This window comes from Nycticebus coucang, chromosome 10 (assembly GCF_027406575.1).
Source record: "Nycticebus coucang isolate mNycCou1 chromosome 10, mNycCou1.pri, whole genome shotgun sequence".
Classification (NCBI taxonomy): domain Eukaryota; kingdom Metazoa; phylum Chordata; class Mammalia; order Primates; family Lorisidae; genus Nycticebus; species Nycticebus coucang.
The window spans coordinates 91,356,664-91,478,559 of record NC_069789.1 but is presented as its reverse complement, the minus strand read 5'-3'; the positions used below and the strand labels follow the sequence as shown (position 1 = coordinate 91,478,559).

The 121,896-nt window shown below is 38.7% G+C and overlaps 1 protein-coding gene across 1 annotated transcript; it reads left to right on the top strand.

The window, feature by feature from the left end:
• The first annotated feature begins 7,584 nt into the window (after positions 1-7,584).
• NTMT2 (N-terminal Xaa-Pro-Lys N-methyltransferase 2) lies at positions 7,585-91,604 on the top strand. Its single transcript, XM_053606085.1, is given in 8 exon segments — positions 7,585-7,705; positions 29,568-29,715; positions 34,044-34,084; positions 34,087-34,194; positions 60,024-60,199; positions 66,842-67,091; positions 68,116-68,475; positions 91,496-91,604. Coding segments are annotated over 7 exon segments (1,116 nt in total). The 3' UTR covers positions 68,388-68,475; positions 91,496-91,604.
• The last annotated feature ends 30,292 nt before the right edge of the window (positions 91,605-121,896 follow it).

Here is a 121,896-nt window from a genome sequence, read left to right as displayed (position 1 = left end):
ATTTATTTGCAAGTAAAATTTCTAATTCTTTACTTCCAACAAAATTGAGGGTAGACATAATCAAATTTTTAGCTAATGTATCAATTGAAATAATCTTTGATGATTGATCATATAGATTTTTGGCATATACTTTAGCAAATATAAATAAATATACAGGCATACTGTCATCCTCCCATACACTGAGAACTGATTATCATGCCTATATCTATCAAAACAAATTATAATAGAATTTGTGATGATCTCTGTAGTAAGTTATTTATTTATAAATATATTGGTAATTGAAAATATAAATTATTACTCAAATCTGAAAACTATTGGTGTTTTGACTTAATTTTGGAGTGCCCAGGGTCCTTGGGTATTTTTCTCTATCTAAAATCAGTTACTTTGTTTTTATTTATTTATTTACTTTTGAGACAAGGTCTTGCTCTGTTGAATGGGCTAGAGTGCAAGTGGCATCATCACAGCTCATGGTAACCTCAAACTCCTGGGCTCAAGTGAACTCTTGCCTCAGCCTCCCAAGTAGCTGGAACTATAGAAACATGGCACCAAGCCCAACTAATTAAAAAATTGCTCTTTTTTAGAGACAGAGTCTTACTATGTTGCCCAAGCTGGTCTTGAACTCCTGGGCTAATTGGATCCTTCTGCCTCAGCCTCCCAAAGTGCTAGGATTACAAGTGTGAGCACCACAGCCAACCAAAATCAGTTCTTTTAAAATTTTTTCTAATCTTGGGGATTTAAATTTCATTAGTATGCTGAAAACTGCCAAATTTATTTCTCTAAGTTTCCTCTAAACTCCAAGAATATGAAACCAATAACTTTCTCAACATCTACACTTGTATACCTGACATCCTAAACTCCTGAGGGATTTTTATTATTATTATTATTTTTTTAATTTCAAATTAATATGAGGTTACAGATTTTTAGCTTTCATTGTTTTCAATTCTAAGATAAAGCTCAGGTTGTAGTTGAGTCCTTCGCCCAGGGGGCATGTGAACACCCTCACACTGTGCACATCAGGTGAGATCCCACCAGTTGCCCTATCTGCTCTCTCCCTCACCTTTCCCCTCCCTCTTGCTAGACTACATTTGTGTTTCATCATTTGTGTGGGTTTGGAGTTGTCTATATATTAGTTTCATATTACCAATGAATACCTTGGATATTTTTTTTCCATTCTTGAGATACTTCACTAAGAAGATTGTGTTTCAACTCCATCCAGGTAAATATAAACATATATCAAGTCTCCATCTTTTCTTATGGCTGTTCAATAGTACTCCCTGGTATGTGTATGCCACAGTTAATCTATTCCTGTGTTTATGGACATTTGGGTTGTTTCTACGACTTGGTAATTGTGAATTGAGCTACTATAAACATGCTGGTGCAAATGTCTTTGTGCTAGAATTATTTTTGTTCTTCTGGGTGGATACCTAGTGATGGAATTGTGGGATCAAATGGAAGGCTGACTTAATAGTTATTTAAGAATTTTCCATACTTCTTTCCATAAAGGTTGTGTTAGTTTGCAATTCCACTAACAGTGTAGAAGTGTTCCCTTCTCTCCACATCCATGCCATTATCTGCAGCTTTGGGACTTCGTGATGCTGACTAATTTTACTGGAGTTAGGTGATATCTCAGAGTGGTTTTGATTTACATTTCTCTAGTAAATAGAGATGATGAGCATGTTTTCATGTGTCTGTTGGCCATTCTGTCTTCTTCAGAGAACTTTCTGTTCAAGTTGCTTGCCCAACCTATAAATGGGGGTGTTTGCTCTTTTCTTATTGATTAATTTGCGTTTGCTGTAGATTCTAGTTATTAGCCCTTTGTCAAATTCATAGCATGCAAAAATATCCCATTCTGAAGGCTGTCTGTTTGCTTGAGTTTTGGTACGCTTAGCTGTGCAGAAGCTTTTTAGCTTGATCATGTCCCATTTATTTATTGCTCCAATTGCCAGGGGAGTCCTCTTCATAAAGTCTTTTCCCAGGCCAATAGTGTCAAAGGTTTTCCCCACACTCTCTTCTAGAATTTTTATTGTTTCATGTCTTAAATTTAAATCCTTTATCCAGTGAGAGTCAGTTTTTGTCAACAGTGAGAGGTCTAGTTTCAGTCTTCTACATGTGGTTAGCACATTTTCCCAGCACCATCAATTAAATAGGGATTCTTTTCCCCAGTGCATGGTTTTATTTGGTTTATGAAAGATCAAATGGCAATATGAGGTTTTTTTAAAAACCTGCTCTACCAATACACTTTTTGTGTTAGTTGAGGGAAACTCCATCCTCCCAGTAGTTTGTCCCCCAGACCTTGACATTATCCTTGATTTTTTTCTTTCTTTTATATCTCGCAGCCACTCTGTCAAGAAATCCTATGAACTTTACTTTCAAAATATATCTGGAATCTAAGACTTCTCACTACCGCGCTACTAACAACTTGGCTCCAGCTTCCATTGTATCTTATCTGAATTAATGCTGTAGTTTTTTCACTGGCGACCCCGGGTCTTCAATTGTCACCTAATAGTCTGTTTTCAATCAGCAGCCAGAATCACCTTGATGTTACTCCTTTCATAATCCTATAAAGGTAACTGTGATCTTTAATTCTCTGTGTCAAGGTGGCTGGGCCATGGTGCCAAGTTTGTCAAACATTATTCTGGAAGTTTCTGTCATGGTGTTTTTGGATGAGATTAACATTTAAAACAGTGGATTTGGGGTAAAGCATATTACCCTTCATAATGTGAGTGGGCCTTGTTCAATCAGTAGAAGACCTGAATAGAACAAATGACTGATCTCCCCTGAGCAAGAGAGAATTCTGCCAACTAACAGCTTTCAGAATTGAACTGTAGCATGGGCTCTTCCCTGGGTCTCCAGCCTGCTGGCCTACTCTCCACAAACTTAACAGTTTGGACTTGCTAGCCTTTATAATCACGTGGGCAAATTTATTAAAATCTCTCTCTTCCTTATATATACATACACACACAAATATTTATATTTACACATGTATATGTATGCGTGTGTATACAGAGGATGGCAAAAAACGTATACACATTTTAAGAAAGGAAAAAATTATATTAAAATTGTAATATTCAAGTCATTTTGACTTCTGCAATTATAAAAGTTGTTTGACATGACTTGTATTCATCTTTTGTTATCAATATATATTAAGTATTACAATTTTAAATTTTTTTTTTTTTTTTTGTAGAGACAGAGTCTCACTTTACTGCCCTCGGTAGAGTGCCGTGGCATCACACGGCTCACAGCAACCTCCAGCTCTTGGGCTTATGTGATTCTCTTGCCTCAGCCTCCCGAGCAGCTGAGACTACAGGCGCCTGCCACAACGCCCGGCTATTTTTTTGTTGTTGCAGTTTGGCAGGGGCTGGGTTTGAACCCACCACCCTCGGCATATGGGGCCGGCGCCCTACTCACTGAGCCACAGGTGCTGCCCTACAATTTTAAATTTTAACACAGATTTTTCTCTTCTTAAAATGTATATGCATTTTTTGGACACCACTGTATATATATGTACACACACACACACACACACATCCTATTGGTTCTCTTTTTCTGGAGAATCCTGACTAGCACTATCATTTAAGAAGGTTTCCCCCTTTAAAGAGCAGGGTACCTATTATCAAAACATCTATTCATTGATGCAGTACAATAAGAAATCAGTTAAAATTAATTTTTATGTTTTCTTTTATTATTTTATAAAATTTTACTTCATATATTGAAGTATGGGGTACAAGCGGTCTTTTGTTACATGGACAAATTGTATAGTGTTGAAATCTGGGCGTTTATTGTACCCATCACCTGCACAGTGTACTTTATATCCAATAGGCAACTTTTCATCCCTCACTGCCCTTATTTTTGTTGTTTTTTTTCAATTATGTCCATTTCTCTGAATTTTCAGAATTATCGACATAAAATGTTATTTTTAGATTCTCTATGGCCTCTGTAGTTTTGCCCTGCATTTTCCTGATATGCTATTTATGATTTCTCTGTTTTTCCCTTTATCAGTGTTCCCAGAAATTTGACTATTTTATTTATATTTTAAAAGTATCCTGTTTGTAAGTTCTTTCTATTGTTTATTTGTTTTGATGATTTAATTTCTGTTTTCATCTTTGTATTTTCCTATATTATATGTTTATTTTTACATGTTTATTTTCCTATATTACTGTTATTTTTCTATCTTTTTTTTTTTTTTACTAGTACATGTATACATTTAAGGTTATTCATTACATTGCCCACAATTCATCATGCAAAACTTTCCTGTCAAATGTGTTTTGGAATTAAGTGTTTTCAGTTTTTAGAATGTGGTGTATAAGCTGTATATTATAAACATCTCCAGTGAGATCTATGTCGACACTCTGCTCATGCTACACATTAAAATAATAAAGGTGTTAGTCTCATATCAGGAAAGAGTTTGGTGTCAACATTTTTAAAAATTGGTTTCAGGGCTTTTAATAATTCAGAATTACAAGTGAGCAATTGTGGGTCACATTATTTTAGCTTTCTCTCCAGTGAATTTGTTGTTACTTCATCCTAAAAATGCCCTAATTTTCCAAATGTCTTTTGGATGGGTTAACCCATAATGTAGCTGGAAAAGTTATTTAGTTTCCAAATATATGGACATTTGAGATGATATTTTTTTTGAGATATAATACAGAGAATTGCTCCAATCTTAACTGTACCAATCAATTTTCACAGATGCTCACAGTTGTATTCACACCTGCATCAAGATAGAACATTTTCATCACCTCAGAAAGTTCTTTTGTATTCCTCCCCAATTTATTTCCTCTATCCTAGAATTTCTCCTAAGTAGAATCGGAGTATGCACATTTTGTGTCTGGATTCTCTTACATAGAAAACAAAAGTTATCTATGTTGTTGCATGTATCATTACTTTGTCTCTTTTTTATTGCTGAATAGTAATCCTTCAACTAAATAGTATACATCCATTTTTTGGCTATGAGGAATAGGACTGCTATAAACAAGGACTTTGGTGGTCACATGCTTTTATTTTTCTTTGTTGTGTATACAGGCATAGACTTGATGTGTTACCTGGTTGATGCATATTCAACCTTAGAAACTGCTGATTTTCTGAAGAGATGACAATTGTTTTTATTTTAGCTATTCTTATATAAAATCTCAGATTAATATGAGGGTACCGTTAGGTTACATTGTTTACATTTGTCAGGCAAAGTCCAAGTTGTAGTTGAGCCCTTCACTCAGGGGGTGTGCTGTGTACGCTTACATTGTGCCCATTAAACAAGAGCTTACTCATCCCCCTCCCTCTCCCTCCTCCCCTCCTCCCCTTGAATTTAATTGTGTTTTTCTTTCATTTGGGCACATGGTTGTTTTTCTGCTGGTTTCGTATTCGTATTAGTACATTAGATACTTGCTTCTCCATTCTGTGATACATTACTAAGGAGAATGTTTTTCAACTCCAGGTTAATACAAAAGATGTAAAGTCTCCATCTTTTTATGGATGAATAGTATTCCATGGTATGCATATACCACAATTTATTAATCCATTTATAGGCTGATGGGCACTTAGGTTGATTCCGCATCTTGGTGATTGTAAATTGAGATGTGATAAACATTCTAGTGCAAATGTTCTTATGGTAAAATGATTTTTTTTTTCTTCTGGGTAGATACATAGTAATGAGATTGTACCCAGTAATGAGATTGTGGGATCAAGTGGAAGGTCTAATTTGAGTTCTTTGAGGATTCTCCATACTTCTTTCCAAAAAGGCTGTATTCATTTGCAATCAATGGCTTTAGCTTTTACATCTAGCTTTTACACCAACAGTGTAAAAGTGTTCCCTGCTCTCCACATTCATGTAAGTATCTGCATCTTTGGAACTTTGTGATATAGGCTATTCTCATTGGGGCTAAGTGATATCTCATTTGATTTGCATTTCTCTGATGATGAGGAACAATGAGCATTTTTTCATGGGTTTGTTGGCCGTTCATCTGCCTTCTTCAGAGAAGTTTCTGTTCATGTCTCCTGCCCATTTATAAATGGGATTGTTTGCTCTTTTCTTGTTGATTAGTTTGAATTCTTTGTAGATGCTAGTTATCAGCCCTTTCTCCCAGCCCTCCCTGGGCTGTGGAGAAACTTTTTTGCTTGATCATGTTCCATTTATTTGTTTTTGGTGTTGCTGCAATTGGCAATGGGGTCTTCATAAAATCTTTTCCCAGGCCAATATCATCAAGAGTTTTTCCCACATTTTCTTCTAGAGTTTTTATCATTTCATGTCTTAAATTTACATTTTTTATCCAGTGAGAGTAAATTTTTATAAGCAATGAGAATTGCAGGTCCAGTTTCAGTCTTCTACGTGTGACTAACCAGTTTCCCCAGCACCATTTATTAAATAGGGATTCTTTTCCCAGTGCATGCTTTTGTTTGTTTTTTCAAAGATCAGGTGGCAATATGCATCTAGTTTCATCTTTAGGTTTTCTATTCTATTCCATACATCTACATCTTTATTTTTGGACCAATACCTTGCTGTTTTGGTCACTTTAGACTTGTAGTATAACCTGAAGTCTGGTAATGCCATGCTTCCAGATTTATTTTTATTTTTTAGAATTGCATTGACTACTTGAGTATTTTCAGAGAAGAACCAATGCTGTTAAAATGTCCATACTACTGAAACCTATCTACTGTTTTAATTCAATCCCCATCAAAGCACCAGTGTCATACTTTGAAGAGCTTGACAAAATAATATTTCATATGGAATCACTGTGATTTTAATTTGCATTTCCCTTCTAACTAATTATCTTGAGGACTTTTCCATGTGCTTATACACCACTTGTATCTTCCTCTGTTCAGTGTTCGTTCAAGTCTTTTGACTATTTTTTGTTGGGTTGTTTTCATTTTATCATTGAGTTGTGTTTTTCATATACTCTGGATGCAACTGCTTTGCAAATACATGTGAATAATCCTCTCCTGCTGTATGGCTTGCCTTTTCATTTCCCTGCTGGAATCTTTTAATGAGGAGAAGGTTTTTAAAATTTGATAAAGCTCAATTTATTAATTTTTCTCTTTGTAATTCACGCTTTCTTTGTCCACTCTGAACGCTTTTTGCCTGCAAAGGTCATACAGATACTTTCATATGGGTTGTTTTCTGAAACCTTTATGGTTTTAGCTTTTACATCTAGTTCTATAATGTATCTCATTTTTTGTGCATGGTATGAGATGAGAGCAAGGTTCATTTTATTTATTTATTTATTTTGAGACAGAGTCTCACTATGTTGCCCTCGGTAGAGTGATATGGTATCATAGCTCACAACAACCTCAAACTCTTGGGATTAAGCAATTCTCTTGCGTCAGCCTCTGAAGTAGCTGGGACTACAGGCACCTGCTACAATGCCCAGCTATTTTTTTTTTTTTTTTTTTTTTTTTGCAGTTGTTTAGCTGGCCTGGCCCGAGTTTGAACCTGCCACCCTTGGTGTATGTGGCTGGCGCCAAGGCAAGGTTCATTTTTTTCATATGGATATTTGTTATTCTAGTTCCATTTGTTGAAGAGATTTTTCCATTCCCAACTGAATTATTTTGGTGCACTGTCTTGACCCCTATGGCCTTGGTCGCGGTGGCAGCATGAAGAAAACAGGCCTGACACGGATTGAAGTACAAGCTTGCAAGAGGCGGGCTAACCTTAAGCGCAGAGTAGCCTGGAGCAACCTTCGCAGTAGCTATTTATTGAGACGTTACATGACAGGTGAGGGGAGTATTAGACAATGACTGCAGTGCTTAAGGTTTGCCACAGCTCGGGCTCTCTCTCCTGGCTCTAGAGGATGAGTAACCTTTAACACCTGCGGATGAGCTGCCCGAGGGTCCGCCCCCAAACTGCAAATCTTCCGGCTCAGAGGCCATCCGGCTCTGGACGTCCTCTACAGTGCACTTTCAAAAATCATTTGATTTTATATGTGTGGGTGGATTTCATGAATCTCCATTCTGTTCCATTTCTATCCTTTCACCAATAGCACACTGTCTTGATTACTGTAGCTTAAAAAAAAGTTTCTAAATCAGGTAATATGAGTTCTCCAATATTATTCTTTGTTTTCAAGATTGTTTTGGCTATTTTAGGTCCTTTAATTTTCATGTATATGTTATAATCCCCTTACTAATAGACATAAAAAGCTGCTGGGATTTTGATTAAGATTGTATTGAACCTAGATCAATATGATGGGGGTAGAGGCAATGGGTTTGCAGTTTTAATGTATTTACTATTACTTTATTTAGGTATATTTTACTTTCTTTCAGCAATATTTTATAGTGAAGAGGTGTTGTGAATTGTTTGTTTAATTTATCCCTAAGGATTTTGTGTTCCTTGATGCTATTATAAGGGGTAGTGTTTAACTTTTTTTAAAATAATTGCTACTATATAGAAATGTAACTGAGTTTTGTATAGTGACTTGGTATCATACATTGTTAATATTACTTATTCATTTAAGTAGTTTTATTACAGATACCTTGGGAGTTTTATGTACATGATTATATCATCTACAAATAACGATTGCTTTTTCCAATTTCTATGATTATTTTGTTTTGTTTTATTGTACAAGGTAAGAGTTCCAGTTTAAATTTCAATAGAAGGGATTACCATGGACATCTTTATTTTGTTTCCAATCCTAGGGAGAAAGCATTCATTATTAAATATGATATTAACTGCAAATATTTTCGAGATGCTTTTTATATAAGGTTGCAGAAGTTTCCCTCCAGTATTTCCTTGGTGAAATTTTCTGTCATAATATATGAAATAAGTTTCTTTGTTTTCATTGAAATGATCTCAAGACTTTTCTTCTTTAATTAGATAATGTGGTTAATTTGAATAATTTTCAAGTGTTAAATAAATTTTGTATTCTGATGCCACATCCAATTAGTTATGGTGTATTATGCTTTTTATATATTGCTGGATTCAATTTACTAACATTTCATTAAAGATTTTTGCATCTATTTCATAAAGCATTTTAATCTGCAATCTTCTTTGTCTGGTTTTATTATCAGGATAATACTGGCCTCATAAAATTAGTTATTAAGTCTATGCTCTTCCTCTATTTTTGAAGCATTTGTATAATATTTTATATTATTTATTCTTCAAATTTTTGCTAAAATTCATTAGTACATCTCTCTGGATTTGTTCAGCGTTTCTTTTCTCAGCTGGGTCCAATTTGCTGATACAGTTGAAAATATTCTCTATCTCCAATATCATGGGTTTTTATTTCATTTTCTATTAGATTTTGAATTTGGCTATTTGATATAATATTCATTCTTGTTCAAATCCCCCACTTGTCCATTCTTCACTAGCTTTTTAAGACACTTTTAAAATAATTATTTTTAAAGTCTCTGATAATTCTAACATTAAGGGTAAATTTGAATTTACCCTTCATCTCATCATTCTTTAATGGGTCATATTTTCTTAATTTTTGAACAAATCTCATAATTTCTGATTGAATTCAGGATACTCTAAAGTATATTTAATAAAGAGGTAAATATTATTTATTTCTCTCTGAAAAGGACATTTCTTTTCTGTGAAGTCATTAGTTATAGGGTTGAATTAAACTAGTTTGTAATTGAGCTGGCTCTGGGTTTTGTAACAGGTTAGCTTTACATTTTTCTAGTAGTGGACTGTTGCTGTATTGCATTTCTGGTAAAGCTTGGAGTTCCAGATCTATCTGTCATTTCTCTGGCCTTAGAATTTAATACAATTGTCCTCTTTCAGGGCTCCTCCACTTCCTTCAGTAGCAAACTGTTGTTACCTGGTATTGGGTGTGAGGCTTGGAATGTAGAGGGGGTGGGAGAGAGGGAGATCCCACTCGGTTTTTTATTTCTATCCTTGGACTTAAGCCACCACTGTTAGCAAATGCCTCAGAAGGAATCATTCTTAGCTCTCGTCTTTCTCCCCCAGTGGCAGCAATGGCGCTCTTACCCTCCGCAGGGTCTAGAGCACAGAGGTGTTCTCTCCATTCTCCTGTTCTGTCCTCAGGCTCAGGCATGCCCCCACATACCTGGGATCTAGCAGGTGTGTAGCTCAGTTTTCTTGCCCTGCTCTCAATCTTTATCATGAGCTCTCAGTTAAGGACCATGAAAGAGTTGATGGATGCTGCAGACTCTCTTTGTGTCTAAGGCTTTCAGGATTCGACACCGTCATGACATTCCACCGGGGACCTTTCAACATTCATTAAAATTTCAGCTGTTTTCTTCGTACCTATGGCTATCTTCCCCTCTGGCTGCTTTGTCAAAGGTAAAACAGTCGTGTCTGCTGTCTCTTGAGAGAAGTTTGTCACTCCTCTATTTTAGTTCATTAAGTTACTTTATGACATCAGAAGAAAGCCTTTACTTAGCAAATTCATAATTATCATTTAAATTTTGGCTCAGTCTTTATTTTCTAAATGAGGGTCTTTCCTGAAATCTACATCATATCATGTCCTTGCTTTTTCCTTCCACAGCTTTTTGCTCCCTTCCTTTGTTTATAAGTTATATTAATACTTTTATTTTTAAAATGTATGTAGCTTTCTTGAAGGCAGATGTTATGCCTAACTCACTGTTACATGTTCCATACTAGTGGTGAGCCTAGTATAAGTAGGCACTCAAGAAAATATTTGTTGAATTGAATTAAAAATTCTCACGTTATTTCCTAGACGATGTTTTGGGCTCCTGCCAGAATGATAAAGGGAAAGAAATAATTTCCTTTTGGATTTGAACAGTGTAACCTAAATCCCAGTAGTTCCACCAACAATTTGTAAGAATTATCATCTCCTTCCATTCCCACTGTTTCTGGGGAGTGCATACATCTTTGAAGTTAGGATAGTGGGCTCTACCATCAGACAGTCTTTGCTTTGTGTCCCAGCTTCTCAATAAGCAGCTGAATGACTTTGAACAAATTACTTAATGCTCAGAATCACACTTGTCCCACTCATTAAATGGAGATAATATTCCATAATTCATTCCATTGGGTTGGTATAAGAATTAATTGAATTAATGTGTGCAAAGACTTGGCACCTAGTGGATATTCCATAAATAGTAACTCCAGTGTTCACTCCTTTTTGGTCCCTTTCCTGTTGTTTGTTTTCCCAAGAAGGAACAGGAAAGGGAGAAGGGCTCTCTAGGAGGGAATAGGAACCTTATGCAAGTCTCCTCCTGCATCTAGTGTATTGTGAAATTACTTCCTTTCTTTGTTTTTTAATTTTTTCTTCCTTTTTTTTCTCGGTCTTAATTTGCTTAGAAGTTATTGGACAAAATGGAACAAAAGCAAACTAAGGATCCCTACAATCAAATATGAGTGTGTCAGTATTAATCTACTGAAATTTAATCAGGCAAGAACTACTTAATCCTTTTTGTGGTAGTGGTGATATGTAAAGAAGGTAAGAACTATCAGAGGCCTAAATATTATTTGCTTTTAAAATTCCAATGTATAGTTAGGTTTATAGCCGTTGTTGGAATCTTGGGAGTTGTGTTTTCTGATCCTCAGGTAAGCTCAGGAAGTCCTTTGACAGATGAAGTCTCTATATGACCTTTCTAACCCTTTCTCTGGACTCCTTTCCTTCTCTGAAAATCTTTCCACTAGTGGTGGAGTAGAGGAGCAAGGAACCAAAACGGAGCTCTGTTTGGGTCTGAGGGTTGCCAACTATGATTTTCTTACTGGGAGCACATGTTAATTTCTTTAACATTGGCACTTGGTCTAACCTGTCTAGCCCCATACTTTAACTACATAAACTTGGTTTGGCTCTTACCACTTTTAAGCAGTAGCTGACCAATACTGGCACAATAACACCACTGTCAGGAGAAAAGATGGACCATATGGCAGCATTAATCAGAAATAGTGTCATGAAGGCAGCGCCTGTGGCTCAGTCGGTAAGGCGCCGGCCCCATATGCCGAGGGTGGTGGGTTCAAACCCGGCCCCAGCCAAACTGCAACCAAAAAATAGCCAGGCGTTGTGGCGGGCGCCTGTAGTCCCAGCTACTTGGGAGGCTGAGGCAAGAGAATCGCTTAAGCCCAGGAGTTGGAGGTTGCTGTGAGCTGTGTGAGGCCACGGCACTCTACTGAGGGCCATAAAGTGAGACTCTGTCTCTCCAAAAAAAAAAAAAGAAAGAAAGAAATAGTGTCATGAGTACTAAACCAACTCCTTCATCAAATGGGACAACCAAAGATGAAGGTTAGGTTACCAGGCTGGCCTGAGAAACAGGTAACAGATGCAATAATCTGTAAGAAATCAAGAATGCCAAGAATCAAATCAGGTTTCTGGGCCAAAGTTAGAGACATTAAAGATAAGACACAAGTTGTTAAGGCAAAGACAGAACCAAAGAAAATCAGAACACAGGACAACTGAGGTAAATTGTGCAGCTGAGATCAGTAACTCCACAGGTCAACCCCAGGGAGGATGAAAAGGTCTATTGATTTAGGTTTCTAGCCACCGACTGTATAGAGTCAAAGTAAGGCAGGTCGGCAGTAAGAGGAAGAATGCCTTAGAGCTTAAAATACTTGCTTTCGTGGGAAGTAGGGATGCCTGGCCCTAATCCTGCCTCATTTGCAATCTGAGTGTTTCCCGGAAGCATCATGGAAAAGGAACGGGAGGCCATCCAGTTTCTGCCCAACTCACTCTACTAATTTCCTCTTTGACACTAAGTATCTTTGTCACATTGGTGAATTGTACAGCCGCCTCCATACAGCCCTTATGTTGCCTCTGCTGTCTTAGATCCAGAGCTCAGACAGCTTCCAATGGTAGAGAAAATGGTGATCAAAAGTTCAATGGTCCCCTGCCCCATCCCACCCACCACATTTCTAAGAGATACTTTCTGCAGGCAACTTGTTTAGCTGTTTTATTTTCCTGCATTTACCAGCTTACTTCTAAATAACAGGTTTCTATTGCTATTGATGAGTGTTTTTCAGTTTTAGATTCCGCATATATTAACATCTTTGTCAATAGATGTTGACCAGATGTAGTTAGCTGTAGGTTCCATTGACGTCCTTGTGATGGCAAATGAAGATTTAGTTTTTCTTAAACCCCTGCCTCTTATCCTCATTTCACTTCTGCCATTTTTTCAATATGTTCTACACGTTTTTAAAAATTCATGTTCAATATTTGTAGTATTATAATTACAGATAATTATAATAAAAATATAAAGATTATAAAAACATAAAGGTTATATTTTTATTCATATATAACTTTTGGTTTTCTCTGGAATCAATAAGTATATCCTTTCAGTTTCTTAATTTTCTGTGCACCTATCACAAGAAATCTACATTTTAATCTCCTTCCACTATATTCGACATACCAAGTAATCTAAGTGTTCATCATGGAGACTTCCATCCTTTTGCTCCAAACTAGGCTGGTGATTTTCTAGAAATGCTATATGTTGCCATTATGGAAGTTACTTTTCACTAACATCTTGGGGATTTTTTTTTTCTTCTTTTAAGATGGATTTTCTATTTTCCTGGATCCTATAGATAATACTACATGCCCCATAGTTCATTTTTTAAATAATCACTTTCCACCCTTTAATTTCATAGCATAAGCCTTGGGCTAATTTTTTTCTTAGTGCTGACTAATGGAATTCCGATTTTTACCCATAAACATTCCAAGCCTTCCTAACAGCTGGTGAGAGAAATCTGAGAAAAATCAAGGGGAGAAATGTTACTTCATTTCTTACAGTTGCATAAAGCAGATACTTTCTTTTGGATCATAAAACATCCTGATAAAGTGCTAACTTGAAAAGTTTAGAAAAGCATCAGTTTTTCTCTCTTGTCCAGGCTTAAGATTTGTGTAAAAATAAATTTTCCTAATATGTTATTTGTTTAAAACTGTTCTTGGAAGTATTATGTGTACCATGGGATCTTTTGGACATTTAGACATTAGAGTTTGTTGCTGTGTCCTATAAAATATAATAGATGACTTCTAAAATCTACAAATCCAATAGTTTGTCTCACTTAATAATTTTTTGTCCTGGCAATAATATTCAAATGGACATTTACGTTTTGGGGGAAAAATTATAAATACTTCTGAGGCTTGTTTATTGAGTTAGAAAGGATTAAGAATGGAAAAAAGCCATGATTCTGTTGTATTCTTTATTCAAACTAGATTGCAAGGATTTGTATCTCATTTAGGATTTATATTCTCATTTCATTTTGATGTGACACATTCTTCAGTATCTCCGTCTGAAATGGTGCACAGGAGGTAATTTTGGTGACTTTTTTAATATCGAAAACGCCCATTATACCTCCTACACTCCACAATGGATTGTGTGGCTGAGTATTAGCATTTTACCATTGAAAGAATTATTTTTCAGAATTTTGGCCTCTTCCTCTATTGTCTTCTGGCCGCTACTGCTGTCTTTTGGAAGTCCAGAGATGATGCTCTAAATCTAAACCATTACCATTTCTCACATGCATTACTGCAGAAACCTCCCAACTGATCTTGTGTCCACTCCTGCCTTGCTAGAGCCCATTTTTGACACAGTAGCAGGGTAATCATTTTAAAAAAGAAATGAGGAAAAAAACTCAGATCGTGTCATTGCTCCACTTGGAACCTTCCAATAACTCCCCAACGCACTTACCACTCGTGTCCTTAGAATGACCTGCAAGGCCCTTGGTGGTGTGGGTACTTCTCTGGTCTTGTGTTGACTCCCCTCCCCTGTGCTGACTCTGCTCCAGGCATGCTGGCCTCCCAGCTGTCCCGTGAGCATGCCCAATATGCTACCACCTTAGAGGCTTTGTACTGGCTGCTACTGGACCAAAAGTCTCTTCTTAAAACAATACATAGAGCATAATAAATGTTTCGATGAGTAAACTGAAAAGTAATGATTGTATCCTTTGATATGATGTGACAGAAACAATTCATTTTACTAATATTTCTGATGCAAAGGTTACTTGTACAATCAAACTTTTCACCATTTTACTGCCTCCATCTCTTTTCCACATTGTAGCTAGAATGCTCTTTCCAAAACATAAACGTGGTGATGTCAGTTCCATCTCTGCCTCTTTTCTTCTTTGCTTGAGATACCCCAAATGACTTTCTATGTTTTTAGAATTAAGGTGGAATTCTTTGATGTGGTCTACAAAGCTCTGGATGGATTGCTTCTTGCCTCTGCCATAGGGTCTTTACATAAATTATTCTCTCTTCTTAGAACACTTCTCTCTCTCTCTCTCTCTCTCTCTCTCTCTTCCCCACCTCCTTGAATAACTTTAGGAGCAAAGCCATATTCTTACAGAGTGCCAGGGTTGGGGTGAGGGTGGGGAATCTGGAAATTGATCCAAGCAAGAAGTTCCAGCTAGGTTCTCTGATTTGGGGAGGGGGGTGAAAACATGTTTTTAAAAAGTGCTGCCTGCCCATCAATACTGCTTATTCTAATATTTTTTCATTCTAGTCAATGAATTACCTTTTAAAAAATAGCAACATTGTGACTCGGTGCCTGTAGCTCAAGCGGCTAAGGCACCAGCCACATACACCAGAGCTGGAGGGTTCAAATCCAGCCCAGGCCTGCCAAACAACAATGACAACTACAACCAAAAAATAGCCGGGCATTGTGGCGGGCACCTGTAGTCCCAGCTACTTAGGAGGCCGAGGCAAGAGAATCGCTTAAGCCCAGGAGCCGGAGGTTGCTATGAGTTGTGATGCCACAGTACTCTACCCAGGGTGACAGCTTGAGGCTCTGTCTCAAAAAAAAAAAAAAAAAAAGCAACATTGTGAAATTTACTTTAATGAAAAGTAGCGTTCTTTCACTCCAATTGTGCTTTGAGTTAATTCCTGCAGATTTCTCAGATCTCTGTCCAAGGGTCAATTTCTCAGGGCAGTTTTCTCTAACTAAATCCCAGCCACCTTTGATAGGCTCTCCTAGCATTGTGTGCCTCTCCTTCTCATCCCTCCCTGTAGACACACACACCTATACACCTGTATGATTATGTGTAGGACTAAATCCCAGCCACCTTTGATAGGGTCTCCTACCATTGTGTGCCTCTCCTTCTCAGCCTTCACTGCAGAGACACGTACTTACACACCTGTATGTGTCATCTGGCTAATTCCTTTTGCTCCCTGTAGACTGTAAGCCAGGCATCCTCAAACTTTTTAAACACGGGGCCAATTCACTGTCCCGCAGACCGTTGGAGGGCCGGACTATAGTTTAAAACAAAAAACTATGAACAAATTCCTATGCACACTGCACATATCTTATTTTGAAGTAAAAAACAAAATGGGAACAATTACAGTTTACACCTCTTCATGTGGCCCGCGGGCCCCAGTTTGAGGACGCCTGCTGTAAGCTTCCTGAGGGTGAAGCATCAAGGCTACTTTTGTTCTCGATTTTACTCCTGCTGCTTAATACAGTATATAGGTCATGAAAAGTAATAAAAATACACACATATGTATATTGTGTCTGTGTGTGTGTGTATGTGTATACACATACATACATGTATATGTTTAGAGACAGAGTCTTGCTTTCTCGCCCAGGCTGGAGTGTAGTAGAATGATCATAGTTCATGTGGCCTTCAACCCCTGGGCTAAAGAACTATGTTTTAATGTCTGTTTAGGCATCAACTTTCATTATACATTAGATCTAATCCAAGCACGGACGTTGCATAATTCCCCCGTTAGTGTTCTAAGCTGTAAGGTTTGATCCCCCTCCCTCAGATACTATGCACTAAATCCTATAAATCCTAGCTGACCTGCATATCTACTCTTCTATTGATCTTGTTTTTAATAAGTGCCACACATGGTTCTTCAAATCTGGGTTTTTTATTTCAGTCACAGAATTAGAATACAAATTTCCTATTATTCTTGGGTAATGATGATTGATGCTGATTTTAAATGTGGTTTCAGAGTCGCCTAACTCTAGAACCACTGATTTTTACTGTTTCCTAAAAACATGTATATCCTAAACTTAGTGAAACTTACTGAAACTCTGCTCTGAGTGTGTGCAGAACTTTCACACAACTCAAGCAGTGACTCCAACTTTTAGTCTCAATAATAAAAACTTTGGGGGTCCAAGTAAAAGTAGTGTAGAAGCTGAAGATGGGGATAAGAAGTAAGTGATGGCAAAAAGAAACAGCCAGGCAAGGACTGAGTGGATCAGAAAAATGAAGCCAGAGATTCTTTATACCAGGGTGGCACCTGTGGCTCAAAGGAGTAGGGCGCTGGCCCCATATGCCAGAGGTGGTGGGTTCAAACTCAGCCCTGGCCAAAAACTGCAAAAAAAAAAAAAAAAATTCTTTATACCAAGTTTCTGATCTTTATCTTATAAAATTTGTGGAAGTATAAAAAAGTATTGTCTGTTGATACTTGGCTTCTGTGTCAAGGTTCATTTTACTTTTGAGAAGGAAGAACTCTGTATAATGATCATTCTACTTATCTAGTCAGTAAAATCTAGGAGTTGTTTTCCTGCTGGAGGTGATGGATTAGCTCTGATCCAACCACAATCTGTTCCCCAGTTCTGCTCCTGGGCAGGTTTCACAGATTTGTAAAGGAGATGAATTTATTAGGAATCCCAGCCTGCAGTTATAAAGTGGAACAAAAGTTAGGAGGCTTCCTTTGGCTTCAATTGCCATTCTTCACATATACCCTGATGGGTGTATACGAATGCAAATATTGAATTGCACTATTTTAAATTATGCCCCCAAACCAGCCAATGTTCATGATTGCACAAAACGCACATGCCTGCCAAAGTACTATTAAAATTAGCCTGAAGAAAATGACCCAAGGGAGTCAAGTAGTTTATGACTTTGGCTGTCACTAGATATTTAATTCATCTGAAGTAACCTTCATAACTGCAATGATAGGAGATTTCGCAGTGAGCCAGAGATCTTGATAGATGCCCCAAGAGGAAACGAGGGACAGCTTTTCAGCCTCACTTCATTACTGTCTGGCTTTCATCAGAGATCCAGAGCCTGAGAGTCAGAGCTCCATGGCCCATGGAGTCTGTGCACATGAGTCAGTAAAGCTTCAGAGGTTACCCTGGCCTAAGGTCGGAGTTTTCTAATCATGTTTTTGTGCTGTGTGTGCCATTTAAATTGTTGGTGTCATCAGAATTTACATCATTGTTCGTTTGGACATGGCGGAACAGGAAAATAAAAACACACTAAAAGAAATTTGCCCAAACCTTAGTATCAGTTCAAAGACCATTATAGTTAAAACAAGAGAAAACACAAAACATACTTGGTCTGATAAGTTATTCTGTGTGAAAAAGAAAGATTGTCTAAGACACATAAATCATGGCAACTTCCCTCTGCAGTAAGCACTTCTTTTCCCCTTCAGAGTTATCATTTTATAATAGGAAAAGCCCTAGAGTTTAAAGTATGCCTCGTACAAATGTCACTTCCAAGCCTTAGTGCTAATCCAGAGGAAATATTATCCTAGTGGTCTCCAAGGCCCAATGTCTAGGTGTTGGACATATGATAAACTTACATGGAGCTTTCTTAGTGAGATATAGTTCTCCAGAGAATTGAATTTTTCAAGGCTTAATACAACCCACCCTTTAAAATAAGATTTAAGCTTCCCTTGTCAGGTTCTTTTAAGAGCTTTTTAAATTTTTTTTATTTGCTGCCTTGACCAGGTTCTAATCCCTAGTCCCCAGTGACAGCCTTTGGCCATCTCAACTACTTCATGTCTGTTTTCCCAGAGCCTGGGGGAGCTTGCACGATGGAAAAGTATTTCTTTTTTCCCCCTGCAGAAGAGCTTCATGGAAATAATTTGAGATAAAAAAGAAATGACTTTTTTTATTAGCTGAAATAAGACTTTTTTGTTACTTTACTGATAATATTAAAGATCCCCTTCCCCATTTTACAGGCAACGCTCTTGAAAAGAATAAGGACAGAATACCAAACAATGGAAATAAAGAGTGAGTCTACCAATTGGAACTTTCCAAAGCACAGCCAAAATACAATTTTACTGAGCATAGAGAAATGGCTTTGTGAGGTTTCTAAGAGGTCCAGCAAGGAGTTGAAGTACAGTGCTGCTTGGAGGCCCGCTTCTCAAACAAAATGGGATAAAGACACCTGCAAATTCTGCATGTGTGGTTGGACCAGTGTGGGGTGAAGTGAAACCTGGTGGTCTGCATGAGTCTCTCAGTGAAGCCTGTGTGCACTACTTAACACAGTCTTCTTTCATTCTGAGTTTAAAGTCTGCTTAAATGCCCATTTTGGCACAAATACTCAGTAATTTTATTAAGTAAGAACTACCCATTTGTTGTCGGGCACAGTGGCTTACATGTGTAATCCCAGTACTCTGGGAGGCTGAGACAGGTGAATTACTTGAACTCAGGAGTTCAAGATCAACCTGAGCAAGAGAGAGAACAAGACCCCGTCTCTACTAGAAACAGAAAAGCTAGCTGGGTGTTGTGGCAGGCTCAGCTACAGGGGACACTGAGGCAGGAGGATTGCTCGAGCCCAGGAGTTTGGTATAACACTTCAAGAGCATGACACTGTCCTTTTGCAAAATCAAGGAAAAAGGCAAGGCATAATTGGGAAATAAATATGTGAGTGGGATGTGAAAGTAGAGCTCCCTTCAGGTTCTTGAAAGCATCTTTGGATAGCAGGTCCCAGACTACTGGGTCTGGGGATGGTCATTCCGAAGAGGGGTGAGGCAATCATAGAGAAAATAGTTATCCATATTCCATAATATCCCCCAAATCTCTCAATTGTGATTTTGTTTTGGGGAGAGGAAATATTGAATAGTCAAGCCTCCATCTGTGGAGATAGTTTTACTTGTGATTAAATAGCATGACCCAGATATCAGACAGAGTAAGCATATTTGAATTTTGTTTCTAGCCACCTTGTAGCCCTTTCTTACTAAAGTCTTAAGAAGGTGTTCAGTGTCCCTAAGAGAGTTGTCATAAATGTCAGAACATAGAAGGATATCGTCTACATCTTAGACTAAAGTGGAGTCTCTTGGGAATTTTAAGTCCCTCAAATTGGTACTTAGGGCCTCAATATCCTTGGGGAAAAACGGTCCAGGTATATTGTTGGTTTTCTCCGTTGAGGATAAATGAGTATTGAGACTCTTTATGAAGGGGAAATACTAAAAAATGTGGAACAGAAATGGATGACTGTGAAGTAGTGAGCATTGGAAAGGTAGAAGACAGGACAGTGTTAGAATTAGGCACCATGGGAAATTTAGGTTTGACAATTTTATTGATAGAGCTCGTATCTTGGACTGATATTTTTTTCCTTACTGGACTTTTTAGTGATAAAATGAGAGTATTGCATGGATTAAAAGTGGGGACTAGAAAATTGTTATTAATAAATCTTGAGTTATAAGGCAGATTCTTTTGAGTCTTTTCTGGTTTTAAGTATATTGGAGAATCTTGTTGGCACACTTTTGTCAAAATGCTGACATCAACACATACAAGCCAGTCCTCTCAATCTCCTCTTCCTTTCTGTAAGTAACTGAATGGGTATTTATATCTGATTCTTTCTGGATCCAGCATTTATATTTCTCCCACTGTAGCTTAGGAATAATTCAGGAGAATGGGCTGTGGATTCAAATAGGACTAAGTTAAGATTCTGACTTTGCAATCTGTTTGCTGTGTGATGGTGAGCTCACTACTTAATCTTTCTGAATTTCATTTTCTGAATCTGTGAAATGGGAATATCACTGACCTTCTAGAGTGGTTATAGAGAGTAAGTAGGTATTATCATTTAAACCATACCCCTGATACCATAATACCAGTATCAGCACATTGATATCATTGTCTCAGCAAGAAAATAACATTTTATTTTTCATGAAGAGTCTGTCACAGTACTGTATATAGGAGATAGTGGCTCAATTGCTCACCAAGTTGAAACTCATGACTACCACAATTCCTTAAAAGTGTTCTTACAGCTCAAACTCCTGGGCTCTGAGCGTAATCTTTAATAAGTGAGTTAGAGAAATGAAAGCCCCCAACCTTCCTAAATGTCTACACTGGGTTAATGATTATTACTGGTGAGAGAGCAGCAGCAGAACAGAAAACTGTCATGTCATGTATTTGTTATACAATGTTAAGCCACTGATGGATTTTACACAGGAGAATGAAAAATTCTGATTTATATGTACGATAACACGACAGTACTTTTCATCTTATCTAACATTAATTCTTATCTTATTGTGAATTATTTCTAGCCATAAAGTTTAGCTTTCTCAAGACATCTGCCAAAGGCTGGCTTCCCAGAAAAGGAACTGACCTCTTTTAAAGTTCTATATATATGACGGTGGTCCAGTATTGGAGGCCCTCAATTCTAGTCAATCACAGGCTTGGACTCTAAGCTTCACGCATGCCAGGGCTAGAGCTTTGGCCTCCCTAGCTGTGAGCACTTTCCAGGCAAATCATGTAGGGTAGCTTCCCATGTCATACAGGTGCAACTACTTGACTAGGGTCACAGCTCTCTGATTATGGCGAGGGAAGGGCTATTGTTATCCCCAAATTGAAAAAATGAAGCTAAAGTCGTGTTCTGGTTTCTGATCAAGGCAGAACGTGAGCGGCCGTTTGCCTAATCATGCAGCTTAAAATCTCCCCAACTCAAGGGTAAGAGGGCTCCCCCAGAATATAATACCCAGCCCTGACAGGTGGCTATGCTCTGTTCTAGAGTGAACAGGTGATAGGAAACTATAGCTGCTACTGACCCTGTTTCTGTGCATTTTACTCAATAAGCCCTGTTCTGGGAGGCATGGTGTGCACGATGTTTGCGTGACTATTTCTTACAAACAATTATATTTAGGTACAGAGACCTTATAATGAATTTATTTGCACCTATAGTGTGGCTGAAGATTCAAACATTGCCTGTACTATCAAAGACCCCAGCATTGCATTTCAGAAGTATCTTCTCTCTATCTCTCAAGGTTGACCAGTATTCTGACCATTATGTCTACTCTTCCCATTAAAATCATACTTATTAACTCTATGTGTGTTTGAACTTTACATGCCTAGTGACATACAGTAAATACACTTTTGCAATTTGCTTTCCACACAGCATTGTGTTTCTGAGATTCTTCTGTGTTTGCGGGGATTGCAGTAGTTGTCAAGCACACAAGACAAGATCCAGGCGAAGCTTGGTTAAAATACGATGAGCTATTTTGCATCCATAAAGCATGAAATAAGGAGTAGCTGGAGATGCCAGGGAAGATGGTTCCTGCCCCACACACCCCAAATTTTGATACTACGACAAAAGGGAATGAATGACTACAATGCCAGTTGTGGGATGCTCTCTTCCTAAGAAACAGTTCTAGAGTAGAGCTAAGTGGTTTCCCAGTCTGCAGCTAGACCTCACAGAAAGCCTCATATCTCTTCAGTTCCTGGGAAGTGATCAGAAATCTAAGGGAGAGAGTGAGGTGAGTGGGAGATGGCCTCACAAGCCATCATCCTCTTGTGTTCTAGGAGGAACACCAGTCTTTGCATTCTGCGAACACTCAGATGAACTGTGATTCAATCCTGTGTGGCCTATCAGGATACCTGCAAGGGCACCAGTTCCTAACAGCAGAGCATTCTCCAATAGAAGTTTATCGATTTTCATTGCTGTGTTTTGCGTTTTTTTTATCCTATAAATAGCTATTATTTGTCAATTTTAATGTTGTTGGATATCTGGGTTGCCATAGTGTTTTTGTTTGTTTATGTCGCATTGTCAACAAAAGTATTTTTAAAATTCTTACACATATTTCCTTGTGCAGATGTTTGAGAGTTATTTTAGGGTCTAAGCATATGGCTAGGAATGAAATTGTTTGACCTAGGATACAGACATAATTAACTCTATGCGATATTGTGAAATTGTTTTGCAAAGTTTGCATCAACTTTCACTAAGACACACAGTTTTTTGTGTTTTTTTTTTTTTTTTTTTTTTGTAGAGACAGAGTCTCACTTTATGGCCCTCGGTAGAGTGCCATGGCATCACACAGCTCACAGCAACCTCCAACTCCTGGGCTTAAGCGATTCTCTTGCCTCAGCCTCCCGAGTAGCTGGGACTACAGGCGCCTGCCACAATGCCTGGCTATTTTTTGATTGCAGTTCAGCCAGGGCCGGATTTGAACCCACCACCCTCAGTATATGGGGCCAGCGCCTTACCGACTGAGCCACAGGCACCGCCCCAAGACACACAGTTTTAATGATTTCTTCTGTTCCCTATCCTTACAAACACTTGTTATTTTGGGCTTTGATTTTTTTTTCCCAATCTTGTGGTACACCTTGTTTTGATTAAGATTTGTATATCCCAGAGGATTTAGGAGTTAAGCACTATTCATGTGTTTAATTTTCATTTGTATTTACTTTTCTGCATCGGTGCCTTTTCTATTTCATTGAGAGTGTTCCTTTTCTCCATTTTCCTATTGGGTTGTTTGTAATATTTTTATTCATTTGTAGGAACGATTCATATATTTTGTATACTAATTTCTGATTCATTATTTATGCTACATTGTTTTGGAGAGAGACAGGGTCTCACTCTATTGCCCTGGGTAGAGTGCCCAGATGGTTCCTGCCCCACAGACCCCAAATTGTGATCCTAGGTGTCATCGTAGTTTACAGCAACCTCACTAGGTTTAAGCAATCCTCCTGCTTCAGCCTCCCAAGTAGTTGGGACTACAGGTGCCTGCCACAATGCTCAGTTATTTTTTCTATTTTTTTTTTTTTTTAGTAGAAACAGGGTCTTGCTCTTGCTCAGGCTGGTGTCAAACTCCTAAATTCTGGCAATCCATCTGCCTTGGCCTCCCAGAGTGCTAGGATTACAGGTGTGAACCACCACATCCAGCTACAAATATTTCTTATCCATTTGTTGGTTGGCTTTTCACTGCATGTTTTCTTTAGATGAACATTAAAATGAACATAGTTCATTATTCTAGTTTTAATTTAGTAAAATGTATTACACTTTTTCTTATAGTTTTTGTTTGTTCACATCTTAAATACTCTTTTTTACCTTGCTATCATAAAGATATTTTCCCATAACATGTTCTAAGAAGTTTAGAATTTTGATTTTCACATTTAAGTCATTAGTCTGCCTGACTAGGTTTGTGTATGATGTAGTGAGCTAGGGATCCAATTATGCCAAAAGATATTACTGAAAATATCTTTTATCAAGTGCAATACTATATCTGTCTTATGTCTACTTACACATAAGAATGGATTTGTTTGGGGGGGGCTCTGCTTGTATTTTGTTTTATTAATCTTCTTTCCTATCCCTGTGCTATATAACACACTATATTAATATATAATATAACACACTATATTAATAATATAACACACTATATTAATTTCCTTCTTCCTAAAAGTAGATTTTTTGTCATGCTTCCAAGGACCATTGATGGGTGGTAAATTCTCTCTCTTTGAAAAATATTTTTATTTCATCCTCTCTGTTTAATTTCAGTTAAAAGTTATTATGAGATTTTAACTGGATAAATATTTTATTTTGAGTGGATTTTCACAACTATTTAACTTTTCATACTTTTGAATGGGAATGCTTTTTTCTTTTTTTTATTGTTGGAGATTCATTGAGGGTACAATAAGCCAGGTTACACTGATTGCAATTGTTAGGTAAAGTCCCTCTTGCAATCATGTCTTGCTCCCATAAAGTGTGACACACACCAAGGCCCCACCCCCTCCCTCCGTCCCTCTTTCTGTTCCCCCCCATAACCATAATTGTCATTAATTGTCCTCATATCAAAATTGAGTACATAGGATTCATGCTTCTCCATTCTTGTGATGCTTTACTAAGAATAATGTCTTCCACTTCCATCCAGGTTAATACGAAGGATGTAAAGTCTCCATTTTTTTTAATGGCTGAATAGTATTCCATGGTATACATATACCACAGCTTGTTAATCCATTCCTGGGTTGGTGGGCATTTAGGCTGTTTCCACATTTTGGCGATTGTAAATTGAGCTGCAATAAACAGTCTAGTACAAGTGTCCTTCTGATAAAAGGATTTCTTTCCTTCTGGGTAGATGCCCAGTAATGGGATTGCAGGATCAAATGGGAGGTCTAGCTTGAGTGCTTTGAGGTTTCTCCATACTTCCTTCCAGAAAGGTTGTACTAGTTTGCAGTCCCACCAGCAGTGTAAAAGCGTTCCCTTCTCTCCACATCCACGCCAGCATCTGCAGTTTTGAGATTTTGTGATGTGGGCCATTCTCACTGGGGTTAGATGATATCTCAGGGATGTTTTGATTTGCATTTCTCTAATATATAGAGATGATGAACATTTTTTCATGTGTTTGTTAGCCATTCGTCTGTCGTCTTTAGAGAAAGTTCTATTCATGTCTCTTGCCCATTGATATAAGGGATTGTTACCTTTTTTCATGTGGATTAATTTGAGTTCTCTAGAGATCCTAGTTATCAAGCTTTTTTCTGATTGAAAATATGCAAATATCCTTTCCCATTGTGTAGGTTGTCTCTTTGCTTTGGTTATTGTCTCCTTAGCTGTACAGAAGCTTTTCAGTTTAATGAAGTCCCATTTGTTGATTTTTGTTGTTGTTGCAATTGCCATGGCAGTCTTCGTCATGAAGTCTTTCCCCAGGCCAATATCTTCCAGTGTTTTTCCTATGCTTTCTTGGAGGATTTTTATTGTTTCATGCCTTAAATTTAAGTCCTTTATCCATCTTGAATCAATTTTTGTGAGTGGGGAAAGGTGTGGGTCCAGTTTCAGTCTTTTACATGTAGACATCCAGTTCTCCCAACACCATTTATTGAATAGGGAGTGTTTCCCCAAAGGTATGTTCTTGTTTGGTTTATCGAAGATTAGGTGGTTGTTAGATGTTAGTTTCATTTCTTGGTTTTCAATTAGATTCCCAGTGTCTATGTCTCTGTTTTTGTGCCAGTACCATGCTGTCTTGAGCACTATGGCTTTGTAGTACAGACTAAAATCTGGTATGCTGATGCCCCCAGCTTTATTTTTGTTACAGAGAACTGCCTTAGCTATACGGGGTTTTTTCCGGTTCCATACAAAATGCAGAATCATTTTTTCCAAATCTTGAAAGTACGATGTTGGTATTTTGATAGGAATGGCATTGAATAGGTAGATTGCTTTGGGAAGTATAAACATTTTAACAATGTTGATTCTTCCCATCCATGAGCATGGTATATTCTTCCATTTGTTAATATCCTCTGCTGTTTCCTTTCTGAGGATTTCATAGTTTTCTTTATAGAGGTCCTTCACCTCCTTCGTTAGGTATATTCCTAGGTATTTCATTTTCTTTGAGACTATGGTGAAGGGAGTTGTGTCCTTAATTAGCTTCTCATCTTGACTGTTATTGGTGTATACAAAGGCTACTGACTTGTGAACATTGATTTTATATCCTGAAACATTACTGTATTTTTTGATGACTTCTAGGAGTCTTGTGGTTGAGTCTTTGGGGTTCTCTAAGTATAAGATCATGTCATCAGCAAAGAGGGAGAGTTTGACCTCCTCTGCTCCCATTTGGATTCCCTTTATTTCCTTGTCTTGCCTAATTGTATTGGCTAGAACTTCCAGCACTACGTTGAATAGTAAAGGTGACAGAGGACAACCTTGTCTGGTTCCAGTTCTAAGAGGAAAAGCTTTCAGTTTTACTCCATTCAGTAAAATATTGGCTGTGGGTTTGTCATAGATAGCTTCAATCAGTTTTAGAAATGTGCCACCTATGCCTATACTCTTCAGTGTTCTAATTAGAAAAGGATGCTGGATTTTATCAAATGCTTTTTCTGCATCTATTGAGAGGATCATGTGATCTTTATTTTTGCCTCTGTTAATATGGTGGATAACGTTTATAGACTTGCGTATGTTAAACCAACCTTGCATCCCTGGGATGAAGCCTACTTGATCATGATGAATGACTTTTTTGATGATAAGCTGTAATCTATTGGCTAGGATTTTGTTGAGAATTTTTGCATCTATGTTCATGAGTGAGATTGGTCTGAAATTCTCCTTTTTGTTTGGGTCTTTTCCTGGTTTTGGTATCAGGGTGATGTTTGCTTCATAGAATGTGTTGGGGAAGATTGCTTCTTCCTCAGTTTTTTGGAATAATTTCTGCAGTACAGGAATAAGCTCTTCCTTGAAGGTTTGATAGAATTCTGGAGTGAAGCCATCTGGACCAGGGCATTTTTTGGTTGGAAGATTTTTTATTGTTTCTTTGATCTCAGTGCTTGAAATTGGTCTGTTCAGGAGCTCTATTTCTTCCTGGCTGAGTCTGGGGAGAGGGTGTGATTCCAAATATTGATCCATTTCTTTCACATTGTCAAATTTCTGGGCATAGAGTTTCTGGTAGTATTCAGAGATGATCTCTTGTATCTCTGTGGGATCAGTTGCTATTTCCCCTTTATCATTTCTGATTGAGGTTACTAGAGATTTTACTTTTCTATTCCTCATTAGTCTGGCCAATGGTTTATCTATTTTATTTATTTTTTCAAAAAACCAACTCCTTGTTTCATTAATTTTCTGAATGATTCTTTTGTTTTCAATTTCATTGATCTCTGATTTGATTTTGGATATTTCTTTTCTTCTACTGAGTTTAGGCTTAGATTGTTCTTCTTTTTCCAATGTCATAAGATCTCTTGTGAGATTGTTGATGTGCTCTCTTTCTGTTTTTCGAATGTAGGCATCTAAAGCAATGAATTTTCCTCTCAAAACTGCTTTTGCAGTATCCCAGAGGTTTTGGTAGCTTGTGTCTTCATTGTTGTTATGCTCAAGGAAGTTAATGATTTCCTGTTTTATTTCTTCCTGCACCCATCTGTTATTCAACAGAAGATTGTTTAATTTCCATGCCTTTGGGTGGGGTCGAGCATTTTTGTTAGAGTTGAGTTCCACCTTTAGTGCCTTATGGTCTGAGAAGATACATAAAATTTCAATTCTTTTGATTCTGTTGATATTTGTTTTGTGTCCCAGGATATGATCAATTTTGGAGAATGTTCCATGGGGTGATGAGAAGAATGTATATTCTTTATCTTTGGGATGGAGTGTTCTATATGCCTCTATCAAGCTGAGTTGTTCTAGGGTCTCATTTAAATCTCTTATATCCTTCTTTAATTTCTGTTTAGAGGATCTGTCCAGCTCTGTAAGAGGAGTGTGAAGGTCCCCTGTTATTATGGTATTATCAGATATGATATTGCTCAGACTGAGTAAGGTGTGTTTCAAGAATCTGGGAGCATTTAAATTGGGTGCATAGATATTTAGAATTGAAATGTCTTCTTGTTGTATTTTTCCCTTGACCAATATAAAGTGACCATCTTTGTCTTTTTTGACTTTAGTTGCTTTACATCCACATGTATCTGAAAATAAGATTGCAACTCCTCTTTTCTTCTGAATTCCATTTGCCTGAAAAATTGTCTTCCAACCCTTGACTTGGAGCTTGAATTTGTCTTTTGAAGCCAGATGTGTTTCTTGCAGACAGCAAATGGATGGCTTGTGTTTTTTAATCCAGTCAGCCAATCTATGTCTCTTCAGTGGGGAATTCAAGCCATTAACATTTATTGAGATAATTGATAAGTGTGGTAGTATTCCATTCATCTTATTTTGTGAGAGTCCATTGCTTAGTTTTATCTTTTGCATCAGTGTGGAGGTTAGGTTCTGTCCTTTAATTTCTGAGTTCTTACTTTGCTGCTGATCCATTGTGGTGGTCAGTATGCAGAACAGGTTGAAGTATTTCCTGTAGAGCTGGTCTTGTTGTGGCGAATTTCCTCAATGTTTGTATATCCGTAAATGATTTGATTTCTCCGTCAATTTTTAAGCTTGGCTTAGCAGGGAACAGAATTCTGGGCTGGAAATTGTTCTGTTTAAGTAGATTAAAGGTAGATGACCATTGTCTTCTTGCTTGGAAAGTGTCATTAGAGAAGTCTGCGGTCACTCTGATGGATTTGCCCCTGTAGGTCAACTGGCGCTTACTCCTGGCAGCTTGCAGAATCTTTTCTTTTGTCTTGACTTTGGACAGGTTCATCACAATGTGTCTTGGAGAAGCTCGGTTAGAGTTGAGGCGACCTGGGGTCCGATAGCCCTCTGAAAGCAGTGTGTCAGAATCTTTGGTGATATTTGGGAAATTTTCTTTTATAATATTCTCTAGTATGGCTTCCATTCCTCTGGGGCATTCTTCTTCCCCTTCTGGAATTCCTATAACTCGTATGTTGGAACGCTTCCTAAAGTCCCATAATTCTGACAGTGAACGTTCTGCTTTGTCTCTCTTCTTTTCTGCCTCTTTTACTATCTGAGTTATCTCAAAAACTTTGTCTTCTACCTCTGAAATTCTTTCTTCTGTATGGTCTAACCTGTTGCTGATACTTTCCATTGCATCTTTAAGTTCCCTAATTGACTGTTTCAGTTCCTTCAGCTCTGCTATATCCTTTCTATATTCTTCATATTGTTCATCTCTTATTTGATTCTGTTTTTGAATTTCCTTTTTGTTATTTTCCACTTTATTAGCAGTTTCCTTCATTGTTTCCATCATTTCTTTCATTGTTTTCAACATGTGTATTCTACATTCCCTTTCTGTCATTCCTAACATTTCTTTATAGGTGGAATCCTCTGCAGTAGCTACTTCATGGTCCCTTGGCGGGGTTGTTCTGGACTGGTTCTTCATGTTGCCTGGAGTTTTCTGCTGATTCTTCCTCATGAGTGATTTCTTTTATCTGTTTCCTTGCCCTAATTTTCCTTTCACTTCCTCTTGCTCTTTAAGTTCTCGTGCCTGTGGACGTGCCGGGCGGACGGCGGCCCGTGCGCAGCGGTGTCAGGCTGGTACCACGGGCAAGGCGGCGGCCACTGCGGCTGAGGCTGCTGAGGGGGCAGTTGCGGCTCTTGGTGCCGCAGCCCGAGCGCTGCGCGGGGCTCTATATAACTTTTCTTTCTTTCTATTCCTTACTTCTGAGTCTCTCTTCATGATTTTTTTTTTTTTGTAATAAAATACATCTTGCAAAGGCAAATCAAGATGGATAAATTCAGAGTTTCTCCCTTCTTTGCTGAAGTCATATTTCTTTCTTCTACATTCATTGTTTTCGTTTCCTCCTTGGAAAATGGGTGCCTGTGGTAGACTTGAGATCTCTGTGTTGTAACCTCAGTCACTCAGTATGAACACGAGCAAAAATGGTGTGAGGTGGTAGCAAATAGAGCATTTCAGCTGTAAGAGAAAAATTATTGGCATAAGGAAACAAAGGTAATGAGCCAGAAACTGGTTCAAGCTCTACCAATATAAGAAATAGTCACAGAATCTAAGGCGACCCACGGAGATAAACAAAATTTGACAAAGACGTTTTGTATAAGCCAATCAGTCTTTCCCCCCTCTCAGGTATTAGGGGTCTGAAATATAGAGATCTTAGAATGCTTAATAATCCTTCCCAAACATAAATAATTAATGTTCATTTTACAGCAGAAGAAAATTATTGCTAGTTCTGTTAAAACTGAGACATTTGCCAGTATCAATTGCCATATAAGCAATGTGAGAAGCTGGAGTCAGTGGTTGTGAGTTTTTCTCCCAGAACCAAGCATCCTGAGCTGTTTTAGGGTAGAAGGAGTTACAAAAACATTACCCAGATGTTTTAAGAACAACCCTGTTAGATGTATTGACTATTACAAGTGAAAAAGGAGGGCCCCTTAGTCATCATCTTATTTTGCTTAGTTTTCCCTACAACAACAGAAAATTCTGAAGGACAAATGAATGGGCTCTAATAGCATATGTCATTTGAATTTCTTTTCTTTTTCAATTTTTAAATGCAACAAGTAAAAATAATCTCCTGAATATGTGGTAAAATTGCTTGACTATAATCCAAGAAGAACAAGATAGACATAAAGTTATTTTGAAGAAGTATAACTTATCATCAGCTTTCTTACAAGGATTGAAAAGATAATAGCAGTTACTGGACATGTCCTCTGTGCCAGGTACTGTGGGGCTTTACCTGCAGTGTTTCATTTAGTCCTCACAACAGTCAGATGAGGTATATAACTACTGTCATCATCTTCCTATTACAGAACAGCAAAGTGAGGCTCGGAGAGACTAAAACATTAGTTTGTTTGGATTACTCCTTATATAAAATTTCTTATTTATATTGTTTAATTCCAGTTAAGACCCTTCCCTCTTAACACCATGAAATGATCTCACTAAAGTTTCTCTGTTCCGTTTGATACCGTCTACTCTGTCTTTATCCTCACGAGAATCTATTAAGTAAAAATGATACAGACGATATTTGTGTCACATAAAACTCCATGTTTCTAGTACAGAAAACCCAACTCAAGCTGGCGTTAATAGTAACAGACTTAGAAAACATGCCCACTTCCAAATGAAAACTTCCAATGAACCAGGGAAACACTATGTATTGATTTTCTCCGGCCTAGATGATGTATCCATCCATGAACCACAAACTGTGGTGGTGGTGGGGAAATGGATGACTTGGATTGCAATCTGGCAAATTCCTAAAGTCAGGGATGAGGACTATCTCACCACCCTTGAACAGCTGTTCCTTCAGCTGGGGAGAGGGAAAATGGTAAAATAGAAGTGTTAGAAAATGAAGGAAAATAAATCACAGTCAAAGAGATGGAACCTTTGCTTCCTTTCCCAGTAAAAGATTGACACACAAATGAAACTTAAAGATCATGGTTAGATCCTACATCTTACAGAAATCCCATGGTTGATGTGTGAATTAGTTATCCACTGCTGCATTGTAGCAGGTTATTCCAAATGTAGCTGCTTTAAATAACTAAACACATTTCTGTGAGTTAGTAACCTGGTGACTTTGCTGACTCATGGTCTCTCATCAGGTGTAGCCAAACTGTTGACTGGGGAAGGATTTGCTTTCAGGCTTACTCGCATGGATCTTAGGAGAATTCTGTTCCCACTGAACTATTCCTGTTCAATTGAGGACTTTGGTCTCTTAACACCTGAGCCTTTCCATATGGCAGCTCAGAATAGACAGCTGAGTGGAAGCAAGAGAGAGGAAGAAGATGGGCAAGACAGTTTTGTTATAACCTCATCTTGGTTTTTTTTTTTGGCCGGGGCTGGGTTTGAACCCACCACCTCCGGCATATGGGACTGGCGCCCTACTCCTTGAGCCACAGGTGCCGCCCGGTTTTTTTTTTTTTTTAAAGAGACAGAGTCTCACTTTATTGCCCTTCATAGAGTGCTGTGCTGTCACAGCTCACAGCAACCTCCAACTCCTGGGCTTAAGTGATTCTCTTGCCTCAGCCTCCTGAGCAGCTGGGACTACAGGCAACCACCACTATGCCTTTGCAGTTTGGCCCGGGCCAGGTTTGAACCTGCCAGCCTCGTTATATGGGGCCGCTGCCTTTACCCACTGAGCCACAGGCACCGCCCTATAACCTTATCTTGGAAGTGAAGTTCTATCACTTCCACCTATTTCGTTCTCTAGAGGTGAGTCCATTAAGGTCAGCCCACACTCAAGGAAAAAGATTTACAGGAAGATATGAATATCAGGCAGAAAGGAGGTGAGGATTCTTAGGGACTGCTATGGAATGAATGTTTATATTTACTCAAAATTTATATGTTGAAATCCTATAAATGATGAGATGGAGGTGGCTCCTTTCATGGAGGGGTGGTTAGGTCCTGAGGGTGGAGCCCTTAAGAATGGGATTAATGCTTTTGCAAAGAAAGACTTGATCATGAGCTCTGCTCTTGGCCATGTGAGCACACAATGAGAAGAGGACAATCTACAAACCAGAAGGAGGACCCTCACTAGACACAGAACCTGGCAGCACCCTGATCTGGAACTTCCCAGCCCCCAGAACAGGGATAAATAAGTGTTTGTTGTTTAAGCAACCCAGTCCATGGTTGATATGTTGTAACAGCTCAGATAGACAAAGTCAGGGGTCATCTTAGAAGCTGCCAACTAATGTGTACATTTGTGTACACGTGCATGTATATCTACATGTTCAGGAGTCAGTGGGGAGAACATGGCACAGGGCTGACAGTGTATTACGTTCTTATGCATTTTTCTGTTAGGAATATTGGAGGAGCAACATAGCAGTTATGGTCCTCATAGGGAACAGATGACATTCACAAATTGGGAATTTGGGGTGGTTTAATAAGAGGACTATTTACAAAGACGTGGGCAAGTATAGGAAAATCACCAGGAATAGGGCTCATAACAGCCCAGCACATCACTACCCCTAGGCCTCAAGTGGGAAGATGAAGGGGAATGATCAGAACCAGGAGAGGATATTCATAGGAGAAGACCCTTGACAGGAGTCTCTGTTAAAGGATGCTGTCAGCCTATGGCATCTCCACAGGGAGGGTGCCAGGATAATACATACCTCGACCTCATTTTCCTCCAGTCTCTTTTTGGTACTACCTGTTGGCTGAACCCAGGCCAGAGGGCAACAGACAGAACCCACTGACATAGTCAATATAGGTCAGCCTCCTGAGGCACATAGTTATGTGGAAAGAGGGGAGAGGAGACATTTGGGGACCATCAGAAGATACCTGGTACAGAAAGTAAACAGACTTCTGAGGATAATCACAGCCACAAAAGGCAGAGAGGAAGGAACAGGCTTACATGAGGAGATGTTGTTTATAGCAAGCTACATGGTGGAGTTTGCTGACTGAGAAGGGTATTTAACATCAAAACAGGCTTTCAAATAATTGCATCTCTTGAAAATCCTTAAAAATAGGAAACACATATCTATCTTTATGAAATGATTTGGGAGAAATTGTACTGATGAAAGGAATGTGGGTGACTAACTTGAGGATTCAGTGTTCCAGGAGGAGTGATGGAAATCAGGGAACAGGATCGCCTGCAAAATATTCACAAGTCTTTGAAATGGAAATTAGACTATTCCAATTTAGGAATCAAATTAAAGCAAATATGCAGGGTGTTAACAGGCTGTGCTCTGTGCTTGTTTGAAGTGGTGGCTAAAGGAGGCAGGCGTGCTTTTTCCTGGATGATGCAGGATCTCACTCAGCCTGTTTTCATCTTTACTTAGCACCTGCTTGCTTGGAGTGGTGTTTCCCAAGCAATCAGACATGGGGATATGCCAAGAGCCTGATCTCTCCATCCCACACCCCATGACGGCCTGTCCTGATATAGATGGACAGGGGACTGGTTTAAAATGACAGTCTCAAGTTCATTTAGGAATAGAAGGCTAATTCAAAGAAACAGCAGGGCAAGCTTCCTTTTCTGGAGGCATAATTATTGCCACCCTTCCCCAGGGCCCACCTGGGAGCCCATTTTGCATTTAGGTCTCGCTGGCAGAGACGGATGATGAACTCTGTCGACACAGCATGTCCTTCATTCTTCATAAAGCCATTCGCAATGACTTCTTTCAGAGCTATCTGTACCTGCTGGAAAAAATTCCCCTGGGTAAGTGAGTCAGAGCTACTAGATAAGGGACAAGAAATGACTGAAGGGCTTGTGTGGGGTTGTGAGCCTTCTAGAAGGGAGGTTAGAACAAGGACACTTTTCAGAGAAAAAGAATGCACAACCCATGTCAGTGGGCTGCAAAGTTTCAATGGCATTCTTCTGTAGAGAGTGTGAAGATAAAGTGCTGGCCTGGCCTGGATAGTCAGGACTCTGTTTTGAGATTGCCCTGCAACCTCAGGCTCTATGATTTCCCTCTCTGGATGTTGGTTGCTTGAGTAACAGACTCACAGAAACTCAGAAGCACGCTTTTGATACTTGCAAAAATTGAGAGTTAGGCAAATTAGGTAATTCAAAGACAAGAGCATTACTGAAATAATATATCAAATAAGAGTTAAAAAGAAAGACTAAACACTAATAGATGAAAATATGTGTGTGTACATTTGCGTACACACCACATCGAATCTTCCTGGGCCTTCTTGAATCATGAGACTAATCAGATAGCCTAAAGGGTGTAGATTTTAGTTTGGCCTTTGAACATTAAGAACAAAGGTGAGGCAGGAGACTCTCTCCATTTTTCTTTCCTCCCAGTTACCGGGGAATTGGACAATAGAGCAATAAAAAGCTTATGTAGTTTGTCTGTGCTACTTTTCTCAGCCTCTGTGAAAGTAGTTACTTCAAGGCCCTCTAAATAGCAGGGAGGAGGAAATGACTTACCATTAAAGAGTGGAGTACCCGGCTTTGATTTATATTTCCCCCAGTGAAAGCAGGAAGGCTGTGTATCTGCCGGGTCTGTTTTCTTAAGGCTGTCTGAAAGCCGCCTTGTGCGCTGGATGTGGCCAGGGTTTCCCACTGTGGAAGAAGCTACATCATTCTTTGTAATGCATTCAAGAGACTGTATGTCAGCAGCCTACCAAAATCTCTTTTTATAAATCCATTTCTGAGGGAGCTTTTAATTCTTACAAATACTTTCGCCTTATATTTATACAACTTTCTCCTAAAAATTCTTTGTTTCTCTCTGCCTTTCCTTCTTGCAGCCACACTATGGTATAGGTAGGTGAGTATCATTGCTTTTTACTTCTATCTTCCCACCTTCTCCCTTCCATTTTAATCTTTCAAAGGAAGGAAAGAAAATTCTGGACAAATACCAAAGCAATGACCAAAGTCTGGGGCTCTTTCCGGTAGATGGCACTGTCTGTAAGTGCCATTGTCCTGGGACACAGGGTACGCCTCAGCTGTGAGCAGTTCATTTGGAAGGCGACAATATTCCAGTCGCTTCATACATTGCCACAGGATTGCTCTTTTGAAGACCCTCTTGGGGGCATTCCTCAATAACGGTAGTTTTGTAGCTTTGGTTGCATTAGAATGAAGGATATCAATTGCAATAATTGAGAAAAGACTCCCTAAAGGGCAAATGTCTGTGAGACTTTAAAAATATTTACTTGAGAGAAAGGGAACTCATCTCTGAAAGCAGATGGAGCTGAGTTAAAAAGTTAGATTAAAACAGCATCTACACGGCGGTGCCTGTGGCTCAAGGAGTAGGGTGCCAGTCCCACATACCGGAAATGGCAGGTTCAAACCCCACCCCAGCCAAAAACTGCCAAAAATAAAACAGCATCTTCAGAAAATTAGATGAAAATTCATTTGGGACAAGTAGACTATAATTTATATTTGACCTAAATCCTTTCTTTTTTTAAGCCCAGAAAAATCATTTTAATTTTAACGTTTTTCTCCTTTGTAAATGTGGTTTATCAGTGATTTCCAACCATTTAAAAAACATTATTATTAAAGGGCAAACTTTTGGATATAATGTTCCATGGAAGCCAAATATAAAACACAAGAAAGGTGAAACTTTTCCGTTTAGGACTGAAGACAGAATTTTTTCTTGGTTTAGTCTCTTGCCCTCAGTAGTAGTTCTTGTCTCTACCTATAGGTAGGTATTATATAATATATATGTACCTTTATATAATACCTATAGGGTCCCATGAACAGTTTGAAACCCATTAGTCTATTCCAACTCAAAGTTTGCTTTATTTAGTTGCAGTTTTATTAGTTTCTCCGAAAGTCAAAGCTAGCCTCATCCAATGCCTCTTTGATAATAGAAATTGGGGGCTATATTAGTCAGTATGGACTGGGCCATGGATAATAACAAATTAACCCTGAAATCTTGTAGCTGTACACATAAAAGCTTATTTTTTACTTTTGCTACATTATTTTCAACATGAATTATTAGGGTTAGGATGAAGGCTATATTCCACACAGGTTCCATCAGTGGGAATATCACCAGCCACCAAGGAAGGGTTTGTTTACTATCTCTTGGATATTTTGGCTCCCCCCAAAACATGTATGACTTCTGTTTAGAATCTGTTGCCTCAGATACTCATGTTCTGAGCATACTCAGAACTATGAGTATGCTGGGCAATGTGAAGGGACCATGTGTATATCTGGTCACTAGTAAATATTTCTGTCACAAGGGAAAAATATTGCTTCTTAGAGAAACACCACACATTTCTTATTTCTAATCGGTTCAGTCATATTCAATGCCAAGAGACACTTAAAGAATTCTTATTATTGAACAAATATTGTGCCCTGGAGAAGATTCAAACATTAACAAGACACAGCCCCTGTCCTTTGGGATTTTATAATCTGGTAAATTAGGTAGATCTACAAGTAAATTTGTATTTACCTTTTAAAATTAATGAAGCAGGGAAGCCAGACTAACAGCTTTGTGAATACTTGGATTTTTTTTGCCACTTTTTCTTCTCATGGCAGAAGCTGAATGTTCAGAAATGAATCAGCGTATAACACTCATCTGCCAGTGTGAGTTTTATACAATTAGAAGGCTTCCCGTCACTCTTGATTAACTCACTGAAACCTTGGTTTTTGTTCTAGGAGGTTATAACATATTTATAGGATGCATTTGCATGAATTAGTTCTCCTACTGGACTCTAGTTTCTAGGAGAGTAAAGACTCATCTATTTTTTCCCTCTGCAGGTTTCTAAAGCCTCTGAGTATCATTATCCTCAAAGCTGTACACAGCTGTTTGAAGGATTAAATGCAGATATACATATGTGAAAATAGTCAATCTTCCGTATTAATTTCTTCCTTTCCTTCCTCTGAGCAAGCCCTCTTTAAAAGCCATCATGCAGACTTCTCTAGAACAGACATTACCAAAGGCAATAAAGTGAACTCGATACATGAGAGTTTTCAGACTGTAGTGAGTATTATGCTTTTCAGTCTGGAAACAGAACACAGCCAACAGTGATGCTCCCTCCCCAGCTCCGCTGAGGTGTTGGAGAGTTGGCTTCCCCTACTCTTGATGATTTCAAGACTTCACAGAAATGAAAATAAAGCCATTCTTTAAAAAAGGTTGGGGAATCCCTCCTGTAGGGTCTGCACAGAGAGTTTGTTGTTTGGGTTAATTATGGAAAGAACCGTGGCTAACCAGACTCTTTGATTCCTCCTTTCCTTCCTTCCTCCCTCCAACTGCCTGCGTTAGGCAGCCGGTCTCACTGCAGCACACTATGTGGCAACAGTCAGTCATGGAGAAATTTGATGAAACATCCCTGGCTGGCGTCAGAGATTCATGGAATAGTAAGGACACGCATACTAACTGTCTGTAGTGAAGCTTAGCTCTTCTGGTGAACATAACAGATCTTCAGAAAGGAGTGAGAACAAGGCCCTCACTGTTCTCAAGTGTTCTGCCTATATTATCTTACCTCACCCATCACGTCCCTATTAAGTGTGCTTTTATTTTTCCCATTTTATGTTTGAAGAACTAATGCAAGGAGGAGTTGTATGACTTGCCAAGGATCTTGCGGTGGTGAGTGGTAGAGAGGGATTAGAACCCAGGTGTTCTAACTCGGGGGTCTTTTTCAGCCACTACATCATACTGCCTCCCAGCGTGAATGGAAACCTGAGTAAAGTGGGCAGCAATTTAAGTTTTACCACATATTTTGCTTTCACAGGAATAGAAAATATAATCTATAAAGAGGATTAGCTTTCTATTAAGATCATCAAGATAGGCAAGCCAGTAAGTAGTTCAGTTGGAGTGAAGTGAACACGTTTTCCAAACGCGGCTGTTTGTGAATGAAGGTGCTAAGGAAATTTTACTTAACATAACAAAATATGACTGCTTAACATAAAGAATATTTTGAACTAAAGGCCATTCACAGTCAGAAAGCATTGGGGGCAAATGATTTCCTTTCCTTCCCTGAAAGCTAGCAGAGCTGGCCCAAATCATTTAAAACACAATACCTGTCTCTCAGGTTAATTTACAAGTCAATCTGTTTCCCCAGCTATTCATCCTCCCTAGTGACCACTTCCTGCACCTGTACCCTTACTCCACCTTCTTCTCCTCCCTTCAAAAAGGCATCTATAGAAGCATCTGACCATTATTAAGACATTGGGTAATCATTGTTGTGGTTTCCAGATACCCATTTGCATGGTATTTGTTTTTATTTTTATTTATTTATTTTTTTTGGACACAGAATCTCACTTTGTCACCTTTTGGTAGAGTGCTGTGGCATTATAGCTCACAGCAACCTCAAATTCTTGGGCTCAAGCGATTCTCTTGTCTCTCAGTCTCCCAAGTAGCTGAGACTACAGGTGCCCACCACAATGCCTGGTTATTTTTATAGATGAGGTCTGTCTTTGGCTCAGGCTGGTCTTGAACCTGTGAGCTCAGGCAATCCACTTGCCTGGGCCTCTCAGAGTGCTATGATTACAGGTGTTGAGCCACTGTGTCCGGCCTATGCGCTTGGTATTTGGAAATAAACCTTTCTCTTATTAATGTGCTGTAATTTTAAGTTGATCTTTCAGTGAACTAACCAAGGGGAAAGGGTGAGTTTTGCCACAATCTCTACATGAACAAATAGAAACCAGATTAGGAACACAAGTCAGCTTAAATCTCCATTTTTGTACACCAGTGCTCAACGGGGCCTATATGGCCCAACTGGAGATGTTCATGTAGGTTAACCCTATGAGAATTAAAAGAGATAACATAAAAAGATAATATGAGGATGTCTAGCATGACTCCTGGCACATAGGAAGTACTCATTAAATGTTATTCTCCCCTTTCATTGATCCTCATAGAGAATAATCAGTCTCTGGGGAGGAAATTAAGAGCAATAGCTACCCTTTTGCCATTACAGTTTAAAGCCAGAGTTAATAAAAACATTTCCTATCAAACCCTTGGAACTTTCAGAATGAAACTCACCACGGAACTATTGACATTTTTCAAATTGATTTCATTTCTGTGGCAACCTTTGCTGCATACATCACAAATTATTTTTCAATAATTTGTACAGTGAATTAGTTTTTAAATGTTTGTTGTTATCTCTGAATGCAAATGTCGCAAGATTATTTTTCTGTTTAAAGAAATGAAGAAAAGATAATTTCCCTTGTTATTGAGCAGACATATTTTTAGGTACAGAGAGTGAGATGGATGAGCTATGGACTTTGGATTTAAATAGCCCTTGGTTCAAGTCCCAGTTGTGTCACTCACTAGCTACTTGACCTTGAGCAGTTTAAAGAACCTCTTGATGGTTTGGTTTCTTCTTCTGCAGAATGGCTATATAAGGTTTATCTCCTTTATTTACTTCCACATAAATAATTTGCCTATGTATTACATGTATGCATGTTTGATCAATGATAGTGATCAATGATAGTGTTTTTTTATTTTTAAAAAACAATTATTTGGGGATGCCTAATTAGGAGGACAAATATTTCATAAACTATAGCAAAGACATGACCTGTGTGTGATTGGGAAAGGACAAAAAGCTAGCACTTACTCAATGAAGATTCCAAGAACCCTATTGTGAGTTAAGCATAATGATAAGTGCTGAGGTTACAAAGAAAATGTAATGAAGCCTGAAGACCTACACAGGAAAGTTTTTTAAGGTGGGGATACAATTAGAGAGACCACTGTAGGATTCTGTAGAGGGGCAAAAGGAGGTATAGAACTATAGAAGCAAATCTTGCTATGAAAAATCCATCTCTAGTATCTCTGCCTGACGTTTGGCCTTCTTGAATTTGAAAGTAGTTAGAGTATTCCAGAAGGAATAGAGAGTTAGGAAGATACCTGGCAAGCAGGTACATGTAGAAGATAGGTCCCCTACTAAATTGGGGAAAGTGGATTGTCCCTCCCCACCTTTGGTTACCTTATTTGTGCTGAAGCTGAAAAGAAGTTAGGAAACACTGGACTAGCCCTCAGTTTGGAAAAAAAAAAAAAAAAGCCCTCTAACACTCTCAGAGTGGGCAGTACACTAATTTAGAGATACCTGAAGCTACAGGGAAGAAATAGAAACTTGGAGCAATTTAGAGACTTGGTAATGACATATTTCTAGCATCCTGGCACATTCATGCCATCTCTCCCTCTCCCCCTGTTCATGAAAAAAAGACTAAGAGAGGTGGCATTTATTGAGCTCCTACTCTAAAAACAAGCCCCATTCTGGGTGCTTTCATCTCGTCATCTCATTAAATAATGTCACCAACCTCGTATGACAGGTATCTTCACATCATTTTATAAAGGAAGAAAGTGAGGTTCATGTGAGTTATGTAACCTACTCAAGATCATACAACTAATTAATGTCAAAGCTGGAAGTAAATCCAGGGATGTCTTACTCCAAGATAGTTTTTCCTTCATCTCTTCCCTTTTCTTTCTTGACCTTGTTCCTATCTTTATGGGTAATTTGAGAAGTACCTATCTGTAAATCTCTTTTATGGAAGTTTTTTATCCTTCATAGTATAAAATGAGTTTTATCTCCTAATTAAGTTTTTTCTCTCTCTTAATAAAGAGGCTAAAATACTATATCCATTAAAGAAAAGATGGAAGAAAACAAAGACAAAGATACTTGGCAAAGACAAGCACGCAGCTATTAAAGAAATTTCCTGTTTGTTAGAAAGACTCCGTTTTATTGGCAGCTGAAATAATATTACTTTGACAATTTGGACCTATCTCTGATACTGGATCAGTATATCCTTTCAAGATGGGATTAAGATTTTGAGTTATTAGTCTGTTTTTTTTTTTCAAAATTTTTATATCAGAAGACAGCAAAGTCATCAAGTAGCCATCACTTCAAGGTAAACTCTTTTTTTATTTTGCATCTTAAAGTCAGAGCATGAGAACTTGGGCTATAAAATTCCTTTGTTACCTGAAAAAGACTTTCTCAAAGGAGATATTTGAAAATCCTGAGCGTTAGTCAGATGATCCACCCCATGTGACATTCCTTTTCATTTTTAAAAAAATAATTTTGCTTACAGCCTTTCTTACTGTAATTTCCATTTGTATCCTTTACTTATTTAAAAAATTAAATTGTCTTCAAATTGATTTTAAATCCTTCTCATTTTTTGCTAACCAAAATCAAAAGCATTCTTGATGGCCAGAGTCTTTCTTGACTCTTCTTGCTTTTACTTGAAGGCATTAGTAGAAACATGAGACCATTGTTGTTTGCACCAGTGAGTAGGCATGCAGCCATATATGTCTTAACTCCCTCTTGGGAGGTTGTAATTCCATGAGAGACAGATTGGGTTTTGTTTCTTGTTTATTAGGTGTTGCATTGGTACTCAATATCTGAATCATGGATGAATTTTCTCTTGGTGTTCACTCTCTTGAATATTGACTGTTTCCTAGAAAGTTTATAAGATCTTCATTATCCTGGAGGGTAAATGAACTTGTACTCTATTTCCCTTTTTGTCTCAACTAAACAGGGGAAGGTCCTTGGGAGTTCAGTTTTTAATGTAATTCAAGGAATAAGTACCATACCATATCAGGAACTAATAGAGTGGTGTCTGTCTTTGATTACTCCAGGTTTCAAACAAATACTGTAGTTCTGTAAGAACAAGTCATTGGACATCTATCTATAGTAAAAAGGCACAGGCTGGCAACTAATTGCCTTATCTGAGTCAACATGCACAACAATTGCAGGAGCTATCAGGAGGAGAGAAGCTGGGGCTGGTCATCACAACTCATATATCTTTTTTAAGGAAATGCTATTGTCAGTTAGGTGAAAATGAGAAGTCAAGGCCGTAATCATGAAAGTATTGAGTCTGCTGAGATTGGTCTAAATGTTGCTGGCATAATGGACCATTCCCATTTCTAGATTAAGGGTTTTAATAGACTGCACCAACTAGTTGACTTAAGCAGGTGATGATGAGTGTGGCTGTTTGGTTGGATCAAGAAGAGCCCTGGGCTGAGGCTTGCCAGTGATCCCAGAGCAGCTTTCAAGCTGGGTAGACTCTGTGAGCTGAGATTTCCTACCCTGATTTTCTGAGGCATCCTGAAGAATTTGGAAGAGTCACATTATTCATTATTATTGGCATAGGGATGCCTGATTTTTGTCATCCCTGTTGAATTTATAAGCTTTTAGTGAGCCACCTGCTGTTTACACACCTTACTGTGTTCTAGGGAAGGAAGATTGGTTTAGGTCAGTTGTTCCTATTGTTGAACATGGAGCTATCCTTTTAATGTTGTATTTTCTCAACCTGCAACTAATTTGTGAAAATTATCAAACAAGTTTCTAAGCATTCCAAATTGTATATGAAATCAGCACATTATACCCCATAAATGCATTAAGGTATACATGATCTGCCTCTTTATGATTTAATTAAAAAATGTAGAAAAAGATTTGCATGTTTAAAATAGCAATTTATGTATTGGGGTTAATAAGTATGAAGAATATAGCATAAAATAGTTAATCCCCAGAAAATGATGTACTTTATTGAAACTGATTCTTGTATCTCTTTCAGCAAATTCATGGTCATTCAGGGTCTAAACATTGACATGAGTATCTTCAAGTTGGATAATAACAATGTAACTCCATAGATGGAGTATAGTCATAGTAATATAAATGGTACTTACTGGAATTTGAACTTTTAGAATCAAAATGTGGGACTAATTGGTCTATTCTGAAGGAGGTAATGTCACAATCCTTATGTCACAATCTTGGGGTTACCTGAAGAAAAATGTTTCTAGTTATGGTTAAATCATTTCTTTTTTCTCAGATGCCTTCTCATCGAAATTATGGCATATTTTGATTTTCTCCATGGAACCACTGTATACTTTGCTTTTGACTTTTTAATTATCTTTTATTTTTGGTGGTTGGCATTAAAAATATGTCTTCCTTAGAATATTACTGATGTCTCCTTGCTTCTTGCCTACTCTGGCTGGAGTCCAGATAATTTTACTTCTTAAAGATATTGTTTTTGATGCCTATGTTTTCTCTTATAATATAAGCTGATTTCTTTCCAGATCTGATAAATAGCTGTCATTTTGGGATTTCTTTTCATTAGATTCCTGGGTTAATTGCATCATCTTTCATCATGCATCTTCTCTTGATTTTAATCCTCATTGGGCTGGAATATAGTTTCAAGAAACTTCTGAAGAATGAATCTATAGGAGGTAAATATTCTTTGACAGTTGGACTTGGTATTAAATTTGGCTCCAAAATAATTTTTCCTCCGAGTATAGATGGCACATTGCTGGTCTTTCTGATTAGCTTTGTGATGTAAGCCTAATTCTAGTGCTTTGAACATAGAGTTGCCAAATTAAGCTTAAATTTAACATAACAATTTTTTTAGCACAAGTCTATCCCACGTAATATGCAATATTTTAGGTATGCTTACATTAACACATTTTTCATTGTCTCTCTGAAATGAAATCTGTGAGTCTAGTATTTTCTTTTGTTAAATTTGACAATCCTATTAGAAGGTCAACCATTTTTCTCTTCCTTATTTATTTATTTATTAAATCATAGCTGTGTACGTTAATGCGATCATGGGGCACCATACACTGGTTTTATATACCATTGGACATATTTTCATCACACTGGTTAACATAGCCTTCCTGGCATTTTCTTAGTTATTGTGTTAAGACATTTATATTCTACATCTAGTAAGTTTCACATGTATCCTTGTAAGATGCACCGTACGTGTAATCCCACCAATCACCCTTCCTCCGTCCATCCTCCCCCCTCCCTCCCCTCCTTCTCCCCCTTCCCCATATTCGTAGGCTATAACTGGGTTATAGCCTTCATGTGAAAGCCATAAATTAGTTTCTTAGTAGGGCTGAGTACATTGGATACTTTTTCTTCCATTCTTGAGATACTTTACTAAGAAGAATATGTTCCAGCTCCATCCATGTAAACATGAAAGAGGTAAAGTCTCCATCTTTCTTTAAGGCTGCATAATATTCCATGGTGTACATATACCACAATTTATTAATCCATTCGTGGATCGATGGGCACTTGGGCTTTTTCCATGACTTAGCAATTATGAATTGGGCTAAAATAAACATTCTGGTACAAATATCTTTGTTATGATGTGATTTTTGGTCTTCTGGGTATATACCTAGTAGAGGAATTATAGGATTGAATGGCAGGTCTATTTTTAGATCTCTAAGTGTTGTCCAAACATCTTTCCAAAAGGAATGTATTAATTTGCATTCCCACCAGCAATGTAGAAGTGTTCCCTTTTCTCCACATCCATGCCAACATCTCTGGTCTTGGGATTTTGTGATATGGGCTAATCTTACTGGAGTTAGATGATATGTCAAAGTAGTTTTGATTAGCATTTCTCTGATGATTAAAGATGATGAGCATTTTTTCAATGTCTGTAGTAGGCCGTGCGCCTGTCTTCTTCAGAGAAGTTTCTCTTCAAGCCCCTTGCCCAGCCTGCGATGGGATCCCTTGTTCTTTTCTTGCTTATATATTTCAGTTCTCTGTGGTTCTGGTTATTAAACCTTTGTCGGAGACATAACCTGCAAATATCTTCTCCCATTCTGAGGGCTTGTCTGCTTGCTTTACTTACTGTGTTCTTGGCTGTGTAGAATCTTTTTAGTTTGATCAGGTCCCAGTAGTGTATTTTTGAAGCTGCTTCAATTGCCTGGGGGGTCCTCCTCATAAAATGTTCTCCCAGACTGATTTCTTCAAGAATTTTCCCTGCACTATCTTCTAGTATTTTTATAGTTTCATGTCTTAAGTTTAAATCTTTAATCCAGTGAGAGTCTATCTTAGTTAATGGTGAAAGGTTTCAGTCTTCTCAGGTCGCCAGCCAGTTCACCCAGCACCATTTGTTAAATAGGGTTTTCCCCACTGAATGTTTTTAATTGGCTTGTCAAAGATCAAATAACGGCAAGTAGCTGAGTTTATCTCTTGGTTCTCTATTCTGTTCCATACATCTACCTCTCTGTTTTTGTGCCAGTACTAGGCTATTTTGATCAATAGCGATTTATAGTATAGTCTGAGGGCTGGTGGCATAATTCCTCCTGCTTTGTTTTTATTTCTGAGTAATGTCTTGGCTATTCAAGGTTTTTTCTGATTCCATATAAAACGAAATATTATTTTCTCAAGATTTTTAAAGTATGTCAATGGAGCTTTAATAGGGATTGCATTAAAATTGTATATGGCTTTGGGTAGTATGGACATTTTAACAATGTTGATTCTTCCTAGCCATGAGCATGGTATATTTTTCCATTTGTTAACATTTTCAGCTATTTCTTTTCTCAGAGTTTCATAATTCTCTTTGTAGAGATTTTTCATGTCCTTTGTTAGATAAACTCCCAAATATTTCATCTTCTTTGGCACTACTGTGAATAGAATAGAGTCCTTAACTGAATTTTCAGCTTGACTATTGTTAGTATATATAAAGGCTACTGATTTATGAATGTTGATTTTGTACCCTGAGATACTGCTGTATTCTTTGATCACTTCTAAGAGTTTGGTAGTAGAATCCCTGGTGTTTTCCAGATACAATCATATCACCTGCAAAGAGCGAAAGTTTGATCTCTTCTGACCCTAATATGGATACCCTTGATCACCTTTTCTTTCCTAACTGCAGTGGCTAAAACTTCCATTACAATGTTAAAGAGCAGTGGAAACAATGGGCAGCCTTGTCTGGTTCCTGATCTGAGTGGAAATGATTTCAATTTAACTCCATTCAATACGATATTGGCTGTGGGTTTGCTGTAGATGGCCACTATCAGTTTAAGAAATATTCCTTCTATACCAATTTTCTTAAGTGTTCTGATCATGAAGGGATGCTGGATATTATCAAAAGCTTTTTCTGCATCCATTGAGAGAATCATATAAACTTTGTTTTTTAATTTGTTTATGTGCTGAATTATATTTATAGATTTACGTATATTGAACCAGCCTTGAGACCCTGAGATAAAACTGACTTGGTCGTGATGCATAATTTGTTTGATGTGTTGCTGGATTCTGTTTGTTAGGATCTTGTTGAATATTTTTGCATCTATATTCATTAGTAATATTGGTCTATAATTTTCTTTTCTTGTTGGGTCTTTTTCTGGTTTGGGGTTCAGGGTGATGTTTGCTTCATAGAATGTGTTGGGTAGTCTTCCTTCTTTTTCTATATTTTGGAACAGGTTGAGTAATATAGGTACTACTTCCTCTTTAAAGGTTTGGTTGAATTCTGGCGTGAAGCCATCTGGTCCAGGGCTTTTCTTTTTAGGGAGATTTCATATGGTTGATGTTATTTCAGAACTTGATATTGGCCTGTTCAACATTTCCACTTGATTCTGGCTAAGTCTTGGAAGGTGATGTGCTTCCAAGTATTGGTCAATTTCCTTCAGATTTTCATATTTCTGAGAATGAAGTTTCTTGTAATATTCATTAAATATTTTTTTTTAATTTCTGAGGAGTCTGTTGTTATTTCATCTTTGTCATTTCTGATTGATAACATTAGAAATTTTAGTCTTTTTTTCTTGGTTAGGTTAGCCAAATGTTTATCTATTTTATTGATCTTTTCAAAAAACCAACTTTTTGATTTATTGATCTGTTGTATAATTCTTTTGTTTTCAATTTCATTTAATTCTGCTCTTATTTTGGTTATTTCTTTTCTTCTACTGGATTTGGGGTTGGAATTTCTTCCTTTTCCAGTTGCTTGAGATGTTCCATTAAGTTGTTGACTTCCTCTCTTTCCATTCTCTTGAGGAAGTCTTACAGTGCTATAAAGTTCCCTCTTATGACTACCTTTGTGGTATCCCAGGGGTTCTGCTAGTTCATGTCTTCGTTTCGTTTTGTTCCAAAAATTTGGCAATTTCCTTCTTAATCTCATCTATGACTCAGCTATCCTTCAGTATAAGGTTATTTAACTTCCATGTCTTTGTATGAGTATTCGGATTCCTGTTGTTACTGAGTTCAACTTTTATTCCATGGTGGTCTAAGAGGATGCAAGGAATAATCTCTATTCCTTTCAATTTACTGAGGTTAGACTTGTGACCTAAGATATGATCGATTTTGGAGTATGTTCCGTGGGCTGATGAGAAATATGTGTATTCAGTTTTGTTGGGATGAAATGTTCTGTAGATGTCTGCTAAATCCAAATGTTGGATGGTTAGGTTTAAATCTAAAATTTCTTTGCTCATCTTCTTATTGGAGGAGCTATCCAATACCACCAAAGGAGTGTTAAAATCTCCGACTATTATGGATCTGGAGGAAATCAAGTTGCTCATGTCTGTTAGAGTTTCTATTATAAATTGAGGCACATTCTGGTTGGGTGCATAAATATTAATAATTGAAATCTCATCATATTGAGTATTACTCTTAACAAATATGAAGTGACCATTCTTATCCTTCCTTACTTTTGTTGGTTTAAAGCTTATTGTGTCTGCAAAGAGAATTGCAACACCTGCTTTTTTCTGATTTCCATTTGTCTGAAATATGGACAACCATCCTTTCACGCTGAGTCTATATTTATCTTTTAGGTTAAGATGTGACTCTTGTATGCAGCAAATATCTGGCCTGAGTTTTTGTATCCAGTCAGCTAACCTGTGCCTCTGTAGAGTACAGTTTAAACCATTCACATTAATGGAGAATATTGATAAGTCTGGTAAAATTTTGGGTATTGAGTTTTTCGAAAGTCCAGTGGACATTTTTAATCCTTTTGCCACTGTGGAAGTTGGAGTTGGATCAAAAGTTTCTGAGTGAGTTTACTTTTGTGGTAGAGGATTAGGCTGGTCATTATGGAGGATAAGTCTGAGAATATTCTGAAGAGCTGGTTTGGTTATGGCATATTTCTTCAACATGTGGAGGAAATCAAGTATTAAAGTATTTAATTTCTCCATTGTAAATGAAACTCAGTTTAGCTGGATACAGGATTTGGGGTTGAAAGTTATTTTGTTTTAGGAGATTAAATTTCGATGACCACCCTCTTCTGGTTTGAAAGGTTTCAGCAGAGAGATCTTCAGTCATTCTAATGTTCTTCCCTTTGTTGGTTATGGTTTTCTTACGTCTGGCTGCTTCCAGAATTTTCTCCTTCATGTTAACTTTGGTGATATTAATTACGATGTGCCTGGGGGATGTCTTGTTCAGGTTGAGTCGTGCTGGGGTTCTGAAACTGTCTGCTATCTGAATTTCAGAATCTCTTGGCATGTCTGGAAAATTCTCTTTTATAATTTCATGGAGAAGTGCCTCTTTGCCTTGTGAAGCCACTTCATCACTTTCATGGATTCCAATGAGGCAAATATTAGCCTTCTTCAAATTATCCCAGAGCTCTCTGAGAGAATTATTTGTTTTTGCTCTCCATTTCTCTTTCTCTTTGAGAGTTTGGGAGCATTCAAAAGTTTTGCCTTCAATGTCAGAAATCTTTTCTTCTGCTTGCTCTACTCTGTTACTGAGGGATTCTATGGTATTTCTAAGATCTTTGAGGGCTGCAAATTCTTGCTTCAATGTGTAAAAATTTTTGGTTGTTTTGTCTTTAAATTCATTGAATTCTTGAGACAACTTTTGAATTGCTCCTCCAATTTCTAATTCTAACTTTTGAATTGCTCCTCGAATTTCTAATTCCAACTTTTCCTCCATTCTATTAATCTTGTTTGCAATTCAAATTCTGAATTCGATTTATGACATCTTGGCCATCTGTTTATGAATGAGATCTTCAGTTACATCTGCTGTATCTTTCCTTAGGTGGGTTGATCTATTCTGGTTATTTATGTTACCGGAGTTTTTCCACTGATTCTGACCCATGATTATTTTATACTGTTTGACTAGATGAGTGGTTAAAGAAAAGTTGGGTTTGGGGCTCCAGGAGTAGTGATTAATTAGCCCTTTGCCCAAAAGCTGGGACTGTTGTCTGTACCTTTTCCCCTGGAGCTTTGCCAAGGACATGTACAGTGCTACAGGCTGAGAAACTGGTGACCTGCTTGTTGTGGTGGGGCTAAGTGGCTCTGTCTTGTTTTCGGCTGGTCTCTGTCTGAACCTAGTGAAACAGTTACTCTGGATTGAAGTATCAGCTGTGGAGAAATACCAGCAATTAAGCCACCCCACCCACCACAGGCAACAATTTGAAAAGGAAAATCAAACCTTCCTACAACCACACACCCAGGGCACCACTTGGATAGTCCTCAGGCAATTGGCTCAGTTCAAAAGGTCTAAATCAATTGTCTCAGTCAGCACCTGTCTCTGGTGGGAGGGTTTAAAAGGTCCTTGGCAACTTGATCGCAGGGGTCTGCTGACAACTCAAATATGTCTTGCTCCAGTGCTCCATGAGGTCAGGAGGACCCACCCAGCAAATAGAATAGTCTGGGAATCTTGATTCCTCCTTCCCCACCTTGCACCTCTGTCACACCCAGTCACTGATAACACCCCAGGGCTGTGACCCAGTTGCCTCCAATGAGCAGATACTCCAGGTGTTTGCACCTGCCTGAATCACAAGGAGCTCTATGTCTCCTCAGCCAGGCTGCTGCTCCCTGCCAATATCTGGCAGGGGGATGTGAGGCCTGACAACCTCGGGTGTTTAATGGAGGCTGAGGCTGTTCACTCAGTTCCAGCCCTGCCCCTGATTGATGTTACTGACAGAACAGAACAACTTTGCGGAATTTGTTTCTGTCCTAGCTAAATTCCCCTGCAGAAGGGAAGCTGTTTTGAATTCACAGAACCTGTGCCTCAGGCCCTGTCTGGCCCACTGTCCGGTCTCAGCTGTGGTTTGTATTCACAACATGGTTACCAGTCAGTTCCAGCCTCTGCCTGCCCTCCTTTGTTTAGGCTGATGATCCCTTGGGGGCCAGGTGCATCTTAGGCTCAGTAAAGCGTTCCTCTGGGTCAGCCCCGCCCTGGGAATCAGCTGGCTCTGCGCGTGCGTTTTCTAGTCCCCGCATTCCACCTAGGCTGGTACCAACTCAGGCAAACCCTTTACTCACAGGGCCTGCGTTTCTGTCCCAGATCTGTTTCTGCCGGTGGTTGCCACCTAAGAAGATGCCTGGCCTCCTCTGGTTGCCCAGAGAGACAGGGGATGTGACTCTGGAATATCCAGGGTGAGCCCTATTGTTGCCAAAAATGTCTGCTGCTCTGTGCCTTGGGACACTGCCACTCCTATGTGGTTCCCTCTCAGCCAATGGTCCTCTCCTCATTCCCGTGCTGCAGAATCGGCACTGACCAGCAGCAGTCCAGGCCCTGCCCACACCTCTCAAGAAAACACCAAGAATCTGGACGTCTGGGGGACAGGCCTCCAGACCTCCAGGGGAGTGGAGGAGTGCTGGCAGCTCAGAATTGCAGGTAGAGAATATATACAGTTTTACACAGTTTTATGCCTGGCAGGAGAGCGCCATGGCACTCTAGTCGGGAAGTAGGTTCAGTTTTTAGAGGATCTCTCCCATGGAGTATAATGGGAGAACTTTTGAACTCTGCTCATTTGTTTATGTGGTACTCCGAGCCATTCTCATGGGGTAGGGGACTCCCGTCCGTTTGTGTCCTTGGGGTTGCAGCTCATCTCAGCAGGGCTGATGTATGTTCTTCAACCTTCTCTCTTGGTGCAGCTGTAATCTGCCAAGTTACTTGCTAAATTTCTGTCCATTAACACTCCTTCTGGATGGGAGCCTCTCCTCAGCTTTGAGTGCCCGGCAGATGAAGGACTCCTCGGAGTCCTTGGCACAGGAGTAATCTCCAAAGTCCCATTTTTCTCTTTCTAAATTACTTTCAGTTCTTGCTAGTTTTTATGTTTTAAAATTTCTCAAGAATGTGTGTAAATGTGCCTTTTTAAAAAATTCATGCTGCTCAGCACTTGTTGGATCTTACAATCTCAGCCTTAAGAAATTTTCTTCTGGAGGCGGAGCAAGATGGCAGCCGAGTAACAGCTTCCTTGCATCTGGGCACCGTGAGTCTGGGGAGATAGGACTCCAGGCATCTCTGGCTGGTGGGATCTGCCTATCATCACCCCTGAGAGGATACAGGGAGTCAGCGAGAGACTTCTGGACCCCAAGAGGAGGACTAAAACAGTGGAAAACCGGCAAGTGGTCGCGTGTGTTCAATCCGTCTAAACCCGCCTGCAACTGTAAGTTCAGTAGCAGAGAGACTGCAAACCAGAAAGGCCTTACCTGTGAACTGTTTTGGTGTCTTTGGACTTGGCACTCAGCTGAACTGCCTTGGGGAGAGCCTGAGCGGGAGTGCGGAGAGCTTTGGCCTTTGTCTGGGGCCCCAGTCTGAGCCGCTGAGCCAGACGGAGCTAATAGTGTTTGGCTCTGGGTCACACGCAGCCATTGTGAGCGATCTGCCCCAGCAAGCTCCACCCTCAGGGTCGCAGAGCTGGAATTGGGTGGGAGCTGGTAACCCAGTGACCAAGTAGCCTAAGGGCGGGTTCTGAGCCGCCTTGCAGTCCTAACCCTCAGGGGTAGAGGGAGACCAGTTTTGGCACACAGGGTAAGTGGATAGCCACTTCAGCAGTGATTCCAGCGACAAGCACTTCCCTGGGAAAGCTTCTGCTCAGCAAGTGAACAAGCGCAAAGTGCCTTTTAAGTGGGCTGAAGAGAGATTTAGGGTGTCTACCTGCTGGGGTTTGAGAAATCAGCAGCCTCCAGTCGTATCAGAACTGTGATTAACATCTCATACCCCAGAAGACCACGTGTTGCCCAGACAATATTCAATAACATATACATACTGCTTTGTTTTCGGTTGTGGTTTTTTTTTTTGCTTTTTGTTTTGGTTGTTTTTTTTGTTTATTTTGATGTTGTTGATTGTTGTTTTGTTTTTTAAGTTCAACCTTTTCCATACAGATCCTTTTTCTTTCTCAATTTTTCTAGTTAAATTATAATTTCCCATTGCTGCCAATTTCAATAATTAGAACTTCATTTTTGTTAGTGTTTCTACCACTATTATTTGGTTTTTCCAGGCAATTTTATCCCGTAAAGTTTTCTGTTTGCTTGGTTTGGTTTGATTTATAGCATTTTTGTCTTTCCTCTCTACTTGGTGGAGGTGGGGTACTGTGTCTGATCAGGTTAGCAAAGAGCTGCTGACCTCAAGGGAACCACCCAACTGGGCACCCCCAGAAGGTGGTTTTTTTTTGAAGGTTGAATCAAAGTACCCTACTGTACACCTATATTGCTCTGTCTCCCTCTTTCTGTGCCTCTCTTCTTTTCGTCAATATTCCTTTTACCCACCCCCTCTCCTTTCTCTATTTTTCTTTTTTTTTTCTTATCACTCGGTCCTCCTTTCTTTCATCCCTTTTTTGCTCTTCAACCTTCTCACACTTCTGGTCCTGTAATCCTTAGTCCACAGGCATGAGAACTTAAAGAGCAAGAGGAAGTGAAAGGAATATTAGGGCAAGGAAACATATAAAAGAAATCACTCATGAGGAAGAATCAGCAGAAAACTCCAGGCAACATGAAGAACTAGTCACGAACAACCCCGCCAAGGGACTATGAGGTAGCTACTGCAGAGGATTCCACCTATACAGAAATGTTAGGAATGACAGAAAGGGAATTTAGAATACACAGGTAGAAAACATTGAAAGAAATGATGGAAACAATGAAGGAAACTGCTAATAAAGTGGAAAATAACCAAAAGGAAATTCAAAAACAGAATCAAATAAGAGATGAACGATATGAACAATATAAACAGGATATAGCAGAGCTGAAGGAAATGAAACAGTCAATCAGGGAACTTAAAGATGCAATGGAAAGTATCATCAACAGGTTAGACCATGCAGAAGAAAGAATTTCAGAGGTAGAAGACAAAGTTTTTGAGATAACTCAGATAGTAAAAGAGGCAGAAAAGAAGAGAGAGAAAGCAGAACGTTCACTGTCAGAATTATGGGACTTTATGAAGCGTTCCAACATACGAGTTATAGGAATTCCAGAAGGGGAAGAAGAATGCCCCAGAGGAATGGAAGCCGTACTAGAGAATATTATAAAAGAAAATTTCCCAAACATCACCAAAGATTCTGACACACTGCTTTCAGAGGGCTATCGGACCCCAGGTCACCTCAACTCTAACCGAGCTTCTCCAAGACACATTGTGATGAACCTGTCCAAAGTCAAGACAAAAGAAAAGATTCTGCAAGCTGCCAGGAGTAAGCGCCAGTTGACCTACAGGGGCAAATCCATCAGAGTGACCGCAGACTTCTCTAATGACACTTTCTAAGCAAGAAGACAATGGTCATCTACCTTTAATCTACTTAAACAGAACAATTTCCAGCCCAGAATTCTGTTCCCTGCTAAGCTAAGCTTCAAAATTGATGGAGAAACCAAATCATTTACTGATATACAAACATTGAGGAAATTCGCCACAACAAGACCAGCTCTACAGGAAATACTTCAACCTGTTCTGCACACTGACCACCACAATGGATCAGCAGCAAAGTAAGAACTCAGAAATTAAAGGACAGAACCTAACCTCCACACTGATGCAAAAGATAAAACTAAGCAATGGACTCTCACAAAATGAGACGAATAGAATACTACCACACTTATCAATTATCTCAATAAATGTTAATGGCTTGAATTCCCCACTGAAGAGACATAGATTGGCTGACTGGATTAAAAAACACAAGCCATCCATTTGCTGTCTGCAAGAAACACACCTGGCTTCAAAAGACAAATTCAAGCTCCAAGTCAAGGGTTGGAAGACAGTTTTTCAGGCAAATGGAATTCAGAAGAAAAGAGGAGTTCCAATCTTGTTTTCAGGTACATGTGGATTTAAAGCAACTAAAGTCAAAAAAGACAAAGATGGTCACTTTATATTGGTCAAGGGAAAAATACAACAAGAAGAGATTTCAATTCTAAATATCTATGCACCCAATTTAAATGCTCCCAGATTCTTGAAACAGACCTTACTCAGTCTGAGCAATATGATATCTGATAACACCATAATAACAGGAGATCTTAACACTCTTCTTACAGAGCTGGACAGATCCTCTAAACAGAAATTAAACAAGGATATAAGAGATTTCAATGAGACCCTAGAACAACTGTGCTTGATAGACGCATATAGAACACTCCATCCCAAAGATAAAGAATATACATTCTTCTCATCACCCCATGGAACATTCTCCAAAATTGATCATATCCTGGGACACAAAACAAATATCAACAGAATCAAAAGAATTGAAATTTTACCTTGTATCTTCTCAGACCATGAGGAACTAAAGGTGGAACTCAACTCTAACAAAAATGCTCGACCCCAACCAAAGGCATGGAAATTAAACAATCTTCTGTTGAATAACAGATAGGTGCAGGAAGAAATAAAACAGGAAATCATTAACTTCCTTGAGCATAACAACAATGAAGACACAAGCTACCAAAACCTGTGGGATACTGCAAAAGCAGTTTTGAGAGGAAAATTCATCACTTTAGATGCCTACATTCGAAAAAGAATGTAGAAAGAGAGCGCATCAACAATCTCACAAGAGATCTTATGGAATTGGAAAAAGAAGAACAATCTAAGCCTAAACTCAGTAGAAGAAAAGAAATATCCAAAATCAAATCAGAGATCAATGAAATTGAAAACAAAAGAATCATTCAGAAAATTAATGAAACAAGGAGTTGGTTTTTTGAAAAAAATAAATAAAATAGATAAACCATTGGCCAGACTAACGAGGAATAGAAAAGTAAAATCTCTAGTAACCTCAATCAGAAATGATAAAGGGGAAATAGCAACTGATCCCACAGAGATACAAGAGATCATCTCTGAATACTACCAGAAACTCTATGCCCAGAAATTTGACAATGTGAAGGAAATGGATCAATATTTGGAATCACACCCTCTCCCCAGACTCAGCCAGGAAGAAATAGAGCTCCTGAACAGACCAATTTCAAGCACTGAGATCAAAGAAACAATAAAAAATCTTCCAACCAAAAAATGCCCTGGTCCAGATGGCTTCACTCCAGAATTCTATCAAACCTTCAAGGAAGAGCTTATTCCTGTACTGCAGAAATTATTCCAAAAAACTGAGGAAGAAGCAATCTTCCCCAACACATTCTATGAAGCAAACATCACCCTGATACCAAAACCAGGAAAAGACCCAAACTAAAAGGAGAATTTCAGACCAATCTCACTCATGAACATAGACGCAAAAATTCTCAACAAAATCCTAGCCAATAGATTACAGCTTATCATCAAAAAAGTCATTCATCATGATCAAGTAGGCTTCATCCCAGGGATGTAAGCCTGGTTTAACATACGCAAGTCTATAAACGGTATCCACCATATTAACAGAGGCAAAAATAAAGATCACATGATCCTCTCAATAGGTGCAGAAAAAGCATTTGATAAAAACCAGCATCCTTTTCTAATTAGAGCAGTGAAGAGTATAGGCATAGGTGGCACATTTCTAAAACTGATTGAAGCTATCTATGACAAACCCACAGCCAATATTTTACTGAATGGAGTAAAACTGAAAGCTTTTCCTCTTAGAACTGGAACCAGACAAGGTTGTCCTCTGTCACCTTTACTATTCAACGTAGTGCTGGAAGTTCTAGCCAATACAATTAGGCAAGACAAGGAAATAAAGGGAATCCAAATGGGAGCAGAGGAGGTCAAACTCTCCCTCTTTGCTGACGACATGATCTTATACTTACAGAACCCCAAAGACTCAACCACAAGACTCCTAGAAGTCATCAAAAAATACAGTAATGTTTCAGGATATAAAATCAATGTCCACAAGTCAGTAGCCTTTGTGTACACCAATAACAGTCAAGATGAGAAGCTAATTAAGGACACAACTCCCTTCACCATAGTCTCAAAGAAAATGAAATACCTAGGAGTATACCTAACGAAGGAGGTGAAGGACCTCTGTAAAGAAAACTATGAAATCCTCAGAAAGGAAATAGCAGAGGATATTAACAAATGGAAGAACATACCATGCTCATGGATGGGAAGAATCAACATTGTTAAAATGTCTGTACTTCCCAAAGCAATCTACCTATTCAATGCCATTCCTATCAAAATACCAACATCGTACTTTCAAGATTTGGAAAAAATGATTCTGCGTTTTGTATGGAACCAGAAAAAACCCCGTATAGCTAAGGCAGTTCTTAGTAATAAAGATAAAGCTGGGGGCATCAGCATACCAGATTTTAGTGTGTACTACAAAGCCATAGTGCTCAAGACAGCATGGTACTGGCACAAAAACAGAGACATAGACACTTGGAATCGAATCAAAAACCAAGAAATGAAACTAACATCTTACAACCACCTAATCTTCGATAAACCAAACAAGAACATACCTTGGGGGAAAGACTCCCTATTCAATAAATGGTGTTGGGAGAACTGGATGTCTACATGTAAAAGACTGAAACTGGACCCACACCTTTCCCCACCCACAAAAATTGATTCAAGATGGATAAAGGACTTAAATTTAAGGCATGAAACAATAAAAATCCTCCAAGAAAGCATAGGAAAAACACTGGAAGATATTGACCTGGGGAAAGACTTCATGAAGTAGACTGCCATGGCTATTGCAACAACAACAAAATAAAGAAATGGGACTTCATTAAACTGAAAAGCTTCTGTGCAGCTAAGGAGACAATAACCAAAGCAAAGAGACAACCTACAGAATGGGAAAGGATATTTACATATTTTCAATCAGACAAAAGCTTGATAACTAGGATCTATAGAGAACTCAAATTAATCCACATGAAAAAAGCCAACAATCCCTTATATCAATGGGTAAGAGACATGAATAGAACTTTCTCTAAAGACGACAGATGAATGGCTAACAAACACATGAAAAAATGTTCATCATCTCTATATATTAGAGAAATGCAAATCAAAACAACCCTGAGATATCATCTAACTCCCGTGAGAATGGCCCACATCATAAAATCTCAAAACTGCAGATGCTGGCGTGGATGTGGAGAGAAGGGAACGCTTTTACACTGCTGGTGGGACTGCAAACTTGTACAACCTTTCTGGAAGGAAGTATGGAGAAACCTCAAAGCACTCAAGCTAGACCTCCCATCTGATCCTGCAATCCCATTACTGGGCATCTACCCAGAAGGAAAGAAATCCTTTTATCAGAAGGACACTTGTACTAGACTGTTTATTGCAGCTCAATTTACAATCGCCAAAATGTGGAAACAGCCTAAATGCCCACCAACCCAGGAATGGATTAACAAGCTGTGGTATATGTATACCATCGAATACTATTCAGCCATTAAAAAAAATGGAGACTTTACATCCTTCGTATTAACCTGGATGGACGTGGAAGACATTATTCTTAGTAAAGCATCACAAGAATGGAGAAGCATGAATCCTATGTACTCAATTTTGATATGAGGACAATTAATGACAATTGTGGTTATGGTGGGGGAACAGAAAGAGAGAAGGAGGGAGGGGGGTGGGGCCTTGGTTTGTGTTACACTTTATGGGGGCAAGACATGATTGCAAGAGGGACTTTACCTAACAATTGCAATCAGTGTACCCTGGCTTATTGTACCCTCAACGAATCCCCAACAATAAAAAAAAAAAAAAAAGAAATTTTCTTCTGTTATTTCTTTAATTATCTTCTTCCCTCCATTTTATCAATTTTCTAGAATCCCAACTAGCTTACTGTTTGGCCTCCTGAATTGCTTTTGTAGGTCTAATTTTCTTACTTCTGTTTTCCATATCAGTCTTTTTGTTTTATGTCCTGGAAATTAATCTAATTTCATATTTTATAAAGTTTTTGTTTATCAAACCTTTATTTCTTAGAATTTTTTGTTATTGTTTAAATTGTAATTTTCTTGGAATCTTATCTTTAATTTATGAATGAATGATTTCTCATATCTCTTCAAGGATATATGAGTTTCTTTGTTTTGGTTCAGTTTAAATTCTTTTATTTTATTTTATTTTTTTTATTAAATCATAGCTGCGTACATCAATATGATCATGGGGCACCATACACTTTTTTCATAGAATATTTGACACATTTTCATCTCATTAGTTGACATAGCCCTGCTGGCATTTTCCTAGTTACTTTGTGAAGACATTTACATTCCACATTTGCCAAGGCTCACATGTACCTTTGTAAGATGCATCACATGTGTGATCCTTTCAATCCCCCTCCCTCTACCCACCTCCCCCCTCCCTCCCCACGCTTTAGTTTAAATTCTTATCCATTTCTCGAATTATTTCTATTTCATTTGAGGACAGTTCTGATTTTTTTATCTCAATCTTTTTTTCCAGGCTGCTACTTTACTATTATATACTTGAAGATCATTGTTTATCCACATTTAGGATTAAAAGACAAGGTAAATTATTCTAGGTAGTGAATAAGGTTTTCTCTGTCATGTATTTGTCTCTTAGATAGAAAGGATGATAAGAAGCTCCATGTGTGCAGGTAGACCTTATCAGACACGCATGAGTTTGAGCAGAGAGCTTGGAGTCTTCTGTAGGTTTCTAGAATTTTAATGCTAACTGTTCTAGATCTCCCTAGGAAGTTTCTTATTTATTCTTTTTTTTTTTTTTTTTAAAGGATGGATATATCCTCCCCAGGATTACAGCTGTTTGCCCATTATTTTCAAGAGGGTGTACTTTTCCTCTCACCTGGCTATTCTCTAGACAAGAGTTTTGATTAATACTTTTATTTTTTTGACTTACATTCTCATTCTTACAGTCGTCCCCTTTTGACTGTAATTCTGGAATGTAATTTCTTATTGCAACTACTCTAGTTTGCAAACTGTTTACATTTTATTCTATCTAATTTTTATCTTTCAGAAATTTATTGGAATTATGAATCCATCAGTGATACCTTCTCATTTTCTTCCCTGTTATGGGTTTAGTCTGTTAAGACAATTCTTAGGGAGTATTGGGATGGAGGGGAGACAAATGCCTGTACTCAGCCTATAATCTTGAACCAGAGTTCCTCTCTTTACTCTCTATCACTTCCTCCTGAATGTCCTGTAATGAAAATATTTTGTATCTGCATGATTGAATTTTGGTTTACAAAACACACTTACATGAACTCTTATTTATTTACCAGAAGTTGGAACATACGTTTTTTAAAAATAAGTGTCTTAAAATAATATCTCATATATTTTGTAACATAATGAAATGACAATATATATGTGAATGTGCCTAGCATAGTACCTGTTTAGATTAGCTGCTCAATAAATGTTTTATCTATTTTATTTTATTTTCAGAATATAGAGCTCAAGTAAATGTTATGCTGGTATACAGACATATTTGGATATGAGTTGTTCAAAAAAGAGAAAAAATTAGCTACTTGTACCTTGTGATTGGAAGTAAGGATTAATGACAAAATTCTTATAAAAGATTTGGAGCTTAGAGATAAAACTCACTATGACACTGATGACATTCTTTGTTCTCTTGTAGCTAACATGGTAAACTTTTACAGTCATAAGCTATAGGCTCATTAAACTGCAGAGTTGTTAAAGCTTGAAAATTCCATTATTGGGATTTGTAGAGGACAATCCTGAGGTTCGGTGTTACATAACAAGTAAATCACTGAGTCAGGACTCAAACCCCAATCTTTTTACTTCAAACTGGTGCTCTTTCTTCCACAGCACAAATATTCGTGGGCTTTTAAGAGCAAATGCAATGCATAAGTTTGGGCTTGTTGTATCATATAAATATTAATAGCTATTAACAATATTTCATTTGCAGTGAAATTGTATGCTTTAACAAGTCAAATGATCAATGGTGAGATGCAGTTTTATGCCAGAGCTAAGCTTTTCTACCAGGAAGCACCGGCCATAGAAGAGGGTATGATGGGAAATTTCATTGAACTGTCTAGCCCAGATATTCAAGCCTCTCGGGAATTTCTTAGGAAATTTGTTGGGGTGAGTAACACAACTGTAGCTTGATGAGAAGGCAAAGTCCTTGCAGACACTAAGCTCACATGCCTCTGTGTTGTCACTTGTCAGGTTAAAATTATACGGCTCAACCAAGAGTTCAGCCTGAGAACCTATTTTAAGATGTTTAGAAAGGATGGACCACATCAAACCACTGGTTTATCCCATTTGGCATTTTACCCTCCTCACACCAGCTAATCTTACATGCTTCAGGGAAAGGTGAACTAGTGGTGCTGATATTGCAATTTGTGAACTGAGGAGACATTTCTTTTTGAGTCTCATAAATAAACGGTTGATACTCAGAAGACTGATGAGAGATCATGCCCTTTGGGATCTTGGATTGACTTATTGGTGCCCTGTAATAAAAATTAGATGTAGTAAGGAAATGCATGCCTATGTTCAGTTAAAAAATAATTACCTTAGAATCCCTTTGTATTACCATATACATGGTCTAGATTTTGTCTTGAAAGAATGTTATCACTTTGCAATCCTGGTGTTGGGTGAACCCACTCTTCTTTAATTTTGTGTGATGTGGAAATAGAGAGTATAGTATAGGGGCCAAAATCTTGGGCTCAAAATTCATCATAGTTCTTTTGCTTAATGGATAAACATCTTTGGGCTTGTTACTTAAAGTCACTAATCCTCAGTTTTCTTTTTAATTTTTTTTTTATTAAATCATAGCTGTGTACATTAATGCAATCATGGGATACCATACACTGGTTTTATAGACTGTTTGACACATTTTCATCACACTGGTTAACATAGCCTTCCTGGCATTTTCTTAGTTAGTGTGTTAAGACATTTACATTCTACATTTACTAAGTTTCACATATACCCTTGTAAGATACACCGCAGGTGCAATCCCACCAATCACCCTCCCTCTGCCCACCTCCTCCTCCCTCCCCTCCCTCTCCCTCTTCCCCCTATTCTTGGGTTATAGCTTTCATGTGAAAGCCATAAATTAGTTTCATAGTCCTCAGTTTTCTTACCTGTGATGAGGGGATGACACTAGACACTACCTCACAGGAGAATATGATCAAAGAGATCAAAGATGTCAAGTATCTGTTTTAGTATGCAAAATGAGTACCCCCAAAATCTAATTTATTGCAACTACTACTAACGGGCTTTCATATAATATGTTCATTATATTTGAAAGAACTTCATTTAGTTGTTGGACTAGATTTAACCCTGCGGCTTTATTGGCTGCTGTTAGTTCTACTGAAAACAGAAACAAATTTGTTCCAATTCAATATAAAGTAATTTGTATGAAACTTGGAGACCATTTTATGCTGATAAAGGATACTTTATCAATATTAAATTGTGAGATTAGTCTGTCAACCTATTTGGCAGCATAATATGATGAATATTCCTAGTGTGTGTGTGTTTTTAAAATTTCAGATTAATATAAGGAACATACAACTAGGTTACATTGTTTGTGTTTGTTAGGTAAAATCCAAGTTGCAGTTGAGACCTCACCAGGAGGCATGCCATTTACTCCTACATTGTACCCATTAAGTGAGAGCTAACCACATCCCCACTTCTTGAATTGAAATATGTTTGCCTCTTGTGTGGACATGTAGTTGCTCATCAATTAATTTCATATTAATAGTGAGTACATTGGATGCGTGGTTTTCCATTCTGTGGTACTGAGGAACATGCTTCCCAAATCCTTCCAAGTAAATGGAAAAGATGTGAAGTCTCCATCTTTCTTTATGTCTGAATTGTATTCCATGATGTCCATATACCACAGTTCATTTAGTTCTAGTGTTGAGGTGTGGTTCACTTCACATCCAACTTCCCGAGAGCACCTGATGCCTTAGCCCAGAACCCAGAAGTAGAGAAAATGTGATCAGGATGGGATATCTACTAGGGCTAATGTGTCTGGACATCAGCAGCAGCCATAAAGAATTAGGAAGTCTAGGGATAATGGCATCTGTGTTTACAGGTCAAGTTAACCCAAGGTATTTTAAAATCAGTATTGCTGACTGATTTCACTGAGTGCTTATTCTGAGATGGTCAGTTACTCTGCAAAGAAACATGGTCTCAGTGCCTCTTCCTAACAATTCTTGGTGGTAGATGCTATTATTAGCTCTGTTTTTACAGTTGTGGAAACTGAGGCTTGGAGAGGTTAAATAAGTTGTCAAGGTTACACAGCTGGTAAGAGTCAGAGCTGGGAGTTAAGCCCAGACAGGTCTGTCTGACACCAAACTCCCTGCCCTTAACCACCACATATTTTTTCCATTTGTCTGATGAAGCTGAAAAAAATCTCTGCTTTTTTTTTTTTCCTTTTTGGAGGACCAGAGACCTCATCCCTCCTCCAGTCCAGCCCAAAGCAATCCCTTCTGCTTGCCTGGTGTTGAGGCTGACTTTGATCCCGACGCATTTCAGAAGCTTAGTTAGTAATCCAGCTGTCTTGTCACTCCGTGTGGAATGCCAAGCTGACCACAGGGATGCTGGTCAGACAGAGCCCCTAAGCACGCCCACGGACCTGGGAAAGGAAACAGCCTTGTACTTGCATATTTATGTTGGAAAAGAGGCAGCCTGCTCCTTTCAAACAAATATGAGGAGTCCTTCTTAGTAGACAAGGCTCATTGTAAAACCATGACCTCTAACTAAGCACAAACATGAAACTTTTAAGAGGATGATATTTTGATACTTTGACCTTAATACTATAATCTACAAAATTAGTACTCAGGTCAAGATACAAGGAGTTAGGAAATACGAGTATCTGATGTGATTTATTCTTATGTCAACTGAGAAAAGGCAGATTGTTTGATTTAAGTTTTGCTTTCCTTTCAACACTTAGTGGCATGGGACAATGGGAAACGGTGTTTAAACTAGTTGCAAATGTGATATGAAGATGATGTTAATGGCATTACTGAGAACTTCCCTCAGTTTTAGCTTTCTAATGGGGGGAATAGTAATTAATAAAAAGTAATCAGTATTTTTTTTCAAGTAATCAGTATTTGATGGCATTTTTTTTTTGACATTTCTCAGGGATTGGATAGCTAGAAAAATCTGGGTCTAACATTTTATTTCATGGTTTTTATGCAATAGCATGAAGTGCTTTCGTTTTAGGTTTTAACTGTTGTGGATGAATTTGATGTTCTTCTAAACCAAATATATAGGCAGAATTAAAACTAAAATGAGATTCTTAATTGTATTTTGCTGTTATGTATGAATATATAAATAAGATAGCATAATAAATGAAAGTGAAAATAACAAAAGTCTGGTTCTGAAATCACCCATTGTATTCCATATTCATATTCCATAGTCATGGAATTCATATTCATATATAGGAGATCAAATTTCACAGTGTCGGGCAGCCATGGTGTCCAAAAGGCGAGAGATGTCCCTGAGATCAGTTTTTAAATATCCCATCTCAGGGGAGCTGCGTGTGAATGGGAGATAGAAAGAATCTTTGGGCTAAGATACGGGAGGTGGTGCCAACAATGTAGAATGAAATGGAATAAATAGAACTAGATACTATTTGGGAGCAGCTGTAAGGACATAGCATTTGAGTAAAAGGGACCATTTTTGTATTTGTAAATAACAATAGCTTTAAAAATAACTATAGCTAAATATCACACATCTAAATTGGTGAAAAATATGAATTAGAGGATCAGCATTTTCAAGGAAGTTCTATTTCAAACAGTTCACCTCTCTGACCCTCAGTTTCTTTGTCTGAAAAAGCAGAAGTAGACATCAGTAATTTGAAAACTCTAGGATTTTGTTAACCTTCTTACGCTCTTCCTTGGAGAATGAAGGGAAGGTTGAGTGGGTGAGACCCTGCCTCACTTTAACCAGTGACCCTACGTGTTTATCTATTCATTGAGAAAAAAGATGTCAGCTGTTATAACCCTTTTGCAATCCACTGGCATAGATCTCTGAGGTCTCTTTGCTCTATTGTTTGTGTTTCTACTTCTAAAGCAACTTGCTACACCAGTGAGAGTAAAATGACCCACAGAGGCTTTTAGAGACTCTTGTTTTAGGGAAGTGATTTTCAAACACTGTGTCACAGCACATTGGTGTGCTGTGAGAGGATCTTAGGTGTGCTGAGAAAATTTTTCAACATTGTTAATTAAATTATTTTCAAAAGAAGTTCAAATTACAGTAAGTATATTCTTTTTTTTTCACTCTTTTTTTGATCAACATAATTTAAGTGTGCTGTGGAAGTTTAACTGTAAGTTCAAGTGTGCCATGAGATAAAAACGGTTGAAAAATACTGTTTTAGGGCCAAGTAATAACAAAAATTTGTAATGAGAATCTCTTATTGAGCCATTTTTAAAGTAAAATTTTTAACTCAGTTTTTATTCATTTCCATCAAATTTGAAATGTTTGTTTATCTACTAATTCATTCAGATTTACATAAATCAGGGAGAAAGCTTAGAAAATTTAATGACAATGTATTTTTGTCATTTACTAAATTAAAAAAAATTTTTTTTAATTTCAAATTAATACAAGGGTACAAATGTTTAGGTTACATTGTTTTCAATTCTGAGGTAAAGTTCAAGTTGTAGTTGAGTCCTTCACATTTTACATCTTTTATGTTTATCTGGATGGAGCCAAAATACATTGTTAGTAAAGTATGTCAAGAATGGAAAAAAAAAAATCCAATGTACTCAATACTAACATGAAACCAATATATAAACAACCCCATATGAATGAGCATGCACATTTTTAATAATGTCATTTTCAATAGTTTAAAATAACTTCTCTATGCTTTGTCCTGCCTTGTTAACGTTATAAATTTATTTAGAAGGTGCTTCTTTTATAGCATTCATGACATAAACCTTTAGTATAAGCATGTTTTTCTGAATTAGTTTAGTTTAAATTATAATATTTGAATGTGGGAGGTAGCATAGTGTAAGTAGAAATGGCAAACACATGGCAATGTACTACCAATTTCCTGTCCCATACATAAGGCAGACATCACTAATCAATCACAGATCTCGTTCCTGCTGAGTCTGAATGAAGCCTTAGAATTCTTTTCAGCACTACACTGAACAGACTATGAAGAGAACCCGAGTTGTCACTTGAGGTGACATCCTTGATGTAGAAATGGCTTTGGATTCAGACAATTTCTGTTCTAATTCTAGTTCACCCATTAGCTGTATAATATTAGAAATCTGAGTTTTTTCTATCTAAAAATGGGAATGATAATCGTTATCTTGTGGAGCATTTTGATTGTTGTAATTATTATAGATGTGAAGAGCTTGCTATATATAACCACTCAATAATTATGGTTATTATTATTCCATTTGAAAGCAGCTACAATTGCTTCAGGTTTTGTTCTTCTCTGTACTTTTCTAGCATAAGGAAGGCTTTTGGGGTGGACTGGAAAGTCGCTTTTTGATGTTTTCCTCTGCTCATACTTCACCTTTGATCCATAGCCAAGTGTTTTTTTTTATCCTTAGTTCCTGAGAAATCAATAGTAGGCTTTTTCCTTAAGATCTTGATTGGCAACTTCAAGTATCTTGTTACTATAATTTCTAGCACAAAATCTATGGCAGCCATCCCAATTATGACCAAATAATTTAGACCAGCTGAATCTTCACAAATCAGAAACTTTTAAAATTTTATAGACGCAAGTTTGAGCAAGTTTGTATTGGCTGATTTCTCCCTACCCCCACTCACCACCTCCCCATCATCCCCTCACCTCCAATTCATTTAATGCACAGACTTACTTAAAAAGCAGATCTCAGAGTTTCATGCCCAGTAAATCATGTAATTTGTGGTATAAAATGCCAGAAAACAACTTTTAGCATTAAAGGAGATGAAGCAACTTTGCCAAAACTACTCTTTATCCACGTGAACATGTTGGGTGCCATCAGGGTTGGATTTGAAATAAAATCTTTGCCTGAGAATGAACAATTAGTGTTCTTTAGTTTGGGTCCCCAAATTTACCATTCACACGGTAAATGGTGAGGAATAGATAACTCAGAGCCCTCAAAATCAGTTTAGAAAAATAAAACTTTGCTTTTCCCAATACAAACTGAAATGTTACCTATTGAATGAATTTTTGAAGTATTTTAAAATTCAAAAAGGCTCTCACTGCTTGGTTTTCCTTTTTCTCCTTCCCGCTCTCCCTTCCTTCCTTCCTCCCTTCTTCCCTTCTTCCCTCCTGCCTCCTTCCTTTCCTCCCTCCCTCCTCTTCTGCCTCCCTCCATCCTTTCTCTCTCTTTCATAGAGTAATAACCTACACTAGAGATCCATTTAGCTGTGGATTTGGCTCAAATTTATAGTCATCCAAGTCCTACCTTCATAGGGCTATCAATGGCTCATTTTGGGAGGAAAATTACTAAGCACTTAAACTTAAGATTTTTTTTTTTAGATCTCAGTGTACAATTCTTTAAATACCTATATTTGGATAAAATAAAGCATAACTAGAAATATATGGATATATTTTGGGAAAAGGTAATTGAATGTTCTACATGTATATCTTGATTGTGGCGTTGGGCACATGGCTGTCCAAACTCATTGAATGGTACACTAAAAATGGTACATTTTATTATTAAAACGGTACATATGTATACAATTGACCTAAATAAAGTTTCCTTAAAGAGATAAGTGGCATGCCCAAGACTCTGAGTGGGTCTCTGTACTTGACAGAAAGGTACCTTTCTGCAGGATTCCGGGAGAGCTGGAACGGACTGCGCCTTAGACTGTGGCTCTGGGATAGGAAGGGTGAGCAAGCATGTCTTGTTGCCAATTTTCAACAGCGTGGAACTTGTGGACATGATGGAATCTTTCCTCCTTGAAGCCCAGAACTACCTTCAGGTCACAGGAGACAAGGTAGAGAGCTACCACTGCTACAGCCTACAGGAATTCACACCTCTGTTTGGGAGATACGATGTCATCTGGATTCAGTGGGTCTCTGGTTAGTCTTGCATGGCTTTGCCTCTACCCTTCTCCCCCACTCAGCTAGAGAAGATGACACTGGGGCTAATAGGAACACAAGGGAAGATTTAGCTATAGTTGTGGTTATAGCAATTAGCTACCCCCTGGTGTCATGTGAACTCCCAGATAGCGCTGGTCCTCCAGATTTCTCCCCTAATATTTTTTATTTATTTATTTTTTTGAGACAGAGACTCACTCTATCACCCTCAGTAGAGTGCTGCGGCATCACAGCTCACAGCAACCTCCAACTCCTGGGCTTAGGCGATTCTCTTGCCTCAGCCTCCCGAGTTGCTGGGACTACAGGCGCCCGCCACAATGCCTGGCTATTTTTTTGTTTGTTTGCAGTTTGGCCGGGGCCGGGTTTGAACCTGCCACCCTAGGTATATGGGGCTGGTGCTCTACCCACTGAGCCACAGGTGCTATCCTCCCCTAACATTTTCTATACCAGAAATTTAGTTTGCTTCTAGGATTTTGGTTGGTCCAAAGGCATTTGCTCCATCAACCTAAATCTTCAAAGAAATGTAAATACCTAAAAAGATATTAAAAAGTGGAGCCAAAAAAAGTTAATCTCCATTTATTGGCAGAACTAGACATTCTTAAATTTAGATCCCTAAATTTTCCTTAGGAAGTAAGATAGTAGTGAACTAGGTTTTTATATGTGTGTGTGTGTGTGTGTGTAGGAGATCCCAAAAGTGGTAATAGAGGGGTTCCCCTGTTCTCCAGGGACATGGAGGATCTCATGTCATGGCAATAATTTATCTCATGCCTATGAGGTAAATAGGCCAGGTAGTATCATATCTATTTTGTAGGTAGGGAACTGAGCCTCCTCAAAGAGGGTATGTGTTCTATTATCTAAATTTTCAAAGCCACCTGCAGACAAAACAGGATATTGAATAATTCATGAGTGAAGGAACAATGGGTGTCCTGATTCTTAGCTCTATGTTCAGAGTTCTCCCTGCCCACCATCTCATCCTGTTTCCCTACCCTTTTGGCCCCACCCATAGGGCACCTGACTGATAAGGACCTTCTTGCATTTCTTTCCCGGTGCCGAGATGGCTTGAAAGAAAATGGCGTCATCATTCTGAAGGACAATGTGGCACGGGAGGGCTGTGTCTTGGATCTCTCTGACAGCAGTGTGACCTGGGACATGGACATCTTCCGGAGCCTCATTAGGAAGAGTGGGCTGGTGGTGCTGAGCCAGGAGAAGCAGGAGGGCTTCCCAGAGCAGTGCATCCCGGTGTGGATGTTCGCACTGCACAACGATGGACACTCCTGAAATGCAGTGGGAATGAATGACTGGACTGGACAGGCAATGGGGCTTTGGGCCCTGGTGCTGTCCTTTCCAGGTGCCCCTCACAGTGCAGGTAGGGATGGACAGAGGGGGTACCGTACATGTCTGCATGTGACTGATGATTGAGCAGGTACAAGTTTTCACTAATGCATACACTCTAATAAGACATGCACATACTCTGTAGATTTCCTAGAAAAAAAAAGATGGCATGAAACATCAGGAAAAGTGCTTTGGGAAACTACTGTATATGCCTAAACTGTACAGATGGGTGTGAAAACAGAAGACATAAAAGATAGCTGCCCTGCATCCGTATTTGTAAAAATTGTCTTTCTCAATATCCTAGGCAAAAATATAGATGTGTTTTTTCACTGCAAGATGAAATTGGCATTCCGTGAAGCAAGGAAAATAAATCATTTAGCGTTTAGGGTAGTTCAAATTAAAGTGCTTATTTACTCAATAAAAAAAAAAAGAGAGAGAAAGAAAGGAGGGAGGGAGGGAAAGAGAGAGCGAAGAAAGAAAGAGAAGAAAGGAAAGAAGGAAGGAAGGAAGGAAGGAAGAAAGAAAAAAAGAAAGAAAGAACGAACGATGGCCACAGGTTCTAACCACTCTCAGCCCCAGATGACTGGTGTCACAGGCCATCCCAGAGTGAGTGGGAGAAAAATCTAGACTCCTTTCCCTGTCCTCATGTCAGTTACATTAAACTTCCTTCCTCGTTGGAATTACTACTTCTCTTGAACAAACATCTCCTCCTAATTAAGAGGCCATTAGTCAAAATAACCTTATGAAAACAAGTCTATTATTTAATTTTGTCTTTAGCCTTTCTCTTGGAAGAAAAAGTATATGGTTTCACTTTCTATTTTGGGTCAGTTTCACTACCCAATGATGTAATATAGATGTAATTTGATGACAGAAGTTTGCAGTGCAATGATGGAGACGTGTCTCCTTTCAGGAGAAAATGTTGTACCCTGAAATTTCAGCCTTGAAAATATAAGTAAATGTCATCAATAATCTAATTTTAGTCATTGGCTTCCTTTTCGATTGCTTCATTGCAGCTGCTCCTGGTTCCTTGATTGAAAATGAATGCACATTGGAAAGAAAAGCAGTTAAGAAAATGGACAAGGAAAGGATAAACCTGAAAATTGAAGTAGCTGGATTAATATAAGGCATTGTTTTAAAAATTTAAAATAATCTAAAATCTTTCAAAAAGAAACATGTAATTCAATTTTTATTAGCAGAATGTTTTACTGTAACTGCTATTATCTTTAAAACACTTTAGTATCTTCATGTTAAAGCACCTATTTGTGTTTTAACATCGAGTCTTCTATGAAATGCAAAAAATCAATTTTAAGTAAAGAATAGCTACTTCATGGATATGCTGTCACCATACAAATTGTATTTTCAAGTCAGAGCACTAACTTAAGAGGTAACTAATTATTATAAAACACTTACTACCTTATTGTTCTATCTTTACCTTGGTAGTTTCATTTAGTATGCTGGAAAATTTTTCACCTACTCTGCCCTCCGTACCTTCTAGTTATTGTACATTATGTACCATGCTCTAGGTAACATAACAGAACATCAGACCGAACCTGTGGTGAGAAAGCCAGAGACCAGAACTAAATCAAATGGTCAATCATTACTAAACAAACCAAGTGTGGCAAAACAAAGGTGCTCATGTTTTAGTCCTCTGTAAGTGTTAGAGCAAATTAGCAGAACCTTCTTTTTAGGCCCATCTGAGGAATCTTCTATTTCTTTCTCAACTCTTTTATCTCTTGACTTTCTGTTTTTCCAATATTCAGAAGCTGATTTGCATAACTGTCAATTTTTCTCTGCTCTTGGGTTTCTGAGTTTATAATAACATAATTGTCTGGTAGATGCAGATACATGATCATCAACTCAGTTGGGTCTTTGAGGTTGATCATTTGTTTTCTTTTTCTAAGTCAAAACCTTCATTGTTAATCTACACAATTTTCCAACTCCATATCTATCTTTAATTTAATGGAGAAAGTAGAAATTTGGAGTAAATTATATCAATAGCCTCCCTTTATATGGTTAATAAGAGGTACAAGGTAAAGAGATCGGTGGATTGAAAGGAATTGGAGCCAGATTGGGCAGCCTTATAAGTTATGTTGAGGTGTGGACCTGTTATGCAAAGGACAAGCAGATGTTCTGGAGGAGTGCAAGTAAGAAAATGATTTTTCTGATCCTGGGAATAGAGTCATAGTTACGGTGGAAGGAGGACATTTAGAGTGACAAATACTCCAGCCCTCTTCAATCTAATTGAGTAAACAAAACACACTGCTCGTGTTCATCAACTCATCTGGAAACAAGTGGTATAAGTGGCAGCTATATTATTTCCCAAATATGATCTGTAGTCCAGCTGCCTCTGAATCATGTGGGGAGACTTACAAATATTCGAAGGCCCCCTTTCCATGGGAATATGGTCCTGGGAAGTGGTACCAGATAATCTGTATTTCTTTTATAAGGTCTCAAACTGATTCTGATCACTAGTTTTGTTTGTTTGAGGATGCTGAAAAGGCAAGAGGTGTGGAGCCAGGCTCTTCAGAAGCATGGAAAGGTAAGGGAGGGCAGGTAAGAAGAGTATGGGCCAGGTGCAGCGAACTAGTTGGATGGTGAAATCCGTTCTCCACATTGATGCCATCTTTCTAAAGTGTAAATCTGACCATGTCATGTATAAACTTTCAATGACTCCTTCATCACTACAGGATGAATTCTCATCTTCTTAGAAAGGCATAAAAAGCCTTTCATGATCTAGCTCCGGCTTTGCTTTCCAGCTTGTTTCCCCACATTCCTGCAGCTGTACTTGTTGTACCCTGAAGCAGTCATGATTTATGGCTCAGGGCATTTATAGATCCCACTTCCTTAGCATAGACTCTTTCTCATGGTTTTTTGTCTGGCTCAGACTGCTTAGATGCGGGTGACTCCAGGAAAGCTTTCCTCACTGCCCAGGAGCAGGCTAAGTACCCCCCTTTCATGCTCCCCTCCACTTAGCATCTCACAGCACTTAATATGTGGCTTCACAATCATCTGTGTACTTGCCATTTCCTCTGTTAAATTCTGAGCTCCTTGCTGGAGTATTTGTGATTAGAGGCTCAGTTTCTATTAGAGCAGGGACTCAAAACTTTCATTGCAAGAATGAAAGGTGATATTAAAAGTAGAAAGATTGTTCAAAACAGTGATCAAACAAGTGACAAGAACCAGGAAATGCACTGCAACAAGAAGGCAGTGAACTCTGGGATCAGGCAGACGTCTATATGGAAGGAGACTTTAGCAAGAAGATTAGGCCCTGTAGTAAAATCTTCACTAGTTAGGATCTTGATTTCTCTTTCTCTCTCTCTCTCACTCTCGTGTTTTTAATAGGTGTCAGCCAAAGTTTATGGGGAATCCAAAGTTGATAGTTTCATCAGGTGAGTGTGTGTGCTTGATAAGAGATATACTAAAATTGTGACTAGGTTATAGCAAAGCAACTTCTTACCTTCACCTATTTCTTGCTGAGCAAGAGGGCAGAAGAAAGTAACTAGGTTATAGATGAAGCTAATTTCCTGAGAATGCTGAATAGAAGGTTCTCACCTGACTTCACAGATGAATTAATTGCAAACATGCCTGCAATCCTAGATGAACTTTGGAGGACCCCTTGGTTTCTACTGTGATTCCTGAATGGGTGCAGTCTTCATCTACCTCCTCTTCTGAGGATCTGAGCCACCACTCCTCAGGGCCATCATAGAAGCATGCAAAGTCAGCTTAATGGGGTCAGCAATTTTATAGGTTTGGGACCATCATAAAAATATAAAATGAAATGAATAAGGTCATCCATGTGAAAGATGATCTGCTTTGTATTACAGACACATTTTGGCCTCATTGTGGTTTTTTTTTTTTTTTTTTTTTTCTTTTTCCACTATTTCCTGTAACTGGCCTGTTCTGAGTGATGTATTGGGGAGAAGGGCTGTGTCAGATATATTCAGCTGCCTGTCACGAGTAATTAAAACCAGTTGTGTTATTGCTTTCCTTAGTTCCAGCTGACTCTTTGATGCTTTGGTGTCCATGCCAAAAACTACCTCTTATAATCATCAGAGGCTAGTGTTTTGCAGAGGTCACTGTAAGATAATTAAGCAAATATGTGGAAATGGTTTAAAATTGTCTCTATTAGTAGAGAGTGTGCATACATGTATTTAGAATAGGAAGTTGGAAGAGAGACTTTCAAAACTATAACTGACTTTCAGAGCTAGTGATTTGGTGTCAGAGAATTAAGTGTATATAGCAACTTTGTACATTTATTGAGTTGGCCTGATTTGACCTTTTGCTGCATGATGGACACTGTATCAATATCTGCAGATTAACATATACAAAATTTTAAGAAGTCATGGCTCAGTAATGGGACAAATAAATACATAAATAATAATAATAATTCACATGAAAAGGACCATAAGAGTGATACATACGAAGAGTTACAGTAATATAGGGAATAGAGTAACTCACACCATCTGTGGGATTTGAGGGAAGCTACACATATTCATTCATTTAACATCTATTTTTGGAAATGCCTACTATGTGCCAGGCACTGCTCTAGAATCTCAAGCTACATCAAGGAACAAAAGCCAAGGTTCTGTGGAGTTTATATTCTAGGAGAGATGGAGAGGTAATAAATATAACTAATTTTTCTTTATGTTATAAAGTGGTAAGTTTCTGGGAAAAAATAGAGTAGAATGGGGGGATTGGAATTCATGGGGGAAACTTGTAACTTCAAATACTGGTTCCTATTGGCTTCATTGAAGAGATGGCATTTGAGCAGAGCAGCCAAGAGGTAAAGGGCATAAGGCGTGTGGGTGTCTGGGAGAAGATGGAACATACAGAGCACATCCCCTGTGTCCTGAGTGCAGCTTCACGAGGGTGGGAGAGAGAGAGAGAGGGTGCAGTGAGACAAGAGGTCAGGAAAATGGCTGGGGTCAGATCATATGGGGTTTTGTGGGTCATTGAAATGACTTTCACTTTTATTTCGAGTATAAGGGGAGCCATGGCAAGGAAGTGACAAACGACTTTTATTTTAAAGGAGTCTTTTGGCTACTGTGTTAGGATAGCAGTGGTGGTGAACACGGAAGCAAGGAGACCAGTCAGACCCGGGGCTCATCATTTACGGTTCATTTACGGTTCATAGTTTAAATATGGCTGAATGTTTTTTGTACATAAACTTTTATTGGAAGACAACCATGCTCATTTACATTACAGTATCAGAGGAGAGTAGTTGCCACAATGATCATATGTACCACAAAGCAGAAAATACTTTCTATATGACTTTCCAGACTCCTAAATTAGAGTATTTCTGCAATTCTAGAAAGAGGTGATGGTGGCTCAGAGCAGGGGAGAGGCACTGAGGGCAGTGAGAAGTGTTTGGATTGGGGAGGTATGGGCTTCCCATATTTCACTCTGGACAACTCCATCCCTGCAAACAAGTTCTGAATGTGAATAATAAGCACAACACGTAAGTCAGGATGCATTGTGACAGAACGGATCCTTTCTAGATCCTGACCTTTTATTTTCACTTTGGGAGAAAAGAGTTTCCCTTCTGCTGTATAGAACCTAACATTTGTTTCTCTGCTCCAGCAGACTGTTCTGTGTTGGTGCTAAATGTGGGCATAAATAGGAAGTTGTGAACAAAAGACTCCTTTACACAAATTTTGGAGTGAGGCATGATCGGGTGGTAGTGAGAGTGTGCTAATGGTTTCCCTGAGTCCTCATGCTGTGCCTGGGACGTGGAGAAGTCAGGGACAGTGGTCTCTGGGAGGCAGCAGTTCTTTGGCTCAGTTTTGTATGGGTCAGGCTCTTCACTGCTCATGACAGGGATTGCATTTCAGTGGTCGCTAATCCAATGACAGGGGCCAGACAGAGATTAATGAGAAACTCTAGCCCTCTCTAGAATGTGGGTAGAGCCTGGGGCCTAACATGACTAAAGTATGGAATAAGACCCCCAGGTAAGGAAAGATGAGCGCTCTCACCACAGGCTGTAGTATGCAGTGATCAGATTACTCTCTCATCTGGCACATTCAATCCCACGATGATCAGGAAGAAGGGTGAGACTAGGTGACTTGGAGAACAAATAGGCATATTTAAATTTTACTTTCCCTGGGCAATTAAAATGGATTATTTTTAATTCGGGGTGTGATGACCTTGGTCCCTTCCTCAGAGAAGCATCTAAGGTGGGTTCCAATCTTTGATGTCCTCCAGCAAACTAATAAAATGAAGGACTTTATTCATTTGTTCAACCATTATCCACTAAGCCAGGAGTCCTCAAACTGCGGCCCACGTGCCACATGAGGCGGTGTGATTGTATTTGTTCCCGTTTTTTTTTTTTAAATTCAAAATAAATATGTGCTGTGTGCATAGGAATTTGTTCATAGTTTTTTTTTTTTAAACTACAGTCTGGCCCTCCAACGGTCTGAGGTACAGTGAATTGGCCCCCTGTTTAAAAAGTTTGAGGACGCCTGCAAGCTGACAAGTCTTAATTTGGTACCTAATATATACTGGGCATTGTGCTAGGCATAGGAAGACAAGGAAAAAAACAGATTTAAATCATGTTTAAGTCTGGGGAAGAGTACACATAAAATGAGATGTACTCAAATAAATACATCATCTTAATTGTGGAAAATGCCATAAAACGAACATACAAGAAAGAGGATAATGACGGTGGAAATGTTTAATTTAAATTTGAAGATCTAGGAAGGTCTTTCTCTTTGGTAAATAAGTCTTGAATTCTTTGAGGATTCCACTCAGAGGAGGTTTATGAAATGAGAACTGCCGTAAGATTCCCGTATGGGGTCCGCATAAAAATCAGAGGATAAAGGTAGATTTGGAAGGGGAAGAAATTTCCTCTCCTTCTGTACCTTTGCCCACTTCATACATAAGGCAGATGGTATTATTCAGTTCCACTCCCAGAACCCAGATACAGTGGCTAGCATGTAGTAGGTGTTCAATAATTGTTGGCTGAATTAATGAATAATTTAAAAACTAACATCCCTCTGCCTCTCTGTTTCGGTTTAAGTTGTTCAGGGCAAAACTGGAACAACTTAAACTTTGGGAGATGGATTCATGTCACAAATCCCACAGTGGATGTGACCTACAGACTATGTCAACAGCTCGTGGGGAATACCACAATCCTGAAGTCAAAAACTGGTTAGAAGGAAAAGAAATCATCTCAGTTTTGAGGGCTGGTGGTCAGGGTGAGGTAATAGGCCTCCGCCAGTAAAGCTTTTCCTTTCAGCCTTAGTGCTGTGCCTTGGTGCCAGGATGGCTGAGATGCTGCCTCTCTGCTCATCAGCAGACTTTCAGTCACGAGACGAACATGTTCTGGGGATCTCACGCACAGCATGGATGGCGAGGGATGTGATTGGTTGTGATCATTGTTGCACAATGTATACATATAGTACATTGTCACATCGTAAGCTTGGAATATATATCACCTTTATTTGTCAATTAAATATATATTTTTTAAAAGATTAAAGAATGGGAGGAAACCTTCACAAGGCTAGAGAAGCTGATGAGTCAGTAAGTCAGGTAATGACGGGGTGAGGGGGAGAGAGAAGAAGCACCAAGAGTTTGATGGAGAACAGTGAACAAAATGTCTTTTCCATTTTCTTTTCCTTAGTAAGGACCTTTCTAGCATACAGAAAGTTCCTTTCAGTTTAACTTTGTGACTATTGATATGACCAAGTTTCCACACTAAAGTCAACAGAATATTTGTGCAGGCTTGAAGATGGGGGTGGAGAAAGCACCACTGTCAGGAATAGCTCTTCACAGTATTTCCTGGTCTTCAATCTGAGTAGTTGCCCCAGTTAGCTTCAGGGGGCAAAGGTCTCCCCTCTCTTACCCCTTGAGGTCCCACCATCCACATCCCACTCTCCGTGAGACCACCCTCTGTGCCTGGGGATTCTAGAAGCAGGTTCATTGTTGTTTACCTCAGTTTCAACTTCATGTTAAGTAAGAGTAACCCAACTTCTATTCTATTCCACTGGTCTCCTTACCTTCAAGTTGAGGAAGGCTTGGGTAAAGCTACAGAGAAGGCCTCTGCCCTTGGGGCCCTTGCCTCTTTGCTCTTCCAGGAATGGACAAGCATACTCTCGTCCCTGGGGCTTTGCATTTGTTGTTACTTCTGTGAGGTGTACACATGGCCAACCTTTTCACTTAACACCTTTGCTATAAAGATACTTTACATAAGAGGCCTTCTTTGATTCTTCCCTTTCCTCTTCACTTGCTGTATTTTTCTCTAAAGTATTATCAGTATCTGAGATTATGTTGGTACCATACTGTGGATAAATATGTTTATCTCTTTACTCTAGAAGGTCGGCTCTGGAAGGCACTGCCCTTGATTTTTATGGTCACATCTCCAGCATTCAGTAGTGAGCTGTCCCTGACTAGATGAGCAATAAATATTTACTGAGTGAATAAATAAAATGCAACCATCGAGGTGGTAAAAAAACAAATAAAACCAAACTAAAATCAAAACCCCAAATCTTACCTGGGAGAAGGAAGATATTAGCACTGATGCTGAACACATTTTCACTTTGTTGTTTTGTATTTTCCAGTTATCAGACTTCCTTATAGATTCCTTTATTCTCCCTGAGTTCTCTTTATTCTCTTTGAGTTCTAAAGCTCAATCAGCCTTCCTGAATTTCCACATATATTTCCAACCCCTGAAAGCTTTCCCAAGTTTTGCAATTCCCGGAAGGACTAACTTAACAATACATCTGGTGACCCTCTTAAAATGGGCTACACTTAAAGCTTGTCCAGTGTTTAAGGAGACTATCTTAAAGGGACCACCCTGTATGTTGTATTTTATAAATAAAAAAGATTTTATAAATAAAATAATTTTATAAATAAAAAAGATGATGCTGAAAAAGAAAAAGATGATGTTGGGGAAAGGGTTCTCTCTCTCTCTCCCCCTTTTTAATTTACATAGAGAATTTTATTATATAAATCTTCTGCTCATTGTGTAATGACAAAGCAGTTTCAGTCCTGGGAAATGGTTCTTTCATTTTAGAATCTGCTTATTATGATTTGTTGATGCTAAAGATCAGGATTCAGTTTTGGAGAAAACTAGAGCAGACTAGATTCTATTGAAAAAAAAAAAATCCTTCTAGGTAAGAATAGATCCCTTAAACTTCACTTCTTAGTTCCTACAGGGTTTGTACTGGGTCCCTGAAAGGGACCTCAGGTTCAAGAAAGAAAAGAAACACAGGCTAATTTAGAGCTGCTCCAAGAACGCAGTTGCCAGATACCTCCTGACAGGGGGTTCTGTTGTGCTTTGAAGAATATGAAAACTCAAGCTCAGAATGAGCTTCTGTAATTTGAAAATTGAAACTCCACCCTAAGCCTTTACCAGATCTGAAGCCAAATCCTTTGAGATGTGTAGGAGGGATCTGTTTACTTTGTATGGAAAATCATTTTCTTTTTATTAGCAAGCTCCGTGGTGCTTGAAGATGCTCTGAAGGGCTTCTGCCTCTCAGAGGGCAGTTGTGGGGCATTCTTGGCACAAGCAGAGGCCAGACAGATTGAAAATCTTGTTTTGCAACATTTTGTGCCTGGTTTTTAAAGCCGAAGAAGGTGAGATTGGTTCTGATAAGTTCAACAATACCTTCGAATTTAAATTCCCTCATGGTCATGAGCTGACATGGAGAGGTTAAAACCAAACCAAACCAGCACAAAAACTAAAAACAAAAATTCAAACCCACATGCCATGAACAACTTTTTCCTTTCTTGGCAAGTATGTTTGACCCAGGAGAAGGTAGCTGTTTTGATCCTATTATAATCAAGAGACCAACACCTTTTGGACTCATGGTGGAGCAGGAGGTGGGCAGGGGGATGGGCAGGTGGGTGTCAGGAGTTCAGTAGTGGTCTTTGTTCTGTGTTGCTATAATAGAATACCACAGATCAGGTAATTTGTAAAGAAGAAAAGTTTATTTGGCTCATAGTTCTGAATGCTGGAAGTCCAAGATCAAATGGTTGCATCTGGTGAGGGCCTTCATGCTATTATAATGGCAGAGGCATCACAGGGTGAGAAGCTAGAGGAGGACTTGTAGCCTCAAGCCATTTTACAATCATCATTAATCCATTCACGAGGTTGGAACCCTTATGACCTAAACGTCTCTCCTTAGGCCCCACCTCCCAACCCTGCTGCCTTGGGGATTAAGCTTCCGGCGCATGCCTTTTGGGAAACCATGGAAGTCATCTTTAGATTTATATTCAGTTCAATCTTTTTCTTGATAATCACCATGTTCACTTTACCTTCTTACTATTGTTCAATTTTTCACCTCTAGCAAGCAAGCCAACCTGATTTTTTCCCATCTCACCATAAATCCTATCAAGAGACCTCCTGGAATAGGTGTGTCTCTAACATTCCAGCCCACAGTGAGCTCTCCATCTCTCAACCATAGCAAGAAGATTGTCCAGGGACCCAAGTATTCTATCTACTTTTGGAAACTGGTCTTTTTTCCCCATTCCTTTGCCTCTTTAATTAAGTTAAATAACTCTTCCCAGCAGCTTTCTGACTTTCCCCTGGACGCCCTACCAGAAGCCCAAAACCTTGGATTTCAGCAGCCTGCAGGTCCTTGCTCTGACCACAGCTTCCCCAGAGGCTGCTCTGTGAGCTCTCTCTGCCTTTCAAATGCCCTCTCATGCATACATCCATTTTCTCTCTACTTTGACACCCATTTACCAGCATCAAATCTGCTTTTTGTTTGTGTCTCCCACCCTCTAGCCCTCTTAATGGTCCACTTGTTGAGTGACCCTGTCAGTCAGCTCTGGCTCATTACAAAACGAGCATGCCCTAACCCACGGCCATGTGGCCTCGTGATATTATTGTAATTGTGTTTCCTATCTACAGTAAGAAAAATGAAATATATGCTGTGAAAGAACAAGTATGATCTTCTTTAGGAACTTTTCTACCTACTGTCCCCTTCTTTGAACGGGGCTTCTTGACCATTAGTGCTTCTCAATCAAATAACATAAATGCCCCATTCTGCATCTCATTTTTAGGTTTTTATATCACATAAGTGATGATGTTAACTGGGGGCCAGAACCAAGCCTTAGCAGTGTACTTGATACTCTTCCGTGTACTATGAAGTTTGAGAGGAATTGACACTAGGAGTTGGGGGAATGGGTGGAGATGGTTTCATTGAGGAACTATGTTGGACCCGGCATTAACTAGCTAGTTTATATATGTTCGCTTATTTAAAGAAACTTTCAATTTAGAGTTCTCAGGGGAAAGTAGAGACCTAAGAAGCTGAGAAACATGAGTCCAAATTATTTGTCTTCTCTGTGGGTAAGCATCTTGATGTCTTAAAATAGGATTTTCAATTTCTCACGTGGGAGTGGTAATACGTACTGAGTGGGATTGATGAGACCTTCTAATCCAAGTGTGAATTACAGTGACAGTTCTATAGTAGGTACCCAGTAAGGGAGGGCAGTGGTTATAATTTTTACCTAGATGTACGTTTCTGACAAGGGAAGAGGCACCCAGGATCAAACTTGGTTGGTATAAAAATTCTTTCTTTAAGCGTTTTTAGATAAAATGTTAGGCTGTGATTCCTAAAGATTTTGAACACCTTAGAATAATAGAGACATGGGGGCTCACAGAGCCAGTGAGGAAAAATGGATGGAAAGTCAGTAAACACACACACACACACACACACACACACACACACACACACACACACACCTCAGTCTTCCAGCTGGGGTCTTTAACAGTAAACCAAGGTTCACTTACTGAGCTTCCATAACAAATGAGCATATGGTGAGCATTTAACAGAGGAAATACACATTCTTGGAGGAAGCTCTTAAGTTCTTGGAAATTCAGGAAGGATGGGAGAAGAATGTCTTAAAAATGAGAAGAAATTAGAAAATGGGGGTAGCTCTCGTTGGTTTACGCTTTGTTAAATTTTGCAACATAGAGGTTTATGTCTGCATTCAGACTCCTGAGCTAAGATATAACCTTCCAAACTACAACCTGGAGAAAACAGCTCGGCCTGCCCCTTAATCCATGACCACTGTGGATCAGGTTACGGCTTTGAAAGAACTTTTCTTTCTCTGGCCAACTAAATGAATTGAAATTGATGTACTTAATTGTTTTCTAAATTGCAATTTTTCTCCCACAGATGTTTTTTATCAGTGGTGAGCCCAATGGGCTCTGTCAGTCACACAGGGAGATGAAGTCATGTGGTAATAAAAGAGAAGGGGTTGGGGGAGGAAAGGAAATGCCATACAGTATATTGTCTAATTGAAAAATGTGCCACATAAATGCTGGACTTGAAATCTCTCCCTCCCCAAGGGCTACTCACAACAAACAATGCACACATCTTCTGCACTGGAAAGATTAGACTGCTCCCCTTTCTCCATTATTAATTCAGGCCAATGCAAGAGTTTCCTTCCTTCGCCTTTCTTGGGTGAAGTCACTTTACTGGAATTGTGCTACAAAGTAACAAGATTCCAAAGTGAAAGCTTAAATGCCCAAGGAAATGGCATCAGAACTGGAGGGTGGGGCTTAGGATGGCAGTGACAGCGTTAGGCTAAACTCTAACTTTGCAGCAGGAAAATGAGAACAACCCTGTTTACGGATGTGTCTGAGAAATGGTTGCTAAGGACAATATAACCTAAAACAGAGGAAGGACCTAATAGGGGTGGCACGTGAGAAAGTCAGAAAATCCCACGCTCACATGCATGCCAGTCAAAGTGGAAACGTAAGTGGTATGGCACTCCAAGGACAGACCGAGGGGAAGGCTGCAAGTGTTTTTCATAGCAGGAAGGAGAACGTTTCAGATGTAGCACTCCTGTCAGCCTCAGAGATACAGGAAGACAGAGAGAGCTGATGCTCACAAACAAACCTGAGGAAGGGAAAGAAAACTCCCCACCCCCGCCAATGGCCCATTGTGGAAAACAGATAAGGACTGGCTGCAGTGCAGAAGTATTGGCCTAGAAAGTCCCTTGAGAGATCTTCCACCTACCTTCACGTGTCCTGTGTCTTTTTTTGAGACAGAGAATCACTATGTCACCTGTGGTAGAGTGCTGTGGGATCACAGCTCACAGCAACCTCCAAGTCTTGGGCTTAAGTGATTTTCTTGCCTCAGCCTCTTAAGTAGCTGGGACTACAGGTGCCTGCCACAATGCCTGGCTATTTTTTTTTGTTGCAGCTGTCATTGTTGTTTAGCTGGCCTGGGCTGGGTTTGAACCCGCCAGCCTTGGTGTATGTGGCCAGCAATGTAACCACTGTGCTACAAGTGCCAAGGCTTGTCCTACGTCTTAATCACAATTGACTGCATGAAATCAGACCAGTTTTTTAGATTTTCTGTAGGAAGTGTAACAAATGGAATAGTAACCGAGTGTGTGTGTGTGTGTGTGTGTGTGTGTGTGTGTAGGGGGGTATTATTAGCCCTGGCTGTCAGGAAGACCTCCCTCATATCAGGAAGAAAGGTCCAACCCTTTTGTCCTGTCATCATTGAAAAAGGAGAACACCTGCTCATTACAAAGAAAACTCAATGAATCACTCATCTTATTTTTTGCTCAGTTGATTTAACTGTACCTCATGTTTCACTTAAAAAGAAAAAAACTCCAGAGACTTCTCCAAGTTCTTTGATTGCACTGAAATCTTTGTGAATCAACCCTTTCTTTGAAATCTGAGGATTATTGCTCAAGGTTTACTAAATAGTAATTTTCTCCGTGGTGATATTTGGAGTAACTGGATTCAAACTACATGAGAGCATCACCATATGTAATACCAAAGCTTCAGGGGTGGGGTGATGGACTCACAATATATTAAGGTATAGATGATTAGGGTTTTGTCTGGGCTTTAAAAAATGCGTTAACTTTTCTGTTTCTCAGTGTTCTTCTCTGGATTAAAGTAATCATCACCCTCCTCCTCCTCATTGCTGTCGTTGTCATCATCATCATCACTTTTCCCTTCCTCTCCTCTTCTTGTTCCTCTTCCTCTTATTTCCCCCCATTTTTTCCTCCTTGCTTTCTGTCTTCCTGCTCCTTCTTCCCCACTTGATACTTTTGTCTCTTCTACTTCTCTGTCCTTGTCATCTTTTGCCTCTGCTCCCCCTCTTACTTCTTCTCTGGATGTTTTCCATGTCCTTTTCTTCTTCTTCACCTTTATCTTCCCCTCTCCTACTTCCTTCTTTTCTTTTTCTCTACATTTTTTTGGAGTGCTTATTTTGTGCTAAGGCTTAGTGAAGCGTTCCACATATGTCATTTCATTTCATCTTGGTAACAGACCTAGCTGTCATTTTTAGACAAGCAAATCAGGTATCAGAAAAAAGTAAGTAATTTATCATTCACATGGCTGGTAAATGTGACTGTAGGTCTCTCTAACTTTATTTTTATTTATTTATTTATTTATTTTTATTAAATCATAGCTGTGTACATTGATATGATCATAGGGCATCATTCACTAGCTTTACAGACAGTTTACCAAGTTTCACATATACCCTTGTAAGATGCACCGCTGGTGTAATCCCACCAATCCCCTTCCCTCTACCCACTTTCTCTCTAACTTTAGATCCATACTTTTAGCCAAAAAGTCTCTCTAGGAAGGAAAGATAAATGTAGTGTTTATGTGAAATAATCAAATAAAGAACATTATAACTGAAACTTAAATTTGTAATTTGAAAGAACAAAACATAATTTTGAACTCAAGAAAATTTGAAGTTAATTGGTGTAAGATAATTACGATGGCTATACATAATTTTAAACAGAATAATATAAAAAGAAGAAAAATAGAGATGTGGCAATACTTTGAAATATAGAATTGTTTTTATTTAAAATAATTATTAGATGTATTTATTAGATTTCAGAAGGGATGCCCAAGGATGAATGAATGTGTTGTTTAAAAGGACTCGATGTTCCTCACAGAATGCTCATTTGAATTAGTTAGGATTAGCTCTCGAGTAACAGAACATGAAATTATAACAGTTTTATGCTTTACTATAGAAGTTTGGAGATAGATGGCTTCAGGGCAGTCACAGTGACTCAAGGATGTCATCCAGGTCCTCCATCATTTCTTTCTTTTTACTCTACCACTTTCAGTATGTTGGCTTTTGTTCCTTAGACTTATACCTCATTATGCTAAAATGGCTGTCATTGCTCTCACTATTACATCCTCATCTACATCAGTGGTCCTCAAACTTTTTAAACAGGGGGCCAGTTCACTGTCCCTCAGACTGTTGGAGGGCTGGACTATAGTTAAAAAAAAAAAACTATGAACAAATTTATATGCACACTGCACATATCTTATTTTGAAGTAAAAACAAAACAAAACAGGAACAAATACAATATTTAAAATGAAGAACAAGTAAAGTTAAATCAACAAACTTACCAGTATTTCAATGGGAACTATGGGCCTGCTTTTGGCTAATGAGATGGTCAATGTCCGGTTCCATATTTGTCACTGCTAGTCATAACAAGTGATGCAAGTGTGCATCAATTAGTCTAGATATGGTTGGAGATTTCAGATGTTTCATTCTGGAAAAAGTCTGTTCACAGACATAAGTACTGCCAAGTTCACAGACATAAGGTTGCCAATTTGAGTGCATGGTTCCTTAGATTAGGATATGTCTCAGAGGGGAGAGATGCATAGAAATTAGAAAGGCTGCTTGACTTGAATGTGTCTTTCAGAGAGTCACAATTCTGCAGTTCAGCCAGTTCCATTTGGTAAATCATATCCACATTTTTAATGTCAATAGAAAATGGGTTATGGAAAAGCTGTATGTCCTATTCATGGAGATGAAGCTCTTTAAATCTAAATTGGAACTCCTTTTGCAACATTTTCAGTGCATCCACATGTTTTATTTGGGAATGCAACCAGTGAATTTTCTGCTAACAGATTTTGAGTTGTGGGGAGATGGCAGAAATTTTCCTCCTTCACTTGTTTGATGAGGAGGCCTAATTTTACTTCAAATGCTTTCACATGTGATTGCATATCACAGATGAGCTACCCCTTTCCTTGAAGTTGCGCATTGAAACTGTTAAGTCGCTATGTTACATCTGTCAGAAAGACAAGGTGCCATTTCCATTCTGCATCATTGAGCTCTGGTACTTCTTTGTTTTTTGAAAGCAGAAAAGCTGTAATCTGTGGAAGTAAGTCATAGAAATGTTTCAAAACTCTCCCTCGACTCAGCCAATGGACTTCTGTGTGGTACGGGACATCTTCACCAGTAACATTTAGCTCAGACAGAAATTCCTGAAATTGTCTGTGGTTTAGTGCATTACTTGTAATGAAGTTAACACAAGAAACCACAGTTTTCATAACAGAGTCCCACTTCAGTGATTTACTACACAGTGCTTGTTGGTGGATGAGACAGTGTATGGCTATTGGCTGAGAATGGTTATGTTTGTCCATCTCTTGGTTAACTCAAGCAATTACTCCTTTCTTAGACTCCACCATGCTAGAAGCACCATCAGTTGTCACACTGGCTAGTTTTTCCCAGTCCAGCTCCAAACTATTCACAGTTTGGCAAACCTTTTCATAAATATCCTCTCCTATAGTTGTTCCTTTGATGCTTTGCAGTGCAACAAGCTCTTCTATAGACTTTGAAATAGTCATTCATCCCACGAATAAAAATTAGAAGTTGTGCAGCACCGCGAACATCATTACTTTTGTTGAGTGCCAAGGAAAAATATGAAAGTTTTTTGGTGGAGTTTTGCAAATACTGATATAAATTGTCTCCCATTTCTTCAATCCTTCGTGTAATTGATGGTCCTGAAAGACTCACTGTCTAAATACATAAATAAATCGGCCTTCTCTGGACACATCTCTTTGGCAACAGAAAGAAGGCATTGTTAACAAATTCTCCCTCCACGAATGGTCTGCCAGTGCATGCTATTAGCTTGGCAACTTGAAAACTTGCTCGCAGTGATGAGGTATTTAGCTGCTTCACAAAAGTGTCACAAAAGTGTTTTGCTGAGTTGTCAATGTATATTTCAGTTATAATATTTTATCTTTTCTCACTTCTCTGACCAAACAATCATATTTATCTTTATGTTGAGTTTGATAGTGTTGATGCAAACTGTCTTTGAACACAGACACTATATTCTGGCATATCAAACACACAGCTCTTTCCTTGTACTGCATGAAAAAGTAATCATAATTCCACTGTTCTTTGAATATCCTATACTCTGAGTCAATTTTTCTCTTTCTTGATATCATTGTTTCCTAGGGATTCCAAATTGCTATTAGTAAAATACCAATATATATATACAGTGCTCCAAAACCAATATACCAATAATAACTTTGCCCACACAGAGACATATAGACTGCACTGCCCATCAATGCAGTCTGATCAGTGCCCATTAATGCAGCCTTGCCAGTCCACATCATTTCAGCCTCGCCAGTGCCCATATGGTGGAACTCTGCATTTACCTCAGGCTCACACTGGTGCAGTGTGGGAACAGGCACGATTACAGAGCTGGTTCCTCCCCCACCTCTCCAGTTCATACTACCCTGTGCAAGGTGAGAAGACCCATGTGATCAGATTCCACTGCAGGAAAAAAGAAGGCACATATGCCTTTGTTCTTCTGAATCTAATGTGAGTTCAGCCATACAAGCATATGGCTGAACTTGCACTGCTCAGAGATCACGACAGTATGAACTGGGGCTTACACAGCACACAACATACAACATCATACACAACTGAATAGCAATCAGAATATAAATGCACTTACTGTCAATTAAATTGGGTTTCCTACTCCTAGGCTGTCTGCAGAGCTGGATTAAGTTCCCATGGGTCCCTAGGCAGATTACCAGTTTGGGGCCTCCATGCGATAACACTGAGCACTGACCATTTGCATTAACACTGACTGCTGACCATTTGCGATAACACTGACTGCTGACAATTTGCATTATTGAGCACTAACAATTTGCATTAACACTGAGCACTTAAAATTATCATTACCACTGAGCACTGACTATTTGCATTACCTCTGAGCTCTGACCATTTGCATTACTTCTGAGCACTGACAATTTGCATTAGCACTGAGCGCTGACTATTTGAGTTATCACTGTGATGCAACACCCCCAGAAACCACCCCCAACCAATTAACCAACTTCAAAAAAAAGGCTCTCCTAACTTCAAAAAAAAGGCTCTCCTAACTTCAAAAAAAAAAAGGCTCTTCTAACTTCAAAAAAGGTGCCACCTATCTGCAAAAAAAGAGACTTCCTAACTTCAGAAAAAAATGGCCCCCCTTAATCACCAAAAAGGCCCTACTAACTGCAAAAAAAAAAAAAAAAAAATAGACCTCCTAACTTCAAAAAAAAAAAAAAAATTCCTAACTTGTTCTTACCTTGGTCTTTAGGCAGCAGCAGGCTTTGCTCAGGCAACCTGGTGACTCCTTCCATAACACCAGAGACTGAGAGGAGTCGAGAGACAGAGAGAAGGAGGGGAGTTGGAGAGTGTGGGGAACATTCCACACATGCGCACTGCGGCCTGGGATGAGTGGGCTGCTAAGCAGGACAGGCACCTGTGGCAAAAACACCCGGTGGGCCGGGTAAATGTCCTCGGCGGGCCACATGTGGCCTGCGGGCTATAGTTTGAGGACCCTTGATCTACATTAATTACATGTAGAAACAGAGGGAAAAAGTTTTTGCCTTGTAAGGGTCTGTGAGTTTATGTTATTTTTTTAAAGAAAGAAAATAGTTTCCAGAAGGTCTTCCCACCCTGCTCCCCAGCAGACTTTCTTGTCTGCTTCATTAGCCAGGCATGGGTCACATGCTTACTTCTGATTATAGGCAAAAGGAATGGAAAAGCAAGAGGAGACAGAGAAAGGGCTAAAGTTCTTTAAAAATATGGAACCTCTGCTTGCTGCCTAAGTGTATTTGGAGTTAATTAGCAAGTAAGGGAACAAATGAATATAGGGTAGACAATAAATGGTGTCTGCTATACCACCATATCCATGTCACAGGGAAGTCGTCCTCAGCTGAGAGCAAACTTGTACAGGATCTTTTGCCTTAAAGAAATAAAGATGGCAAGGAAGCCAGCACCCTTTGAAAGACTATGGTTGGTTTGCTTCTTTCTTTCAAACTTTCAGATATTCTGTTGGTATTTTAATCTAAATACTGGGAGAATTTTGAGAAAAAAGTGGATGAAATGATTCAAAATTAAATAACAAGATAAGCTTTATTTTTTCAAGAGGGGACATGGACAAGTGAGGGATAGGTATGTAAGTAAATGTGTCACTGAAGATGGATGAAGCTTTGCATGGGGCGCAGCGTGTGAAGAAACAGAGCTAACTACAGTCGTGACAAAGTCATGGCTGAAATAGGGGCTCTCAAAAGGGCTTAAAGATTCAAACGTAGCTTTCTTACTTTAAAAGAGCTCAGCCCAGGGGTGTGCCAATGTTTTTGAGGACAATCTGACATTCTAGAGAGACAACAATAGCAATACTGATGACGTTGTTACTATCCAGGGCTTGCTGTGTGTTAGCACCTCTGCTCTTAGCACTTGATCTACATTAAGTCATTTTAACTATTGTGACTGTGCTATGAAGTAGGATCTATCATCATCCCATTTTTCACATGAGGAAACTACACAGATAGCCTCAGAACTTTCCCCAGCTTCCACAGCTAGTAAAATGCAGGCCTGTGATTCTGTTTCTTTTCTTGGATTCTGATATTCTTCCAACAGTGTTCTTTATGCGTATCTATTTTATGTACAGTGACGGGCCCTTTCAAACAATCATCACAAGAAGTCTAATAACATCGCTTTCCTTAAAAATAGAATTTAGGAAAATTTGGATATTTATGTACTTCACTCTTCAACAAATCATTACTGATTTCATCAAGGAGCTGTCTCAGCCACAGTTATGTAATTCAAAAATAAACATCAATTGAGTTAAGGCTATGTAAGCAGTCTGAAATAAACGAAAAGGTTCCGAACAAGTAATCTATGTATTAAATATTTAATTTGTCTTAGAAAAATAATTTAAACAGCAAATTTTGTGCATATCCATAACCCCTTCCTTATAGCATAAAGGGCTTTTTGACATCTGATGACTGCACTAAGAGTGGGGGAGATGACCAACTTGATCCACTGGCAGTTTATCCACCAGCTCATTCCTTCTCTGCCTCTCCTTTCTCGGGACCTCTTTCAGTTTACAGTCTGTGAGGGTCACCGTGATTGCATCTTCAGTTAGCCTGGAGCAGCGAGCTTCATTGGAGGAAGGCAGAGTTCCTGTCAATATTTCTACTTTTGATGATCATGGTTTCTTCAGCCATTTTCCATTAACCCATTCAATGGCTAAAAAGTTTGAATCCATTTCAGAACCACGGCTAAACCTGGAAGCCATAAGTTTTTCCTTTTCATCCACTTGAATCTGTAATTTTATCACATTACTACCAGCTAGAGCAGTGTTTTATGGCATTTTTTACCTCATGCCACACTTGAATCTATGATTAAACTTCTGGGGTGCGCTTAAATTATGTTGATCCAAAAAAGAGCAAAAAAAAAAAAAAAGAACGTATTTACTGTGCTTCAAACTTCTTTTGAAAATAATTTAATCAGTGATCTTTAAAAATGTCCGCAGCCTACCTAAAATCCTTTCAGGGCATACCAGGTGAAAATCACTGAGCTAGTGCCTTCACTGAGGTAGTTCATTTTTGGATGTCATGTCAATGAGTCTTTCCTTGTTAGAATTCTCTAAGTGATCACAGCCTTCCTGTGACTGACGGCCTGTCGGATAGCTCCTGGTTGGGAAGGTGCAAACTTATAATCAGAGGGTTCAAAGCTATGGCCTCTGATGATCCACTTTTCCCTGATGCCGTACTGTTAAGGCCAGAGTTGGAATTCAACCCAGGTATTCTAGCTCCCAAATTCATGTTCTGAAACCCTTGACTGTATCACCTCTCCAGATTCTGTGAATACTGAAGACATGGCAGGGTTATAAATTGTAAAAATACAGCTAATAGGAAAGACTGATCAAGATCTTGTTACATGGTTAAGGAGAAAAGGAAACCCATGGCAATGAGAAATTGGAATATTTGGGGAAAGAAATGACTGTCACTTCATATTTTGAATGGAAACATCTTGGAGAAGAAATTCACAGAGACACAATCAGACGTGTTTCAGGTTGACTGCTACCCGACTGAGTTTTTAAGTTTTCCCCTCCAAGAGTAGAATGCTTGATGGGGGCTGCTGTTCTGGCAGTTCCCTTTCTCTCTCTTACCATCTCACTGACCTTTCTTGTTCACATAGACCACAACAGCACTACTAGGCTGCTCTACAGAGTACACTGACACTCCCTGACATTGAGGAAGTATAGTACTCTCTGGTATTGCAGACCCCGAAATGGGATGGAAAATGATGGAAAGAGGGGGTCTTCATTTTGGTGGCATTTCTTGTTTAACCAAGGATGTAGCTCTAGTAACAACCTGTACACATCAGATGATGGATGGGGCAGTGGGCTGTGCATCCAAAGTCTTGGCCAATACCAGGATACCTCTGAGACTCAGTGCACGATACAGTAGATTCTTCTCTTTGTCATAAGCAAGGAAGAGTGTACTTTCAGAAACTTGTTTTGTGATGATGGGGGACTCCTGTCTTTAAGACAGTAGTCCAATCATCTGCAGCTGCTGAAGGAGAAGGGAAGATGGTAGTTACATTGATGCTCCTTCTTGAAGGTCAGAGGGAGCTATGAGATTGATGACCAGCCTGTAGCATGTTCCAGCCTCCACCTGCACAAGCTTGGAAACTGTATTTTCCCAGAGTCAGAGACGTGTACCATTTAAGGCATCTTAAGGCAACGGATCTCATTCAAATCTTTGTATTTACAGATAAGGAAACTGAGACTTAGAGAGATTAAATGATTTACTCCATTAATGCAGAGACAGCTAGTACCATAACATGTTGTTTGACCTAGGATCCAATACTCTTCCCTACCTGGCTTGGATCAGTAGTTTTCTGAAAATGGAAAGGATAGTTATAACTGGGGCAAGGAACATGCAGAAGAAATTTTAGAATCCTTGACTAGTGTGGAAGGAAGAGCAAACCAGTTTGACTCAGCACTTTGTTTGAAACGGAAGCTTATTGGATGTTAAACTGCGGGAGCTTCCATCCCATTGACTGATTCCTTTTTTTTGGAGGGGGCAGGGGATAATCTTCTCAAACATATGAAAGTAAGGAACATTTCCATAAGAACTTAAGTACTATCATTAAGGCAACTTGAAGAGGTCATTTAACAAATAGCTCCTTTACCATTCCTACCAAGATTTCATTGCTTTCATGCTGGAGAGTATTTATTTATTTATTTTTTTAATTAGATGGTCTGGCATTAACTACATTCTAGGCTTGCATCATTTGCTTTCTATCTTATTCTTCTTTTCTCCTTATCATTCTCTGCTATCTAACTTTATTATTTAAGTTAAAAACATGTTCTGGAAAGGTAATATAAGTTCTTGACTAAAACATTTTCTTTCCTTCTTTTTTTCTTTCTTTCCTTTTTTTTTTTTTTAAAGACAGAGTCTCATTATGTCACTCTCTGTAGAGTGCTGTAACGTCACAGCTCACAGCAATCTCCAACTCTTAGGCTTAAGCAATTCTCTTGCCTCAGCCTCTCCAGTAGCTGGGACTACAGGCGTCCCGCCACAACATCTGGCTATTTTTTGGTTGCAGTTGCCATTATTGTTTGGCAGGCCCAGGCTGGGTTTGAACCCCCCAGCTCTGGTGTATGTGGCTGGCGCCTTAGCTGCTGAGCTACAGGTGTCGAGCCTGAAACATTTTCTTAAATAACAAAAGACTACATAGTGAGAAGAAAAGCATTTGAATTCTGACTGCCAGCTATCTAGGTCTCTTTTCTAAAACAACCCCTCAAACGAGCTTGTTCTGTTCTCCCTCATTATACCTACTCAGGTGTATAATACTGTATAGCTGCCTCTTCTCATGCACTGGGGCATGATGTGTATTCTGTGTGGTAAGCTTGCTTTTTTTTACTTATTGTTTCTTAAACATTATTACCTCAGAATGTAGAGATTTGTTTCATTCCTTTTAATTAGCTTTAGGTTTTAAAAGATTGAGGAAATGTATTTTATTTCTCCGTTCTTCTAGTGCTTGTCATGTGGCCAGATCCTAAGAGATGAATTTAATGAAGAGGATCACATGAATTTTCCCAGGAAGGCCTGCTGCTTCTAGGCCTAAGAAGCCAGGGCTCCTCTCCATCACGTGACCTTCCTGGGTGTTTTATCATGAAGTCATTTGCCAAATTCTGATTCTCAGATGACCTTCCTAGTCTGGCTTAGAGGAGAGAGCTGGTGGGGTCCCGAGAAAGCAGACTTGCCTGGAGTTTGTCTTCTTGGCTGCTGAGTGAAGGAGTATTGCGCTCCTGCTCCGAGATTTCTCCGAGGAGACGTTGGGTTTTCCTGGCAGGCTGAGCTTCAGGCTACTCAGCGGAATGTCTATGGCTCTGTAGCTTCAAGAGGAGCCAGGAGGCTGAGCTTCCAAGCCAAGGGAAACACTGCTTCAGACTCAAGACCACGACTTGGCAGTGACTACGGGGCCTGCTGAACTTAGGAAAGGGCTCTCATACCCCTTTCTCACTAAAAGTTAGAGGAGAGGGGAGTGACGCTGCAAACCTGGGGTCTGCACCCCGCACACATGGTGAGGTGGGGTTCCAGTTCCCTGCTGGTGCGTTGGGAGCGTCAAGGGCCTCCTTCCCTATCTGGAAAGGAAGGAGAAGAAAAGCCATGGTGTAACTCAGACATCTCAAGTGTCAGCAGCAGTCTCAATCTGTGCTTAGACAAATAATCTTACGGCGACCTAAATGCCCTGTTCATTGTGAAAACAGACAGTGCCGGAGTGAAGCAGAATTAAACTGTTTCTCTTTCATGACAGCTGAAGTGTAAAAACCATTCTATTCTGACCCTGTGGTTAGAATATCCCGACACCTCATAAATTATCCTGAGGGCTTGAGATGGGGTGGTTTGGGAAGGCTGAAGGTCCACCCGAGCCGGCCGTCTGCCCAGTGGTGGCAGCGAGGCCTCCCTCCCGGTCTCTCTGAGAGGCAGACACCGAGGTGTAGAATGTGGAGGAACGGAGTTTCCTCGGAGCCAGTTTTTTTGGATTAGGAGCAGCATTTTTTCGTCCTTTTATGTTTTTGAAATGTGTGTGGACACAGGGGCTGCTTTCACAAAGAGTTTTTAAGGAAGCAGGGAAAGCACAGTGGGAACTCCCACATCAGACAGAACTTCTCAGGTGGTTTAGTCTTGGAAGTAAAAAAAAGAGAAAGGGGAAGGATGCGGAAGAGAGAGACACACACAGAAGATGGAGAGCTCGAGAGAAAAAAATAACAGAAAGGAAAGTGGGAAAAGAAAATGTGGTTGAAGAATCAGGAAATGGTCTTGACTCAGATCTCCTCAAACACCCACTCCCACCAATGCGCTCATTCTCTCTCTCTCTTACAAAAACAAAAACAAAAAAAAACAAAGACACCTCCCTAGCAGAGTGGAACTCTTGGACTTCCCCGCCTCCTGGTGAGTTTCCTTTAGCCCCCACATCCATCTGTGCCTCACACACAGTAGGTGCTCTACAAATGTTTGCCTGCTGATTGGTCCCCAGAGAGGGAAACATTTATTTTGGGAAATTCCAAGTATATAAAGCAATGTCATTTTGAGCAAAGAGTTTTCCTGTAGTCTGAATCACCATAAAGTTGAAGGAATCTGAGTATTTGTGGGTGTGTCTGGATGTATTGTGTGTGGGAGCGTGGGTGGGTGGTCTGGACGGGTGGATAATAAGTGACAGGAGAGCCCTTGAAAATATAAAGGGCTCCATAACTACTGTAAAAATAACCTGGGAACGGTATGCCCAGACCTCCAGTCATGCTGTGACCAAACCTGACCTTGGCAGAGAGGAATAATATTGTGGAGATGGATTCAAAAATTATTAGTCAATGTTTTCAATGTTTTTGATCCCTTATGGGCCTTTTTTTTTTGTTCTTTTAAAGAACGACAGGGTGGGTTTTTGGCAAAGCAAGTGACTGCCACAGCTCGCAGAATTCCAGAGCCGTTCCAGGCACTTTTGAGACTCTTCGATATGAATGTTTTTTAAAATTTCTGGTTCTTTTTTTTCTCTAATAGGATGTGATATGATTTCCCGTTTGCCTTTGCTCTGAATTCTTCCCTTTCTTAGAAGTTACGTTTTGAGACATCATCACAGGTAGACTATCCTCCTCCCAATTCCTTTGACCTGGAAAAGTAGAAGCACAGAAGATCCAAAGAAGCAGACAGTTAAAAACCTGTTCGGATCGCGCTTCAGCGACATCACGGTACATCAGGACATAGGCTACATATGGTGAAGGGAGGAGGAGCAAAAGGAAATGTTTATGCCCCGCAAGGGGAAATTTCATACTATGCACCACACAACTGTGGATACCTGACAAGTCTGTTATATGTCTGTACATAGCGGGTGCCAAAAAAATGTATACACATATTTAAAAAGGGGAAAAAAAAGTATTAAAGTTGTAAAACTCAAGTCATGTTTGACTTTTGCAATTATAAGAGATGCTCAATATGACTTACATTTATCTTTTGGTATTGCTATTTATTGAGTATTACATTTTTAATACAGTTTTTTCTTTTCTTAAAATGCGTATACATACATTTCTTTGGCACCCTGTGTATATCACATTGCCATCACATTGTAGCAAGCTCTCTGATCGCTAGATATTTTTTTATTAGAGAAATAGCAGTTCACAAAGGTTGGTAACACATCTTTAAACCCTGTAGTTATTCTGGATATTCAATCAGCAGACTTAGAAGTAAAGTTTTTTAGATCCTGGAGATTCCACGCTACAGGTTCAGACATTAAGGAATGCTATGAAAGTAAAAATTTCTCTAAAAGTACACTGATAAGAACTTTAAATACTACATTCTCATTTTCCTTACACATTTTTTGAGGTATGCCTAGCCATTCTCCAAGTAATCAGCCTCCTTCTTGATTCCATACAACCATCTGCTTCTTGTAATTGCTGTACACATCTGTATGTATTTATATTGATTTTATGTATTTTGTTTCTCTCCCATCAGACCTGAATCTCAGAGAGTAGGAACAAGGGAAGTCTTTATTATATATCTGCAAGTGTCTGGGATTGTTTGGTGAATCCTGTGCATAGTCAATAAATGAAGGACACATTCCGCTCCATGAGGAGCACCGCAATGCCACGTGGGTTTGTTTCACTCCTTTCATCTCTTTATTAGTCAGCGCATGCTCAAGAAATGCTGATGTCAGTCATGTGATGATATGATTAGAAAAAATACACCTCTAAAATGATATAATGCATTTCAAAGTCAAGAGAAAATTACCTATGGATTTTCCATGGCTCTGTAGGTAGCAAGATGGCATTTAAGCTGTAGGTATAAATTTCTAATCATAAGCAATTATGCATCTTTTGATCAAATACAAACTTTCTATCTAGTTGGCAAATATTTGAAAGTATGTTTCTCTTGAGGTGTCCTTTTTAGTTTGCGCTTGGATGTTCTGTTGGATCCCTCAGCAGCAGCATCTCCTGGATTTTTGAGTCTGGTCCCATATTCCAAACAATCATCTAAGTAAATTGAACCTATTTTTGAACAAGATTCATTGTCCTTGGGTGCAAGTAATCAAAATGACTGACTGTGAATTCCAGTCATTAGGTAATACAACATCATTGCTCTAGCTCATTACTTCAATCTTCTTCCCCAAACCTTTTACTTGATTGTATTTTGGAAATACATGTTCCCTTTTCTGTCTCTTGGGATATAAGATCTTCATCTACGCATCAAATTCATCCATCCATCCATCAGCCTGGGGGAAGGTTATAATTTGTTCTATAAAGAATTCAAGGGCAATAGGACATAGCTTCTGATGTACAAAATAGATCTTGAACAAAACAATAGGTTTGAGAGCCAGTCAGGCATTGTTGAGAAAGTTTGCTCCAAATACCCTTAGTGCTCCCTTTGGCACATGAATAATGGGGCTTGAAGTGCTCACTCTCCAAGAACTGTCCTCTAGCACAGAGAAGAGAGCTCTTCTACAATCTCTAGGCCAACTCCATGGCAGCAGAGGAGTAGGTTGGAGGGGCAGTAAAAGAAAGCCAACTCTTCTTTTGTTTCCCAGGATTGTGAGATGGAGAAGCACAGGGGGAGAATAAAGCAGTGAGGCAATCAGATGTCTCTGTCTCCATTATCATTAGGTAAATGGTAAATTCCAAGAGACATGTTGGGACTGGGGAGAGGGCCACCTTATGGGCTGCAGTAAACCAAGCTGGGTCACATTCACACCAACCAGACAATGAGGTGAGCTCAGGCAGAGAGAGTGCTGAGGTCTGTCTTTTCCTGGGCCATGCCTGGTTCCCATGTGCATAGACAGGTTCCAGGAAGAGCTGGAAGTCTGGTTAGGAAATTTGGAAAAGGGGTGTCACTGAATTGGGGGTGAAATGGTTCTTTTGCCAGAGTTGCAAGACAGACCTCTCAAACCTGGGCCTAACGATAACCATGGCAAGACCTCAGAGGGGTCTTTAACACCAGCAGGAGTTGAAGTGAGCCTGAGTCAGCCAAGGGTCACAACTGAGCTCTGCCAAGCCCAAGCTAAGACCAACAAGATGGAAAGTTACACTGACTAATGACCTCAGCTGTTGGATGCCAGTAGGGCAAGCACCACCCATGTTGACAAAGACAATATACCAAAGTCAGGGGAAAGGAACACTGCTCCCAAGAATAGTGACTCCCTGACTCTTCTCTGTGGACCTTAAGGTTGTACAAGTCATGCTTCTCCTCCTCAATCGTTCATGCATCCATCTCTGTCTTTTTTTTTTGAGACAGGTTCTTGCTCTATTGTATGGGCTAGTGTGCAGTGGCATTGGTCATAGCTCACTCCAGCCTCAAATTCCTAGGCTTGAGCAATCCTCCTGCCTCAGTCCCTCAAGTAGCTGGGACTACAGTTGCTCTCCACCACACCTGGATAATTTTTTTACTTTTCGTAGAGGCAAACTCTCATGCTTTCTCTGGCTGGTCTTGAACACCTGGCCTCAAGCAATCTTCCTGCCTTGAGAACCTAAAGTGCTAGGATTATAGGCATGAGTCATTGCACGTGGCCTCATCCCGATCTTTAAGCAGGGGCTGGAGAGGATTTCAGAAAGATATGAAATCTTTAACAAAAAGATGTTAAATACTTCCTAAATGAACTGTTTTCATTATTGGATCAAGTTGAAGTTTTAAGTGTAAGTAGACTTTCAGTAAAATTTTCTCACCTATCTTTTGAGAAAACAGATTATTTACTGAGGAAATACTTTACTTTTTTTTCTCCCTTCCCTTCCTTTTCCTTTTGAGACAGAATCTTGCTCTGGTCTCAATCCATCCTCCCATCTTTGTTTCCAAAAGTGCTAGGATTACAGGTATGAAACATGTCCAGCCTGAATATTACATTTTAATTGTATGCAGTATGTGAGTTAAATTTGTGACTCCTACCACATAATGGCTAGCGGTCCCTGATTGATCTGTCTTTCCTATGATCTGAGTATTTAAATAGATGATTCTGGGGTGGGGGCAACTTTGTAAATTGCAGAACTTAGTTTTAAAGTTCAGATCAGGGGCCAGAAAAGTACAGCCCACAGGCCAAATTGGCCTACTGTCTGTTTTTGTAAATAAAGTTTTAGAACACAGTCATGATCATTTGTTTACATATTGTCTTTGGCTGCTTCAGTGTTATGAGGCAGAGGTGAGTGGTTGCAATAGAGACCATATGGCTTGCCAAGCTAAAAGTATTTATTATCTGGCTTTTTATAGAATAAGTGTGTCAACCTTTGGTGTGGACATAAATAATATGGTTTTATTGAGCATCTTTCCCAGTTCCCTTTTTAGACAGCTGAGGCCACTGAGGTCCTGAGAAGTGAAGTGACATGTCCGGGATCATATAAAAAGGTGAGGGGTCAAGGTAACAAATCATGGGATTTTAAACAGAGTGAAAAGCAAGTGGGGGAATCTTTACAGAGTTCAGCCCTTTTGAACAATCTCATCTTAACGCACCTGAAATTGCATGATTATTGTGGCATAATTTACCAATAAACTCAAGAGGAAAATCAAAATAATAAATGAAAATCCCCTTCAACTTCTGAAGTCACCTGGATTTTGTAGTAACGGAAAGATTCAATTCAGTTCAATTAGTGGCTCTGTGGCCCCAGTGCACACAGACTCGCATCTTGGGATAGTCATGTGTTCTTGTTATATTCATTTCATTCAGAAATGAATCCCAAATGAAGGTATTATGTTGCTCAATTCAGGGATTTGGAAAATAACCTTAAAAACGGATTGGTGGAATCCAACATGAAACTTCAATGATGAGGGGGTGGATGGTGTCCGTACCCCTGATCTGTGCTCTTCAGAGAAACCAGGGCTACACAATTTAGAGCATGTTCACAATATCTTGGAGAAACACTGAGGAACATAAGGTAGAATTATCACCACGTTACTACTTCCATCTCTGCTTCCTCAGAAGACTCCTCTCTGTCTGCTCTTTTATTTTATTTCCTAACCTCAGACTCCCCTTTTTTTCACTACCAGTTAGGAGCTGGCCCTGCCACTCCATTGAAATAGGAAGTGCTCATCAGCCCTCACCTCATTTGGCTTCTCTTAGATAAAATGCATGTGACATTTTTGCTCACACCCCCTTTGAATAATATCCTCTCCTCACTTGGCTTCTCCAGTGCCCTGCTCAGGTGACTCTCCTGCAACTTTGCCTCTTCCTCAAGCTCATCTTTCCTGTGTCCTCTACCCTCAGAAGTGGACTATTCCTTGGGGTTCCAATCTCTACCTGTCCTCATCTCCTTCTATATATTGTCCTGGGAAATCTCATTTGTGCTTATAGCTTCAACTACTAGCTAACTGATGCTGAGTCTCCCAAGTCTGTTTCCAGTCCACATTTCTCTTCTGAACTACAGAATTTATCTCCATTTGTCCACAGAACACCTCCACTCAATATGCTGTAGGTGTCTTAAACTCAGAAAGTTCCGAGCTGAAACTGTACTTGTTCCCCTACACCTGATACCTTGTCTGGTATTCTGAATTTATATTACCTGTCAGCTCAGAACCCTTGCAGTGGTTCTCAACCTTCCTAATACTGCGGCCCTTTAATACAGTTCCTGTGGGTTGCGACTCACATGTTGAGAACCACTGCGCGGCTCCCTGGATCTACAAGGAACGAAGTTCTTAAATTCCAGAAAGCCCTTGGTGACCCACCTCATGCCAGCCTCCTTGCATGCTTGGCCCCCACTTTTTCAGCCCTTGCAGCTCCCTGCTTTCTTCTTACTATTTTTTCCTGTGGAATCACTTCCCTTCTGTTAGAGTATCCACTCAACTACCAAGATGCAGTTCAGCTACCGCTGACTCTATAATCACTCAGCAAGACACTGGACACTAGAGAAAGAAGGCCAGAGTCCTTCCTCCTGCTCTGTGCACTTTGGTTGGCCTGGAATTCATCATCTTGACAGAGCAACTATGTGGCAGCAACCTGCTCCCTTTGGACTAGGCTCTAGTTGGCTGCACATTTTGTGGTGGAATTTTCCAGTTCTCCCACCCATCTGGGATTATCTTACAAGCCTGACTTTAGTAACTGTGGATCAAGTGAGTGATAATTCTGGGAGTAAATTAGTTTGAGTGCTGTCAGTGAAAATTCTTCTGGAGCAAGCAGTGAAATAACTAGACCTGGGATAGTTTTGTTAGGAGCAAAGTACAACGCGTTATTCACCATTTAGTATCGTAAGAAGAAGTAGAGAAGATAGCAGAGTTAAAGAGCATGAAGTCTGGAGTCAGAGTGCCCGAGCTTGAATTCTGGCTCAGTGACTTACCAGCTTTGTGACTCTGGGCAAATTTCTTAGCATTTCAGTGCCTCAGTTTCCTCATCTGGAAAATAGGGATGGCGATAATCGTACCCTCCAGATAGGATTGCAGTGAGGGGAGATATATACTATATGTATGAATATGCATATGTACATGTATACCAGGGGTGCCCAAAATTGCAGACGCATTTTAAGAAACATTGTTATGTATTACTTTCAAAGTTGAATTGAATTACGGTAGCAATGTGTAGTATAACATTGCTCAAAAGATGGTGTTAATCAAATAAATGCTAGTGTTGCCATGTGACAGGCAGGACAGTCAAAGAAAATGGCAGAAGGATGGTTATCATTTGAGAGCAAGACTATTTTGAAGTGGTATTTGAAATTTGAGAATGTTGTGGAAGTACGATGACAATGGAGGTGTGAATAGCAACAGAATCTCCAACATGCCTGACAGCTGTACTCATCCACAACACATTTGAGAGGCATGGTGCTATGAAACCCCATGCCCAGCAATACCAGTGAATACTGTGGATGACGTTGCTCATGCACTAGTTTACTGTAATCAGAAGAGTCTGGAAGCTGATGGTGACCACTTTGAGCATGTCTTGTCATCGCAGAAGTCAAATGTGACCTGTATTCGGCTCACCTTTTATTATTGATATATATTGAGTAGTACAATTTTATCACCGTTTTTTCCTTTCTTAAAGTATATCCTATTTTTTTGGCACCCTCTGTATACCTGTATACATATGTTACTTAGAACAGTGGCTAGGACAGGGTGGCCATAAAGTTCATGTGCAATTTAAAATAGTGTGCACACGAAATTTATGGCCACCCTGTATTTAATAAGTGTTACCTCTTACTATTTTTAGCTTGTTAGATGACTAAGGGAAAAGCTAAGGTTCAGTAGCCATGAGAAAGATCATTTTCAACCAGAGGTCTGAGCAGTCTCCCTTTTTAACACCAGTAAAAACAACCACCAAACTCTCAACTCTCCAATTAAACTGTACACTGAATAACAAGTTTATACAACTTGTGTTTGTTTAGTACATTATACTGGGCAAATAACTTCTGCTTACTGTTATATTAGGTAGCAATAAAAACAAGAAAAAAATGAACAGGCTTTTGAACATAAAATTCTTGATTTTATGTGCAAATACTTTGATGAAAGTCTCCTTAAATAGTTTGAGCCCTATGAACATGAATCCCTGTGCACCTGAGGATGTGCCATCTCTGTGGCATTTGCTTCTCACAATGTCCAAACCTCCAGAGGTAGGGTGTGGACATTCAGTGCCCTCATTTTATGTACAAGAAAATGATCAAAAAGAAAAATGTAAGTTCTATGTTTTCTGATTCCCTGTGTTATACACATTCCACTGGCATTTTTTTTGGGGGGGGGTGTTTAGGTTTCTTTTTACATTTTTAACTTTAGTTTACATGCCTCATATTGAAAAAAAAAAAAAAACAAACAGATTGAGCCAAATCAATTCATACCCTAGAAATTCTGTCGAAAGGCCCTTAACACCCTTTTGATAACTTTTTCTAAATTTCAGTAATTCTTTATGATGATTTTTAGATCTTCAGTGTTACTGATCAAGAAGTCTGGTGGTGCAAAAGAAAATAAGGAGAGTCAGGGGGATAACAAAAAGTAGAAAATAGACTTATTTATAGTGGAACCTCCATAGTTGACCACCTCCCTAAGTTGGCCTGATTTTCATAGACTGGACATGCACACATGTATGTGTCAGTAGCGTAGGCCTAATGACTTATGTTAACCACCTCTGTAGGTCTACCAGTTTGATATAGTCCCTTGGGCGGTCAACTTACAGAGGTTCCACTGTATTTGCCTGCTATTCCCGAGTCAATGCTTGTTGCGTGGTGCTACTGCATCTGTCTACTTCTGTTTCTAATACCACCAGCTACTCTGGTCCATGCTGCCATACTGTCTTGCCTGAATTGTAATAATTCAGTCCAACAGACTTCCCTACAGACACTCTAACCCACTTTTAAAATCTGTTCTCTAATTCATTGCCAAAGTGATCTTTTCAAAATACAAATCTGATCATGTCATTTCACTTTACTTAAATCCTTTCAATAGGTTTCTATTGGTCTTGAGATAAAAGCCTCCTCAACCAGGGCTATAAGACCCTGTATCCTCTGCTCCACCTGCTTATGGTAGAGATTGCAAGCTGTTCAATAATGCCTGTTCTCTTGTTCCCATGACATATATGGTTTACATTTCCCAGACTCCCTTACTATGTTGGCCTATATAAACCTCTGGCGTGCGTTACTCAAGATCCTACCAGGTGACTGATATAGTGATACTCATGATGACTTTGAAAGCCACATGTTGAAGATGACAGGGTAGTATCAGCATGGATCTCTGACAGTGCATCCCCCGGGATCTTCTATTACCACTCCTGACAGGCAATTGCCTTGGAATATGATATTGTACATATTTATCATCCTGAGCCATTATGGGGTCTGTTTGTTTCTGCAGATGAGTCTACTGTATCTCATCTGTCACATCTTCTGTCTCATCTACCCACAATACAGCCCATACCTCGCTTCTTCATATCAGCTGAATAAATCTTTCAGTCCCTTACCTTTGTCATGCTCCCTTCTCTCGTAGGGGTCTTTACATATGCTATTAACCTTTCCATTAACACTTTCAGGTTAAATCCTGTTCATCCTTCAGATCTTAGCTCAGGTATTACTATTACAACTTCATGGAAGCCTTCTCTGAACTTGTCTCTATCACAGGCTTATCTCTGTGTACTTCTCCATAGAGAGGTCACGATGGTTGCAATTTTAAATTTTATTAGATTTTATTTAATTACTTGATGTTTCCTCACTAGAGTGTAAATCAATGAGGGCAGGGACAGTCTTAGCTTATTTAGTATTTACATCATGCCTTGACATAAAGATGATCAGTAAATTTTGTTGAATGAATGAATCAAATTATTGACGCATACCATTCAGAAAAAATGTTTTAAATATTTTAAAGTACAATGTATAGCTGTAAGTTACAATGCAAAAATTTTTTTTCTTAGTATAAAATGTTATTTTGATGCTTTGTTTTAAAGGGCTTTTAATAAGTGCCAACATGCTGTAAGATTTTAAATTCAGGACAACACAGGTACCCCTTATTGATGGGCCAGCCCTATACCCAGCTGCTGTGATTTAACTTGTTTGCCTTCAGCATTTCCCTACCAAATACAATTCTTGGATTGTTTATTACTTAAGAACCTTCTCATTGGGAAAAAAAATACAAGGAAATGAAATATACAAAGAGTAAGATATTCTGGTTGTAGTAAATGTAGAAAGAATATGGGATTTGGGTGAGATAGATCTGGGGGCTTGATTTCCAGTTAGGATTGTCTGATTTGTAAGTGTCTCCAATACAATACTTCAAACATACTTATTCTATAGAATTATTTATTGCATTATGAAATTAGAATTTAATTGGCTATCCTGTATTTCTATTTGCTAAATCTGGCAACCCTCTTTCTAGTTCTGCCACTTAGCCAGATTCTTCACTTTGGACAGGAAGTCTTTAGCCTTCAACAGGAGTAAGGAACATATAGTATTTGAAATGCTCAGTGTGGTGTCAGGCACTGTGTGCTGACACTTAGTGTTCCAAAAACATTTCTTTCTTTTTTATATTCCACATATAAGTGAGATCATGCAGTTATCTGTCTTTCTGTGTCTGGCTTATTTCACTTAGCATAATATCCTCCACGTTCATCTAGATTGTCACAAAAAAGTTGAACTCAAAGAAGTGAAGAGTAGAAGGGTGGCTAGCAGAGGCTGGAGGCAGGTGTGGGGTGATGGAGAAAAGCGAGATGTTGGTCAAAGGATATAAAGTTTGAGTTAGACATGAGGAATAAGTTTTAGGATCTATTCATAGTACAGTGACTATAGTTAATAATATATGGTATCTTTCAAAATTGCAAAAAGGGTAGATTTTAAATGTTCTCACCATGCAAAAGTGATAAATATATGAGGCAATGGGTATGTTAAATAGTTAGATTTAATTATTTGCAATGTAGTCATATAACGAAACATTGCATTGTACTTTATAAATTTATAGCTATTATTTGTCAATTATAAAAATGAAACAGAGATTCCAATAAAAAGTGAAAAACAATTAACAATACTTAAACATTTTATTCAAACATCTATTATAAAAATAGATTCCATTACTGATAATAGCAAGAGCTACCATTTATTGTGTATCCTATTGTTCTAATCTAGGTTTTGTTCTAATCCTTTTATATACATTATTTTTTCATTTCTTTCAGTGATCCCATAAAACAGGTATTTCATTATCTCCTCCTTACCAGTGAGATACAGAGAGTTTGGGTCATTGCCGTGAGTGATATGCTCACCAGTGGTGCAGCATCAGAGCCAGCTACCCGACTCCAGAGTCAGCTCTCTCCACTACCATGCCATCATTTGTGCATGTTACAAATAAGGCTGGATCTGTTATAGATGTGCATTCTTTCATATTTATCTGGACCACTTTCCCTTAGCCCCTTTGTAATTAATCTTGGGGAACTGATTTTGCTGCCCACCTGGTAAATCAACCATTCCTTTTGCACCCAGAACTGGTTTTATAGATATCTAAATACACTTCACTAGATTTACATGTTAGCACTAAAAGAAAAAAGTCCCCTGTTTGCCTTTTAGTTGAGGCAACCCTTTGGTTTTATAGGCTTGTTTTAGTAAGTAATTATTCTGGTAATGCCAAGGCCTCCTTTATTGAGTCATAAATGCATCCTGGATGACTTGGAATAACAAGCAGAACTTTTCCTTTGAGCCTAGCAGGCAAATGCTGTCTAGATACAAGTGAGTTGACTTGCTTGCCTCTGCGGGTTTCTCTTGTCTTCTGGAAACCCCCTATGAAACCACGTGAAGGAGGAAAAAGGATCAGATAATTGAGATCTTTAAGATGGTTATTATGAAAAATGTTCTGGAACCGATTCAAATACCAATCAGAAACCACATTGTTCAACTAAATCACTTTCAGATGCCATATAAAATACAAAATACAATTATTTCCAGTTTTAAAATATAATGTTCTTTAAAAAAAAAAACCAGTATTTTATTTTATTATTTTTTAAGAAAAAAGTCTGCCTTGGCTGGAATTCAGGCCCGTCACAGATGATATACAGACAGGCTTTGTGCTGTTCTCTTCGGATCTGGGGCCTATAGACCTAACTGTAATGTATTTAAAAGTTCCTTAAAATGGATATGACAGCTGTTTTCTTTGTGTATTACAGAAATATACAGAGTTCAGAGGCTCCATGGCTACACGTTGGGCATGTATGTCATTAAAAGAATGAAAAAAAGATGATGGCCAAATGCTGTATTAAAATCCCATTAGAAACGCTGGGAGGAATTTATGGCCCCAACTTCTTTTATCTGACAGGCATCAGTTTGGTGGAACAGTTTTCCTCTTGCCTTTTTCTTCTGTCCTCTCTTTCTTTTCTTCCTTACTCTCTTTCTTTCCTTCCTTCTTTCCCCCTCCCTTCCTTCCTTCCTCTTTCATTTCTGTTTAATTTCCTACTTGGCTACAGATCATCTGGGTGTTGTCTTTATCCCTGGAAAGGCAAATATTATCATGTTTCTGTCAATATTTGCTCTTCTTTACCGTGTCCTGCATCAGACACCTTAGGGGGAGATCATTCCGCCATTTCCCAGATAGACTTTTCTCTCCAGTGGGGGAATCACTGAATTGGTGATTGTTCGTCTCAGCTCTCAGCACTTCAATGAGGAGTAAGGGGGTTAACACACTGTATGACCTCAGGAATGATTTCTGTTACAGCAGCTCCCATGTGATCCATCATACTCTGAGCATGAATTTTAATGGGCTCAGAACCACTCCTCTAGCCTGAGGTCATGGGCACTCAGAGCGAATCTTCCACAGACTGACACGGAACCTGAAGAATTTGCTCTTGTTCAGAGAGGTATGGATTTTTGCTTTCAGATCTCTAGGGCATGCTGTCACCTTCTGTGGAACAGAAGGGAAATACCAACCATTACCTCGTGGAGTATAGAGTTACTTATGAATTAACATGGAAATCTTCAGCCCACGAAAGAACTGCTACAAGGTCTGATGGTAGAAGCAGCGGGAGCCTGGAGGGCTTGTTCTGGTCTGGCGTTGCCACTTATGGGGCATGTGATCAGGGGCCAGTTGCTTTATCTCTATAGGTTCTGTTCATTTAGCTGTAAAAGGAGGGCCAGCTCTGAAAATCTCAGATTCTGTGACACCGAAGGAAGCAGAGGGAAAGGTAGAAATATCGCTGTGAGACACTGTAACCAAGTATACACAATCACTTTTCTCTACAAATGTTTAGTAGTTAGAAAAGGAGAAACCATGCTATAACTCAGGGAACTCAGAGTCATTGGTAGCACCTTGGTTTACTCATCTTTGTCTCCTGCCCTAACAGCCACTTAAGGGTGAGGACAGGGCTGCTCATCTCTGTAAACTCACCTTTGTGCCTTATTGTTGAGTGTGGGGGGAAAGGTGATACTCATGATGAGGAAAAGAGAGGAGGAGGAGAAATCCCAAAGATAGGTGGGAGAGGAGGAGAGCAGGCTGTCTCAGAAATCAAGCCAGGAAAGCATCTGGAGAACAGCAGATGACCACCAGCACTGAATGCCACAGATAGGCCAAACATGGCCACAAAGAGGCTGAGAAAAGGCCCTTCTACTGGGGGGTATAAGTGGTCGATCTGTGGAGTGTAGAATGGTTTCCCACTTATTACTTCACAGGGCAACTATAACTAAAGAAAATATACACAGATAGGCCTTTATTTTTTACTTTTAAAAAGTGGGACACATTATACAAATATTTCTCTGTATCTTGTTTTTTTTTTTACCTCTCAAAATGCTGTGAAATGCCTCCAGGTCAAATAAGAGAGATCAAATTCTAACTCTCTATCTTGATTTTTTTTTTCCACCTTGAATATATACAATCTTTGTCAATTAAATATTGTATTTTATTTTACTTTTTATTCTTTTTTTTTTTTTTGCTTTTTTTCCAGATTTATATGTGGGTACAAATGATTAGGTTACATTGTTTGTGTTTGTTAGGTAAAGTCCAAGTTGTGGTTGAGCCCTTCACCCAGGAGGTGTGCCATATACCCCTACATTGCACCCATTCAGTGAGAGCCTACCAACCCCCCTACATCTTCACCCTTCCCCCCATTTGAATTTAATTGTGATTTTTTTCTCTTGTGTGAGCATGTAGTTGTTCATCTACTTGCTTCATATTAGTATTGAGTACATTGGATGGTTGCTTTTTTATTCTTGTGATACTTTACTTAGGAGGATGTTCTCCCAATCTATCCACTTAAATAAAAAAGATGTAATGTCTCCATCTTTATGGCTAAGTTGTATTTCATGGTATACATATACCATAGTTTATTTATCTATTTGTGAGTTGACGGACACTTGGGTTCTTTCCACACCTAGGCGATTGTGAATTGAACTGGTGCAACCCCATTTATCATTGAGTAAGAGACATGGACAGAACCTTCTCCGAAGAAGACAGATGAATGGCCAAAAAACACATGGAAAAATGTTCATTGTTCCTAATCATCAGCGAAATGCAAATCAAAACTTGTGAGATATCACCTAACTCCAATGAGAATAGCCCACCCACATCACAAAGTCCCAAAGCTGCAGATGCTGGCATGGTGTGGAGAGAGGGGAACACTTATACACTGCTGGAAACTAATACAGCTCTTTTGAAAAGAAGTACAGTGAATCCTCAAAGAACACAAATTAGACTGCCCATTTGCTCCTGCTAGGTATCTCCCCAGAAGTAGAAGAATCATTTTACCATAAGGACACTAGCTCTACTTTACTCTTTTTTTTTCTTTCATTTATTTATTTATTTTTTTATTGAGACAGAGTCTTACTTTGTGGCCCTCAGTAGAGTGCTATGGCATCATAGCTCACAGCAACCTCCAACTCTAGGGCTTAAGCGATTCTCTTGTCTCAGTCTCCCAAGTAGCTGGAAATACATGTGTCTGCCACAATGTTCGGCTTTGTTTTTGGTAGAGATGGAGTCTCACTTTGACTCAGGCTGGTCTTGAACCTCTGAGCTCAGGGCAATCCACCCATCTCGGCCTCCCAGAGTGCTAGGATTACAGGTTTGAGCTGCCACGCCCAGCCTCAATCTTTACTTGATGAATAAAATTTGTATATGTTCAAGGTATTCGACATGAGAATCTGATGAGTATACACACTGTGTAATGATTACCATAATCAAATTAAATAACCAACCATAGTTACCATTTGAGTGAATGTGTGTGTGTGAATGTCTATAGGAGGACACTTAAAACCTGCTCTTTTGGCTGATCTGATGACTTATGCCTATAATCCCAGCACTTTGAAAGGCCTAGATGGGAAGATTGCTTGAGGCCTGGAGTTTGAGACAAGTCTGAGCAATAGAGCAAGACCTTATTTCTACAAAAAATAGAAATATTAACCAGATATGGTGGTTTGTGCCTGTAGTCCCAGCCGTTCTGGAGGCTGAAGCAGGAGGAGGAAGTAAGCCTGTGGTGGGGTGTTTATCCATCTTCTGGGCCCCTAAGTCCTCTCAGCCAGCTCCTAGACCATTCTGCCCCTTTCTGCCCAGGAGTTTGAGGTTGCGGTGATCAGGTGACTACATTCTAATAGAGGCAACAGAGTGAGAATGTGTTTCAAAAAAAAAAAAGGAAGAAAGAAAGCGCTTTCATCAAATTTCAAGTAAACAATCAGGAAGTTAAAGTGCTTTACTTTCCTGTGATCTCTAGAAAACAGGAAGACAGCACTGTCATTTAAGGTTAAATAAATGGAATATTGAAGGCGAATCTCTCAACAAACATTACACAGTACTAGAAGAGTCAAATCCACTATATATGCCTGAACTATCCCTTAGTTCCCCTGAGTCTAGACCATGTTCTACATCTTATTAACATTGGATGGACTTATATTGAACACTTACTATGTCCTTGGTAATCTGTTAAACATTTTTGTATATCAGTTCATCTTCTTCTCACAACAATTTATGGTGGATGTAGACATCTTAATCCCATTTTATGGATGAAGAAACTATAGTTATAGAGTTTGAGTAACTGGCCGGAGCTTGTAAGTAGTGTATACTTACAAGATCCATACTCAGACAGTCTGACTCCTGCTCATAAGTGAGAACTATTATGGTCATTACTACAACTACATAGAGCTGAAATTGTAGCAGTAGGAATTTAAATTTAAGCTTAAAGTTCTTAACTAGAAAGATTATGAAAAAAATGAAATGAAAGTCTGTGAAGTATAAAAATCCTTAAAATCCTTAGAGATTTTAAAGCATATCCCAGATGTCATCTGGGGCCTTACTACCGCATGAAGACTAAGGCCAGTTTGGTTTAAATCTCCAGTTTAGTACTCATACAAATTCAGAGGCACTCCTACAATTTCTGTGAATTCTCAGTGACTTTCTTCCTCAAGTTTTCTCTGTCTTGTCTTGGATTCATCTTTTGCCTCCAAATACAAATTCATCTTTTCCCAAATATGTCATTAATTTAGTGGTTTTACTGAAGATCTGAGAGGTTATGGGAGAAGTCACACTACACACAATATAATTAGCTTTCTTGCTTTATCTTCATTCTTCCTATTTTTACACAGGAGCAAATATATTTGGCAAACATGCCGATTTCAACCATCTAGTAAATGGTGGGGCCAGTGCAAGTGAGGGACTCCATCTAGCTATTCTTCCTAAGGCCTTAATTTTCTCTCTATTAACAAGAGAGAAATAAAACAGGAATCATCAAAGCTAACATAAGGTAAATTCCTCTTGAAAGGCTAAGAAGCCAAAATTAGAAACAATAAGATTACATGAATGTTAGAAATGTCTCCAAAGTGTTCATTTGTGTAGACTACAGCAGTAAGATTCTTTGCCATCGGACTTTGAGTTGAGCCAATGGGAAACTCTAGCAGAAGATTGGAAAGAGAAGAGAATGAGGTCAGGCTGTTATTGACTCCCTTTTAGGACACTAAGAGATCTTTTTTTTTTTTTTTCACAAAAGTCATTTAAATTTAATTTTTATTAAATTATAACTGTATACATTTATGGAGTACAATGTGGTGATTTGATATACAATGTGGAATGCTTAAATGAAACTGATTAACATAACCATCACCTCACTTATTTTTTGTAGTAAGACATTTATAATATATTCTTAGTTGTTTTGAAATGTACCCTTGCATTGTGCACATGGGTGAGATCCCATCAAATACCTTTCATTTGCCTTCCCCCCTTCGCCTTCCCTCCTTCTCTCCCCTTTCTTTTCTCTCCCCTCCTTCTTTCTGGATTATATTTGTGTTTTATCATTCATATGAATGTGTAAGCGATTATACATTGGTTTAATAATAGTATTGAGTACATTGGATGCTTTTTTCCCCATTCTTGAAAACTATTATGTTCCAGATCCATCCGGGTAAACACAAAAGATGTAAAGTCTCCATCTTTTTATGGCTGCATAATATTCCATGGTACACATATACCACAATTTGTTAGTCCATTCATGGGTTATGGACATTTGGACTACTTCCACAATTTGACAATTATGAATTGGGCTACAGTAAACATTCTGGTGCCAATGTCTTTTTTGTAAAATGATTTTTGTTCCTCTTTGATACCTTGTAATGGAATTGCTGGATCAATGGTAGGTCAACTTTTAGTTCCTTGAGAATTATCTATTCTTCTTTCCGAAAAGGTTGTATTTGTTTGTAATCCCACTAGCAGTGTAGAAGTGTTCCCTTCTCTCCACATCCACACCAACATCTGCAGCTTGGGGATTTTGTGATATGGGCTAATCTTACTGGAGTTAGGTCATATCTCAAAGTGGTTTTGATTTGCATTTCTCTGGTGATTAAAGATGATAAACATTTTTTCACGTGTTTTTTGGTCATTTGCCTATCATTTTCAGAGAAGTTTCTATTCGAGTTTCATGCCCACAAAAAAATGGGGTTGTTTGTTCTTTTCTTATTAATTTGAGTTCTCTGTAGAGTCTAGTTATCAGACATTTGTTGGAATCATAACCTGCAAAAATCTTCTCCCATTCTGAAGCCTGTCTGTTTGCCTTACTTGCAGTGCCCTTAGCTGTGCAGAAGCTTTTTAGCTTGATCATATCCCAGTAATATATTTTTGGTGTTGCTTCAATTGCCAGCGGGGGAGTGGAGGAGGGGTTGTCCTCCTCATAAAATATTTGCCCAGGCCAGTATCTTCAAGCATTTTCCCTTCACTCTCTTCTAGTATTTTTATAGTTTCATGTCTTTTATTCAGTGAGAATCAATTTTTGTTAGTGGTGAAAGGTGAGGGTCTAGTTTCAGTATTCTACAGGTTGCTAGCCAGTTCTCCCAGCACCATTTGTTGAATAGGGAATCTTTTCCCCAAGGTATGTTTTTGTTAGGCTTATCAAACATCAAATGACAACATGTGGCTGGGTTCATCTCTAGATTCTCTATTCTTTTCCATATATCTACATCTCTAATTTTGTGCCAATACCATGCTGTTTTGATCACTATAGATTTGTAGTATAATCTGAAGCCTGGTAACATGATGCCTTCAGATTTGTTTTTATTTCTAAATAATGTATTGGCTATTCAAGTTTTTTTCTGATTCCATATAAAATGAAATACTATTTTTCAAATTCTTTAAAGTATGACATTAGTGCTTTGATAGGGATTGCATTAAATCTGTAGATTGCTTTCAGTAGTATGGACATTTTAACAATGTTGATTCTTCCCAGCCATGATGATGGTATGTTTTTCCATTTGTTAACATCTTCTGCTATTTCTTTTCTCAGGGTTTCATAATTCTCATTATAGACATTTTCACTTCCTCCGTTAGATAAATTCTCAAGTATTTTATCTTCTGTGACACTACTGTAAAAAGAATAGAGTCCTTGACTATAATTTCAGCTTGACTATTGTTGGTATATATAAAAGCTACTGATTTTTAAGTATTGATTTTGTAGCCTGAGACACTGCTATATTTCTTGATCACGTCTAAGAGCTTTGTAGTTGAGTCCCTGGAGTTTTCCAAGTATAAGATCATATCGTCTGTAAAGAGTGAGAGTTTGATCTCTTGTGACCCCATTTGAATACCCTTGATACCCTTCACTTGCCTGATTGTGATGGATAGGATTTCCAGTACTATGTTGAATAGCAGTGATGACAATGGGCATCTTTGTTTAGTTCCAGATCTGAGTGGAAATGTTTTCAGTTTTACTCTATTCAGTATGATATTGGTTGTGGGTTTGCTGTAGATGGATGGCATCTATTGGTTTAAGAAATGTCCCATCTAAGTCTATTTGGTTAAATGTTCTAATCATTAAAGGATGCTAGATATTATCAAAAGCTTTTTTTGCATCAATTGATAGAATCATATGGTCTTTGTTTTTTATTTTATTTTATGTGGTGTATTATATTTATAGATTTGCCTATGTTGGACCAACCCTGTAACTCTGGGATAAAACCAACTTGATCATGGTGTCAATATATATATATATATATATATATATATATATATATTGATGTGTCATTCAATTCTGTTTGCTAGGAGCTTATTGAATATTTTTGCATCAATGATATTGGTCTATAGTTTTCTTTCTTTGTTGGATCCTTTCTTGGTTTGGGGATCAAGGTGATATTTGCTTCATAGAATGTGTAGGGGAGGATTCCTTCTTTTTCTATGTTTTGGAAAAGGTTATGTAATATAGGTACTAGTTCCTCTTTGAAGGTTTGATAGAATTCTGATATGAAGTCATCCGGTCTTGGACTTTTCTTTTTGGAGAGATTTTGTATAGTTGATGCTATTTCAGTGCTTAATATAGGTCTATTCAAAATTTCTAATTCTTTCTGATTGAGTTTAGGTGTGCTTTCAGGTGTTGGTCTATTTCCTCCAGATTTTCATATTTCTGAGAATAGAGTTTTAGGGCAATTTTTGAATTTCTATGGTATCTGTTGTTATTTCTCATTAACATGAGCCCAGAAGTCTCATCCATTTTCAGGAGGAAATTGGCAGAATGAAAGATCTTTGCAATGCCTTGTACTTCCTATGTACATATAAGCGCTTTTCAGTGCAGCCAATTAAATAAATAGCTTCCTTAAATCTTGAAACAAATAAAACTTTGCTTTTTGAAAAAATTCATGTTGAAAGGAATCTTGGAAACAATCCAGTTTCTTCTTTACATAGAAATTATCTTTATAATAGGCCCTCTTTCCTGCAGGCAGTCTATATAGGAGCAGAGAACATGGATTTTGAGATTTGGGCTCCACTTGGGAGGTTGTATCTACAAATTTAATGAAAAGAAGGCTTATAATAGTCAAATCATTTATTGATCAATGCAATGACATAATTATTGAGAATCACCTGTGCCTGAGAATACAGCAGTGAACAACAATAAAGTCTCTGCTCTTGTGATGCTTACATTTGATTGGGAACAAAAAATCTGCTAGAAAGAAAAATAAAATAGGATAAGAAGACAAAAAGTTATAGGGAAGGGCTCTGAAATAAGGTGACATTGGACAGAGATCTAAAAGGCTTATGCCAGTGAACCTTGTGGAAATCTAGGGGAAGAGTGTCTTAGGCAGAGGGAATAGTCAATTCAAAGGCTTTGAAACAGGGATGTGCTTGGTATACCACGTATTTCAGGGACAGAGCACAAGTCAGCATATCTGGAGCCAATTGAGGCAGAAATGGGTAAAAGATGAGATCGGAGAAGTAACTTTGTTTTTTTAGCAAATTCGCATTATTTGTTTTTCCTACTGAATTGTTGTGAGGATTTAAAGTTTGATGATAGTGTTTGTAAAGTGGCTAAGGGAATGTTTTTACATAAGAAGTACAGATGGCACTGATGTGGGGTAGGGGTCACAATTGTTTTACATATTTCCCTAGACTTGCTTTCCAGTCTTGCAAAAAGCCCAGCAAAATCCACATTCTTCAAAAAGACCAAGAAATATTTTACTTGTAAGTCACAGCCTGATTTCTAATCAAGTGGATTTTCTTGGCTCTGTTACCAGTGACTTTCCTTAGCTCCAAATTAGCTTCCAGGCTTTCTTATTTGTTCCATTTTGATTTGTGTGGCTGTACACATCCTTTCTCTAACCTTCTGGTATGTCTCTGGATCCACATCTTGGTTGGGGCAGTCCTACCCACCATAACAGAGTTCTATCAGGAACTCTTATAGATTTTTAAGGAAGTTTTTTACTTATAGAAAGTAATAAAAGTATTAATTTCCTTTTCAGATTATTTAAATGGGTCATAAAATAGCCTCATTTACTGAGCTTACATTTCCTTGTGTCCCAAATAAGCAAGTGAGGGTATATGGTCTCAGGCACTAAAGAATTTATGCACACCGGTGGTCTGAAAAGTTTAATGTCTCTTCCTGGAGTGATTAATTTAAAGCAGGGAAAGACTGGCTCAACATTATTATTTCATCTTAAGTGCATCTGGAAATCCAGAGAGTGAGCCATTGTTTAACTCTGTTGAAGAAAAAGAAGTGCATGCTCCTAATTCTTACCTATTACCAGAGTGATTCTGCAATTGCTTTTCACATTCAGAATGCAAAACTAATGCTATCACCTTGAACAAGAGTCAGGAGAGGAAAGAATCATTTCTGTCTATTCATGAGACTTATGGAGCAGTGTAAAGAGAGGCCTGAGGTCCCTACAATTTTAGGAATTAAGCAAAAGACAGGATTTATTTAGAAAGAGAAAAACAAATTCCAAGAAATAACTTAAAAAATTGGCCAATACTATAAACATCAAAAAGAAAATCAAGAACATCATGTTTTAAATTAATTACTGCCTGACTTATCCTTATTCTTTCTTCTTACATTTTTTTTTTTTTTTTTAAATAGGGTCTCACTCTGTTGCCTATGCTGGAGTGGCATGATCATAGCTCACTGCAGCCTTAGACTTCTGGGTTCATGCAATCCTGCCTCCGCCTTCTGAGCAGCTGGGACTACAGGCTTGCACTACCACACCAAGTAAAGTTTTAATTTTTTTGTAGAGATGTGGTCTCACTATGTTGCCTGGGCTTGTCTTAAACTCCTGATGTCAAATAATCATTCTGCTTTGGTGTCCTGGGAATACAGATTTGAATCAAGCTGCTCCTGGCCCTCCTCACATTTTTGACTGTATTCCCTCTTATGACCTTTTCATAGAAAACAGATTTTGTAATATTTTTTACAGTGATAGTATAAAGATACCTGTCTTTCCTTTAGCATAGATTATTGAAATTTTTTATTATTCATAGTTCAGATGAATATAACTGTGCCTTGAACATAGTTCTATGTACATATACTTGACATTTTTAGTATAATACTACTTCCAGTCTGTGCTTTACAATTTATCACAAATTGTGATAATTCTAGTATTCTATTTCCCACAATCTCCATCAACTGGGGGAAAAAATAAATGTACGTGCTATACTTTATTTCTGTCAAGAGAGAACATACAACTTGGCTAGCCATCTATGAAAAGCATGAGAAATGAAAGTTTGTGCATCTGACGATTGGATGAATTATCTTCAGACTGGTTTTTGGCTTTATATATTTAACACTTCCTTTCTCCTGCATTGAACACATTCTCCACACACCACAGCCAAAGAGTGATACACATTGCAAGTGATCTCCAGCTCTGCGCCTTCATAATGAACTGGTAAGAAAGCACGCACAGGTCAGAGTAGGAGCCCCCTGGATGCCATTTCTCCACCAGCATGGCCAGCAATGATGTTAGACATGCAGAACCGGCTGCGGAGCCCATCATGGTAGCCCACTAAATCCAGACTAAACCTATCCCTCGTGACAAGATCCCCAAACGCCCATTACTTCTCCCACTGCCCCCTCCCTGCCAACAAGAGGAATTGTATATGGGAGGGAAAGTTAGAATGGAAAGAGATAGTCTTAACTGATTATGGTTAAAATTGTCTTACTTTTGCAAATTTTACAAAAACCTGTGACTGTAGCTTCCCAGGGCCTCTGGATGTAGGTCATGTAGCTGAACAGACACCTAGAAACTTAAGTGTCATTAACTTCACTGTGAACCTTCCTCAAGGGTAGAACATAACAAAAGAAAAGAATTTTGTTCCCTCACCCTATCTTTACAAGAGCACTAGAGAACTAGTCTACTCAAAACTAGTTCTTCAGGTAAGAAGTAGGCGGGAGGGGGAGGAGAGGTTATGTTAATTCATACCCAATGGGTATAATGCACACTTTCTGGGTGAAGGGTACACTTACAACTTTGACCTGAAACGTATGAAACAAAAATTTAACAAATAAAATTAAAAAATCAATAAAAAAGAAAATCATAAGGAAGAAAGAAAAAAGAAAACCTAGTTCTTACTGAAATCTGGTTGGTAATACCTTCAATTACCCAATGAAATCACATGTTATCTGTAACTTTGTTCCAGGGGTTTATTCAGAAAATTGAATGGGCAGCACTACCGATCTGATCTCTAGGGAATCTGGAATGTGTGAGTTAAAGAATAATAGGAAAGTGTAAAATTAATTTGCTTTATGTCTATCCAACTAATGATAGGATTCCTTTCCATGGAGACTATATAATATGCTCTCATGATTCTAATTTTGATTATTCTATTTTTCCTGAAGTCATCTTTTTTTTTCTTTTATTACTTCCTGTTCACATCTTAAGTGTTAGGTTTTCTTAGCAACAGTTTATGTTCAAAAGGACATGCTGAAAGAATGAATTTTATAAAGAATTTTGCTTTATACTATCACTGTAAAAAGAATGGTTTTATGTTATTGAGAACGCAAAACCTGGCATAAGGAGAAGTGAATCAGGAAGATTAGGATACTGTGGTTTGGTCATTCTGTGCTTTGAGGAATTCTTTATTGCAGAGAGCAAAGTAGGAAGGCAGTCTTGGGGGGTCAGCAGGGAAGTACCCACCAATACCCACCCATAACACATGCATCCTATCAGCTCCTAGATCTTTGCATTTTCATAGCTGGGTTTGAGTCCCTTCCTTCCATGAGTACCCTTTTGAAGACATTCTGTACTTTCCCCTCCATTTAAATAAATCTGTGATGTATATTTTAACTTGATTTCATTTAGATAGGACATTAGTTCCCTGCTGTTAGGTGTGGTATTTTGTTGGCTACTGGCCTTTGGGTGAACATATGGGAAGGACCAAGCTGATCCTCTCACTCAGAAGTTAGTGGAACTCTTCCCGACATAGTGTAACCTGTGGAATCTGTTCATATTTGTTGCTATTTTAGAAATTTAGCTCTACTTAGACCAGAAAGGAAATAAGCCATTGATTTTTTTTTTTTTTCAGCAAGAGCTTCCAAATGAAAGGAGGAAGAATAGGATACATTTTCAGTAAGAGCAAAAGTTGCCATGTGGTGCTTACCTACCTGTCTTATTTCTCTGTTAGGAATATAATCTTCACAAGGCAGAGAGTGTTTTCCTTATCAGATATCTTCTTCATTGCTCTCATGCCCCTTAAAAGAATTTTGACAAAGAAAGAGTAAGTATGCCAGCTAAGTATCTGGAAATTGATTTCCTTAAAATAGTTTGCGTTTGCATACCTTCCGAGAGGCTCCAGTGTGTGTCTTCCCAAGTGTATCTGGTTGAAGGTTTTCAATATAGTTCTTAAAATAATCTACATTTTACCCCAGAGTGGTAAAAAATAAGAGTGCAGCAAGAAGTGAGAGTGTGAATGATTACAGAGACCTCTGTGTGACCTTGATAGGGAGTGGGACACTATCCGAGGGGCTCTTTCAGGATAGGTTTTAATCATCAGGAATTCAGATCCAATTATATTTTGACTGTAACGTAAACCTCATTTGATTGTTGTTGCTAAATATTCTTTGTTCATCAAAAAGTTAATGCATTTTTAAAAAGTTTTAATTGGCAAATAATAATCGCATTATCTATATGGGGTACTATGTAATGTTTTGATATATGTTTAAATTGTGGAATGATTAAATTAATCTTTTTAAAAATAATTAATCTATTTAAATTTACTGATGATAACAGAAGCTTATACTCTCAGCCAGTGGTGGCTTTTTCTAATTTATGCTTACACAGGAGGATCTACTTCTATGAAATGCCACAGATTCTTACTTACAAACAAGAGAAGAAACTATAGAGGACCCTCCCAAATAATGCACTAGGTTAATTACATTGGTAAATGAGAACACTTGAAACTGTTTCTAGACTCCGTGTATGGTTTACTTCAAAAGCCCTCAATACATGAAAATGTTCAATAATTTAAAATATTTCAACTTGTGTAGAAAATCAATCTTATTATAAAAACAAAGACTCAGACATTTTTACTTTATGTTTCAGAAAAGTGAAAAATATCAAGGTCTTAGTGTAAACAACTTGTTTTCACTTATTTGGCATGAGGTCTTACATATTTTTAACTGAAGTTTTTTTTTAATTTTTTAAATTTTATTATTTTATTTTTTTTAATTAGTATTAGATCATAGCTGTGTACATTAATGCGATTATGGGGCACCAGGCACTGGTTTTAAGTCTCTCTTAGAACCCCTGGTTGCAAAAGTTCTGAAACATTGTGAGAAAAGAAAGATGTTCTTCCAGTACTTTAGCAATCAGAACCTCACTCTACCTATGTTAGGTGGTATCCCAGCTGGAAACATCTTTGTCTTCAGGCAAAGCAGCAAGTCTTGCCTAATCAAAGCTGGTGAAGTCAGAACCTGATCGAAGGCTCACAAGTATTTGTGGGGAAAGGCAAGAGAGAAGGAAACAAAGGAGAAAAAAAGAAAGGAGAACAAAAAAAAGGATGGAGAGTAGGAAAAGAAAAAGAAATGGTGAGGGAAAGGAAAACAGAGAGCTGTACATGATTTGTTAGAATGGGAAACTGACTCCTTGGTCTTCGTGCTAGTCCCATCGTTACCTACCTCTATTTAGGGAACTTTCCAAAACACAGAAAAACTTGTGTGTCTGGCTCTGGGAACTTATGCAACAAATTGTTTCGGAGCAGGCTGGAAATTTCACAAGAGAACTGAGTTCTCAAGAGATTGACAATTTGACCAAAAGATCAAAGGTTTGGTATAGTGGGGCTAATTTTCAGAAAGCCTTCCAAATTGTGAAGATTTTTTTCCTTCTTAAGGCAGTAAAGACATGTAAAAATAGTAATTCAAGGCACTTATAAGCATCTTTCTTCTTAGTTCACAATGTTCCACTACTGTCAGTGCCGTCCAAACCCATGAAAACAAAGGAGGCGACCAGGATGATTACCCCCAAATCGTTGATAAAAGGAGAGAGAAGTGCAGAGATACACAGGTTGCATGGTTAGCTTGACAAATATTATTGCCTTAAAGTTGACAAATTATATAAGCAGCTTTGCCGTGGGTGGGTGGGAAGGGAGGAGGAATTGCATAACTAAGTGATGGGGTACAATGTACAAGTCTATGGCACACCTCCTGGCTGAAGGGTGCACCTCAGCTGCAACTTGGACTTTACCTAACAAATGCAAACAATGTAACCTAATTTTATGTTCCCTTATATTAATCTGAAATTCAAAAAAAGAGTTAGATGAGCAATAGTTGGGTAGGGTGGGAAATGAGATCTTAAGTTATTTGAGATTCAGAGTACTCCAGATATATTTTTCAAAACCACAAGAAAATTTATTTTTTATTTATTTATTTTTTTGTGTGTGGTTCTTTTTTTTTTTTTTGGCTTGGGCTAGGTTTGAACCCGCCACCTCTGGCATATGGGACTGGTGCCCTACTCCTTGAGCCACAGGCGCCACCCTAAGAAAATTTAAAAGTCATACAATGAGATCTACGTTAGGGAAGTCTGTGATAAGCAAAGGTTAATGCAGCGTGTTGCATGCTAATTAATAACCACTCTCTTTTTTTGTTTGCTTAATTAACAGAAAGTGGCATAGATAATTCAAATATTGATTCACAATCTTTAATAACCAGGAGATGCTTAATATTTATTTAGAAGTAAAAATCTGGAAGCAGAACCTCACTTCCCCTGACATTTTATAAATGATTGTTTTGGCTGCTGGGACTAATTCAGAATAGGGGACCCATAGAAACCTTTCACTTGAACTGAGCCTTTCTGTTTCATTGCAGTTTGACTCAGGCTTCACAATCATACCTGGGACTTATTAGGCCAGGAACTCAAGGAGTTGGCATGTGTTTTTATTATAGTTAAGCTGATCTGGATTTAAAGGCATCAGATATCTTCTGATTTCTTCTCTTTCCTTCATCTGTACAAGAATATTTTAATTGGACATGGTGACTAAAAATGTTTACTCTGGATTCGTCACCTGCAGAGATCTGTTTTGACCCTCTAGAGATTCATAAAAGCAAAATCTTTAAGCCTGTAAAGATCCATGAGCTGGAGATTTTCTCCTTGAAATACTTTTGGCTTCAGTCATCCAGTTTAGCTCACTCCACTGTTCAATGGCCCAGATAAGAGTGGGACACTGGTTTTCTCTTGTACCTTGTGGATATAGTCATCCCTATCCAAATTTATAAAAATTAAAATTCCATTTATTTACACAGAAATGTATCCGTGTATTATATATCTCCTCTCCACCATAATTTAAGAAGCTTAACCTTGGTATACAAAGCAAGATCTGAGGATGACTGAACAATCACAGTGGGAGGGTTTGGATAATAGATGAGCAGAACAGGACAGGGCCAGGTAACCGTCCTCATCTACCTCTCACCAAAGGAGCACCAGCACTGCCATCGACTCTCACTGCAATTGAATTAAAATGGTTTCTCTGGAAAGAGTGAGCGTTCAGACATAGACAATGTGCAATGAAGACTTCCAAAAGTGACATGTGTTTCTCTTCACTCACTCCTCTGTCAATCCAGTTAGGAAAACACCAACTAACTCCAGAACCAGTTTCTGGAAGAATCTTACTTCTATTACCCTAATTTTATGACCTCAAAAATGGGGAATCTTATAACTCATGGCAAGTTATGCAAAACTAAGCCTCTGACTTAGCCGTATCTATAAAAAGATATGAGATTGACTTTTTAATTTTTTTCCTGGAAGGATAGGAGGAGCTCTGAATTCAGAGGCTTTCTGAATGAACTGTTTTAGGACTACCTTATAGATGTAGTCCATTCAAATAAAAGGCTAAACATCTGGCTAAACTTTGTCAGTGTGCTAAAGGATTTATTAGAAAAGAATTCAAGAAGAAAATAGTGGCAACAGTTCCTCTGAAAACAGACATGTGAAAGGGATAAAACAACATGGTTTTGCAAACCCAAGATAAAATGGAATAAATAAGAAAACAAATTTCCCCAAAAGTAAGTTGTATCACAGTGTTTATCTGTCTTGAAACCATCCGTCTTTGCCCCATTTCTTTCAGTGCTGCTCTGGCTAAGTCACCTTGCTGAAGTTTCTACTTCCACTCACACACCTTGCCAAGCCACTCTCTACACAGCTGCCAGAGTGATTAAAAAAAAAATCAGATTGTGTTACCTCTGCTTATATAAAATTCATCAAAATTCCAATTCCAATTTGAATAAAATATAGATTGCTGGAAAAACAAACACTATATTTACCGGCTATTAAATTGGAGCTAACCAATAAGCACACATGTGCACAGAAGGAAATAAAACTTAGTGGAAATCAAGCAGGGGTGAGGGGTGAGGAGGGGATGGGCCAAAACCTACCTAATGGCTATAATGAACTGGGTGATGGGCACACTTATAATCTTGACTCAAACATTGCAAAATTGATACGTGTAACCAAAACCATTGGTACCCCTGTAATACTTTGAAATAATAAGAAATAGAAAAGAAACAAAGAAGAAATTATTTAAAAACATTTAAATTCCTCTCAGATCTCATTTCTTATCATGTCTTGCTCAATCATTATTCTTTAGCATCACTGACTTTCTTTCTGTTCCTATAAAATATTCCTGCCCGTAGGCCTCAGGCCCACTACCTTGAATTCTCTTCCCCCAAATTTGACCAGGCCATTGTCTAGAAATCAGGGCTCTGTCTTTTCTAGGTATCCTCTCAAAATCCACCTGTAGAATACACTTTATCACATTATTTTGTTATCTTTTCTGTATAACACGCTCTCCTTTTGAAATTATCTTTGTATATATGTTTTTGTTTTTGTTTTTTGGGACAGAGTCTCAAGCTATCGCCTTGGGTAGAGTGCTGTGGTGTCATCGCTCGCAGCAACCTCCAACTCGGGATCAAGCCATCCTCTTGCCTCAGTTTTTCTATTTTTTAGTAGAGACAGGGGTCTTACTTTTGCATAGGCTGGTCTCAAACTTGTGAGCTCAAGAAATCCACCCATCTCAGCCTTATAGAGTGCTAGGATTACAGGTGTGAGCTGCCGTGTCCGGCTCTTTGTTTATGTGTTTAATGTCTTTTTCTTCTTCACTAGAACAGACACTCAAAGATCAGGAACCCTGTATATTTTGCTCACTGTTGTACTACCAGAATTTTGAACCCAAAGTGCTCAATAAATGTAGAAGAAATGAATGTTCAGTTTTCCTTGCTGTCTCTGCAGAATGAACAAAGATATTTTGACGCCTTTCACAATGACTAATTGCTTACAGTACTCTTTGGAGTTACTGTTCTTGGGTTAACGTTGTGGAATTGCT